This window comes from Rhinopithecus roxellana, chromosome 12 (assembly GCF_007565055.1).
Source record: "Rhinopithecus roxellana isolate Shanxi Qingling chromosome 12, ASM756505v1, whole genome shotgun sequence".
Lineage (NCBI taxonomy): Eukaryota > Metazoa > Chordata > Mammalia > Primates > Cercopithecidae > Rhinopithecus > Rhinopithecus roxellana.
In genome coordinates, this window is record NC_044560.1 from 133,336,315 (window position 1) to 133,460,108 (window position 123,794).

A 123,794-nucleotide genomic window follows, 5' to 3' on the forward strand; every position below is an offset into this window, starting at 1 on the left:
GCTGGGATTACAAGCATGAGTTACCAGGTCTGGCCTATTTCCTCATTATTAAATTTAGGTTCAAAGTTTAGGTAAGGCCAGGTGAGGTGGCTCACACCTGTAATCCCAGCACTTTGGGAGGCCAAGACAGGTGGATCACCCAAGGTCAGGAGTTTGAGACCAGCCAAACCAACATGGCTAAACCCCATCTCTATTAAAAATACAAAAAATTAGCCAGGCGTGGTGGTGGGCACCTGTAATCTCAGCTACTTAAGAGGCTGAAGCAGAAGAATCCTTTGAACCTGGGAGGCAGAGGTTGCAGTGAGCCAAGATCATGCCACTGCACTCCAGCCTAGGCTATAGAGTGGGACTCCATCTCAAAAAAAAAATTAGGCCTAACACTTTTTTTTTTTTTTTTTTTTTTTTGAGACGGAGTCTTGCTCTGCCGCCCAGGCTGGAGTGCAGTGGCCGGCTCTCAGCTCACTGCAAGCTCCGCCTCCCGGGTTCACGCCATTCTCCTGTCTCAGCCTCCCGAGTAGCTGGGACTACAGGCGCCCGCCTCGTCGCCCGGCTAGTTTTTTGTATTCTTAAGTAGAGACGGGGTTTCACCGTATTAGCCAGGATGGTCTCGATCTCCTGACCTCATGATCCGCCCGTCTTGGCCTCCCAAAGTGCTGGGATTACAGGCTTGAGCCACCGCGCCCGGCCAACACTTTTTAAAAATAAGAATTGCATGTAGAACCTGGGCAGCTTGGTGAAACCCCATCTCTCCAAAAAGTACAAAAACTTGCCAGATGGGGTGGTGCACACCTGTAGTTCCAGCTGGTAGGGAGGCTGAAGTGGGAGGATCACTTGAGCCTGGGAGGTCGAGGATGCAGTGAGCTGTGATTACAGTACTGCACTCTAGCCTGGGTGTCAGAGAGATACTCTGTCTCAAAAAAAAAAAAAAAAAAAAAAAAAAAAAATTATGTAGGCAATTTTGTGTCACATCACGAGACATTGACATCACAATGTCCCATTATTGGGATACTGTTTGATCACTCGGTTAAGAAGTTGCTTTCAGCCGGGCGGCGCTGGCATTGTGGCTCACACCTGTAATCCCAGCACTTTGGGAGGCCGAAGTGGGCGGATCACGAGGTCAGGAAATCGAGACCATCCTGGCTAACACGGTGAAACCCTGTCTCCACAAAAATACAAAAAAATTAGCCAGGCGTGGTGGCAGGTGCCTGTAGTCCCAGCTACTCCGGAAGCTGAGGCAGGAGAATCGCTTGAACCCGGGAGGCGGAGCTTGCAGTGAGCCAAGATTGTGCCACTGCACTCCAGCCTGGGCGACAGAGCAAGACTCCATCTCAAAAAAAAAAAAAAAAAAAAAAAAAAAGAAGTTGCTTTCCCCCACCCCACTGAATAGGTACATTTTTTCCCCTTTGTAATGAATGAGGCATCTGTTGGGTGATAGTTTTGGACTACTCCCCAACAATCTCTTACCAATCCTTTAGCATCCTTTGATTTTCCAAATTATTTAACTTGAGACCCCCTGTGTTTCTTCTAATTTATCTGTAATAAACAGATATTATCTGTAGAAGTAAATTGTTTCGTGCCTGTAAAAGTATGTAGGCTGCATCTGGCTCATAGCAGTCGCTTAATGACAGTATTGATTTTAAAAATCATCCCAGCGCCAGGGCTAAAATCTCTTATCTGCAAACCTACAGTTTCTTCATAAATTAGGCCCCCAACTCTTCAAATAGTGAGACCTGCCTGCACCCACATTAGGCTATTTATACCGTCTCTTCCACTAAGTGTGTATTTCTCTCCACACAGCTTTTATTTTTTATTTATTTATTTATTTTTGAGACAGAGTCTCGCTCTGTCACCCAGGCTGGAGTGCAGTGACACAAGATCTCAGCTCACCACAACCTCTGACTCCTGGGTTCAAGCAATTCTGCCTCAGCCTCCTGATTAGCCGGGACCACAGGCGTGCACCACATACTTGGCTAATTTTTGTATTTTTAGTAGAGACAGTGCTTCACCATGTTGGCCAGGCTGGTCTCAAACTCCTGACCTCGAGTGACTCACCAACCTCGGCCTCCCAAAGTGCTGGGATTACAGGTGTGAGCCACTGCTCCCGGCCTCCACAAAGACTTTGAAGCAGAAATATCATGCACTTTTGAGTACTGCCCCCAACCCGGGGGGATATTGCAGAACACTGTGTGGATATCTGAACTGTATTTTAAAATCCAGGCCTGGCTCATGCCTGTAATCCCAGCTACTCAGGAGTCTGAGGCAGGACGATCCCTTGAGCCTAGGAAATCAGAGTTGCAGTGAGTTAAGTTCGAGCCACTGCACTCCAGCCTGGGTGACTGAGCGAGACCCTGTCTCAAAAAAACTAGATAAATAAAAAATAAATAAAACAAGACCGGGCGTGGTGGTTCACGCCTGTAATCCCAGCAATTTGGGAGGTCGAGGTGAGTGGATCACCTGAGGTCAGGAGTTCGAGACCAGCCTGGCCAACATGGCAAAACCCCATCTCTTCTAAAAAATACAAAAATTAGCTGGGCGTGGTGGTGAGCACCTGTAATCACAGCTACTCGGGAGGCTGAGGCAGGAGAATTGCTTGAATCCGAGAGGCGAAGATTGCAGTGAGCCGAGATCGAGCCACTGCACTCCAGCGTGGGCAACAGAGCGAGACTCCGTCTCAAAAAAATAAAATAAAATAAATAAAACCCCCAACATCCGGAATGCAAAACAAACTAGGCCTACGCCTTTCACATAAGGAACTGCGTGTGGATCTGTGCTAAAAACTCTACCAATAATACAGTAATTTTACAACTCACGGCAGAAAATGCTTTCAAAGGCGGTTGGTACAAATAATATAATAGTAGTCAAATTAGCATTGGCTCTGAGCCCAGCACTGTGCTCCGCGCTGCACACGCAGAGTCTCACGCCGTCCTCACGATGGCGCTGTGGGGCCTGGCTGAGGTTTCTAGGGGAAGGGGCCTTGGGGAATCCAGGCTCTCTGGCTGTGTGACCCCTCCAAGCTAGGGACTTGGACTACGTGCAATAGACCAGGTATCTCTGGACTTCAGTTTCTCAGGAGAGGCGTCCATAAGGAGGTCATGCATGTAAACTATGTAGCACAGTGGCAGATACGAGCCAATGGGTCTGGAGAATGATTTACCAGCGTGGGCAAGGCATGGCTTCCAGAAAATTAGCTCTGGGGTGTCTGAGATCAGTCACCTTGAGGTCCCTGCTGCAATCTAGGGCCATCAGAAGGGACTGCAAAGACCCAAGGGCAGAGGTAAAGGGAGAAAATGGGTGGTGGCCCCAGCCGGATTAATTCAGTTGTCTATAGCTGGGGGGATGGGGAGGACGGAGGAGTCCTAAGGTGGGAGCGTACAGGTTTGTCATTGCCACAGAGAGTGTGTGTGGCGAAGGGATTTAATTTAAGATCAGGCCCGGGCTGTGAGAATCTAGCCCTGGGAAGCAACGTAAATACAAGAAAATCCCTGTGACCAGGGACTTTGATCCAAGTGTTTCGAATCAGGCCCTGGGTCGGGATCACAGCTAAGCGGTTTACCAACCGTGGACCTGGGCAGGATCCCATCCATGTGAGGGGTGGAGAGGGCCGCAAGCAGGAGGCCAGAACCAGAAGGAAACGGAATTTGAATGGGGGTGGGGAGCTAGGACCAGTCCCCCCGCGGTAACTGGGCCTCCCGCTCGCCGCACGCAGCCTTCCCAGCTCCCCGGCCCGCCCTCGCTCCCGCCGGAGGAGGGGCGGCCTCCCGCTCCCGCCCGCGGGATCTCAGAGTCACCGCCCCCGGCGCCGGGCTGCAGCCGCCACGCCTCGGGAGAGGACCGACTGCCTAGACCGCCGGTCCCGGGGCTCCCTAGGCCACGCCGATCACGGGGAGGCCCCCGACTGCCTCCCAGAGCAAAGTGGGGAAAGGAGCTTAGCCCGCCGCTGCCGCCTCCGAGCAGCCCGCCAGGTGAGCGCCGGGACAGGTAGGGGACCCAGGTCGGGACCCAAGCGTCAGTCCCGTTCTCTCCCACAGCTGGGGCGCCCCGGTAAGGATTCCCGCGCCAGGCCCTACCCGGAGGGGCGGGTCCCTGGGAGTCCCATAACCCGCAGCGTCCCTTCCCTGGGCCCTCCCTCGGCCCGAGGCTCCTTTAAACTTAAAGTTATACAAATGCACGTTAGAAAGTCTTAAATCTGGAAGGGCTTTGCTTTGAACGTGGGTGTTCGAACGCCCAGGCCTTTCCACCCCTGGCGCGCGTCCGCGGAGGCTACCATCTAAAACCCCTGCCAAACGCTGCAAACCAACACGTGGGCGCAACAGCCCGGGGAAGGCCTGGCCGCTTTTTACCGTTGCTTGATTTTCTGTCTTCTGGCCGTCAGTCCCTTAGCAGAATCTGTGAATCAGAAGCCTCGGAGGGCGGTTTCTTGATTTAGCTACTTGGGCACATTATGTGTTTCGCTAGGGCCCCAACTCTCAATTTAAATCTTGTTCTGCCAAGTTACTTTTGCAATGTTCAGCGGTATGTTCTAAAGCTCTGTATACTGTCTCTTCGACTTTAGACAGCGTCTATTTACTCCATATTTTGAAAGACAAATATTATGGGAGTCTAGTTGTAAAATAAATAATACTTCGTTAAAAATGTTCCAGTAATACACGACACTCAGACACGTAGGACAGGACAGAGCTTTGCATGGAAAACAACCCGCCTTTAAACAACAACCTCTCCCTCACCACCGCCCCCAACCCCTGTCGGCCAAATACATTTTTTTGTAACTACATTACTTTTCAAAAATGGCAAAAAGTAACTCGTGATCTCTGGTGCCTCGTTTTTAACTTTTTCCACCTTTTATTCCTTTGGTATCTATTTCCAAATCTTTAAAGCAGATTTTTGGATTGTTATTTCTTATTTCATCAACTTTTAGACGACGCGTCCATGGATCCCTTGCTAAAAATAGCAGACAACTTGAATCATCTCCATGGTTTTCCTCCTCCCTATATAATCACCTCCCTGTATAGTCAGGACATTACTTTTGGCTTCTCTATTGGCTACTTTTCTAACATAAAATAATTTTTTTAACTTGAATTTATTGTACCATTAAATATACCTAGTATCCGTTGACTCTTTTTTTGTAAGGTTTGGCTAAGGAACTTCTTTTTAAAAAATACATTTTTAGGCCCGGCGCCCGCGCAGTGGATCACTCCTGTAATCCCAGCACTTTGGGAGGCCGAGGCCGGCAGATCACCTGAAGTCAGGAGTTAAAGACTAGCCTGGCCAAGATGAAACCCCATACTAAAAGTTCAAAAATTAGCCTGGCATGGTGGTGGGCGCCTGTAATCCCAGCTACTCAGGAGGCTGACGAAGGAGAATCGCTTGAACCCTGGAGGTGGAGGTTGCAGTGAGCCAAGATTGCGCCATTGCACTCCAGCCTGGGTGACAAGAGCGAGACTCTGTCTCAAAAAATATACATATATATACATATATATATACACACACACGTATATATGTATTTGAGACCCCATCTCAGTCAAATCAAATCAAATTAAAACTGTGTTGCCCAGGCTGGAGTGCAGTGTCTTAATCATGGCTCACTGCAGCCTCGACCTCCTGGGCTCAAGAGATCCTCCCACCTCAGCCTCCTGAGTAACTGGGGCTACAGGTACATGCCCCCAAACCCCACTACTTTGTGTATTTTTTGTGGATACAGTTTTGCCATGTTACCCAGGCTGGTCTCGAACTCCTGGGCTCAAGCCATCCACTCATCTTGGCCATCAGAAGTCCTGGGATTACACGTGTGAGCCACCGGTGCCCAGACAAAAAGAAATTTTTAAAATAACGTTTTTGTATTTATGTAAATATTAATTTCTTCAATTCCGATCAAGTTCTACATATGGCCTCCAAATCAAATAGAAAAGCTTGCCTTAATTTTTTTCTATAATAAAAGTAATAGAATTTCTTTTAGAAAAATGGAAAACGAAGTGTGTTTTAGATTAAAAGAGATGAAACCTGCCACCCTAATGGTGTTTGAGCCCCCATGGGGATCTTGTTAGGAGGAAACAGCCACAGAAGACCTGCTAGAGACAGTAGGGGAAATTGTTCACGGAGTGGGTATTGACGGCAGAATGGATTTTTGAGACGGAATCTCATTCTGTTGCCCAGGCTAGAGTGCAGTGGCACAATCTCAGCTCACTACAACCTCCACCTCCTGGGTTCAAACGATTCTCCTGCCTCAGCCTCCTGAGTAGCTGGGATTACCGGCATGTGCCACCACGCCCGGCTAATTTTTTTTTTGTAATTTTAGTAGAGATGGGGTTAACTCCTGACCTCGTGATCCACCAGCCTTGGCCTCCTAAAGTGCTGGAATTACAAGCGTGAGCCACCACGCCCGGCCAGGTTGCCCTTAATCTTAAGAGATTCATTAGGAAGTATTGAAGAGTAGTAGTTCATCAGGGCCGCCAGGTGCGGTGACTTACGCCTGTAATCCCAGCACTTTGGGAGGCTGAGGAGTTCGAGACCAGCCTAGCCAACAGAGTGAAACCCTGCCTCTACAAAAATAAAAATTTAGCAGGGCATAATGGCGGGTACCTGTAATCCCAGCTACTCCAGAGGCTAAGGCAGGAGAATCGCTTGAACCCGGGAGGTAGAGGTTGCAGTGAGCCGAGATCACACCATTACACACCAGCCTGGGTGACGAGTGAAACTCTGTCCAAAAAAGAGAGGCAAAATGTGGAGCGTATAGCAATGTTCATTTGATTACTCTTTCAACTTGTCTATATAATGAAATTTCTTTTTTTTTTTTTTTTTTGAGACGGAGTCTCGCTCTGTCGCCCAGGCTGGAGTGCAGTGGCCGGATCTCAGCTCACTGCAAGCTCCGCCTCCCAGGTTTACGCCATTCTCCTGCCTCAGCCTCCCAAGTAGCTGGGACTACAGGCGCCCGCCACCGCGCCCAGCTAGTTTTTTTTGTATTTTTTTAGTAGAGACAGGGTTTCACCGTGTTAGCCAGGATGGTCTTGATCTCCTGACCTCATGATCCGCCCGTCTCGGCCTCCCAAAGTGCTGAGATTACAGGCTTGAGCCACCGCGCCTGGCTATAATGAAATTTCATAGTAAAAATTGGGAGAAAATAAAGTAAGATGATTTTGAAACAAAGAAAGAGACAGAAGACATGTATACAGTAGCACAGACTATGCAGTCCTGTATACGCCCAGCAGGTTTTTTTTTTTCTTTGAAATGGGGTCTCACTCTGTCGCCCAGGCTGCAGTGCAGTGGCACAATCACAGCTCACTGCAGCCTTGACCTCCTGGGTTCAAGCAATTCTCCTGCCTCAGCCTCCTGAGTAACTGGGATTACAGGTGTGCACCACCACACCCAGCAAATTTTTGTATTTTTAGTAGAGATGGGGGTTTCACTATGTTGGCCAGGCTGGTCTCGAACTCCTGCCCTCAGGTGATCCACCTGCCTTGGCCTCCCAAAGTGCTGGGCATAACAAGAGTGAGTGAGCCACTGTGCCTGGCTCAGTTTTTGTTGTTTTTTGTTTTTTTTCCTTTTTTTCTATTATTCTTTTCCCTTGGTCCCACCTTACAAAACCCACCGTTCTCTTACTACCCAGTGGGGGTCTCAGTTTGTTTTGTAGAATGGAGGCTGCCCCATTCCGGAATCTTGAATAAAAACCCATTAGATCTACAACTAAATTTGTTGTAATTTTGTCTTTTGACGTGGCTCTGTTGCTTCTTTGCTGGGCGACCTTGGGCATGTTGCTTTCATCCTCCAAGCCTCAGTTTCCCCATGTGCCTACTTCATGGGGTGGTTTGAGGCTTCTGTGAGATTTTGTAAAGCAATTCCCACATGCCTAGAGCAAAATAAGTGCTCAGTTAACAGTAGCTGTTAGTATTTTGTGAAGGTATTTCCTTAACTATTATAGCGTGTTCACCTATGACTGACACTGTTAACTGCTGCAGCTGGGCCCTTTCTTTCTCTTTTCTTCTTTTTGTTTTTTAATTGAGACAGGGTTTCATTCTCACCCAGACTGGAGTGCAGTGGCACAGTCTCGGCTCACTGCAACCTCAACTTCCTGGGCTCAAGTGATCCTCCCACCTCAGCCTCCCGAGTAGCTGGGACCACAAGCACACACCACCATGCCCGGCTAATTGTTAAATTTTGTTTGTAGAGACAGGAGTTTCACTATGTTACCCAGGCTGGTCTCAAACTCTTGGGCTCAAACCATCCTCCTGCCTTGGCCTCCCAAAGTGCTGGGATTACAGGCATGAGCCACCACACCCAGTCACCACTCATTTTTCTAGGGATAGATTTGGAACTTTGTATTTTGTTTTTCCTTTTGCAAATTTATCGAACAATCGTGCCAGAGGTTCAGTTTTTGTCCTGCTGTATTTCGCGTTGTTTTTTCCTAAGCACGTCTGTCCTTATCCCACATTCTTCTAGTCTCTGATGGGAGCATATGGAGGTGCCCACGTGAACTCCTCCAGTCCCATAGCTGGGCGTTTGCTGCTAATCATAGTAACTCTTCACAGTGGCAGCAAACATTTGTCCAGGGCCAGGCCCTGATCTCATGAAATTTCCCTACAACCGTGAGGGGCAGGGATTATTAGAGGTCCATCATCTCTGATCCAAAACTCTTGGGCCAGATGCATTTGGGAATCTAGACTTTGATTTTTTTTTAATTTTTTTTTTTTGGAGACAGACTCTCCTTTGTCACCCAGGCTGGAGTGAAGTAGCGCAATCTCGGCCGACTGCCACCTCCACCTCCTGGATTCAAGCCATTCTCCTGCCTCAGCCTCCCAAGTAGCTGTGATTATAGGCACGCACCACCACGCCCAGCTAATTTTCATATTTTAGTAGAGACAGGGTTTCACTATGTTGACCAGGCTGGTCTGGAACTCCTGACCAAGTGATCTGCCTGCCTCAACCTCCCAAAGTGCTGGGATTATAAGCGTGAGCCACCATGCCCAGCCTAGACTTTGAATAGTAAGCAAGTCGTACGGAGCCTATTTGGTATGTTACATAAGTCCCCTAGTAGGGCTGAGGAGTATTTGTGTAATCAAACACTAATAGGCCTTCAGTGAAATGCACGTTCATTCTCAGGGGAGTAACTAAAGACTATACAAAACCTCATGACAGCTTGAGTCAGCTCCTGCCACCAAATGGGTCTGGGAAAAACGTTTGGTTTTCTGAGCTTTTGAACATGTAGACTGTGGATGACAGATGTGGACCCGCATATTTCCCATCTTGCAGAGGGGACATTATCACACACAAAGAAAGGACCAGGCGTGGTGGCTCATGCCTATAATCCCAGCACTTTGGGAGGCTGAGGTGGGCAGATCATTTGAGGTCGGGAGTTCAAGACCAGCCTGGCCAACATGGTGAAACCCCATCTCTACTAAAAGTACAAAACTTAGCCAGGCGTGGTGGTATGTGCCTGTGGTCCCAGCTCCAGAGGAGGCTGAGGCAGGAGGATCGATGTAGTCCAGGAGTTGGAGGCTGCAGCGAGCTATGATTGCACCCATGTACTCCAGCCTGGGCAACACAGTGAGAGCCTATCTCAAAAAAAAATTTTTTTTTTTTTTTTGCTTTTGATAATTATTCATATTGTGGGTACTTGTGGCTTATTCCTTATTTTGCATTTGTATTATTTATAATACTCGGATTTGTAATATTTGTATTATTGTGCTATATAGTAGTCCATCTTATCTTATTAATGACTTATTTATATGTGCTACAGTGGACGGGCATCTGGGACTTTTCCAGTCTGAAGCTGTTAGGAACAAGACAGCCATGAATATTCTTGTATGTATTTTCTGGCTCTGGGGTGGAGTTGCTGGGTCGTGGGGCAGGCACATTTTCATTTTTACTTCAAATGTCCAATGGGCCAGGCACAGTGGCTTATGCCTGTAATCCCAGCACTTTGGGAGGCCAAGGCAGGCGGATCACTTGAGCTCAGGAGTTTGAGACCAGCCTGTCTCTACTAAAAATATAAAAATTAGCTGGGCATGGTGGCAGGCGCCTGTAATCCCAGCTACTTGGGAGTCTGAGGCACAAGAATCACTTGAACCCAGAAGGCAGAGGTTGCAGTGAGTTGAGATTGTGCCACTGCACTCCAGCCTGGGCGATAGAGTGAGACTCAGTCTCAAAAAAAAAAAAAGTCCAGCGGTTTCCAAAGTGATTCCAAATGGATTCCACCGGGAATGTATGGGAGTTCTCTTTGATAGTATTTTTAGTGAATTGCAATAACATTGCACTGTTTCATTTACTCATTTTCTTTTCTTTTCTTTCTTTTTTTTTTTTTTTTTGGCGATGGTGTCTCACTGTGTCACCCAGGCTGGAGTGCAGTGGCAGGATCTCGGCTCACTGTAGCCTCGACTTCTGGGCTCAAGCAGTCCTCCCACCTCAGCCTCTCAAATAACTGGGACTACACAAACGTGCGCCATGCCCTGCTAATTTTTTTGTAGGGGGGGGGTCTCGCTATGTTGCCCAGGCTGGTCTTGAACTCCCGGACTCAAGGGATCATCCCGCCTCAGCACTAAATCCCAAAGTGCTGGGATTACAGGCGTGAGCCATCGCACCCAGCTGTACATTTGCTTTTACATTGTTAAGGGGGAAACATCTACATTCTGTTCTGTTTCCATATTTAAGCCCTACATACTTTAGCTGCAAAGTTTGCCGTGTTTTTTTAAATGAGCTTTTTTGAGGTGTAATTTACACACCAAAAAATTCAGCCCTGTTAAAGTGGACAACTTCGTGGTTTTTAGTGACTTTACCAAGTTGTGCAACCATCACCACCGTGACAAAGCATTTTCATCACCCCCAAAATATCCCTTGTGCCTATTTGTAGTCACTCTGTTCCCAGCCTAGCCCAGGGCAACTACTAATCTACTTTATGATCAAATAGATTTGTCTTTTCTGGTCATTTCATAGAAGCACATTATATAATATGTGGCCTTTTGCATCTGGCCTCTTTCATGTAGCATGTTGCTTTGGGGTTTATTCATACTATAGCGTGTTTATTCCTTTTTATTGCTGAACAATATTCTATTTTGTGGATATGGCACATTTATCCATTCATCAGCTGATAGACATTTGAAGTGTTTCCAAATGTATAATGCTGCTATGAACATTAGCATACGAGAGTTTGCATGGAGGTAGGAGGTGTGTTTTCATTTCTCTTGGATAATCTAGTTGTAGAATTGCTGGGTCTGGTCTCATGTAAGTTTATGTTTAACTTTTTTTTTTTATTTTATTTTTATTTATTTATTTATTTTTTAGAGACAGGGTCTTATTCTGTCTCCCAAGCCGGAGTATGGTGGCACATTCGTAGCTCACTGCAGCCTGGAACTCCTGGACTCAGGCGATCCTCCTACCTTGACCTCCCAAAGTGCTGAGATTGCAGACATGAGCCACTGCACCCAGGCATGTTCAACTTTTTCTTTTTTTTTTTGGAGAGAGAGTCTTGCTCTGTTGCCCAGGTTAGAGTGCAGTGGTACAGTCTTGGCTCACTGCAACCTCCACCTCCCGGGTTCAAGTGATTCTCCTGCCTCAGCCTCCCGAGTATCTGGGATTACAGGCGCCCACCACCATGCCCGGCTAATTTTTGTGTTTTTAGTAGAGACAGGATTTTACCATATTGGCCAGGCTGGTCTTGAACTCCTGACCTCAGGTGATCCACTTGCCTCAGCCTCTCAAAGTGCTAGGATTACAGGCGTAAGCCACTGTGCCCAGCCTTTTGTCCATTTTTTAACTGGTTTATCTCATTGAATTTTATGAGTGCTTTATATATTCTGTACACAAGCGCTTTATCAGATCTATAATGTGCAAGTACAAAAGTTTTAACTTATGATAATGTCTAATTTATCCATTTTTTCTTTTATGAATCATAGTTTTTGGTGTTGGATCTAAAAAATCTCTGCTTAACGCAAGATCATGAGATTTTCTCCTGTTTTCTTCTCAAAGTTTTATAGTTTTAACTCTTAAATTTAGATGTATGATTAATTTTGAGTTGATTCTGGTATGAGGTAATGGTCTAAATTCATCTTTTTGCGTATAGATTTCCAGTTGTCCCAGCACCATTTTATTGAAAAGAGTCCTTTTCCTAAGAAAACCCATAAGTAAATCCAATGTAAAGAGAATGCCCCTAGCCTCCAGCTCAAAAGGATTCCTTTTCTGTGAACTTTATCAAATAGCTGTAACACAGATACAGTTTTATGTTTTTCCTAGAGTTTCTCATAGCTTTAATTTTTCCCTTTTGAAAGAAGTGTTTTTCTGTTAGTAACTCATCCAATCCTTTTCTTTGAATTTCTTTTTCTTCTTGTAGACATTCTTCCTTTTATAGTATCCTGTTCTTACTCTGTTTAGAACATCTTTGCAAATCTAAGTGTTCCCAGGACTAGCTACATAATTTGCATGGCCGATTGCAAAATGAAAATGCAAGGCCACTTGTTCAGAAATAATTAAGAATGTTGAGGCCAGGCTCAGTGGCTGAGGCCTGTAATCCTAGCACTTTGGGAGGCTGAGACGGGAGAATCATTTCAGGCCAGGAGTTGGAGACCAACCTGGGCAACATAGTGAGACCCCGTCTCCACACACACATACACACAAAATTTTAATTTAAAAAAATGTTGGCCAGGTGTGGTGGCTCACACCTGTAATCCCAGCACTTTGGGAAGCTGAGGGGTGGGTGGATCACCTGAGGTCAGGAGTTCGAGACCAGCCTGACCAACATGGTGAAACCCCGTCTCAACTAAAAATACAAAAATTAGCCAGGCGTGGTAGCGCGCTCCTGTAGTCCCAGCTACTCGGAAGGCTGAGACAGGAGAATCGCTTGAACCCAGAAGTGGAGGTTACAGTGAGCCAAGATCATGCCACTGCACTCCTGCCTGGGTGACAGAGTAAGACTCCATCTCAAAAAATAAATAAATAAAAATAAATAAATAAAAAGAATGTTGAGGCTGGGAGCCACAGTTCATGCCTGTAATTCCAGCACTTTGAGAGGCTGAGGCGGGCAGATTGCCTGAGGTCAGGAGTTCAAGACCAGCCCGGCCAACATGGTGAAATCCCGTCTCTACTAAAAATATAAAAATTGGCCAGGAACGGTGGCTGACGCCTGTAATCCAAGCACTTTGGGAGGCCAAGGCAGGTGGATCACCTGAGGTCAGGAATTTGAGACCAGCCTGGTCAACATGGCAAAACCTCATCTCTACTAAAAACACAAAAATTAGCCTGGCTTGGTGGTTCATACCTATAATCCCAGCTACTCAGGAGGCTGAGGCTGGAGAATCGCTTGAACACAGGAGGTGGAGGTTGCAGTGAGCCGAGATCACGCCATTGCACTCTAGCCTGGGCAACAAGAGCGAAACTCCATCTCAAAAAAATAAATAAATAAATACAAATACAAAAATTAGCCAGGTGTGGTGGTGGGCGCCTGTAGTCCCAGCTACTCAGGAGGCTGAGGCAGGAGAATCACTTGAACGTGGGAGGCGGAGGTTGCAGTGAGCTGAGATTGTGCCACTGCACTCCAGCCTGGGAGACAGAGCAAGACTCCATCTCAAAAAACAAAAAAACAAAAAAAGAAAAGAAAAGGAATGTCGAGATGGCCACAGTGGAGTACTGAACAGAGGGTGGGCCACATGTGAATGCACAGGTTGCATGCCCATGAAGCCAGCCCTGGCTGGTTTCCTCCATGTTTTTTTGGTCCTGTGAATTGTCTCTGTTTCCTCTGGGGTCATTTCACTTTCCTTCTGCTTGTTTACTTTAATGTTTCTCTTTCAGGCTGCTAGTTCTCTTAAACATCTGATGGTCCTTGCTATCCCATCACTTTTTCAAACAAGAGGCTGGATGACTGACTGTGGTTTTTTGTTTGCTTGTTTTTAAGTCAGTGGTATGAGATTTGGGGCTGTTATAAATACACTCCTTTCCCACTGGCCTCTTGGTCAGGTTGAATGGATGACTGTGAATTCTGTGTTCTGTAGGCAGCACTTGTTCATGTTAGCAGGGAGGAAAACAGTCTTTGTGCTCGGAGCTCACTCCTGGATGCCAGATGGGAAGGGCTTTACTCAATAACACCAGCAGCTTCCCGGGGGCTGCATGCGATTTTTTTTTTCTTTTCCTTTTTTCTTTGAAATGGGTTCTCACTCTGTCACCCAGGCTGGAGCACAGTGGTGTGATCACAGTTCACTATAGCCTCTACCTCCTGAATTCAAGTGATCCTCCCACCTCAGCTTCCCGAGTAGCTGGGACTACAGGTGCTTGCAACCATGTCTGGTTAATTTCATATTTTGTAGAGATGGAGGTCTTGCTGTATTGCCCAGGCTGGTGTGGAACTCCTGGCCTCAAGCAATCCCCCTGCCTCATTCTCCCAAAATGTTGGGATTACAGGCATGAGCCACCGTCCCCGGCCAAAAGAGTTAAACATTAATAAGGGACAGGAGGCTGAGGCAGAAGAATCGCTTGAACCCGGGAGGCGGAGGTTGCAGTGACCCGAGATCATGCTGCTGCACTTCAGCCTGGGTGAAAGAGAGAGACTCCGTCTCAAACAAACAAACAAAAAAATTAATAAGGGAGAACTGAGTAGAGGAAAGTATCCTGAAGGAATGAAAAGGAAACCATTCTGTGTAAACTTTTGAAAAGATTGATAGTACCAATACCAGGTGCTGGCGAATGCAATGCATACAGAATTTTTGGGAATGCAGATAGCACAGTCATGCTGGAACTGCGGGCATTTTCTTGTAACATTAAATATACACCTGTCATGTGATCCAAAAATTCTACTCCTAAGTATCTACTCAAGAGCAATGAAAACGGCTGGGCGCGATGACTCACGCCTGTAATCCCAGCACTTTGGGAGGCCAAGGCAGGCAGATCACTTAAGGTCAGGTGTTCAAGACCAGCCTGGCCAACATGGTGAAACCCCGTCTCCTACTAAAAATACAAAAACTAGCCAAGCGTGGTGGCGCACACCTGTAATCCCAGCTACTTGGGAGGCTGAGGCAGGAGAATCGCTTGAACCCGGGAGGCAGAGGTTGCAGTGAGCCAAGATCGCGAGACTGCACTCCAGCCTGGCCTGGGCAACAGAGTGAGAGTCTGTCTCGAAAAAAAAAAAATAAAGCGAGGCGTGGTGCCTCACCCTTGTAATCCTAGAACTTTGGGAGGCTGAGGTGGGCGGATTACCTGAGCTCAGGAGTTTGAGACCAGCCTGGGCAACACAGTGAAACCCCATCTCTACTAAAATACAAAAAATTGGCCATGCATGGCGGCATGTGCCTGTAATCCCAGCTACTTGGGAGGCTGAGGGAGAACTGGCTTGAACTCAGGAGGCGGATGTTGCAGTGAGCCGAGATTGCACCACTGCACTCCAGCCTGGGTGACAGAGCACGACTCTGTCTCCAAAAAAAAAAACAAAAAAAAAAGCAATGAAAACATATGTCCACACAAACACTTCAAACACTTGTACATGAATATTCATAGCAGCTTTATTCATAATACCCCTAAGCTGGAAACAACCCAAATGTCCATCATACTGAGTGGATAAACAGGTTGTGGATTATGCATTCAGTGGACCATTACTCAGCAACAAAAAGGAATAGACTACTGGTTGCTACACAACAAGTGGATGGGCCAGGCGCGGTGGCTCATGCCTGTAATCCCAGCAATTTGGGAAACCAAGCTGGGAAGATTGCTGAGCCCAGGAGTTCAAGGTTAGCCTGGGCAACATAGCAAGACCCTGTCTCAAAAAAAAAATTAAAAATTAGCCAGGCATGGTGGGGTGCATCTGTGGTCCCAGCTACTCTGGAGGCTGAGATGGGAGGATTGCTTGAGCTTGGGAGGTCATGGCGGCAGTGAGCTATGATGGCGCCACTGCCCTCTAGCCTGGGCAACAGAGTGAGACCCTGCCTCAAAAAAATACATATATATAGTAATGAATCACATATGTTATGTTACATTATGTTAAAGGAGAGGACAAATAACCCTAAGCCATGCCTACAACTAAAGGAATATTACAGGCGTGAGCCACTGCGCCTGGCCCAGATGCCTTCTTCACAAGGAGACACATACTGTGTATATCAGGATCCAACCAGGAGACAAACCACACAGTAATTTGAACAGCGATTGTTTAATATACAGAATTGTTAACTATAATAGGGGATTAGAGTAAGAAGAACTGGTTACTAAGAAATAAAGAGAATACTAACAAATGTAGAAATAGACCGGGCACAGTGGCTCACACCTGTAATCCCAGCACTTTGGGAGGCTGAGGCGGGTGGATCACAAGGTCAAGAGCTCGAGACCATCCCGGCCAACATGGTGAAACCCCATCTCTACTGAAAATACAAAAAAAATTGGCTGGGCGTGGTGGTGGGCGCCTGTAGTTCCAGCTACTCGGGAGGCTGAGGCAGGAGAATCGCTTGAACCCAGGAGGCAGCGGTTGCGGTGAGCCTAGATCATGCCCCTGCAGTCTAGCCTGGGTGACAAAGGGAGACTCTATCTCAAAAAAAAAAAAAGAAAAAAGAAAGAAATAGCAGATACAAGGAGCAGCCACTCCTCCTAAGTCTAAGAGAGCCCGAGAAAGATGAGAGCCCCAGGCTATGACCCCGACCTTGCTGGAGTAGTTTTGCCATGGCTCACCGAAGGACAAAGGCATCTCTGTGGTGCGGCACCAGTAGAATGCGGCAGAAGTCCATCCAGTAAGATGATGGGGAAAGCAGCTGACAGGGAAGTGTCTTAGCTGAGGTGGGTGCTGCTGACTGCCATATTTCAGGAGCCATGTGCCAGAGAAACTTCCTGACACTAAAGAAACCGCACGCATGTAGGAGTCAGAGGCTGGAGAAGCGTGCTCGCTGAGGGAGTAACTGTCCTGCAGGAGCCAAGTCTGGAAACTGGAAGCCAAACCCTTTCCTCCTACAACGTCTCTCCAGCGCCCTCTACTGAAAAAAATGCAGCATCATGTCAGTCAGCAAAGGAAGATTTAAAGAGACAAACTCCAATTGTATTTATTTATTTTTTATTTTATTGTATTTTTTTTTTCTTTTTTTTCTGAGATGGAGTTTCGCTCTTGTCCAGGCTGGAGTGCAGGCGTGAGCCACCGTTCCCGGCGCTTTTTTTTTTCTTTTTAACAGCGTCCCTGGGTGGGTTAGAACCAAACTCCAGTTTTGCAGCTTAGAACAATGAGGTCATAGATAGCCGACACACTATATGATTCCATTTACGTGAAATTATAGAAAAGAAAATTTGAATTTATAGTAACAGAAAGCAGCCGGGCGAGGTGCCTCACACCTGTAATCCCAGCAGGTTTGGGAGGCCGAGGCAGGCGGATCAATTGAGCTCAGGAGTTCAAGACCAGCCTGGCCAACATGGTGAAACCCTGTCTCTACTAAAAATACAGAAATTAGGCCGGGCGCGGTGGCTCAAGCCTGTAATCCCAGCACTTTGGGAGGCCAAGACGGGCGGATCACGAGGTCAGGAGATCGAGACCATCCTGGCTAACACGGTGAAACCCCGTCTCTACTAAAAAATACAAAAAAAACTAGCCGGTCGAGGTGGCGGGCGCCTGTAGTCCCAGCTACTCGGGAGGCTGAGGCAGGAGAATGGCGTAAACCCAGGAGGCGGAGCTTGTAGTGAGCTGAGATCCGGCCACTGCAGTCCAGCCTGGGAGACAAAGCGAGACTCCGTCTCAAAAAAAAAAAAAAAAAAAAAAAATACAGAAATTAGCCGGGCGTGGTAGTGCGTGCCTGTAATCCCAGCTACTCCGGAGGGTGAAGCAGAAAAATCTCTTGAACCTGGGAGGCGGAGGTTGCAGTGAGCCAAAATCGCACCACTGCACTCCAGCCTGGACGACAGAGCAATACTCTGTCTCAAAAAACAAAAACAAAAAAACGAAAAAAAAAAAAAAAAAAAAAAACAGAATAGTAGTTGCCGTTGGGTGGGAGTGGGGAGGTTGGATGGGAAGGGATAAACCTTTTGGGGCAATAGAAATGTTCCATATCGGCTGGGGGCGGTGGCTCACACCTGTAATCCCAGCATTTTGGGAAGCCGAGTTGGGTGGATCACCTGAGGTCAGGAGTTCGAGACCAGCCTGGCCAACATGGTGAAACCCTGTCTCTACTAAAGATACAAAGCTTAGCCAGGCGTGGTGATGCACACCTGTAATCCTAGCTACTCGGGAGGCTGAGGCAGGAGAATCCCTTGAACCCAGGAGGCTGAGGTTACAGTGAGCTGAGATCATGCCACTGCACTGCAGCCTGGGTGACAGAGCAAGACTCTGTCTCAAAAAAGAAAAGAAAAGAAAAGAAAGATATTATTTGGTTTCTTTCTGGAAGTAGCTGGGCAGGCCAGGTGAAAATAGAAAGAAATGTCTAAGGAGCACCAGCTATTCGGGTCTCCTCACTTCAGCTGCCAGACTAGGATGGAAGAAGCCTCAGATGACCCAGCCCCATCCATCTGATGGCAAAGGCACAAGTTCCCTAAATGAGGACCACATAGCTGATCCCAGTCCCCAGAGCCATAAAAAGAAGAAGAATGGATTATTATAAATATACTCTGGCATTCTGGACAAAAGTATACTCTGGACAAACCAAAAACAAACTGGTATCATGATTCACAGAGGTATTTTTTGTGTAGAATTTTCCAGTCAGTATAAAAAGGTCTCGGCCTCAAAAAAACTATACAATTTGAGAATCTGCTGAGGAAATACTTATAAGCTAACTCTTAATCATTTTCACAGATTCTTCTATTTTAAACTAGTCACATCTTTTGTTTGATGACTTTGAGCAAAGTTTTTGGACATCTTTTTGTTCCTTTCCATGGACTACCATATCTGTTTTTCTTGTTTTCATCATTTTTAGCAGACGTTGAGGGTTTTGGGTGTGTGTTCTGTTTTGGTGGTGGTGGTGTTTTGTTTTTGTTTTTGGAGACAGTCTCACTCTGTCACCCAGGCTGGAATGCAGTAGTGCAATCATAGCTCATTGTACCCTCAAACTCCTGGCCACAAGTAATCCTCTCACCTCAGCCTCCCGAGTATCTGGGACTATAAGTGCACACCACCAGGTCCAGCTAATTTTTTAATGTTTATTTTTTGTAGAGATGGGGTTTCACTGTGTTGCCCAGGCTGGTCTCAAACCCCTGGGTTCAAGCGATCCTCCCACCTCAGCCTCCCAAAGTGCTGGGATGACACACATGAGCCATGGTACCCAGCCCATTTTTAGCAAACCTTTTATAGAAAGTGCACAAATTGCACAGCCTAATGAATCCCAGCACTTTGGGAGGCCAAGGGGGGGGGATCACAAGATCAGGAGCTCGAGACCAGCCTGGCCAACATGGTGAAATCCCATCTCTACTGAAAAAATAATAATAATAATACAAAAATTAGCCGGGCGTGGTGGCGGGCGCCTGTAATCCCAGCTACTCGGGAGGCTGAGGCAGGACAATTGCTTGAACCCAGGAGGCACAGATTGCAGTGGGCCGAGATTGGGCCACTGCACTCCAGCCTGGGCAACAGAGACTCCATCTCAAAAAAAAAAAAAAAAAAGAAAAGAAAAAGAAAGACAGTCAAGCAGAGGCTGCATACTCTTTTATGATCCAGCCTCAGAAACCCCTTAGCAGGCCTGACACAGTGGCTCATACTTGTAATCCCAGCACTTTGGGAGGCCAAGGCGACAGGATCACTTGAGCCCAGGAGGAGACCAGCCTGGGCAACATAGGGAGACCCCTCATTTCTAGAAAAAAAAAATATATATATAACAAACTTAGCTGGGCATGGTGGCATGTGTCTGCAGTCCCATCAGGAGGCTGAGTTGGGAGGATCGCTTGAGCCCAGGAGTTCGAGCCTTCAGTGAGCCATAATCACACCACTACACTCCAACCAGGCGACAGAGTGAGACTTTGTCTCTTAAAGAGAGAGACAGAGAGAGAATGAAATCCACTTCTGCAGTGCTCTGAAAGTTGAGGCAGTTGCAAAGGCCTGCACGTGCCCAGGGGAGCAATGTGGACCCCACAGCTTCAGGAGCAGTGGTGAACTTAAAGAGCATGTCAGATAGGAAATGTTATCATAGCCACTTTTGAAAAATACAGTCTGCCATAGCATCCTGGGTCTCTTTGGGTAGCTGAGTACCAGTAGCATTCCCCGGTCACTCTGATAGCCAGTAACCTTCCTCCAAATACACACTCTCCCAAAAACCCTGGAAGCAGGCAGTACCAGGCCCTACTTGTCCTATTGTGACTCAGCCAGTAGTTGGCATTCAACTTTGCAGTGGGTACTTTTCAAACTTTTCCAAAAAAAAAAAATCCTCCAGAAGCCCCTCTCAGGCTTATTCTCCAAAATAAACCTGTCTTTGACTGTTGAGCCACTTTTCATGTTTCTTTCCTCTTTCCTTTTTTTTTTTTTTTTTTTTTTTGAGACAGTTTCACTCTTGTTGCCCAACCTAGAGTGCAGTGGCTTACCACAACCTCTGCCTGCTGGGTTCAGGCGATTCTCTCACCAGCCTCCCAAGTAGCTGGGACTATAGGAGCACACCACCACACCTGACTAATTTTGTATTTTTAGTAGAGATGGGGCTTCACCATTATGGCCAGGCCGGTCTCGAACTCCTGACCTCAGGTGATCCGAGTGCCTTGGTCTCCCAAAGTTCTGAGATTACAGGCATGAGCCATCCTGCCCAGCCACAAACTTTTTTTTCTTTTTTTTTTTTTTGAAGACAGGGTCTCACTCTATCACCTGGGCTGGAATATAGTGGCCCCTTCACGACTCACCACAGCCTCAACCTCCCAGACTCAGTGATCCTTCCCCCTCAGCTCCCAAGTAGCTGGGACTACAGGTGCGTGACACTATGCCTGACTAACTTTTTTGTATTTTTTTTGTAGAGATGGGGTTTCACCAGGTTGCCCAGGCTGGTCTTGGACTCCTGGGCTCAAGCGATCCTCCCACCTCAGCCTCCCAAAGTGCTGGGATTACAGGCATGAGCCACCACACTAGGGCCCCATACAAGCATTTAATATGGTTTGTGTGGTATAGCTGAGGGCTCATTCAGTACGTTTCTTGAACATCTCTGCTCCTTGGTGAAGTCTGGCTGTCTTCGTTGGGCGAGGGGCCCACCCCCAGCCCCAGAGATCCTCCTTTTGCCAGTGGGAACACACTCCTAAGAAGAATGGGAACCAAGAACTCCTCCTAAGAAGAACTGCAGGGAACTAAACTCTGATGAGCATCACATCCATGCCAGCTGTCACCCAGGCTGAAGTGCAGTGAGTGGTGTGGTCTCAGCTCGCTGCAACCTCCGCCTCCTGGGTTCAAGCACCGGGCCTCAGTGAACTATTAGTGCAACTCAGAACCACCTGGAGAAAAGCACAGCTTGGACTTTATAAAGTCTGTCTCCACAACTTCATTCTTTCTTTTTTTTTTTTTTTTTTTTTTTTTTTTTTTTTTTTTTTTTTTTTTTTGAGGCGGAGTCTCGCTCTGTCGCCCGGACTGGAGTGCAGTGGCCGGATCTCAGCTCACTGCAAGCTCCGCCTCCCGGGTTTACGCCATTCTCCTGCCTCAGCCTCCCTAGTAGCTGGGACTACAGGTGCCCGCCACCTCGCCCGGCTAGTTTTTGTATTTTTAGTAGAGAGGGGGTTTCACTGTGTTAGCCAGGATGGTCTCGATCTCCTGACCTTGTGATCCGCCCGTCTCGGCCTCCCAAAGTGCTGGGATTACAGGCTTGAGCCACCGCGCCCGGCCCACAACTTCATTCTTTCTGCAGTAGGAATAAAGATGACGTCGGGGCTGGGCATGGTGGCTCACACCTGTGAAAATTAATATTAATATTTTAAAAATTAATGTGAAATACTAAATTATGCTAGTTGCCATGATTATGACACATCATTTTTTTAAAAAGACAGCAACTATTTTATTTGTTTATGTATTTATTTATTTATTCATTTTGAGGCAGAGTCTCGCTCTGTCGCCCAGGCTGGAGTACAGTGGCGCAATCTTGGCTCACTGCAACCTCTGCCTCCCGGGTTCAAGTGATTCTGCTGCCTCAGCCTCCTGAGTAGCTGGGATTACAGGCTCCCGCCACCACACCCGGCTAATTTTTGTATTTTTAGTAGAGACAGGTTTCGCCATTTTGGCCAGGCTGGTCTTGAACTCCTGACCTCAAGTGATCCACCTACCTCTGCCTACCAAAATGTTGGGATTACAGGCATGAGCCACCGCACCCGGCTGACACAACTATTTTAGCTGTGACATTTTCATTTAGTGGCATTTATTGGCCCTTATTAAGCCACTGTGCTGAGCATTTAAGCTGGATCAGCTCGTGAATTCCATCATCTTGTTTAATGGGCAAAACTCTCCTTTGAGGGTGCCCTTTTCAAGAGGCTTTAATGATCTAATGCTTGTTATCTCCATGTGCCCAATAAGTGCTCAATTCATGTCAACTATTGTCATTTTTAAACAAATTAAGGTTTTATTTAAAAAAAAGAAATAAGCCTGTGTCACGAAAGGAAAGTAGTCCATGAATGTAGCAAAAATTCCTGACATCATTTTTTTGAGATGGAGTCCAGGCTGGGGTGCAGAGGTACGATCTCGGCTCACTGCAATCTCCACCTCCCGGGTTTAAGTGATTCTTCTGCATCAGCCTCCCGAGTAGCTGGGATTACAAGCACCCACCACCATGCCCTGCTAATTTTTGTCTTTTTTGTAGAGATGGGGTTTCGCCATGTTGCCCGGGCCCCTGACCTCAATTGATCCGTTCACCTAAGCCTCCCAAAGTGCTAGGATTACAGGTGTGAGCCACCACGCCCGGACTAATATTAAATTAATATCACTCTTATTTAGGAGCCTGCAGGGGCTTTTCCTAAGTGCTTTAAAATACTCATTTCATCCTCACAACAGCCCTATGATGGAGGCACTGTTAGCCCCATTTTCAGAAAGGGAAACTGAGGTATAAAGAGATTAAGTGACTTGCCATTGCTTATATAATTTATAGCAAGAAGTGGAGCTGGAGCCGGGCACAGTGGCTCACACCTATAATCCCAGCACTTTGGGAGGCCAAGGCAGCAGGATCCTTTGAGCCCAAGAGTTCAAAACCAGCCTGGGCAACATGGTGAAACCCTGTCTCTACTAACAACACAAAAATTACCAAGGCGTGGTGGCATGCACCTGTAGTCCCAGCTAATCGGGAGGCTGAGGCACAAGAATCACTTGAACCTCAGAGCCGGAGGTTGTAGTGAGCTGAGACTGTGCCACTGCACTCCAGTCTGGGTGACAAGAGGGAGACTCTGTCTCAAAAAAAAAAAGAAAAAAAAAAAGAAAAGGTTTTAGGAAGAATGGAAGCAGAAAATACCGGGTAGATTGCTTTTTTGAGAAGTGTAAAGAGAAACAAAGACGCTGGATGCGGTGACTCATGCCTCTAATCCCAGCAGTTTGGGAGGCTGAGGTGGGAGGATCACTTGAGCCTGGGAGGTCAAGGCTGCAGTGAGCCGTGATCACACCACTGCACTCCCACCTGAGTGAAGAAGCAAGATGCTGTCTCAAAAAATAAAAAATAACACATTCTCAGGCCAGGCACGGTGGCTCACGCCTGTAATTCCAGCACCTTGGGAGGCTGAGTTGGGCGGATCACCTGAGGTCAGGAGTTTGAGAACCGCCTGTCCAACATGGTGACGTCTCTACTAAAAATATAAAAATTAGCCAGATGTGGTGGTGGGTGCCTGTAATCCCAGCTACTCGCGAGGCTGAGGCAGGAGAATTGCTTAAACCCGGAAGGTAGAGGTTGCAGTGAGCCGAGATCACGCCATTGCATTCCAGCCTGGGCAACAAGAGTGAAACTCTGTCTCAAAACAAAACAAAACAAAACAAAAAATCACATTCTCGGCCCGGCGTAGTGGCTCACACCTATAATCCTAGCACTTTGGGAGGCTGAGGTGGGTGGATTACCTGAGGTCAGGAATTCGAGACCAGCCTGGCCAACATGGTGAAACCTCGTCTCTACTAAAAATAAAAAAATTAGCCAGGCATGGTGGCAGGCGCCTGTAATCCCAGCTACTTGGGAGGCTAAGGCAGGAGAATCACTTGAACCCAGGAGGTAGAGGTTGCAGTGACCTGAGATCGCGCCACTGCACTCCATCCTGGGTGACAGAGCGAGACTCCGTCTCAAAAAAGTAAATAAATAAAAAAGAACACATTCTCTGCACACACCCTTGCCCCCTTTGGCTTCTTCTTGCATGAGACCCCGGTTAAATCCAGCCTTCCTCTCCACCGTGCCTGCGCCCACACAGCTCAAGTGGGCTAAAAAACAACACAGCCCCCTGGCCAGGCTAACTTCAAGTCTGTGTACTTGACCCTCAGGCAGACTCCAATGCTGCCTGGCAGCCATATGACATTTCTCTGATCCCCTCCTTCCTCCTCTCTTCTAGACAACTAATTCACACCTTTTCCCTTCTCCCCTAATCCTTTCCAACACCTCCTCCCCCCGCTTCACTCTCCCTTGGCTTCTTATTTTGCAGAGAAAATGCAAGAGATGAAAAGTGAACTTCCACAGCCGCCCCTGCCTCTACCACCTACCTGCACCCATGCCCACACCCGTTTTCCTGCTGTGACTGTCCCATCACCTGCTCCCACCTTCCCACCCACTTACAGCCACGGTCCCTGGTTCTCACCTCTCTCTGCTGCTCATTCAGTTTCCCCCAATGCACTGGATCTCCTGTCAGCCCACACAGCATCCTGTCTCCCATCTCAAAACAAACCCTCTCATTTTTTTTTTTTTTTTGCTTGTTTTTGTTTTTGTTTTTGTTTTGTTTTGTTTTGAGACAGGATCTCACTGTGCTACCCAGGCTGGAGTGCAATGGCGCGATCTCAGCTCACTGCAACCTCTACCTCCCGGGTTCAAGCAGTTCTCCTGTCTCAGCCTCCCGAGTAGCTGGGATCACAGGTGCCTGCCACCACACCCAGCTAATGTTTGTATTTTTAGTAGAGATGGGGTTTCACCATGTTAGCCAGGCTAGTCTCAAACTCCTGACCTCAAGTGATCTGCCCACCTCGGCCTCCCAAAGTACTGGGATTACAGGTGTGAGCCACCTCGCCCAGCCCAAACCCTCTCTTGACCTCACCTCCCCTTCTAGCAACAGCCCCACTTTTTTTTGCTATTCTTTTTATTTTATTTTATTTAGAGACAGGGTCTCACTTTGTTGCCCAGGCTGGAGTATAGCAGCACAATCATAGTTCACTGCAGCCTCCAACTCCTGGGCTCAAGTGATTGTCCCACCTTAACCTCTGGAGTAGCTGGGACTACAAGTGTGCACCACCACACCTGGCTAATTTTTTTTATTTTTTGTGCAGATGGAGTCTCGCTGTGTTGCCCAGGCTGATCTCAAACTCCTGGCCTCAAGCAGTCCTCCCACCTTGCCCTCCCAAAGTGCTGGGATTACAGGCATGAGCCAGCATGCCAGATCAAGAATGTTTTTAATGATTAACCATGGAATTTAAGCTGGCTAAGGAAGGAATGAGGGCATGGGAGGTGAGGGGGACTGAAAAATGAAAGGGACAAAGGATGGGAGATCATAGTGGGTTGGAAGGATCGTGCGAGTTGGGCACTGGAGGGAATGAGGTGAAAAGAGAAAGTGATGGGTGGAGAGTGAGTGTGTGAAATGGAGGTTCTGAAGAGGCTGCTCTTATTGAACAAGGTCTGGGTGTGACTATGAGAGGGAGAGGTTGGGGAAGGATAAAGCCACTGGAAGGAGGTCAGGGAACAGAGAGGTTGGGGCTGGGGAAGAACTATCTATCTGGTTATGGAAATCACTGAGAATGATGCTAAGAGCCGCGGGAGCGGCCGTGAGCCCAGAACTAAAATTAGGGAGAAGACAGGAGTCATGATCTGGGTCAGCAGATGACGCACGAGGCAGGGTAGTGATGAGATTCATGGCTGGGGGTTTTGGGGAGGGTGGAGGGAGAATGGTCAGGAAGCAGCTCCCAGGAGCACAGAGACCTCCCCACTTGGCAGGCCCACAAGAGAGCTGGGTTCCAGTTAGAGCAAGAAGGTAGTAGGAATGTTCAGAGAAGTAACTGAGGCAAGAAGAGATTTTGCTGAAGATGGGTCATGGGTTCCAAAGGTTACAGTAGTTGGAACACATTGGGGTATGGGGTAGCAATGGTTTCTTCCACAGTGGGTTTCCTTGTGGGTCTGTAACCCAACCCAGGTTTGGCAGCTTGACACTCGAAAGCCAAACTCAGGCCAGGCATGGTGGCTCATGCCTGAAATCCCAGCATTTTGGGAGGCTGAGACAGGTGGATCACTTGAGGTCAGGGGTTCGAGACCAGCCGGCCAACATGGTGAAACCCCATCTCTATACAGAAATTACTGGCTCCGTGTGGTGGCACACACCTGCAATTCCAGCTACTTGGGAGGCTGAGGCAGGAGAATCGCTTGAACCCGGGAGGCGGAGGTCACAGTGAGCCGAGATTGTGCCACTGCACTCCAGCCTGGGCAATAGAGTAAGACTCTGTTTTAGAAAAGAAAGCCGGCCGGGCGCGGTGCCTCACGCCTGTAATCCCAACACTTTGGGAGGCCAAGGCGGGCGGATCACAAGGTCAGGAGATCGAGACCACGGTGAAACCCTGTCTCCACTAAAAATACAAAAAATTAGCCGGGCGCGGTGGCGGGCACCTGTAGTCCCAGCTACTCAGGAGGCTGAGGCAGGAGAATGGTGTGAACCCGGAAGGTGGAGCTTGCAGTGAGCTGAGATCGTGCCACTGCACTCCAGCCTAGGGGACAGAGCGAGACTCCGTCTCAAAAAAAAAAAGAAAAGAAAGCCAAGCTCAGGCCAGGTGCGGTGGCTCACACCTACAATCCCAGCACTTACAATCTCGGCCGAGGTGGGTGGATCACCTGAGGTCCAGAGTTCGAGACCAGCCTAGCCAACATGATGAAACTCCGTCTCTCCTAAAGATACAAAAATTAGCCAGGTGTGGTGGCGCATTCCTGTAGTCTCGGCTACTGGGGAGGCTGAGGCAGGAGAACCACTTGAACCTGGGAGACAGAGGTTGCAGTGAGCCGAGACAGGCCACTGCACTCCAGCCTATGTGACAGAGTGAGATGAGACTCTGCCTCAAAAAAAAAAAAACCCCAAACTCAAGAGAGACGACAGTTGGTGGGAGGAAAAGCAAGTTTATTTGGAGAGCCAGCAAACTGAGAACACAGTGGTCTATCATCCTAAAGTACCATCTTAAATCAGTACAATTTTCTTTCTTTTTTTTTTTTTTTAAGGGCAGAGGGAAGAGAAGGGCATTGTGATCAAGAGGTGACGAACAGACCAGGCGCAGTGGCTCATACCAATCTCAGTACTTTGGGAGGCTGAGGCAGGAGGATCACTTGAGCCCAGGAGTTCAAGACCAGCCAGGGCAATGCAGTGAGACCCCATCTCTACAAAAAAATATATAAAATAAAAAACTAGCTGGGCATAGTGGCATGCACCTATAGGCCCAGCTACTTGAGGGCCTTGAGCCCTCAAGGCAGGAGGCAGGAGGATCACTCAAGCCCAGGAGGTACAGGCTGTAGTCCTGGTTTCTAGCTCCATAAAAAAAGTAATAACAATAAAATAATGAGGTGACCACTGCAGACATCTGGGTGCCAGCTAGGGTCGGAGGAGGTTGGTGACTTCTTTGTCCTTGGTTGGGTCACAGTGCTTCTATAAATCTTTGACAAAACGTAGTTATTTACATACTTCTTTAATCCCAGAGTTAGTTTTAAAAACTGCATGATTGCTGTTTTTGCATATTATCTCAGCGCTCTAAAATTATCCTAGCCTATGTGCAGAAATGGGTAAAATCCCCTTAACCAAAAATGGGGTTAGTTATGTTAGTTATTTTGCCGTTTCACTGGTCATATACGTGAAGCGCTTAGCCTGACACAAGTGAACGACAGACGGAAGCTGTGATCAGTGGTCCTGACAGGGGTCAGAGTCTTGCCCAAGGGGGAAAGATGGGGAGAGGCCCAGAATCAGAGAGGGGAATGGGTCCCTGGTTGCCCATGGACCTAATGGGGTTTCTCGAGCTGCAGGGGCCTTGCGCCCTGGGAGGCAAAGTAGGGAGGGGGTGGCCTGACTGCGCTGACCCGCCTACCGACCCCTCTCTACCTGCAGGACTCCGGCTGCTAGAGATGGGCGCCCGGCTCTCGCGGCGACGGCTGCCGGCGGACCCGTCCCTGGCCCTGGACGCGCTGCCTCCGGAGCTGCTGGTGCAGGTGCTGAGCCACGTGCCTCCACGCGCCTTGGTCACGCGATGCCGCCCAGTGTGCCGCGCCTGGCGCGACATAGTGGACGGGCCCACCGTGTGGCTGCTGCAGCTGGCCCGCGACCGCAGCGCCGAGGGCCGCGCACTCTATGCAGTGGCCCAACGCTGCCTGCCCAGCAACGAAGACAAGGAAGAGTTCCCGCTGTGTGCCCTGGCGCGCTACTGTCTGCGCGCGCCCTTCCGCCGCAACCTCATCTTCAACTCCTGCGGAGAGCGTGGGTGCAGGGAGCGGTGCCCAGGAGGCTGGGGGTGGGGGCCGGGGTGAGCGAGACAGGGGCGGGGCCGGGGCAGAGTCTGAGACAGATGTAGCCAATGGGCGAGACCGCTGAAGGAGCCAGGGGGCGGGGCTGAGGGGCGCAGTGCCTGGGCTGTAGGTCCGGTGGGCGGGGCTGAAGACCGTGGAGCCAGGAATCGGGACAAGTGGATGGGGCAAGGCAGGAAGACCCTGGTTGGGCCAGGGGAGAAAGCAGGCAGTTTGATATGCAGAGGGGATGCAGAACAGGGCAGAGGCCAGGCGCGGTGGGAATGGCAACGCTTTGGGAGGCCAAGGCAGGAGGATCGCTTAAGCCTAGGAGTTCGAGGCTGCAGTGAGCTATGATTGTGCCATTGCACAACAGCCTGGGTGACAGAAACCTTGTCTTCAAAAAAACAAAACAAAACAAAAAAAAGGGTGGGGCGCAGTAGCTCATGCCTGTAATCCCAGAATTTTGGGAGGCGCTAGTGGGAGGATCGCTTGAGGCCAGGAGCTCGAGACCAGCCTGAACAACAAAGTGAGATTCTGTCTCTAAAAATTTTGAAAATTAGGCCGGGCGCGGTGGCTCATGCCTTTAATCCCAGCACTTTGGGAGGCTGAGGCGGGCTGATCACCTGAGGTTGGGAGTTCGAGACCAGCCTGGCCAACATGGTGAAACCCCGCCTGTACTAAAAATACAAAAATTAGCCAGGCGCGGTGACAGGCATCTGTAATCCCAGCTACTGAGGAGGCTGAGACAGGAAAATCGCTTGAACCCGGGAGGCGGAGGTTACAGTGAGCTGAGATCATGCCATTGCACTTCAATCTGGGCAGCAAGATCAAAAGTCCGTCTCAAAAAAAAAATATTAAAAATATTAAATTAGCCAGGTGTGGTGGCATGCACCTGTGGTCCTAGCTACTCTGGAGGCTGATATGGGAGGATCGCTTGAGCTCAGGAGTTAGAGGCTGCAGTGAGCCATGATGGAGCCACTGCACTCCAGCCTGGGCGATAGAGACCCTGTCTCTCTCTCTCTCTCTCTCTCTCTCTCTCTCTCTCTCTCTCTCTCTCTCACTCTCACTCTCACTCTCACTCTCACACACACACATACACACACACAGTGAAGAGCACGACTGAAGGAGAAAGAGCAAGTAAGGGTGACTGAAGAGAAGCTGAGTGGATGGGCAAGGCTGAGAGTCGCAGTTCTGGGGGAGGACCAGGAATACAGGATAATGGGAGGAGGAGTCAGTAGGAGAAACCAGGGAGGATTGGAGCACAAGAGGGACAGGCTGGTGGACAGCACAAGCTGGGTGGTTGCTGAGTCTCTGCTGGGCAGGCTGGCAGGTAAATCATACGTTCAACTCTTGTTTTCCCACAGAGGGCTTCAGAGGCTGGGAGGTGGAGCATGGCGGGAACGGCTGGGCCATAGAAAAGAACCTAACACCGGTACCTGGAGCTCCTTCGCAGACCTGCTTCGTGACCTCTTTCGAGTGAGTGGCCCAAGTGAGAGGCCCCGATCCCTGGGGCAAGGGCCCCAGAGAGAGAAAGGGACCCTACCCCCCACACTGTCCTCATCGCCACCTTCACCCTCTCCTTCCCCCACTTATTTATTCATTGATTCATTCCATCAATCAACAAATTCTTGTTGAGGGTACTGTTTTATATGCCAGAGATACAAGGAAAAATCAGGAAGGTTAGCAACCACAGGCAGTAATGCTCTGTGCATCATCGCCTGCAGTTTGTGAGACAACAGCAAGACCAGTTTGATCTAAAGACAGGGTTTTGGACCAGGCATGGTGGCTCTCGCCTGTAATCCCAGCACTATGGGAGGCCGAGACGGGCAGATCACATGAGGTCAGGAGTGCGAGACCAGCCTGGCCAACAGGAGGAAACCCCGTCTCTACTAAAAAGACAAAATTAGCTGGACGTGGTGGCACGCACCTGTAGTCCCAGCTACTGGGGAGGCTGAGGCAGGAGAATCGCTTGAACCCAGGAGGCAAATGTTGCAGTGAGCCGAGATCACACCACTGCACTCCAGCCTGGGTGACAGAGTGAGACTCTGTCTCAAAAAAAAAAAAAAAAAAAAGTGAACATGGCAGATTAGCATCCAAGATAGAGTCACTTTTGTCTCCACAAGGGGTTACTCTGTACTAGACACTTTACATATAATTCTGGCAACAACCCTGTGATATAGATACTATTATTGCCCCCAATTTATAGTAGGAAACTGAAGGCCGGGCATGGTGGCTCATGCCTGTAATCCCAGCATTTTGGGAGGCCGAGGTGGGAGGATCTCTTGAGCCCAGGAGTTCGAGGTTGCAGTGAGCTAGGATCATGGCACTGCACTCCAGCCTGGCGACAGAATAAGACCTTGACTCAAAAGAAAAAAAAGAGAGAAATAATCTGTTCCCCATGGAATGATGATGCCATCTCTATGGTTTATGAAGTTTCTGTGCATACCTAGGTCTATCCCTGGCACTCTGATTTTTTTTGTTTTCATTTTTTGAGACAGAGTCTCATTTTGTTGCCCAGGCTAGAGTGCACTAGCACAATCTCCATTCACTGCAGCCTCTGCCTCCTGGGTTTCAGTGATTCTCCTTAGCCTCCTAAGTAGCTGGGACTACAGGGGTGCGCCACCATGCCTGGCTAATTTTTGTTTTGTTTTTTGTTTTTTTTTTTTTTTTTTTGAGATGGAGTCTCACTCAGTCACCCAGGCTGGAGTGCAGTGGCGCGATCTCGGCTCACTGCAAGCTCCGCCTCCTGGGTTCATGCCATTCTCCTGCCTCAGCCTCCCAAGTAGCTGGGACTACAGGCGCCCGCCACCATGCCTGGCTAATTTTTGTTTTGTTTTTTGTTTTTGTTTTTTTTTTGAGATGGAGTCTCACTCAGTCGCCCAGGCTGGAGTGCAGTGGCGCGATCTCGGCTCACTGCAAGCTCCGCCTCCCGGGTTCATGCCATTCTCCTGCCTCAGCCTCCCAAGTAGCTGGGACTACAGGCGCCCGCCACCATGCCTGGCTAATTTTTTGCATTTTTAGTAGAGACGGGGTTTCACTGTATTAGCCAGGATGGTCTCGATCTCCTGACCTTGTGATCCACCCGCCTCGGCCTCCCAAAGTGCTGGGATTACAGGCGTGAGCCACCGCGCCCGGCCTAATTTTTGTATTTTTTGTAGAGAAGAGGTTTCACCATATTGGCCAGGCTGGTCTCGAACTCCTGACCTCCGGTGATCCACCTGCCTTGGACTCTCAAAAGTGCTGGGATTACAGGCCTAAGCCACCGCGCTCGACCAGTTCCTGGCCCTCTGTTCTATTCCGTTGGTCAACTTACCTGTCCTTCCACCAATACTGCACAATGTATATGATTATGGCACATTCTAATTTGAAGTGAAGGACTGTTTACTAAGTTGTTGGCAGGAGTCCCTGAGCTAGTAACAGTTAGGGAAGGAACATTACCACCCCTAGATTACTAGAGGTGAGGGGAGGAAACAGTTACTGAAAAATGAGAAGAGAGTGCTGTGGAGCTGTGCTTTTTCCTTGGGGGACAAGGCAGTCCCTTGAGAAGGACCCAAGAGGATATATACCCTGATTTTAGTCACCTCCTTCACTTCCATCCCCTGCTGAAGCATCCCATTGGCTGATCCAACAGGAAGCAATAGGTGACAGAGACCAGGCTATCCAGCTTTAGACCCAGGGCCCTCGCACTTTAGGAGGCCCACCACAGAGCTCCCCGCTCACGTGTCTAGTATGTGGCCTTCATTTGTACTCATGTCTTATCCCACATAGATGAGGGTCAGGCTTTCATACAGGTCAGCTGCCTGGAGCCCGCAGCAGGGTGGAGAATGGCAAAGGGAATCCAAGAGGCCCAGGAGAGATGTACAGCCCATCATACATCTTCAGGTCTGCTAGAGCAAACCCTGAGGGCTGCTTTAGAGAGGATTATCAAGGGAGGCTTCTTGGAGGAGGTGGTTTCTGACTGCGCCTTGAATGCCAGGACTGTTTGCCCTGCCCACTGCCATCTCTCCTTCCCAGATGGTGCTCCAAGAGGCAGCTTGTGGACCTGGTGATGGAAGGTGTGTGGCAGGAGCTACTGGACAGCGCCCAGATTGAGATCTGTGTGGCTGACTGGTGAGTGAGGAGCGGCACCCTGCCCTGGAGCAGCAGTAGGCTTGGCAGCGGTTCTGCAGCAGGGGCTCATTTCCCGCCCCGTCCACCCCATGGGTAGTGGCTGTCACTGTGCACCCTTTGTGATGACACTGAGAGGCGAAGTGATGCAGAGCCAGGGAGGAGAGAGCTTTGGAGAAGCCGGAGCCCCCACTCTGTACTCCTGCCCACCCTCATCTCAGCAGGCTGGGGTGGTCGACAGGGGGCCACTGACTGGCTTGATACCCCTCTGAAACGAGACATCTCCCCTGACCCCTTTGTAGATGCCTCTGAAGGGGTGGGAGCATGGTGCCCTGTGAGCTGAGGCTCAGGGAGCATAGTTGGGACAGGACTGGCTTCAGAGCCTGCAGGCTTAGGATGAATGCCTTCTTCCCAAAACACCCAGGTTCTGCCCAAAGCATTCCAGCTCCTCCTTCAGGCTGTGGCTCCTCCATAGAAAATCTGGTCTCTTCCCTGGGGCTCTGGCTCCTCCCTGAAGTCATCAGGCACCTGCCCTGCATTGTGGTTCCTCCCCAGAGCATCCTTTCCCGTCCCCCAACTACCCACCCAAAAGCCTCCAGAATCAACCCCAGGACCACCCAGACTCCTCCCCCAGGACCACCCCAGCTCCTCCCCTGCTCTGGCTCCATCTAGGACCACTCAGGCCCCTCCCCCAGGCTCAGGCTCCTCCTCTAGGTTCTGGCTTCACCCCAGGACCACCCAGACCCCTCCCCCAGGCTCTGGCTCCACCCTCGGATCACCCAGGCTCTTCCCCCAGCTTCTGGCTCTACCCCAGACCACCAAGGCTCCTCCCCTAGAGGTTCCCAGGCCAGGACGTCTCCAAATATGGTCCAGATGTGCAGAACCCTCATCAAGATGCAGGAAGGCCCAGCCCTCAGCCTCCCACCCTGAAACCCAGAATGCTGGCTGGGTGACGGGGGCATAGAGGCTGACTGCTGCCTGGCAGGTGGGGTGCTCGAGAGAACTGCGGCTGCGTCTACCAGCTCCGGGTCCGCCTTCTGGACGTGTATGAAAAGGAAGTGGTCAAGTTCTCAGCCTCACCTGACCCGGTCCTTCAGTGGACTGAGAGGGGCTGCCGACAGGTGGGTCCAGACTACCTTCCAGCTCCCCCCGACCCCCTAGAGGCACACACACCCAGCCTCTTGTCTGCGTGGTTTCTCTTCTGTCACCGCTGGATATCTGTAATAACAGCTAAGAAGTATTGAACCCTTCTTACATCCCAAGCTCTGTGTCAAGAGGCTTACATATGGATTCATTTCATTAGCACAACAGCTTAATGTTCAACAAACACTGATTGAGCACCTACTGTGTGCTGGGCACCACTCTAGGTGCCGGAAATGCAGCGGTGAAGCAAAATCCTATCTCCATTCTAGAGTTGAGGAAACAGAGGCACAGGGAGGTTATGTGACTGGCCCAGTGCAGAGCCGGACTCAAGCCCAGTCTGGCCCCAAGACTATGCTGTCTTGATCCTCACACCTCAGTTACCAAAGTAAATGTTTCGGCTGGGCACGGTGGCTCATACCTGTAATCCCACCACTTTGGGAGGCCAACATGGGAGGACAGCTTGAGGGCAGGAGTTTGAGGCCAGCCTGGGCCATATAGCAAGACCCCCATCTCTACAAAGAAATTAAAAATTAGACCGGCATGGTGACTTGAGCTTGTCGTCTCAGCTACTCAGGAAGCTGAGGTGGGAGGATGGTCGAGGCTGCAGTGAGCTATGATCTTGCCACTGCACTCCAGCTAGGGCAACAGACAGAGACCCTAACTAAAAATAATAATAATAATAATAATAATAATGAGTTAGATCACAAGTCTCCCTGCTTGTAATGCTCCTGTGGCTACATCTCACAGTAAAAGCCAAAGTTATGCAGCCACGGAAAAGAAATGAAGCACCAATTCACGCTGCAACGTGGATAAACTTTGAAAACACGATGCTGAAAGAGGCCAGACATGAAACGACAAATACTGTATGATTCCACATATATGAAATGTACACTAAGAAGACTGGTGACTGCCAGGGGTTGGGGGAGGGAGGACTTGGAAGTGACAGCTCACGGATGCAGTGTTTCTTCTTGGGGTGATGGGAATGCTCTAGAATTAGGTAGTGGTGATGGCCACATAACATCACAAATCAACTAAAAACCACTGAATTGTACACTTTAAAAAGTGAATTTTGGGCCAGGTGTGGTGGCTCATGCCTGTAATCCCAGCACTTTGGGAGGCCAAGGCGGGTGGGTCACTTGAGGCCAGGAGTTCAAGACCAGCCTGGCCCACGTGGTGAAACCCTGTCTGTACTAGAAATACACAAATTAGCCAGGCATGGTGGTGAGCGCCTGTAATCCCAGCTTCTGGGGAGACTGAGGCAGGAGAATCTCTTGAACTGGGGGAGGTGGAGGTTGCAGTGAGCTGAGATCATGCCACTGCACTCCAGCCTGGGCAATGGAGCAAGTCGTGGCATCAAAATAAATAATTAAAATAAAATGGTAAATTTTGGCCAGACACAGTGACTTACACCTGTAATCCCAGCACTTTGGGAGACCAAGGCGGGTGGATCACCTGAGGTCAGGAGTTCAAGACCAGCCTGACCAACATGGAGAAACCCCCGTCTCTACTAAAAATACAAATTAGCTGGGTGTGGTGGTACGTGCCTGTCATCCCAGCTACTCGGGAGGCTGAGGCAGGAGAATCAGAGGTTGCATTGAGGCAAGATCGTGCCACTGTACTCCAGCCTGGGTGACAGAGTGAGACTCCATCTCAAAAATAAATAAATAAAAGTTTGTTTTATGAAAATTTTATCTCGACTTTTTTAAATTGAAAAAAAAAAAAAAAGCTAAAGTCCTCCTGTGGCCCACAAGGCCATGATCTGCCCATGACCTCCCTGACCCCTCTTCTCCCCTCACTCAGCTCCAGGCATGTTCCCACCTCAGGACCTTTGCACGGGCCGTTCCCGCTGCCTGGGACACCCTCCCTCCCGAGCCCCTCCTGGCTCCCTCCCCTCCTTCAGGTGTCACCTCTGTGGGGCCTTTGCTAACTCAGTCTACTCACATTCCTGCCACCTTCCTGGCAGAATGCCCTGGCCCCTCACCCCCACCTATCTCCAGTGGGCAGGCCCCTGCTAGAATGGCAGTTCCACCAGGGCGGGGTCCTTTTCCTGCTTGCTTCACTGCTCCATCCCCAGCACCTAGTGCAGGACTGGCACCTCCTCAGTCCTTGGGGCCTATCTGTTCAGGTGGAGGAAGAGAAGGGGCCCGCAGGCCCTCACCCTCTCACTCCCCTTCCCCCTGCAGGTCTCCCATGTCTTCACCAACTTTGGCAAGGGCATCCGCTACGTATCTTTTGAGCAGTACGGGAGAGACGTGAGTTCCTGGGTGGGGCACTACGGTGCCCTTGTGACCCACTCCAGCGTGAGGGTCAGGATCCGTCTGTCCTAGCGACTGGACTACCGCCTGACGTCGTCAGTCAAGACCAGCCTTGCAGCCAGGTGCGGTGGCTCACACCTGTGGAATCCCAGCACTTCAAGAGGCCAAGGTGGGAGGATCACTGGAGCTCAGGAGTTCAAGACCAGCCTGGGCAACATACTGAGACCCTGTCTCCACAAATAATTTTTACAAAATTCGCCAGGCACGGTGGTGCCGCCTGTAGTCCCAGCTACTCGGGAGGCTTGGGTGGGAGGATTGCCTGAGTCCAGGAGGTTGAGGCTACAGTGAGCCATGATTTCACCACTGCACTCCAGCCTGGGCAAGAAAGCAAGACCCTATATCAAAGAAAAAAAAAAAAAAAAAGACAAGCCTTGCAGCCAGAAGCCAGAAGCCAGAGGATACCCAGGGACAGTAGGGGGCCCCATGTGGCTGGTTCTCAGTACACCTTCCATGAACCTGCTTGCTGCTGCTTCAGCGTGGTGGCCAACATGCTGTGTGACAAACCAGGCTGTTCACAGCTTTCTCAGCCCCCTAGAAGGGGGGTGTCAGGAAAGAGACATTTAGTTCATTTGCCTGCAAACCGTCTTCTCCTGCAAGGATCTCAGTAGACTCAGTCACAAAACAAAGGCTAACCCAAGATTTGTACGAGGGGGAAGGCCGGCGACGCAGGAGGCAGACTTGCCGGCATGTTTTGGGGGTAATGGTCACTGGCAGGGAGCAGAGGTCCGCTGAGGCAGTCTGTCCTTGAGACCAACAGGATCATCTGCTGTTTGGGGAATCTCTGGCGTTGGGAACAGGCTCCCAGATCTGGCCATAAACTGGCCCCAAAACTGGCCATAAACAAAATCTCTGCAGCACTGTGACAGGTTCATGATGGCCATGACCCCAACGCTGAAGGTTGTGGGTTTACCGGAATGAGGGCAAGGAACACCCGGCCCACCCAGGGTGGAAAACCGCTTAAAGGGGTTCCTGAACCACAAACAATAGCATGAGCGATCTGTGCCTTAAGGACATGCTCCTGCTGCAGATAACTAACCACAGCCCATCCCTTTGTTTCAGCCCATCCCTTTATTTCCTGTAAGAAATGCTTTTAGTTACTCTATAATCTATAGAAACAATGCTTATCACTGGCTTGCTGTTAATAAATATGTGGGTAAATCTGTTCGAGGCTGTCAGCTCTGAAAGCTGTGCGACCCGATTTCCCACTCCACACCCTATATTTCTGTGTGTGTGTCTTTAATTCCTCTAGCGCCACTGGGTTAGGGTCTCCACGACCCAGCTGGTCTCGGCACTCGGGATCCCACCATGGGGCTGTGTAACAAGCCATCTCTGTGCAACATGCCCAGCACTGCCCGTCAGCATCTCCTGTTCGGGTCAGGCTGGTACCTCTCGTCAGAATTCCAGAATTCCAGAATTCCATCAGAGGCCAAGTTCCCCACCCCCACCTCCTGCCCTTGCTTTGGGGGCAACTTCCTTTTCTCTACACTCCTGTATACAGACTCCTGGAGCAAGGTATGCCATGAGGAAAAGCTCTCCTGTCCCCCCATCTCCCTCCACTTCTCTATCTCTCAGCTAGGCATGGCCAACAAACTAGCTCAATAAAACTGGTGCTAAATATGAGGGGATGGGCAATTTTTATCTGTAATCAGTGCACTTGTCTGCCACCAGTTCTGATCCTAAAAGACCATGAGGCCTCACGTTTACAATCAGGAGACCCTCAGGAGGCTGTGTGTTGAGCGCCATGAGGAACTCGGAGACAGCTATGATGCGCCTAACAGCTCTCAGACATGCACCCTTATCAGCGCCATTTGGTGCGGCTCAAAGTGTAAACGACCTGCCCAAAGTCACCCAGCCAGTAAGTAGGGGAGGCAGGGCTTGGAGCAGTGCTGGGCTCCAGAGCCCAATGGTATAAACACAGTTCCCACATCTTTTTTTCTTTTGTTGAGACAGTCTCACTCTGTCACCCAGGCTGCAGTGCAATGGTGCTGATCTTGGGTCACTGCAACCTCCACCTCCCAGGTTCAAGTGAGTCTCCTGCCTCAGCCTCCTGAGTAGCTGGGATTACAGGCACATGCCACCATGCCCAGGTAATTTTTATATTTTTAGTAGAGACAGGGTTTCGCCATGTTCGCCAGGCAACAAAGCCAGATTCCCACTCTAAAAAAACGGAAAAATTAGCCAGCTCTGGTGGCACACACCTGTGGTCCTGGCTACTCAGGAGGCTGAGGCGGGAGGATCATTGAGCCCAGGAGGTCAAGGCTGAAGTAAGCTTTGATCATACCACTGTACTCCAGCCTGGACAAGAGTGAGACTCTGTCTCTCTCTCTCTCTCTACACACACACACACACACACACACACACACACACACACACACACACATAAAAGAACAGCTCCCAGGTGTGGAGCAGCACACCCCATTGAATCCTTTCCACACCCCTTCCACATCAACATTACAATTACTGCCATTTTCCAGATGTCCATGCTTGAGGGCAGAGTTTATGTGCCTAGAACCCATGACCTGCAGGAAGGAGACCCGGGCCCCCCGTGCCACCTACCTGACTCCTAAGCTTAAAATAGAGTAGCCCTCTGCCAGGCGTGGCGGCTCACGCCTGTAATCCCAGCACTTTGGGAGGCCAAGGTGGGCAGATCACCTGAGCTCAGGAGTTTGAGACCAGCCTGGCCAACATGGTTGAAACCCTGTCTCTACTAAAAATACAAAAATTAGCCAGGCGTGGTGATGGTCACCTGTAATCCCAGCTACTCGGGAGGCTGAGGCAGGAGAATCACTTGAACCCGGAGGGCAGAGGTTGCAGTGAGCTGAGACCGTGCCACTGCACTCCAGTCTGGGCAACAGAGCAAGACTTTGTCTAAAAAAAATAAAAATAAAATAAACAGTAGCCCTCCGTGCGTGTTATGCACATAGAGCATCGAATTTAATCTTCAACAAGCCAAATAAAGGAGATACCACCAATGGAGCTATTATTTTCTGGAGGAGGAAACTGAAGCTCAGAGATGTCCGTTGCCACAGCCACAAGGAGGGCAAACACTCCACAAGGGTTCACATCGCAAGGGCCAGGATGTGTATTAAAACCCCTTCCCAGCAGAGGGCAGTACAGCGTCTCATCCCAGCAGAAAAGGTCCTTCATCCCACCCCTCTAAACACAGGAGCCAAGGGTGTTGACAGAAGGGCACCCTTTGTACCCCCACAACTCCTATAGCTTAACATGGTCCTGATGGAAGAGGCGGAGCCAGAACTTGAATCCACGAGTGGTTGCCTCTAGAGGCGCAAAGGCCAGCATCAGAGGACCCTGTGGTAGCCGGGAGCGGAAGGTTCATGTTCTGCAGGGGTGCCCAGCCCACCGTGGCCCCAGCTGTCACTTCTTCTTCTGCACGTGGCCACAGTCGTACTTGCCACGCACAACGGTGAGCTTGACGCCCGGCAGGTCCTGGGTGCGGCCGCCCTGCACAAGGACAATGTGGTGCTCCTGCAGAGTGTGACCCTCCCCGGGGATGAAGCAGACGACCTCGCGGCCCGTGCTGAGCCGCACTCGACAACACTTGCGATTGGCCGAGTTGGGCTTCTTGGGCTTGCGGGTGAACGTGGACAGGACCACACCCTTCAGCTGCGGCCGGCCTTCCGTGGGGCCCAGCTTCCGAGGCGGCCGCTTGGGAGGCCCCAGGCGGTGCATCTGGTTCAAGGTAGCCATGGAGCAGGTGGCCCAGAGCCGGGGAACCAGAGCTGGGCCTGGAGAGAGCCGAAAGCGGTTATTACGGCAGAGAGCAGATCTCAGTGTAGTATCAACTCAATTTTGGTGTCTTAGGCATTGTTTCAAGCACTTTACAAGGATGCATTTGTTCATGTCTAGTGTTATTTACAGACAAAAGTAACTCTTCTTTATTATTCAAGGAAGCATTTTTTTTTTTTTTTTTTTTTTTTTTGAGACGAAGTCTCGCTCTGTTGCCCAGGCTGGAGAGCAGTGACTCAATCTCAGCTCACTGCAACCTCTGCCTCCTGGGTTCAAGCAATTCTTCTGTCTCTGTCTCCCGAGTAGCTGGGACTATAGGCACCCGCCACGCTCGGCTAATTTTTGTATTTTTAGTAGAAACGGGGTTTCACTGTGTTGGTCAGGCTGGCCTCGAACTCCTGACCTCGGCCTCCCAAAGTGCTGGGATTACAGGGGGTGAGCCACCACGCCCGACCAGGAAGCATTACTTTTAATGCTGTTTAAAATAATAGGCTCAGTGGCTCATGCATGTAATCCTAGCACTTTGGGAGGCTGTGGAGGGATCACTTGGGCTCAGGAGTTAAGGCCAGACTGGGCGATACAGGGAGACCTCCGTCTCTACAAAAAATACCAAAAAGTTAGCTGGTTGTGGTTCTGTAGGCCTGTGGTCCCAGCTACTTGGGAGACTGAGGCAAGAGGATCACTTGAGCCCAGGAGGTCGAGACTGCAGTAAGCTGTGATCACACCGCTGCACTCTAGCCTGAGCAACAGAGGGAGATCTTAAATAAATAAATAATAAAACTGACCGAAACTCCGCTTGATACGCAGTAGCCCTCCATGCAGCTGCTTCCCACCTCTAGCAGCCCGAGCTCCGCCAAAACCCCACCGTGTTTTTCCACCCCCGTTTCCCTCGGGGCTCCGACGGAGGCACAAAAGTCCCAGAGCGAATAACCCTCCTCCTCTAGCCTCGTTCCTGAAGCCCGAGTCCCCCACTTACCACAAGTTAGGGACGTGTTGAGGCCACGGAGAAGGCCAGACCAGGTCATCCTGCCTCCTGGGCCGCCCCTGTGGTAGGGATAAAAGACTCAGAAAGGAGGGAAAAGTGGCCGATCTGCAAATGCTGGCCGATCCGCTCTCAGGACCTTCTGGGTTAAACCAAAGGAAATACCTCTATAGGTCTAACCAAAGGCCCTCATGGTGCTAATAGAAAGTGCCTCCGTAAATTTAGCCTCGCTCTGAGTGGGCTCCCGAGGACCCAGCCACTCTCGCCTGCACACAGGAAGAAGTGGGAAACTGGGGAGAGGGCCTGGTAGATTTGGAGGACCCCAGGATTCCACCAACCTCACGGGCCCCAGCGGTAAGGTCGCGGACACGATGAATCCTGCCTCTAGCCTCTTCCGGGCGCTATCCGTGCAGGGATTGGCTGGTTCTGCCTTCACGTCACTGAAGAGGCGGGATACAGACGACGATTGGGCGACTACCGACTCTATCTCGGGCGACCTTCCCTCAGGATCTGATTGGCTCGTCACGATCAGGATCGCTGCTTTGCAATTGGCCTAAACGCAGAGTGGGCGGGACGAAGTGCCGCCTTGTCCCCGGTCCAAGATGGCTGCGTCCATGGCGCGGCGCCTGTGGCCTTTGCTGACTCGTCGGGGTCTCCGGCCCTATGGAGGCTGGATCGCCAACGACAGTCCAAGGAGAAGTTTTGCTACAGAGAAACGAAACCGGAACCTCCTGTATGAGCATGCGCGCGAGGGCTACAGTGCACTCCCTCAGCTGGCCATAGAGTGGTTCTGCGCATGCCCAGAAGAAGCCGCACGCGCCCTGGAGCTCCGCAAGGGGGAGCTGCGGTCGGCGGACCTGCCCGCTATCGTGAGTGTGCCTGCGCCGGCCGGCCTGAACAGGCTGTTTGTTTTGCTGAAGAATTGGGTCTGCAAGATGCCCTCCGGCAGGGGGCGAACCTATTGTAGGAATTTTAGTTCCTTCCCAAGTTAGCCAACGTCTTGTGCATGGCACCCACTTATGTGCCAGTTGTCCAGTGAGTGCTGAGGCCTTACTATGTGCCAAGAATGCCTACTGTGTCCTAGACACGCATTATGCGCTTGTTTCATACTGCTCACTGGGTACCTACTGTCGTCTAGGAACTTGCGATGTGACATTGCCCTCCGTGCTCCAACTTCATGGCAGCCTTTCCCTAAGACCACAAAGGAAAATGGGGAGCCAAGTGTGAATCGGACGGGGTCAGGGCTGGGGTGTGATGGAGCTCTTGCCTTTGGAGAGTGAGGTAGGGAAAGTTCTGCACCTCCGCCACACGTAGCAGGCAGTTAAATAGTTACTTAATGAATGAATGAATCCATTAGTGGATGGTTCTATTAACCTGATACTTAAGGTGCAACTGGTATGTTGAATTATGTGGTGAATAATAATAAAATTGCTAGCACTTATAAAAGGGAATTAGGACCGAGTTCACGATATCTCTGTGTTGAGGTGCTAAGGATAGTGGGGTCCTCACGTCTTTCCATTCCTCTCTTGGACTCCCCTACCAGCCTGTTTGAAGTGCTTTATTCACTTTAACCTCGTTTAATTTTCACAACAACTCTATGAAGTAGGTGCCATTATTTCTCCCATTTTATCAGAGGAACTAAGGCTCCGAGAAGCTAATTCACTTGCGCTAGGTCGTGCAACTGGGAAGTGGCAGAGTGGGAATTTTAACCTGTGCCTTCTGGCCCAGAATCCACTTTTTTTGGTTGTTTTTTTAAGAGATAGGGTCTTGTTCTGTCGCCCAGGATGGAGTACAGTGGTACAATTCTAGCTCACTGCAACCTTGAACTTCTGGGCTCAAATAATCCTCCCACTCAGCCTCCTGTGTAGCTGGGACTACAGACAGATACCACCACGCCCGGCTAACCTTTTGTATTTTTTGTTGAGACAGGGACATACTATGTTGCCCGGGCTGGTCTTGAACTCCTGTGCCCAAGTGATTTTCCCACTCTGGCCTCACAAAATGCTGAGATCACTGGCATGAGCCACCACACCCAGACCCCACAATCTTAACTACCCCACTGTGCCCTCTCATGATCTGAGTTCACAGTCTAGCAAAAGACTTTTTTTTTTTTTTTTCTGAGATGGAGTTTTGCTCTTGTCCCCCAGGCTGGAGGGCAGTGGTGTGATCTGGGCTCACTGAGACTTCTGCTTTCCAGGTTGAAGTGATTCTCCCGCCTCAGCCTCCTGAGTACCTGGGATTACAGGCACATGCCACCACACCTGCCTACTTTTTGTATTTTTAGTAGAGATGGGGTTTCACCATGTTGGCCAGGCTGGTCTCAGACTCTTGACCTCAAGTGATCCACCTGCCTTGGCCTCCCAAAATGCTAGGAGTACAGATGTGAGCCACCATGCCCTGCTAAAAGACATTTAACATACAACTGTACATATATACTAATTACAATCTCTGGTAAATTTGACTACCTAGAGTAATCGAATTCATAGAGACAGATATATACTCATTATAATCTGTGGCAAATGCTGTGAAGGCAAAGTAGAGGACAGCCTGGGAGGACTTCTCAGAGGAGGTGGCATTAAACAAAGATCTGTGGATTGAGAAATTGCCAGGGAAGAGGGGAGAAGAGTATCCCAAGTAGGGGACCAGAATATACAAAAGCCTGGAGGTAGGATGGGAAATTCCATTTGATGGCCATGTAGATAATTTAGAGCGTCACATCCTTTAGCAGGGTTTTTCAAACTTTGTGGCCAAGAGTAAGAAACACATTTCACATCCTGATGCAGACACACACCCAAAATTGAAACTAGTTTCATTAACAATGCTTGCTCTTACCATGTGTGATGCATTCTTGTTCTTTAATTATATTCTCTTTCATTTGTAAAGTGCTAGTTGTTTTTTTTGGCGGGGGGGGGGGGGGGGGGGGGGGGAACGGTTTTTTTTTGTTTGTTCTTTTGAGACCGTCTTCCTCTGTGTGCCCAGGCCTGAGTGCAGTTGCGCAATCTCGGGTCACTGCAACCTCCGCCTCCTGGGTTCAAGCGATTCTCGTGCCTCGGCCTTCCAAGTAGCTGGGGTTATAGTCGTGCACCAACACACTCGACTAAAATTTTTAGTAGACACAGGTTTCGCCATGTTGGCCAGGCTGGTCTCGAACTCCTAACTTCAAATGATCCACTTGCCACGGCCTCCCAAAATGCTGAGATTACAGGCGTGAGCCACCGTGCCTGGCTACTCTCTTCATTTTCAAAGTGGTAATTTAGACATGCATTTGAGTAGCTACGTGTTTTTTGTTTGTTTTTTTGAGATGGAGTCTTGCTCTGTTGCCCAGGCTAGAGTGCAGTGGCGCAATCTTGGCTCACTGCAACCTCTGCCTCCTGGGTTCAAGCAATTCTCCTGCCTCAGCCTCCCAAGTAGCTGGGATTACAGGTGCCCGCCTCTACCCCCAGCTAATTTTTGTATTTTTAGTAGAGACGGGGTTTCACCATCTTGGCCACGCTGGTCTCGAACTCCTGACTTTGTGATCCACCCGCCTCGGCCTCCCAAAGTGCTGGGATTACAGGTGTGAGCCACTGCAACCGGCCTCAAGTAGCTATTATTTTTTTTTTTTTTTTTTTTTTTTTTTTTTTTTTTTTTTTTTTTTGAGGCGGAGTCTCGCTCTGTCGCCCGGACTGGAGTGCAGTGGCCCGATCTCAGCTCACTGCAAGCTCCGCCTCCCGGGTTTGCGCCATTCTCCCGCCTCAGCCTCCCGAGTAGCTGGGACTACAGGCGCCCGCCACCTCGCCCGGCTAGTTTTTGTATTTTTAGTAGAGACGGGGTTTCACTGTGTTAGCCAGGATGGTCTCGATCTCCTGACCTCGTGATCCGCCCGTCTCGGCCTCCCAAAGTGCTGGGATTACAGGCTTGAGCCACCGCGCCCGGCCCCAAGTAGCTATTATTAAAAACAAAACAGAATATGACAAGTGTTGGCAAGAATTGTGCTGTGGAAATGTCGAAATCGTTGTGCATTGCTGTTGGGAATGTATATACAAAGTGGTACAGCTGCCATGGAAAAAAGTATGGCAGTTCCTCAAAAACAAAATTTTTCTTTTTTTTTTTTTTTTTTTTGAGACAAGGTCTCACTCTGTCACCCATGCTGGAGTGCAGTGGCATGACCTTGGCTCACAGCAGCCTCTCAGGCTCTGTGAGACTTCCCAGGCTCAGGCACAAGCAATCCTCCTACCTCAGCCTCCTGAGTAGCTGGGATTACAGGCATGCGCCACCACAGCTGCCTAATTTTTGTATTTTTAGTAGAGATGGGGTTTCACCATGTTGGCCAGGCTGGTATACCAAGTTCCATGGCAGCTGTACCACTTTATATACACTCCCAACAGCAGTGCACAAGTAGCTGGGATTAGAAGTGTGTGCTACCATGCCCAGCTAATTTTTGTAGAGACAGGGTTTCTCCATGTCGCCCAGGCTGGTCTCGAATTCCTGGGTTCAGATGATCCACCTGCCTCAGCCTCCCATATTATGTATATTTTAACCGTTTTTTTGTTTTTATGACAGGGTGTCAATCTGTCACCCAGCTAATTTTTTTTAAAGTTTTTATTTTGTAGAGAACGGGTGCTATGGCTCACACCTGTAATCCCAGCACTTTGGGAGGCCAAGGCAGGCAGATTGCTTGAGGCCGGGAGTTCCAGACCAGCCTGGCCAATATGGTGAAACCCTGCCTCTATTAAAAAATACAAAAATTAGCCAGGTGGCAGTGGCGCGTACCTGTAGTCCCAGCTACTCAGGAGGCTAAGGCAGGAGAATCGCCTGAACCTGGGAGGCAGAGGTTGTAGTGAGACAAGATCGTGCTACTCCACTCCAGCCTGGGTGACAGAGTGAGACTCTGTCTCAAAAAAAAAAAAATTTTTTGTAGAAGCAGATCTCCCTATGTCGCCCAGGCTGGTCTGGAACTCCTGCACTCGCTCAAGCAAGCCTCCCACCTAGGCCTCCCAAAGTGCTGCACCCAGCCATGATTTTTTAAAGTGCTAGTTTAGAGATTTTTTTTTTTTTTGAGACAGAGTTTCACTCTTGTTACCCAGGCTGGAGTGTGTAGTGGCACGATCTCGGCTCAGTGCAACCTCCGCTTCCTGGTTTCAAGTAGTTCTCCTGCCTCAGCCTCCTGAGTAGCTGGGATTACCGGTGCCTGCCATCACATCTGGGTAATTTTTGTATTTTTAGTAGAGATGGGATTTCACCATGTCGACCAGGCTGGTCTTGAACTCCTGATCTCAAGTGATCCACCCACCTCGGCCTCCCAAAGTTCTGGGATTATAGGCATGAGCCACTGTGCTCGGCCAATATGTCTGAATTCTGGGCACTGTGTGGCCAGCTGAACCTCAAGGCACTCCAGTACTGAAGGGAAGGAGGGGAGGATGGCCATGAGGGCTAGGCAGGAATCTCTGCCTCACTCCACCTCAGGTCCAGATGGCCAGTGGGCTCGAGAGAGAAGGGTAGGGGCGATGGCTGCTTCACCTCCTTTCCTCTTACATCCACCCCAGATCTCGACATGGCAGGAGTTGAGGCAGCTGCAGGAGCAGATCCGGAGCCTGGAGGAAGAGAAGGCAGCTGTGGCTGAAGCAGTGCGGGCCCTGCTGGTGAGCGTGGGGACCTGAGTAGGTGGGGAGTGGCCGCAAGGGTGTCTCTGGACACAGATAACAGGAAACTGAATTAAAAGAGGTTGAACAGGCTAGCGTGGTAGCTCACGCCTGTAATCCCAGCTACTCAAGAGGCCTAGGTTGGTGGATCAACTGAGGTCAGGAGTTTGAGACCAGCCTGGGCAACATGGTGAAACCCCATCTTTACTAAAAATACAAAAATTAGCCGGCATGCTGGCAGGCATCTGTAATCCCAAGTACTTGGGAGGCTGAGGCAGGAGAATCGCTTGAACCTGGGAGGCGGAGGTTGCAGTCAGCCGTGATGGTGCCCCTGCACTCCAGCCTGGGCCACAGAGCGAGACTCCATCAATGAATACATAAATAAACAAACAAACAAGCCTGAACAACATGGACATGCATTACCTCACACAGCGAGCCGTACAGGGCCCTGGCATCCCTAGGGTTGATTAATTAGCGGTTCTTCCAGCATCCCCGGCCCAGGTCCTTTCCTTCTCTCTGCACCGGCAACTTCACTGCACTGATCTTTCCTCAGTTTCCCCATCAGGGTTTCCAGATGGCTGCTGTAGTCCAGCATCTCCTCACATGACTATGCCAGGGGAAGGAGATGGAGACTTCTCTGGCTTGAGTTCCTTTTTCAGGAGCAAGTACACCTTTCCTGAAGCATCTAGCAGAGTACCCTCATGTCCCCTGGGCCCAGACCCCCACTCACTCCAGCTGTCAGCCAGAGGAATGGAGTTCCAGCAGCCAGCATAGACTGATCAGAGGCCAGCGTCCAGCTGGGCCCACTTCCCCTAAAGGGTGAACTGAGTCAGAGTTCTGTGGGGAAGGAGGAAGAAGGCATCTTTATTTGATTTTTATTTTTTTGAGACCGAGTCTCACTCTGTTACCCAGGCAGGAGTGCAGTGGCATGATCTCGGCTTACTGCACCCTCTGCCTCCTGGGTTCAAGTGATTCTCCTGCCTCAGCCTCCCATGTAGCTGGGATTACAGACATGTGCCACCACGCCTGGCTAATTTTGTGTTTTTAGTAGAGATGGGGTTTCACCGTGTTGGCCTCATGACTTCGAACTCATGACCTCAGGTGATCTGCCTGCCTTGGACTCCTAAAGTGCTGGGATTACAGGTGTGAGCCACGTGCCCAGCCTGGAAGGAGGGATTTTGGGTTGGACAACCAATAGTGTCTGCCACAGAGGGCTTAAAAACAATCATAAAAACAACAGCAGACCTTTGTGTAGACATCGCTATGCACCACACCAGGTGCTTTCCGTACTCTTAATCCTCACAACCATTTGTGACATAGGAACAATACAAACCCAGTTTTACAGCTGGGAAAAAGTGAGGCCCTAAGAGGGCCTAAGTGGCTGGGTATGGGGGTACGCGCCTGTGGTCCCAGCTACTCTGGGGCTGAGGCAGGAAAATCGCTTGAGTCCAAGAGTTTGAGGCTGCAGTTAGCTATGATCGCACCATCACACTCCAGCCTGGGTGACAGAGCAAGACCCTGTCTCAAAGAAAAAACAACCAGAGCGGGGCGCGGTGACTTACTCCTGTAATCCCAGCACGTTGGGAGGCCGAGGCAGGCGGATCACAAGGTCAGGAGATCGAGACCATCCTGGCTAACACGGTGAAACCCCGTCTCTACTAAAAATACAAAAACTTAGTTGGGCGTGGTGGGAGGCGCCTGTAGTCCCAGCTACTCGGGAGGCTGAGGCAGGAGAATGGCGTGAACCCGGGAGGCGGAGCTTGCAGTGAGCCGAGATCGCGCCACTGCACTCCAGCCTGGGAGACAGAGCGAGACTCCGTCTCAAAAAAAAAAAAAAACCAGAAAAAGTACCTAAGTCTCACAGGCAGGAAGTGGGAGGAGAGGCAAGGTTCGCACCCAGGCAGTTGGCTTTTACCACTCTGTCTGGAGGCCTCTCCCACCAAGAATCACATCTCCCAGTACCTACTGAGTGGCCAGCCTCGGGCTGTCTACGTCATGGATAGTCAGTGAAAGCAACACAATGGATCATTTCATGTTCTTTGAGTGCTAACTCATCTTCTCAGGAAAGCTGCACAACAGCCCTGACCAGGGAGGTCCTGTTATCATCCCACTTCACAGATGGGGATACTGAGGCTCAGAGGGGGCAGAGATTTGCCCAAGGGCTCACAGCATGTAGCTGCCCAACATTCAGACCCAGGCTGTTCGATTCCCTCAGCTGCTTAGGATCATGGAAGGTTCAGAATGTCAAGGGGCCTTGGGTGCAGGCCCTCAAATGCACACTGATAGACTTTACCTCTCCGAGCCTCCATTTTCAAATCTACAAACAGGGTATATTAGTCCATTTTCTTCTTCTTTTTTTTTCTTGAGACAGAGTCTCACTCTGTCACCCAGACTGGAGTACGGTGACATGATCTTGGCTCACTGCAACCTCCACCTCGCAGGTTCAAGGGATTCTTATGCCTCAGCCTCCCGAGTAACTGGGATTACAGGCATGTGCCACCATACCCGGCTAATTTTTGTATTTTTAGTATAAGGTTTTAGAGACGAGGTTTCTCCATGTTGGCCAGGCTGGTCTCCAACTATTGGCCTCAAGTGATCCGCCCACCTCAACCTCCCAAAGTGCTGGGATTACAGGCGTGAGCCACCACGCCCGGCCCTATTTTCACACTGCTATAAATAATACCTGAGACTGGGCTGGGCGCGGTGGCTCACGCCTGTAATCCCAGCACTTTGGGAGACCAAGGCGGGCGGATCACGAGGTCAGGAGATCGAGACCATCCTGGCTAACACGGTGAAACCCTGTCTCTACTAAAAATACAAAAAAAAATTAGCCGGGCATGGTGGCGGGCACCTGTAGTCCCAGCTACTCAGGAGGCTGAGGCAGGAGAATGGTGTGAACCCGGGAGGTGGAGCTTGCAGTGAGCCGAGATCGCGCCACTGCACTCCAGCCTGGGCGACAGAGCAAGACTCCGTCTCAAAAAAAAAAAAAGAGAATACCGGAGACTGGCTAATTTATAAAGAAAAGCGGTTTAATTGACTCACAGTTCCATGTGGCTTGGAGGCCTCAGGACACTTACAATCTTGGCAAAAGGGGAAGCAAGGCACTTTCTCTTCCATAGGGTGGCTGGAGACAGCCAGAGGGGGTAACTGCCAAACACTTTTAAACCATCAGATCTCGTGAGAACTCACTATCACGAGAACAGCATGGGGGAAACCGTCCCCAGGACCCGATCACCTCCCACCAGGTCCCTTCCTCAACAGGTGAAATTACAATTTGAGATATGATTTGGGTGGGGACACAGCCAAACTGTTATCACAAGGTTTCCATGAATGCCTACCTCCTAAAGTGGATTATGAAGAAATCATGGCATGGGAGAGCCCTGTACATAGAGCCTGGCATGGAGGCAGCACTTCCTACACGGAGCTGTAGCTGTGATTACTGTTAATTATCTTGCCTCCTTGTAGTGTTAGCAATAGAGAAACGGAAGCACAGAGTTGCAGAGGGACCCAGCTAGGCACTGACAGAGCAGGAGACTAAGATCCTCTGGCCTTGTTTGACCTTTCACTCTTTTTTCTCTTCCCCCCTCTCGACTTTATCAACCTAATCACCCACCCTGTCTCTTTTCTGCCAGGCAAACCAGGAGAGTGGTGAAGTGCAGCAGGTACTGTGGAGAGTTGATGTCCTATCCAGGGTTGGGGGTGGGCAGGGAGGATACCCTGCCAGTCACTATTCCACTTTTGTAACAGAAAACAGCTCAAACAGGTCTAAGGGAAAAAAAAAAATAGGCTCTATTGATGCATGGAACTAAAACTGGCTTCAGGTACGGCTGGATCCAGGCGCTGGCTCCATGTTTGGTCCTGTGTTCCTCCCATTCCCAGGCCAGCTTTCTGTCCTTCTGTAAGTGGGAGGCAAAGTCAAGCACTTTCCTGTTAGCTCCGGTTAAAGTCCTGGGGCTGATTCTCATGAGTTCAGCTGGCGTCAGGTGCCTGTCTCTGAGCCAGTCATTGTGGCCAAGGCAACAGAATGTTCTAGCTGGCCAGGCCTGATTCTTTTCCCCACGAACCTGCCATGTGATGGTGAGGGAAGTTCCTGCAGAGACATTCAGGATGCTGGGTCTGGAGAAGAAGTATGAATGTCCACCACAGGGGCTCTGCCAGTCAGGATCAAGGTCTCACACTGGTTGAGGGAGTCCTGACCCTCTCCCGGGCTGACCCCACCTGTGCTGCCCCCAGGACCCCAGGTACCAGGGTCTGCGGGCACGTGGCCGGGAGATCCGGAAGAAGCTTTTTCCCCTGTACCCCAGGGAGGCCCAGCTTGAGGAGCAGTTCTATTTGCAGGCGCTGAAGCTGCCCAACCAGACCCACCCAGACGTGGTGAGCACCGTGCTGGGTGGCAGGGAGGCCAGGGGCCCGCCTAGTGCCACCTTCCCGTGACTCCTGCTGTCTCCCTGCAGCCCGTCGGGGATGAGAGCCAGGCTCAAGTACTCCACGTGGTCGGAGACAAGCCAGGTGAGCCACAACCCCAGGCCTGGGAGCTGACAAGCCCTGTGGTGTGGGGGTTCTGGGGTCTCGGGGTGGGGGCCCCTGGGGTTTGGGAACATGTCTGGAGCCTGGAGAACTCCTGGCGGTACAGGAGGTGGCTCCAGCTTCCTGCCTTGGCCTGGCTCAAGCTGTCCCTGAGAGGCGGCCCTTGGGTTTTCATTGTTGTGTGATTGTATTGTATGTGTATGAGTGTATGTTGTGTATGGTATGTGTTGTGTGACGTGTGTCGTGTGTATCTGTGTGCCTCTGTATCTGTGTGTGTGTGTCTGTATCTGTGTGTGTGTATCTATGTGTGTCTGTATTTCTGTGTGTGTATATCTGTGTGTGTCTATGTCTGTGTGCCTCTGTGTGTGTGTGTATCTGTGTGTGTATCTATGTGTGTGTGTGTCTGTGTATCTGTGTGTTTCTGTGTGTGTATGTCTGTGTCTGTAGCTCTGTGGCTGTGTGTATGTGTATATCTATGTCTGTGTGTATCTGTGTGTGTGTCTTTGTGTGTATGTGTCTGTCTCTATGTGTCTGTATCTGTGTGTCTTTGTGTATATCTGTGTGCGTGTCTGTCTTTGTGTGTCTGTATCTGTGTGTGTCTGTGTCTGTCTCTGTGTGTGTCTGTATCTGTGTGTGTCTGTATCTGTGTGTGTGAGTGTGGGTGAGTGTATGTGTGTCTCTGTCTCTGTCTCTCTCTCTGACCCCCCTGCTTCGGTCCCTGTCTCCGGGGCTTTTTCTCTCCAACTCTGTGCCTCCTTCTCTCTGATTCTCCTCCTCCCCTCCTCGTGGTGTTTCCTTCTCCTCTGGCCTCTCTCCTGTGTCTAATTCTGCCTTCCCCACCCCCTCCTCTTATTCCCGTCTCTGCCTCCTCTCATTTCCTCTCCCTGTCTCTGCTTTTCTCTCCCTCTCTCCGTCTCTCTTTTCTTCCCTTTGCTCACTCCCTTTCCCTCTCTTTCCATGTCTTCTCCCTTCTCTCCTGCCCTTCCTTTACTCTCTCTCACCATCCCTCCTCCCTGCTGTCTCTGGAAGCTTCTATCTGGGCCGTGTCCCTCTCTCCCCACTGCCTTACACCGGTGCTTTTCACCCACATCCAGCTTTCTCCTTCCAACCCCGAGGCCACCTGGAAATTGGCGAGAAACTCGACATCATCCGTCAGAAGTGAGCCCCCTCCGGCTCCCAGCGCCCCTCTCCCAGCTGCCAGCACCCCGACAGCTGGCTCCTGCCTCATTGGCTTCAGCGTGAGATGTGGAAGTGCCATGAATCTTTGATGCCCCAGCCCCACCCAGTAGCTGGGCCTCTTCCCCCGGGTGTTTGCGTCCCCACGTTCCCTGCCAGCCTGGCCCATGTGCACCCACCTGTCTGCCTGTCTCCTAGGCGCCTGTCCCACGTGTCTGGCCACCGCTCCTATTACCTGCGCGGGGCTGGAGCCCTCCTGCAGCACGGACTGGTCAACTTCACATTCAACAAGCTTCTCCGCCGGGTATGGGCCAAGATAGGAGGGCTGCCTGGAGGGGGTGGCATCGAAGCTGAGCTCAGAGGGCCCAGCAGGGATGGGGATGACCTCTGCTCTGCTCTAGTCACTACTCTCAGAGCTTCATGTGCATCATTGACACATTCAGTCCTTACAACAACTTTATGAAGTGGGTGGTGTCATCATCCCCACTTTAGAGAGAGGGCTTGAGGCCCAGAGAGGGGAGGTACCTGGCCCAAGGTCCCACAGCCAGTCTGGAGCTGGGCCTAGAGCCTGTGCTTGGAATCATGGCACCTCACTACCTGCTTGTGGTATAAAGGGAGCATTTGGGAATCATAGCATCCATTGAAACATGGCAGGGACTGGTTACATGGAGCACTGGTCACAGTGAGGGACTCAAACATTTCCAGAGGGTACTAGGGAGCCATGGGAGGCTTTTAAGCAGGGGAGGGTGTGGCCAGATCTGTACTTTTTTTTTTTTTTTTTTTTTGAGACGGAGTCTCACTATGTCACCCAGGCTGGAGTACAGTGGCGCAATGTTGGCTCACCGCACTGCAACTTCCACCTCCTGGGTTCAAGCAGTTCTCCTGCCCCAGCCTCCCAAGTAGCTGGCATTACAGGCACATATCACTATGCTGGCTAACTTTTTTTTGTTTTGATGGAGTTTTGCTCTGTTGCCCAGATTGGAGTGCGGTAGCACGATCTCCATGCCGGCTCATTTTTGTCTTTTTAGTAGAGACGGGGTTTCGCCATGTTGGCCAGCCTGATCTCAAACTCCTGGCCTCAGGTGATCCGCCCACCCCAGCCTCCCAAAGTGCTGGGATTACAGGTGTGAGCCACTGCGCCAGCCCCTGCCTCAGTTTCGTCTGAGGAGGAAGGGGCTTTGGAAGCTGCTGGCTCCCTCTGCAGCACCCCTTCTTCGGGGCTGAGTTTGGGGTCTGGGTCTGGTAGGGGTCCCAGCTCTGCTCACTCATCCTCTCCCCTGAACAGGGCTTCACCCCCATGACAGTGCCAGACCTTCTCCGAGGAGCAGTGTTTGTGAGTGAGGCCTCTCTGCTCTGCTCCCGTCACCCACCTGGGTGTCAGGCCCTGTCGTGGGTGCCCGAGGCAGGGAGACCTGAGGAGACCGCCCTGGGGTTGGGCTGAGGGGGCCGGGCCATACCAGGGAGGCCAGGGTGGCTCCAGATGTGTCCAGGGGAGGAGCTGGGGTTGTGACTGTAAAACGAGAGAGGCCAGGGTTACCTGTCCCCTGACCCCTGTGGCCTGGCTGCCTCCCCCAGGAAGGCTGTGGGATGACACCAAATGCCAACCCATCCCACATTTACAACATCGACCCTGCTCGCTTCGAAGATCTCAACCTGGCTGGAACAGCGGAGGTGGGGCTTGCAGGTGAGGAGGTGGGTGGTGGGTGGGTGGTGGGGAGGAGCAGGAGGATGTGGAAGGACAACTGGGAGCATCCAGGCAGCGCAGGGGGTGACCACCTGCCCAGAGCAGCTCAGCAGCCCCAGGGCCAACATGTACGGTTGTGTAGATTGTTAACTGCACAGCAGTACAGTGACAGTCCAGCCCTGGGCCTTGACCTGGGGTTGCATCCACCAGAGGGAGTGCCTCTTACTCTCCCAAACGCTTCCTCTGGGCACTGGCAGCCCTGGCTCACCCTGTGGTCTCTCCTCCCAGGCTACTTCATGGACCACACCGTGGCCTTCAGGGATCTGCCAGTCAGGTGACACCTGGTTTCCTTAGACCTTGACCCTACCTGTGACAATCACTCTTCCCTCCTTGACCTGACTTTCCCTGCTCTCTGCCAGGATGGTCTGTTCCAGCACCTGCTACCGGGCGGAGACAAACACGGGACAGGAACCCTGGGGGCTGTACCGAGTGCACCACTTCACCAAGGCTGGTGTCGCTGGGACTAAATGGGGCTGGGGTGGGGGGTCACCCCGAGAGCTCAGAGCCTCCTGACTCCTGTGCCCTCTGTCCCAGGTGGAGATGTTTGGGGTGACAGGCCCCGGGTTGGAGCAGAGCTCACAGCTGCTGGAGGAGTTCCTGTCCCTTCAGATGGAGATCTTGACGGAGCTGGGCTTGCACTTCCGGTGCGGAGAGGGGCCGGGGTCCCAGGGATGGCGGGGGTCGGGTAGGGGAGGGATGGGGGGCTGGCTAGCTGCTCCTCGATCTGGAACCACCTCTCCAGCCCCCTTGTTGCCCCCATTTTCCTGTACAAGGATTACAGGAGCATATACAGGATCCCAGTCTGTCTGCCGTGGGCCAGTGGCCCCTCACAGGACTGTAATAGAAGCATGAACGGCACACAGTGTGCAGGGTGGAGACCCAGGCTTCTTTCCTCCTGCTGCTCCCCCTCTCTCTGGGCCACTGCCTCATCTGTGTAGCCCAAGATGCTTTTTCACCTTCCGGCGGGAAGTGGGGGTGGGAAAAGGGGGAGCCAGAGGTTGTGACCTCCACTTCCTCTCACCCTGTCAGTCACACGCAGCTTTCAAGAGAGGCTGACAAATGTGGACTTCTTTTCTGGATGACCCATTGTAAAAAACTGGGAGCATAGGCCGGCTGTGGGGTCTCACGCCTGTAATTCCAGCACTTTGGGAGGCCATGGCAGGAGGATTGCTTGAGGCCAGGAGTTAGAGACCAGCCTGGGCAACATAGCGAGAGCTAGTCTTTACAACGTTTTTTAAAATTAGCCAGGTATGGTGGCACACACCTGTGGTCCCAGGTACTTGGGAGACTGGGGCAGGAGAATTGCTTGAACCCAGGAGGTGGAGGCTACAGTGAGCTGTGGTCATGCCACTGCACTCTAGCCTGGGCAACAGAGTGAGACCCTGTCTCTAAAAAATAAATAAAGGACGGGCATGGTGGCTCACACCTATAACCCCAGCACTTTGGGAGGCCAAGGCAGGCGGATCACCTGAAGTCAGGAGTTCGAGACCAGCCTGGCCAACATGGTGAAACCCCATCTATACTAAAAATATAAAAATTAGTGGGCCGTGGTGGCACACACCTGTAATCCCATCTACTCAGGAGGCTGAGACAGGAGAATCACTTGAACCTGGGAGGTGGAGGTTGCAGTGAGCCGAGATCATACCACTACACTCCAGTCTGGGCAGCAGAACTAGACTCTGTCTCAAAAAAGAAAAAAACTGAGGGTGCCTAGAAGGTGCAAATGTGTGAATGGCCGCTGTGAACAGCCGGCGGACCCTGCCACGTGCCTTTCCTCCGCTCCCATCAACCTCTTTTGTGCCTCCTCCTCCATATGCGACCTTCACCATCACCACCCCTGGCCTCACAACTCTCTCCTTTGCCACTATCATCTCCTCCTTTTTATTTGTTTGTCTTTTGAGTAGATGAGGTCTCCCTATGTTTCCCAGGCTGGTCTCAAACTCCTGGGCTTTTTCCTGCTTTTTGGCTGCTTTCTCTTCCATTGTTTCCATTTCTTCCTCCTGCTCCTCCTCTCACCCGCTGACCTTCCCCACGCCTTTGTCCGTGGCTGCAGGGTCCTGGACATGCCCACCCAGGAACTGGGCCTCCCTGCCTACCGCAAGTTTGACATTGAGGCCTGGATGCCAGGCCGAGGCCGCTTTGGAGAGGTGAGCCCTGTGCCGCTGGGGACGGGGTGGGCAGGAGGACAGGCCTGCCCCCGATCCCTGATCCACTCAGCCTGCCGCTCCTCCACGCCAGGTCACCAGTGCTTCCAACTGCACAGATTTCCAGAGCCGCCGCCTCCACATCATGTTCCAGACCGAGGCTGGGGAGCTGCAGTTTGCCCACACGGTGAGGCCCACACAGCCTCCTGCCCGCGTGCCCTCACCCGCAGCCTCTGCCACCCTAAACCCACCCACCTTGGCTTCTCCCCGGGCCCAGCTTGGGGTGGGCACCTGGTTCCGAACATGGCTGTCTCGCAGGTGAACGCCACCGCCTGTGCTGTCCCCCGCCTTCTTATCGCACTCCTGGAGAGTAACCAGCAAAAGGTGAGGGGTGGCGGGTCCCACTAAGGCAGCTCAGTGCGGGGGAGGGCTGGGACATCTGCAGTGTCCTGAGGTCTGCTCTGTCCCCAGGATGGCTCAGTGCTCGTGCCCCCTGCCCTCCAGCCGTACCTTGGCACCGATCGGATCACAGCCCCCACCCACGTGCCTCTCCAGTACATCGGCCCCAACCAGCGCCGGAAGCCTGAGCTACCTGGCCAGCCTGCTGTAAGCTGAGAACCCACCCTCGGCAGCCCTAGAGGGCGTCACTGCTTCCTGGAGCTCAGGAGACCCCGGACACCTGGGACCTGTGCTCCTGAGCCTGTCCTGACATCTGCGTTCCTCCCGTCAGCTCCACGCCCAGGCCCCTAGACCCTGGGGTCCGCCTCTCCTCTGTCTTTGCTGCCTGAGTCAGTCACTGACCCTGTTATCATTGAGGGGTTCCAGTGGGAAACAGGACCTCTGGACTTTATGGTTCTGGGGACAGGAGAAGCAGAGGAAGAGGCCTCCATCCCTCTTTCCTTCCCTCCCACAGTGCTGAGCAAAAAGTCCCCAATAAATGGTCAGGACAAAGGCCTCTGTGGATCTGTGCACAAGGCAGATGCCCGGCTTTCCAGGAGCTGCTGGGCAACTGCTCGGAGGCGCTGTCCTCAAAGGGTCTGTGGCTGCAAAGACCGTGGCTGGAAGTGCCCAGCCACCCCCCAGTGCACATGGAGGCTGACCTGGGGGCCACCAGGGGAGCTGAGAGGATGCCGAATTCTCTCCCTCCAGGACAACCCAGAACAGAGTCACCCTCTGAGGGTTCCTTCGAGCTGACCCCGGCCCCAGCCTCACCCCTCAGTCCCCAGCTCCCCACACAGCTGTCCCTTCTGCAGCTCCAGGTAGAGGCCCAGTGGGCATCGCAAACTCAGGGAAGCCACCTGGTTCTCTGATCGCTTTGCCTGCACTCGCTCTTCAGGCAAGCCCATCCCAGGACATTTTCCTGGCTGCCCAGGCCATAACCCTTCAGGTTAGCCTCGACTTTTTTGTCATCCACATCCACTTCATTAGCAACCCTGGCAACACCACCTTCAGAATATTTCCAGAATCTGGCAAGGTGCAGGGGCTCATGCCTGTAATCTCAGCACTTTGGGAGGCCAAGGCAGGCGGATCACCTGAGGTCAGGAGTTCAAGACCAGCCTGGCCAACATGGTGAAACCCCGTCTCTACTAAAAATACAGAAATTAGTTGGGCGTTGTGGCGCATGCCTGTAATCCCAGCTACTCGGGAGGCTGAGGCAGGAGAATCACTTGAACCTGGGAGGCAGAGGTTGCGCTGAGCGGAGATCACGCCACTGCACTCCAGCCTGGGTGACACAGCGAGACTCCGTCTCAAAAAAGGTTTTCAGACTCTGCCCACTGCTCTCTCCTCCCTGACCCCACCTTGGCCCTGCTCCCCGATCCCTCCCCTTTGGTTAACCCTGGAAGCCTCCTCACTGGCTCCCTGCTCTCCATCCTCGCCACACAGCCAGAGGGACCTGTGAGCGCCTCAGTTTGGTGACCCACCCCTCCTCAGAGGTCTGTGGCTTCATCTTAAGAGTAAAAGCGGAAAGTGGTCATCAAGGCCCCTAAGACCCCGCCTGAGCCACTCCGCCTTCCTCTTTGGCCCATCTCTTTGTCTTGTTTGATCCACCTGACCCGCCTTGCTATTGAAACTCTCCAAACTCCTTCCTGCATTTGCATCGGTGAGTCTCCCTCCCTGGCTATCTCTTCCCTAGATGGTGTGTGCTGGCCTCCATCTTATCACTCAGGCCTTAGCTCAAATGTCACCTCTTCCAAGAAGTCTTCCATGACCACAGTGAAACCCCCGCAGCACTCTATCTACATCTGAGGTACTTTTTTTTTCTTTTTTTTTTTTGAGATGGAGTCTCACTGCCTCAGGCTGAAGTGCAGTGGTGTGATCTTGGCTCACTACAACCTCTGAGAGATTCTTGTGCCTCAGCCTCCCGTGTAGCTGGGATTACAGGCAAGTGCCACCACGTCTGGCTAATTTTTTGTATTTTTAGTAGGACAGAGTTTCACTATGTTGGCCAGGCTGGTCTTGAACTCCTGACCTCAGGTAATCCGCCCTCGTTGGCCTCCCAAAGTGCTAGGATTATAGGCATGAGCTACCACACCCAGCCTGAGATACTGTATTTTTTATTCATTTCTGCCTTCCTTAATATGTATTGATGTGTGTCAGATACCAGCTCCAGGAGGGCACAGGTATCCACCAGCTGGCTCACTGCTGTAGCCTCAGGTCTAAAAGAGGACCTGGCATGTAGTAGAGGCTCAATAAAAATTACTGGACTGAAGGTGCTTGGATGTGCGCAGTTCCCAGTACCAGGTACTTCCCTAAATGCCATACACACAGTTATTTAATCCTCACTGTCCACCTGTGGCGTAGGTTGTCACCAACCCTATTTACAGTGAGGAAACAGGTCTTAGATAAGTTAAGCAGATGTCCTGGGCTGCACGGCCGGCACGTGGTGGAGCTGGGGCTTAGGCCAGAAGCCAACTGCAACCTCTGAGGAGGCAGGTTTATGAGACCCACTCAGCCAAGCATAGTGGCTCACTCACGCCTGTAATCCCAGCACTTCGGAGGCCCGGGTGTGGGGATCATTTGAGGTCAGGAGTTTGAGACCAGCCTGGGCAACATAGCAAGAACCCCTCTCTACAAAAATGAAAAAAAAAATTACCCTGGCCTGATAGTGCAAGCCTGCAGTCCCAACTGCTCTGGAGGCTGAGGCAGGAGGACCCCTTGAGTCTGAGAGTTTGAGGTTGCAGTGAGTTTTGATTGTGCCACTGCACTCCAGCCTGGGGAACTAACAAGACCCTGCCCTGTCTCTCTCTTTTTTTTTTTTTTTTTTTGAGACGGAGTCTCACTCTGTAGCCCAGGCTGGAGTGCAGTGGCCGGATCTCAGCTTACTGCAAGCTCCGCCTCCCGGGTTTAGGCCATTCTCCTGCCTCAGCCTCCCGAGTAGCTGGGACTACAGGCACCGCCACCTCGCCCGGCTAGTTTTTTGTAGTTTTTAGTAGAGACGGGGTTTCACCGTCTTAGCCAGGATGGTCTCGATCTCCTGACCTCGTGATCCGCCCGTCTCGGCCTCCCAAAGTACTAGGATTACAGGCTTGAGCCACCGCGCCCAGCCAAGACCCTGTCTCTTAAAGAAAAAGACCTACTCTCTGGATGAGAAAACAGGCCCAGGAAGGGAAGGAGTTGCCTGAGGTCTGTCTGTGAGTGGCTGCCTCTGGGTCCCCACCCAGGTCCACCTGCCAGCGTGGAGGGCGAGTGTACCAGACCATGCTGCTCTGGGAAGAGACCCCCCAGGCCAGGTATGGCAACTCAGGCCTGTAATCCCAGCACTTTGGGAGGCCCAGACGAGAGGATCACTTGAGCCCAGGAGTCTGAGACCAGCCTAGCCAACAAAATGAAACCCTGCCTCTACAAAAAATAAACATTATTAGCCAGATATGGTGTGCACGCCTGTGGTCCCAGCTACTCGGGAGGCTGAGATGGGAGCATCAGTTGTGTTCAGGAGCCTGCAGTGAGCTGTAAAGGCGCCACTGCCCTCCAGCCTGGGCGACAGAGCCAGACCTTGTCTCAAAAAAACAAAAAAGGGTGGCCCCCGCCCTCCGCGCTGCGCTCCTGGCCAGAAGCCTCGAGGGGACTGCGTGCAGGACAGAGGCCTCATGAATAATTGAGGGTCTCAGGCAGGCGGCCGCCCCGCAGATGTCGCCCCACCGCGGGTGGGGAGGGGGCGGCGGTGACATCACTTCCTCCCCTGCGGGGTCCCCGCGTGGGTTATAAGGCGCTGCAACCCTGGCCTGCACAGTGCCTTGGACCCGTGGGACGCCCACCATGCCGCCCCAAGGGCCAGCCTCTGTGCCGCCGCCGCTGCTGCTGCTGCTGCTGCTGCTGCTGCTGCTGCTGGGGGCGGGTGAGTGTGGGACCCGCCAGGGGCCAGGGAGCAGGGACTTGGGTGGGAGGGAGTGGGCAGTGCACCCGGCAGAGGCTTCAGGGGCCGAGCCTCCAGCTGGGGACGCTGCACCTGCCAGATGGGATGAGGAGGGGATGTGTGGGGACTGGCACGCCCATGGAGCTGGGGTCGGTACTGGGGACAGCAGCCAGGGCGGCCAAGCCCAGTGCCAGTCTCCTTTCTCCACAGCCACCGCTGCTCCCCTGGCACCGAGACCCTCCAAGGAGGAGGTGAGGAGTGTGGAGCCCTTGCCCTGCCTCACCTAGCTGGGGCCCTGCCCTCCCTGCACAGCCTGCCCCATGATCCCCATTGCCTTCAAACCAGCCGCTCTCCTCCCCATTTCCCCTGCCCTCAACCTCCCCTCTGACCCGGCACCCCTGCCCCCCAGCTGACCCGCTGTCTGGCAGAAGTGGTCACAGAGGTGCTGACCGTGGGCCAGGTCCAGAGAGGACCCTGCACTGCTCTTCTCCACAAGGGTAAGGAGGCCCCGGGCCACACTTGCCGTCCGGAGCCCCATCGGACCCGACCCCACCCCACCCAGGGTCCTGCCCAGGTGCCCACATGCTCTCCCACCTGGGCTACCTGGAGGAAGGGGTCCTCATTCCCAGAGCCCTGCTGCCTGGGCCAGCAGGGCACTGCCCAGCATTCACACCTGACAGAGTCTGGCCACCAGCTCCACCCTTGTGGCTCCCTGCAGAGGGACCAGATGGGGCAGGGAACGTCCCCTCCCAGGTAGGATGAAATAGGACCCTCCCCTTCCAGTCTGGGCAGCGCCCCTGTGAGACTTCGGGCAGGGCCCAGAACTCTTTAAGGCCTCAGTTTCCCAATTCGAACTCCTGACCTGAGGTGATCAGCCGTCTCGGCCTCCCAGAGTGCTGAGATGACAGGCATGAGCCTCCATGCCCGGCCTCAGTTTCCCAATTGGAGGCTTAGAGAGTGCCCTTTCACTTTCTGCCAGAGATGTGTGGGACGGAGCCCCATGGCTGTGCATCCACCGAGGAGAAAGGCCTGCTGCTTGGGGATTTCAAGAAGCAGGAGGCTGGGAAGATGAGGTCCAGTCAGGAGGTGAGGGATGAGGAAAAGGAGGAGGTAGCAGAGAGGACCCACAAGTCTGAGGTCCAGGAACAAGCCATCCATGAGGAAGGGCACCGCCAGCTCCACCGGGAGGAGGACGAGGAGGACGAGAAGGAGCAGAGGAAGAGGGGGCCCATGGAGACCTTCGAGGACCTGTGGCAGTGGCATCTAGAGAATGGAGGGGACCTCCAGAAGCGGGTGGCAGAGAAGGCCAGCGATGAAGAGACGGCCCAGTTCCAGGCAGAGGAGAAGGGGGTGCGGGTGCTGGCCGGGGACCGCAGCCTGTGGCAGGGGGCCGAGAGAGACGGAGGAGAGAGGCACGAGGACTCACCCCACCACCACCACCACCAGCAGCAGCCAGGGGCTAAGCCCAGGCAGGAGGAGAAGGAGGCTTTGGAGAGAGAGGTGAGTAGGGGGATGGAGGAGGAACACCAAAACAGTGTGGAGGCAGGGTTGACAATGGTCAGCGGAGTTACAACTCAGCAACCACCCGTGCTGGCCCTACACCACCAGATCCATCACTAGTGGATCTCAGTGGCCAAGACTGACACCAGGACTGGGTAACAACTTCCGTGCAAGGCCTCTGCCTCCTACTTCCATACTACCGTATGGACTACAGCAACCAAGATGGTGCCATTATTGCACAGAAGCAAACCACCGTCACTAGCAAGTTGGCCACCATGAAAAGTGGCTACTGTGCCTGCTTCACTAGATGAGTTAGATACCATTGCTGGGTCATGGTAAACAAGGTGTCACCATGATTGGTGGTACCAATAACAGGCTGGGCATGGTGGCTCACACCTGTAATCCTAGGGAGGGGTAATACTTTCAGAGGCCAAGGTGGGAGAATCCCTTGAGGCCAGGAGTTCGAGACCAGCCTTGGCAACATAGTGAAACCCTGACTCTACAAATAATTTAAGAAATTAGCCAGGCATGGTGGCGCACGCCTGGTCCCAGCTCTCAGGAGGCTGAGGTGGTACGATCGCTTGAACCCAGGAGGTTGAGGCTGCATTGAGCCATGATTGTGCCACAGCACTCCCGCCTGGGCAACACAACAAAACCGTCTTTAAAAATAAATAAATAAGGCTGGGCCCGGTGGCTCACGCCTGCAATCCCAGTACTTTGGGAGGCTGAGGCGGATGGATCACCTAAGATCAGCAGTTCGAGACCAGCCTGGCCAACATGGTGAAACCTCATCTCTACTAAAAATACAAAAAATCAGCCGGGCGTTGGTGGTGCGCACCTGTAATCCCAGCTACTCGGGAGGCTGAGGCAGAAGAATCACTTGAACCCGGGAGGTGGAGGTTACAGTGAGCCGAGATCATGCCACTGCACTCCAGCCTGGGTGACAGAGGGAGACTCCGTCTTAAAAATAAAGTGCTGTCACATCACAAGGTGCCCATCCCAGGCACCTTTGCCAGTCCCAAGCCACTGCTGTTGGCTGTGGTCACGTTAGCCAGCACCTCTTCCAGGGTTACGGCAGTCAGGATGGTCACCATCACAGTCCATGATGATCAGAACAACTGCTGCTGGATGCCACTATGAGAACCAACATGGCCCACAATCACAGTGACCGAGGTGGCCTGCCTTTGAAGGTGGGTGCTGACCACCCCATTTCTGACCCCACCAGGAACAGGAGGTGGAGCGGCTGGAGCACTTGAGAGACGAACTGAAGAAGGTGACAGAGACGCTGGGGGAGCAGCTCAGGAGGGAGGGCTGACCCCTGCCTCAGGCCCTCCTTCCTCCCGACACACCCTGTGGCTTAGGACTGTTGACCCCAAAGCCTCCACCTCACCTAGCACCCCACGCCACCCCTACCCAAGCAGGGGAGGAGATGGGCGTGCCTTGGAAACACACCCAAGGAGGCGAGTCTGAGCTGGGCAGGGGGCTGGGCTCAGCCCCGACTGAGGAAGCACCCCCACACCTATGCACTCCCACCCCAACCCTTCTGAGTGAATAAAGCACAAAGAAACGCAGCCTACCTCCGTGAACAGCACTTGATGTGACAGGGACGGGCCCCAGAAGGACCCAGAGGATGGGAAGACAAGATCAGTCTGGTCTCTGGTTGTCAGAACTGGGGTTTTATTTATTAAATTGAAAATTATATTAACAATGAAATGAATCAGACGGGGCCGGGGTCGTCAGGAAGAGGTTTTGAGGCTGGGGTGGGAGGCAGCCGGGTTTGGCTGCGGCCGCTGTGAACCACAATGTCGTCGTATTCATCCTGGGGGCAAAGGGGACCAGGCAGAGGGGCTCAGGTGGCTGTCACTTTGCCCGCCACCCATGTCCTCATAGAGCACCCTAAGAATTGGGTCTTGCCTCAAAACCCAAGTTTCCCCGCTCCTGGCTAAACCTCCCAGTTTCCTAGCTCTCAGAACTCCCTTTTCTTTCCTTCTCTTTTTTTGAAATGGAGTCTCGCTCTATAGCCCAGGCTGCAGTGCAATGTGCAATCTAGGTTCACTGCAACTTCCGCCTCCCAGGTTCAAGCGATTCTCCTACCTCAGCCTCCCAAGTAGCTGGGATTACAGGCATGCACCACCACACCCAGCTCATTTTTGTATTTTTAGTAGAGACGGGGTCCTGCCACGTTGGCCACACTGGTCTCGAACTCCTGACCTTGTCATCCGCCCACCTCGGCCTCCCAAAGTGCTGGGATTACAGGCGTAAGCCACCACACCCAGCCAGAACTCCATTTTCAAGGTCATTTTTACAGACCAATTTCTAACTCAGCCGTCACTCCAGTATTTGAGCAACTGAGGTGGCCCTCCTCCACCCCTTCTCTCTGCCTTTACCCAAATTCCTCCACACCCATCATTTAGCACCGCACCTTGCCCAAGGTTGGATCCGTATAGCTGGGTTCTCTGACTATCTCTCTCCCCACCGCTGGCGTGGGTCCTGCCCCACCACTGGTGGTGTTCAAATCACTGCCACCCAACGTTGTCTTTTCACAGCCTGAGATCTCCAACTCCTGCTCCCTAAAATCACCCCTGGTGCTGCCACCCACCCCCGCCTGTGTTCACCAGTCACTGCGACCAAGGTCTTTTCTCCACCCCTGCCTGAGTTCTACCTTTGCCACTGTCTTAGTTTTTCAGTCACTTCTGCCCAAGCTCTTCCCACCACCCCTGTCCAGGTCTCTCCTGACTAGTGCCCCGTGTCACTGGCCGCTGCTGCCTGAGTTCTCTAACAGCAGCCCAAGGTCGGTGCCTAATTATCTTCTCCGGCTTCTTGCCTGCCAGTCTATCCTGAACCCCCAGCTGGGCTGCTCTGTCTCTCCTCCTGACTCACGCCCTCGTCTCCGCTGTCACTGTCGCTACTGCTGCTGCAGGGGCCGGGTTTGTCGTCCTCGCCCTCAGGCTCAGGGGCTCCGTGTGCACGGAGGAGGCGGGCGAGGATGGGGCTGGGTCGGAGCATGGCACTGCCCAGTGGGGTTCGGCCACCGTACATGCGGGCAGCAGGGTTTGCACCTGCCCTCAGGAGAAGCTCCAACACATCGGCTGCCTGGGCCTCCACTGCCAAGTGCAGAGGGCTCCGGCCGCACGTGGGCTCCTGTGGGGGAGCAGCAGAAAGGTCAGAGGGCCCGAAGAGGGGATAAGCCCCCTCCCGCCGACGGCACCTTCCCCCAGGTTGGGGCTCACCGGTTTGTCGAGGTCAGCTCCAGCATCTCGGAGCAGCCGAACCATCTCCACATCTTTGTGTATAACGGCCACATGGAGTGGGGTGTGGCCTGGGGACAGAGTGATTGGTATCAGATGAGGTGAGGGCCCCCCCGCCCCGTGCTTTGATCCAGAGGGAGGGTCATGTGGCCTGAGGGTGATCAGGTTTGGGGACTGGTTCCTGAATTCTTGGGTATGGCAAAGAGGTACCTGGGTCCTGTCTCGGATGGCCTGAGCTTGCTGGCAAGTGCTAGTGCCTGGGTTGTTTGAAGCCTGGAGCCCGTGGGTAAAAAGCCTGGGGTCTGTGGACAGGGGACCTGGATTTTGGGGCCAGGTGTAGACCCAAGTCTCTGCTCTTATTTCACAAAGGACCTGAGCTGGCATGCTGGCTCACACCTGTAATCCCAGCACTTTGAGAGGCCAAAGCAAGAGGATCACTTGAGCCCAGGAGTTCAAGAAGCAGCCCAGGCAACATGGCAAGACCTCGTCTCTACTAAAAATAAAAAATAAAGGCTGGGCACGGTGGCTCACGCCTGTAATCCCAGCACTGTGGGAGGCCGAGGCAGGCAGATCATTTGAGGTCAGGAGTTCCAGACCAGCCTGGCCAACATGGTGAAACCCTGCCTCCACTAAAAACACAAAAATTATCTGGGCCTGGTGGCACATGCCTGTAGTCCCAGCTACTCGGGAGGCTGAGGCAGGAGAATGGTGTGAACCCGGGAGGCAGAGCTTGCGGTGAACCGAGATAGCATCACTGCACTCCAGCCTTGGTGACGAGCAAAACTCCGTCTCAAAAAAAATAGAATATGCCGGGCATGGTGGCTCACACCTATAATCCCAGCACTTTGGGAGGCCGAGGCGGGAGGATCACGAGGTCAGGAGACTGAGGCCATCCTAACACGGTGAAACCCCGTCTCTACTAAAAATACAAAAAAATAGGCCGGGCGCGGTGGCTCAAGCCTGTAATCCCAGCACTTTGGGAGGCCGAGACGGGCAGATCACGAGGTCAGGAGATCGAGACCATCCTGGCTAACACAGTGAAACCCCGTCTCTACTAAAAAATACAAAAAACTAGCCGGGCGAAGTGGCGGGCGCCTGTAGTCCCAGCTACTCGGGAGGCTGAGGCAGGAGAATGGCATAAACCTAGGAGACGGAGCTTGCAGTGAGCTGAGATCCGGCCACTGCACTCTAGCCTGGGCGACAGAGCGAGACTCCGTCTCAAAAAAAAAAAAAAAAACACAAAAAAATAGCCAGGCGTGGTGGCACTGGGCGTGGTGGCACGTGCCTGTAGTCCTAGCTACTCAGGAGGCTGAGGCAGAAGAATCGCTTGAAACCGGGAAGCGGAGGTTGCAGTGAGCTGAGATCACACCACTGCACTCCAGCCTGGGCAATAGAGCAAAACTCCGTCTCAAAAAAACAAACAAAAAAGAATAAACAATAAATAAAAAATTAGCCAAGTGTGGTGGTGCACGCCTGTAGTCCCAGCTACTTTGGAGTCTGAGACCAGAGGATCATTTAAGCACAGATCAAGGGTGCAGCGCACTGTGATAGTGTCACTGCACTCCAGCCTGGGTGACAGTGAGATCATCTTTAAAACAAACTTAAATTGGCTGGGCGCAGTGGCTCACGCCTGTAATCCCAGCACTTTGGGAGGCTGAAGCAGGCAGATCATGAGGTCAGGAGATCCAGACCATTCTGGCTAACATGGTGAAACCCCATCTCTACTAAAAATACAAAAAATTAGCTGGGTATGGTAGTGGGCACCTGTAGTCCCAGCTACTCAGGAGGCTGAGGCAGGAGAATGGCGTGAACCCAGGAGGCGGAGCTTGCAGTGAGCCAAGATAGTGCCACTGCCCTCCAGCCTGGGCGACAGAGCGAGACTCCATGTCAAAAAAAAAAAAAAAAAAAAACTTAAATTAAGGTTCCTGCCCAGGCACAGTGGCTCACGCTTATAATCTCAGCACTTTGGGAGGCCGTGGCGGGCAGATCACCTGAGGCCAGGAGTTCAAGACCAGCCTGGTCAACATGGTAAAACCCCATCTCTACTAAAAGTACAAAAATAAATTGGGCATGGTAGCATGTGCCTGTAATCCCTGTAATCCCAGCTACTCAGGAGGCTGAGGCAGGAGAATCACCTGAACCTGGGAGGTGGAGGTTGCAGTGAGCCAAGATGGCACCACTGTACTCCAACCTGGGCAACAGAGTGAGACTGTCTCAAAAAAAAAAAAAAAAAAAAAAAAAAAAAAAAAGGGTACCAAGTAGCTGAAAAGCCTGTGACCTGGGGGTGAGAGGTAGGCCCTGAACACTGGGTCCTGAATGACCTCAGTCCATCTGAGGAGGGGTCTGGTCTCAGGTGGCTGGGCTTATAGGCAGGGGAACAGAAACTTGGATGTTAGGACTGTGGGCAGATGAGCCCTTCTTCCCATGAGGCTGAGGAGGGCTGTCTCTGAACCCTGCTGCCCATCCCTGGGAACCTGGGGTGCCAGAGTTTCACAGAGGGCCTGAGCTCTGCATTCCCTGGTCCTGGGTGGGGTAGGGATCCCAGCTGCAATACATTCTGCAGGTGGGGAGCCTGGGGGCCCAATAACTGGATCCTGGCAGCTCTGAGTCTGTGGGTGACAGGTCTGCATCCCAAGTGACCTAGGGCCTCCAGGTGGGGGTCCTGGGTCCTACATATCCAATTCTCAATCATCTGGACCCTGAGTGGAGGTCCCTGGTCCCAATGTCTGGGCTCCTGAAGCCTAGGCATGATTTCCCAAGGAGCTGGGTCTCAAATCAGGGAAGCTGAGCCCAGGGCCAGGTGCTCTCGCCTAGCCCGGGAGCTGAGTCCTTCCCTGATGACGCGCGACCCTCACCCTCGTAGTTTTCGGCCTCCAGCTGCAGCTTCCAGTCCTCCTCACTCTCTTCTTCTTCCTTCTCCAAGTTGGAATCGGGGTACAAGGCGACAGGCGTGTGGTTGGCGTCGGGAGTATGGTCAGGGCCCTGAGCGAGGGAGGTGTCGGGGGCTTCCCTGGGGCGCCGGGGGCGGGGCTGAAGCAGGGCACGGGCACAGGCGTGTGCTCCCACACGGCAGGCCAGGTGCAGCGCCGTGTGGCCCCTACGCTCCGCCACGCACAGCCCGGCACCTGCTGCATACAGCTTCTCCACCGTGGATGCCTCCCCCAGGATGGCTGCCAGGTGCAGGGCCGTCTGCAGAAGCAGAGGACAGGCAGAAGGGAGTCACACTGGGAACCCTGGACCCCAAGCCCTACACCATCCCCTCGTGGCTCACCTGGCCTAGGTCATTCTGCAGGTCCATGTACTCAGTGCCAGCTGAGAAGCCTAGAAGAAAATCCAGGAAGGGTTCATGCTGATGAATCACAGCCAAGTGCAGAGCCCTGGGGACAAAGACCGGGGTCAGAGGGCAAAGTTCAAGTCCTCTTGCATTCCTTCATTCGACAAACATGGGGCGCCTACTGTATGCCAGGCCTTGTGACCACAGTTCCCAGAATCCCCTGTCAGCTATCTGGGAGGTCAGAGGTCAGAGTTTCATCAGCAAATTCATGGAATCAATGTTTATTCAGTGGGATTTCCACTTCTGCCCAAGATGAAGTAACATGGACCAGAATCCCCTCCCAAGTGAAACAAACAAGCAAACAAGAATCAGACGAAATACGGTATATGAAGTAACAGTGTTGAAGACACTGGACATCGTGCAGTGAATCACAGTGACCCCCGAAAGACAGGAAACACGAGGTGGGCCCCACACTTGACTGCCACAGTTTATTGTCCTGAGAGAGAGTCAAAGCCATGGTGCAGAGAATCCAAGCAGAGCCCATCAGGCTGTCTGAGGTCAGGAGATGGACATGGAGGAAGAGTCTGTGGAGACCAGGGTGGCTAGTCATAGGACAGAGTACAAAACAAAGAGAGTTGCCAAAGGAGAGATGCCTGGGGGAGGTTCTCTTGTGTATTTGGGAGAATACGGATCAGCTATGCCCGTGAGTCTGTGGGGATGGGAAAACCATCCAAAAGGATTTCAGAAACGTGCTTGTTACTCACACAGGGCCAGGAATAGTGAGTGTTCCCACCAGCCAGGCTGGAAAAACATAATCACAGGCTATTGGGTGGGATACTCAGGAAGGTCTTGCCTCAATAGTGGGGAATTAATTAGCTGTAGAAGGGGTACTGCTCAACACCCACCTAACAAACCATAAAAGCAAAACTTGCAAGACTCAAACTACTACTTCTGAGGAATTTAATTCCACCGCAGAATAATATTCAAGAATATTTATAGGAATACAGAACTATCCAGACTAACAAGGTAAAATTCACAATGTTGGCTGGGTGCGGTGGCTCATGCCTGTAATCCCAGCACTTTGGGAGGCCAAGGTGGGTGGATCACGAGGTCAGGAGATCGAGACCATCCTGGCTAACACGGTGAAACCCCGTCTCTACTAAAAATACAAAAACTTAGTCGGGCATGGTGGGAGGCACCTGTAGTCCCAGCTACTCGGGAGGCTGACACAGAAGAATGGTGTGAACCCAGGAGGCGGAGCTTGCAGTGAGCAGAGATCACACCACTGCACTCTAGCCTGGGCAACAGAGCGAGACACTGTCTCAAAAAAAAAAAAAAAAAAAAATTCACCATGTCTGACACCTAACCAAAGATTATCAGGCATGTAAAGAAGCAGGAAAACATGATCCATAATAGGAACCATCAACCAATTGAAACTGACCCAGAAATGACACAGATGTTAGAATTTGCAAACAAGAATATTAAAACAGTTCATTATGCTGGGCACGGTGGCTCACACCTGTAATCCCAGCACTTTGGGAGGCCGAGACAGGTGGATCACTTGAGGTCAGGAGTTTGAGACCAACCTGGCCAACACGATGAGACCCTGTCTCTACAAAAAACACACAAAAAATTAGCCAGGCATGGTGGCATGTGCCTGTAATCCCAGCTACTCAGGAGGCTGAGGCAGGACAACCACTTGAACCGGAGAGGTGGAGCTTGCAGTGAGCCAAGATCGTGCTACTGCACTCCCGCCTGGGCGACAAAGTGAGACTCGTCTCAAATAATAATAATAAAATAAAATAAAGTTATTTTACTCTGTGTGAAATGACATAATTTCACTTTAAGGTAGCCATGATAACTTAAAGTTGTAAACTATCAACCCTACAGCAGGAGTCAGCAAACTTTTTCTGTAAGGAGCCTGATAACTATTTTAGTCTTTGTAGGTCAATGATTTCTCTTTTTGTTTTTGTTTGTTTCTGTTTTTGCTTTGTTTTTCTGAGATGGAGTCTCGCTCTGCTGCCCAGGCTAGAGTGCAGTGGCGTGATCTTGGCTCACTGTAACCTCCGCCTCCCGGGTTCAAGCGATTCTCCTGCCTCCCAATTAGCTGGGACTACAGGCGCCTGCCACTACGCCCAGCTAATTTTTTGCATTTTTTTTTTTTTTTTGAGGCGGAGTCTCGCTGTGTCGCCCAGGCTGGAGTGCAGTGGCGCCATCTCGGCTCACTGCAAGCTCTGCCTCCCAGGTTCACGCCATTCTCCTGCCTCAGCCTCCTGAATAGCTGGGACTACAGGCGCCTGCCATCACGCCCGGCTAGTTTATTGTGTTTTTAGTAGAGATAGGGTTTCACTGTGTTAGCCAGGATGGTCTCGATCTCCTGACCTCGTGATCCACCTACCTCGGCCTCCCAAAGTGCTGGGATTACAGGCTTGAGCCACCGCGCCCGGCCCAATTTTTTGCATTTTTAGTAGAGACGGGGTTTCACTGTGTTAGCCAGGATGGTCTCGATCTCCTGACCTTGTGATCTGCCCGCCTCGGCGTCCCAACGTGCTGGGATTATAGGCATCAGCCACTGAGCCCAGCAGTCATACGGTTTATTTTGACTACTCGACTCTGCTGTGTCAGTATGTAAATGAATGAGCTTGCTTGCATTCCAAAAGAACTTTATTTATGGAGCTTGAAATATGAATTTTATATATTTTCACTTGCCATATATTATCCTTCTTCTGATTTTTAGAAACTGTTTAAAAATGTAAAGACCATTCTTAGCTCACAACCATACAAAAGCAGATGGCTGGCTAGATTTTGCCTGGAGGCCATAGTTTGCCAACCCCCACCTTAAAGCAACCACTAACATAACAAAAAGAGGAATATCCAATAAGCAAACAAATAAACAAAAAAGAAAAACACTATTCAGAAGGAGCAGGATTGAAAAAAAGTAACAAAAACTATACCCAATAAAAGGCAAAAAGGAGGAAAAAGAAAACATAGATAAATAGAATATATATAATAGAAATGGGATAAATTTACACAATCATATCAATATCAAATTAAATGTAAATGGTCTAAACACTAATTAAAAGGCAGAGACTGGCTGGGCACAGTGGTTCATCCTTGTAATCCAGCACTTTGGGAGGCCAAGGTGGGAAGATTGCTTGAGCTCAAGAGTTTAAGACCACGGCTACACACAGGGGCTCACACCTGTAATCCCAGCACTCTGAGAGGCCACAGCGGGTGGATCACCTGAGGTCAGGAGTTCGAGAGCAGCCTGGCCAAGACGGTGAAACTACTGTGGCTACTAAAAATATAAAAATTAGCCAGGTGTGGTGGCACACACCTGTAATCCCAAATTTAGGAGGCTGAGGCAGTAGAACTGCTTGCACCCAGGAGGCAGAGGTTTCAGTGAGCAGAGACAATGCCACTACACTCCAGCCTGGGTGACAGAATGAGACTGTGTCTCAAAAAAAAAAAAAAAAAAAGAGTTTGAGAACATAGGGAGACCCTGTCTCTACAAAAAAATTTAAAAGTTTGCCAGGCATGGTGGCATGTGCCTGTGGTCCTAGCTACTCAGAAGGCTGAGGTGCAAGGATCACTTGAGCCACGAGGTCATGGCTACAGTAAGCCATAATCATGCCACTGCACTGCAGCCTGGGTGACAGAGCAAGACCTTGCCTCAGAAAAAAAAAAAAAGGGTAGAGATTGTTAGATTGAATAAAAAAGCAAAGGCCAGGGGTGGTGGCTCATGCCTATAATCCTAGCACTTTAGGAGGCTGAGGCAGGTGGATTGCTTGAGCCCAGGCATTCAAGATAAGCCTGGGCAACATAGCAAGATCCTCTCTCTATTAAAAAGAAAGCAAAACCCAATTATACATGGTCTACAAGAAACACCCTTTAGATATAAATAAATTACCCAGACATGGTGGAGCAAACCTGTAGTCCTAGCTACTTGGGAGGTTGGGGTAGGGAGATGGCTTGGTAGGAGTTCAAGACTGCAGTGAGCCATGATTGAGACACTGTATCCAGCCTGGGTAAGACCCTGTTGATAGGCAGGCAGGCAGGTAGGTAGGTAGATAGATAGATAGAGACAGACAGAGAGAGAGAGAGAGAGAGAGAGAGAGAGAGAGAGAGAGAGATACAGATGATAGATAGACAGACAGACAGACAGAAATACAAATATTTTTAGGCCGGGTGTGGTGGCTCACACCTGTAATCCCAGCACGTTGGGAGGCCGAGGTGGGTGGATCACTTTAAGTCAGGAGTTCGAGACCAGCCTGGCCAACATGATGAAATCCCATCTCTGCTAAAAACACAAAAATTAGCCGGTTGTGGTGGTGCATGCCTGTAATCCCTGCTACTCGGAAGACTGAAACATGAGAATTGCTTGGACCTCGGAAGCAGAGGTTGCAGCAAGCCGAGATCATTCCACTGTACTATAGCTTTGGTGACAGAGCAAGACTCCAGTCTCAAAAAAAAAGAAAAAGAAAAAAAATACTGAATTAGGCCGGGTGTGGTGGCTCATGCCTGTAATCCCAGCACTTTGGGAGGCCAAAGTGGGCAGATCATTTGAGGTCAGGAGTTTGAGACCAGCCTGGCCAACATGGTGAAACTCTGTCTCTACCAAAAACTTACAAAACTTATCCGGTCGTGGTGGCACCCCCCTGTAATCCCAGCTACTCCGGAGGCTAAAGCAGGAGAATCACTTGAACCCAGGAGGACAAGGTTGCAGTGAGCGGAAACTGTGCCACTGCACTCCAGCCTGGGAGACAGAGTGAGACTCCAACTCAAAAAAATAAGAAAGCATACTGAATTAAATGAAAATAAAAACACAATATACCAGAATTTGAGAGATATTGCTAAAACAGTATTGCTAAACAATAGTCAGGAGCAAATTTATAGCACTCAATACCTATACTGGAAAAGAGGAAAAAAGAAAGGTCTCAAATCAATTATCTCAACTTTCACCTTAAGAAACTACAAAAACAAGCCGGGCGCGGTGGCTCAAGCCTGTAATCCCAGCACTTTGGGAGGCCGAGCCGGGCGGATCACGAGGTCAGGAGATCGAGACCATCCTAGCTAACACGGTGAAACCCCGTCGCTACTAAAAAAGACAAAAAACTAGCCGGGTGAGGTGGCGGGCGCCTGTAGTCCCAGCTACTCGGGAGGCTGAGGCAGGAGAATGGCGTAAACCTGGCAGGCGGAGCTTGCAGTGAGCTGAGATCCGGCCACTGCACTCCAGCCTGGGCGACAGAGTGAGACTCCATCTCAAAAAAAAAGCCAGAACAGAGACCAATTAAATAGAAAGTAAAAAAAAAAAATGAAACCAAAATTAAGTAATGAAATGTAATGAAAATTAACAAGACTATAAAGCTGGTTCTTTGAAAAGATAAATATTTATTCAGTCCCTCCTGGGTCAGGCACTGTTTGCATCACTGGGCATACAGCAGTAAACACAACAGACAAAAAACCCAGTAGAGTCCCTCATCTGGGCTTTGCAACTGCAGTTCCTTCTCCCTGAAATGCTCTTATCCTGTTTATCTATTGCCTCATTTTCCTGCTTTATTTTTCTCCAAAGTACTTACTACCTCTGACTTTATTTCCTTCTCTTACCTTCTATGTTTCTTTCTTTCTGCGTGTCTTTCTTTGTTTCTTCCTGTCTTTCTGTTTCTTTCCTTCCCTGCGGTCTTATCTGTTCATTTAGCCCCACTAAAATGTATGCTCCACAAGCGCTTAAGGTTTTGTCTATTTTCTCCACTGCCTTTATCACTGGCACCTAAAACGGAGCCTGGAACGTGGTACTGTGTAAAGAATATTCGTTTAACAGATGAATCCTTGGTCTCGTGGAGCTTACAATCTTTTTTTCTATTTTCCTATTATTTTTACTTTAATTAGAATTCAACATAGAAGAGCTTACATTCTCTCTCTTTAAGATTTGAAGAACACTGCTCAGAAGACAGGATCTTAGAGTCAGGGACCAAGCATTAATTTTGGAAATCAAACTCTAAGGCTCAAATCAGGAACTAAGAATCAAAGATCATATTTGGAGGTTAGAAGTCAGGAGAAGCCACAGTTCTAATAAAAGTCTCAGGACTGGAGTCAGGTTTGGGTATCAGTGGATACAATGTGGATTCCAGGAGCTGAGAATCATAGTTCAAGAAAAGAAGGTCAGAAATGATTGGGTGAGGTTCATAGCTGGATAGAAGATTGGTTTTGTTAAAAGTTAGGACCCGGGGGTTAGAGGTCAGGAAGTTCAGCATCGGAAGTCAGATTTAGGAGTGTGAGGTTAGGAAGCCTCAGGGATCAGACACTAATGGGGAATCAGATGCCGGGTCCTAGGGCTCCGTTTGGCAGCCTAAAGTTCACTCACGTGTCCCCATCCTCAGTGACGTAGCCGAAGACGAGGGGAGCCCACGACAGCCCCGGGCCCAGCTCCGCGCCCAACCCCGGTCCTCCGGGGGCCGCTGCGTCCGGACCCAGGGAGCCGAGGCCGCTGTCGCACCATTCATCTGCGTCGGCAGCTTTTCCCAAGCACGCGACCCCAGCCATGGCCCCCGCCACCTCAGGGGCCCCTCGCAGTCGCCCGCCTGTAGCTGGCTTTGCCGGGAGTTCTGGCGCTTCCGCCCTGCGGGAAATTCCCCACCACGCCCCCTGATTCATCCAATGACAATATGCTGAATCGCTCACACCCCGCCCCCGTGCCGCATGCTGACCAATCAGAGTATTCGAGAGGACTACGACTCTCTAGCCTTTCCCACATTTTCCGGGCGCCCTTTACCAACATGGCTGCTGACGCCATGACTTCTGGGACTCGTAGTCCGGTCCTCGCGCGCTTTCTTACCTAACTGGGGCGCTCCGAGTGTCGTACGAAAGCGCGTCTGCGGCCGCAATGTCTGCTGGGAGTTGTAGTTCAGTGCCCTATCCCGGCCACTCCCATTTCTGGTGCCGTCACGGGACAGAGCAGTCGGTGACAGGACAGAGCCGTCGGTGACGGGACACAGTGGTCGGTGACGGGACAGAGCGGTCGGTGACAGCCTCGAGGGCTTCAGCACCGCGCCCATGGCAGAGCCGGACCGTGAGTCGGGAATCCGGGTGGGAGGGTCGGGCCGCGCCGGGGCCTGATTGAAGGCTGCAGGCCCCGGGGCCCAAGGGCGGCCGCAGTGGGGCGGGAAGTAGGGAGCGCTTCGGGGAATGGGGTTCTGAGGGTTGTTGCTAAGCGATCTATATCGCTAGGCTGGTGGGTTTCTGGGTCTCAGGGTGTTCAGGGTTCGTTTACCACATCCACTTGCCAAGTTGCCAATGATCGCGTGTTTCTCACACCTTGGTTGCTAACGACCCTCGCTGCAAAGAACATAAGTTGCCCCGGTCCCGGTTGCTAAGGGTACCTGATTGTTAGAGGCAACCAGAGGATGCTGAGGGACCCCTGCTGTCCCCTTCTATGGCTTCCCCTTGTTCTGCACCTCTCCTAAACCTACCGCCTCCACTGCACCACTGCACCTCCCTCCTAAACCTGCCTCGCAGCCAAAGCGTCCCTTCCCTTCTCTCTTCCTTTCTAAACTTCCCTCTGCCTTGTAAATCTAACCCTTCCTGCACACACACTAACACACTGTCGTGTCCTTCCTAACTCCTCCTGAGTGTTCCTTCATGCCCTGAATCCCTTAGGTAGGAGGAGGATCGCTTGAGCCCAGGAGTTTGAGGCTGCAGTGAGCTATGATCGCACCATTGCACTCCAGCCTGGGTGACATGAGCGAGACCCTTTCTCTAAAAAGTAAAAAAGAAAGAAAGTAAGTCAGGGCCAGACACAATGGCTCATGCTTGTAATCCCAGTACTTTGAGAGGCCAAGGTGGTTGGATCGCTTGATCCCAGGAGTTCAAGATCAGCCTGGGCAAAAGCCCCTACTTTCTCCCTCTCCTTCTAAATCTTCCTCTCCAGCCTCCCTGCCCCTCACTAATCACCTCTCCCGGCATCACTTTGCATGCCGATAAGATCTTTTCTCCGTCCCCTCCCTCCCTGTGCTCTGTTTTTACCACCGTCCCATCCCAGTGTAACTCGGTTGGTGGGTGTTCTGGCCCCTCACTGACCGTTTGAATCCCTTTATTCCCCACTTAATCATTCCCCCCACTGTAACCACCTCTGCTCCCCTCCCTCAGCCTCTCACCCTCTGGAGACCCAGGCAGGGAAGGTGCAGGAGGCTCAGGTGAGATGGGCGAAAGGGTGGAGGGGAGGAGAGAGATGGACTTGTTCCACATCCCGCACTGGGGGGAGGTGGCAAAGGGGAGACAGTCACCCCAGGGCCCTCGGCTCATTGCCCCAATCCCTCACACCACCCAGTGCAGCTTTCTGGGGAAAGGCGGGTTCTGAGGATTGTCAGAGAAGAGTTTCCAGCCTCAAGTCCAGGCCTGCCCTCCCAAACTTTCCTCCTTCCTTGCCGCTGCCTGCCATCCCTTCTGAACCAAATTTGTCCTGGGCCTGGAAGAGACAGGTATCCCATTTGGTCTTGGAACGCACAGATCTCGTGGACAAGTGATGGGAAAAAATTATCTCACAGTGTGATGATAAAAGTAACTCAGGGGGCCAGGTGCAGTGGCTTATGCCTGTAATTCCAATAACTCAGGAGGCTGAGGCGTGAGGATCGCTTGAGCCCAGGAGTTTGAGGCTGCAGTGAGCTATGATTGCATCGTTGCACTCCAGGGTGAAAGAGCAAGACCCTTTCTCTAAAAAGTAAAAAAGAAAGAAAGTAACTCAGGCCAGACACAGTGGCTCATGCTTGTAATACCAGTACTTTGGGAGGTTGAGGTAGGAGGACCGCTTGAGCCTAGGAATTCCAGACCAGTCTGGGCAACATAGGGAGGCCCAAAAAATCTAAAAATTAGCCATGTGCAGTGGTGCATGCCTGTAGTGCCAGCTACTCGTGAGGCTGAGTTGGGGAAGGATTGCTTAAGCCCAGGAGGTTAAGGCCGTAGCATGCCATGATTGTGCCACTGCTCTCCAGCCTGGGCGACAGAGCAAGACACAGTCTCAAAAAAAAAAAAAAAAGATAAAAAGGAAGAAAAGTAAAGAAACTCAGGGCACTGTGGGAGCACAGAGAAAAACTTTCTGGGTCAAAGAAGATTCCAGCCAGGCCATTCCCTGGAGGAATCCACAGGCTGGTCTAGCTGTCAGACCAAGATACAGACACAGTATAAGTGAAGAGTGACTTAGAATTTTCTTAGACAAGGTGAGAAATGGTGATCCACACAACAGGTATCGCTTGTGCAAAGACCTGGGGACATGAAGGAGTGTGATGTGTTCTGTAACTGGGTGGCTGGTAGTGGTCAGCTCATTATAGTCATGGTTAGCATTTACTGATGGCTTACTCCAGCTGTGCACACTGTTTAGTGCCAAACTTGCCTTATCTCACTTCATCTTCCTGGCATCCCTGTGAAGAGAAATGCCTATCATGACCATTTTACAGATGCAGAATTTGAAGCAGAGTTGTTAAGTCACTTGTCCCCTGTCCCTCGGCTAGAGGAGCAGGGAAAGGTTTGAGTCCCCCAGCACTGGGCACACCGCCTGCCAGAGGCTGCCAGGAGAGGTGGACAGGCAGTCTCATAGGAGTTTGAAGGCCCTGCATCAGCACCTCCAGCTCTCCCTTAGGCCAAGCTGCACATACATGCTGGGCACAGGCCTTCCACACAGCCTCACTGTGTACAGCCTGCAAGAGTGCCAGCCCACCCACACCCCCAAGATTGCCTTTCAGACGTGGGGTGGTGCAGAAGCGGGCATCAGAATACCTCACAAATGCACAGTGGAGCCTTGCTAAGGATATAAGAGCCTCCTGTTAGGCTGTGGCAACCCACTCGCCTGGCTCCCAAAGCACAACCAATGTCAGATAAAAAGGTTGAATGTTAAAAAGGATCCTCAGTCCCAAAGAGAGAGATGTGAGGATGTAAAATGCAGCATTGTCCATCACAGGGCAAAACTGGAGACAGTCCAAATGGCTGTTAGTGGATGGGTTAAATGAACTATGGTTCATCCATACAATCCAATACTATGTAGCTGCTCTGAAAAATGAGGTGAGGCTGGGCACGGTGGCTCACACCTGTAATCCCAGTACTTTGGGAGGCAGGAGGATCACTTGAGCCCAGAAGTTCGAGACCAGCCTGGGCAACATAGCAAAATGCCGTCTTTTTTAAAAAAATTATCTTTAAAATTAGGTATGTCTGTAGTATATCGTTCCGCAGAAAACTCAGGATGTTGTACTATGACCTATTTCTGTAAAAATAATTAGTTTTATGCAGAGGAAACTGGAGTAATTACCATTAAGCTTAGCTAACAGTGGTTATCTTTATGAGGGTGGGCTTGGGTAATTACAAGGCATGTGTCCCAAGTCATATGTTGTTGAAGTACACGCGAGTGTGGTCAAGGTTTTTGCAGAGGTTGGCCAATCTCTCTTTCTCTCTCTCTCTCTCATATTCACTCTTTCTTCTCTCTCTCTCTCTTTTTTTGAGATGGAGTCTCACTCTGTCACCCAGGCTGGAGTGCAGTGGTGCGATCTTGGCTCACTTCAACCTCCGCCTCCCGGGTTCAAGCAATTCTCCTGCCTCAGCCTCCTGAGTAGCTGGGACTACAGGCGCCTGCCACCACGCCTGGCTAATTTTTTGTATTTTTAGTAGAGATGGGGTTTCACCATGTTGGCCAGGATGGTCTCAATCTCCTGACCTCGTGATCCACCCGCCTCAGCCTCCCAAAGTGCTGGGATTACAGGCGTGAGCCACCACGCTCGGCCTCTCTCTCTCTATTTTTAGATAGAGACAGAGTCTCACTGTGTTGCCCAGGCTGGTCTTGAACTCCTGGCCTCAAGCAATCTTCCTGGCTCAGCCTCCCAAAGTGTTGGGATTACAGGCATGAGCCACCACGCCCATCTGGAGTTGCAGTATTAAAAAACAATTTTTTAAATTGTCATATGTTTGGAAGGGAGGGTCTTATTCAAAAAGGCTTGGACACAGAGCAGTGAGTGGCGGGGGAAGGGGTTGTCTGAGGTGGTGGCTTGGTCAGAACGGCATTTTGGTGAAATCTCTTGCAGGGCCCAGCCGTGGTCCAGCCTGAAGCAGGCATTCATTCCGAGGTGGAGGAGCTCCTGGAGCTCCTGCCAGGAGCCAGACCCTGTTCTCAGTGCTGGGCACCCAGGCAAAGTCCCTGCCCTTGTGGACATCCTGGCAATTCCATAGATGTCTGGGAAAACTGGAGAAGCCAGAGAGAAGGGCCTTTGAAGTGGAGCGGGGCGAGCTGACCCAGACAGCCTCACATGCAGGGCAGCAGGGTGGATGGGAGGTGGAGACTGAGGCTGGGAGGCTGGGGGAGGAGGCTGGGGCAGGACCCCCAGAGGAGAGGACAGGCTGGACCAGGTGGAGCCCCAGGGAGGGAAAAGGAGTTGGCAGACAGCCCCTTAGGAGACTAAGCGTACATGCTCTGGACCTGAAGCACTGCAGCAGGAGGGTGAGGAGGGAAGCAGAGACAGGAAACATCTGGCTGACTGGGAGACAGTACGATCGCGTTGAGATGAGGCCTGGGAGGAAGACGGGTTTGGGGGAGATGCCAGGGTCTGTTTGGGACATGGTAGGAGTGAGAGGCTGGGGGGCACCTAGGGCAAGGTGTCCAAGAAGCCAGGGAACCCCAGATCTGGGGGCAGAGAGATGGTATCATGAGTGATGGGGCAGAGGCCATTGGCATGGATGAGGCAGGTAGCCCCAGGAAGCTGGAAAAAGAAAGCAGAGAGGCCCTGGACAGAGTCCCAGAAACCTGCCAGTCCACAGCTGGGCTGAGGGGAGGCTTTGAAGAAGGACTCAAAGGTTGCTGGAGAGGTTGGCAGAGAGTGTCTGGGGCCTCGAGCAGGAGGGGCACATAGGTCCTTGCAGTGAGCACTGAAGCTTTGCATTGGAGTCATTCCCAGAGTGACTTGGGACATTATTCAGGGGTCCCCAGAGCTGCTGGGAAGGGACAGCAGGCCCATGCTGCAGGGGACCCAGGGACAAAGGGAAGACCCCAGGCTGTGATAATATTAACAGCAACAGCCAGCGCTTACCGAGCACCTCCCCCGTCCCTGGTGCCGCACCCAGCACCCACACTCCGTTTCCAAGGTGAGGGACACCCAGACTTAGAAAATCAGAGTCGGCCGGGCGCGGTGGCTCAAGCCTGTAATCCCAGCACTTTGGGAGGCCGAGGCGGGCGGATCACAAGGTCAGGAGATCGAGACCATCCTGGCTAACACGGTGAAACCCCGTCTCTACTAAAAAATACAAAAAACTAGCCGGGCGTGGTGGCGGGTGCCTGTAGTCCCAGCTACTCGGGAGGCTGAGGCAGGAGAATGGCGGGAACCCGGGAGGCGGAGCTTGCAGTGAGCTGAGATCCGGCCACTGCACCCCAGCCTGGGTGACAGAGTGAGACTCCGTCTCAAAAAAAAAAAAAAAAAAAAAAATCAGAGTCACAGCCAGGCACAGTGGCTCATGCCTGTAATCCCAGCACTTTAGGAGGCCGAGGCAGGAGACTTGCTTGAGCCCAGGAGTTCAAGGCCACCCTGGGCAACACAGGGAGACCTCGTCTCTACAAAAAAACAAACAAAACAAGATTAGCCTGGTGTAGTGCATGCGCCTGTGGTCCCAGCTACTTGGGAGGCTGAGGTAGGAGGATCCCTTGAGCTTGGGAGGTTGAGGCTGCAGTGAGCTGTGACTGCGCCAGTGCACCCCAGCTGGGTGACAGAGCAAGACACTGTCTCAAAAAAAAAAAAAAGAAAGAAAGAAAGAAAAGAAAAGCGAAGCCACTCTCATGAGGTTGTGCTCCTGGGGACTGGCATGGCCAGGACTCCAACCCAGGCAGCCTGTCCCAGAGCCCTCAAGCTAGCCCCAGTGCAGTCTCTCCACCACCCCACACTTCCTCAGGCCACCTTCCTGCCAGAGCCTTTTCCCCAAACCTGGTATCACCCCCTCTCCTCCCTCCCTAATCCCACCTCTCCGGCCTGGCCACCCCACCCCACCCCTTCCAGGACTCAGATTCAGACTCTGAGGGAGGAGCCGCTGGTGGAGAAGCAGACAGTGAGTATCTTCCTTGAAGGACAGGGAGCAGGGTTCTGGGGGGCGGGGGGATTTCAGGGCAGGGGTGTGGGTGATACCTCCCCAACTCCATCAGGAGTGACGTTCAAAGTATGTAACAGTGGGTTGGGTACCAGTGCCAGAGCAGGCTCCTGGAGGCTCCTGGCTGGGCCAGGCCTCGTGCCTTTAGATGTGGGGAGGCCGGGGACCCCAGGGCTGGGGCCAGGGTGCTGGAGACATCCATGCCCCCTGGCTGAATGCCCATCCTGCCGCTGTCTCTCTTCTCTCCGGCCAGTGGACTTCCTGCGGAACTTATTCTCCCAGACGCTCAGCCTGGGCAGCCAGAAGGAGCGTCTGCTGGACGAACTGACCTTGGAAGGGGTGGCCCGGTACATGCAGAGCGAACGCTGTGAGTCCCCTGTCAGGATTGGGCCACTGTGCCTGGCTCCTGGCCCCAAGTGACCTCCCATCCCCAGCCACTTGAACCATTTATTGAAATCTTTTCTTTACAAGTAGCAAGAAACACAACTGGAACTGGCTTAAGCCAAAGAAGAGTGTGTTGACTCTAATCCAGTTTGAAGCACGGCTGGGCCTAGGTGCTTCCACTTTGTTAAAAATCATAACTCTGGCCGGGCGCACTTTGGGAAGCCGAGATGGGCGGATCATGAGGTCAGGAGATCGAGACCATCCTGGCTAACACGGTGAAACCCCGTCTCTACTGAAAAAAATACAAAAAACTAGCCGGGCGAGGTGGCGGGCGCCTGTAGTCCCAGCTACTCAGGAGGCTAAGGCAGGAGAATGGCATAAACCTGGGAGGCGGAGCTTGCAGTGAGCTGAGATCCGGCCACTGCACTCCAGCCTGGGCGACAGAGCGAGACTCCGTCTCAAAAAAAAAAAAAAAAAAAAAAAAAAATTAAAACTCTCTGATGCTGCTTTTCTTGTGTTGGGGTAAAGGTAACTCCTGGCAGTTCCAAATGCAGGTTCCACCATCCTAGGAGCTGCAACCAAGAGAGCACCTTTTCCCAGTAGTTCAAACCAAACAGCAGAGATTCACTCCCACTGGTCCAGGTTGAGTCACATGCCTGCCCCCAAGTCTCCGATTGGCCAGACCTGGGTCGCTTCTCCATTGCTGAGTGAATTACTGTACTCTGATTGACCAGGCCTGTTTCATAAAATGGGGATAATGATTATAGTATCTAACTCATAAGGTTATTGGGGGACTAAATAAATTAATATAGGACCAGGTGCAGTCGCTCATGTATGTAATCTCAGCACTTTGGGAGGCCATTGTGGGAGGATCACTCAACACTAGACATTCAAGACCAGCTTGGGCAACATAGTGAGAACCCCCCCATCTCTACAAGAAAAAAAAAAATAGCCAGATGTGGGAGCGTTGCCTGTAGTCTCAGCTACTCAGGAGGCTGAGAAGGGAGGATTGTTTGAGCCCAGGAGTTGGAGGCTGCACTGCAGTCTGGGCAACGCAGTGAGACCCTGACTCTAATAAATAAATAAATAAATAAAATTTTAAAAATAAATTAATAAAAATGCAAATGCTTAGAGCAGGGCCTGGAACATAGCGAGAGCTGTGGCAGCGTGTGCCGTGGTTATTACTACAGGAGGCTTGTTTCAGATATAGTGGATAGGTGTCCACTTACTGAGTCACCACGAAATTTATATTTCTTTTCTTTTTTTTTTTTTTTTGAGATGGAGTCTTGCTTTGTTGCCCAGGCTAGAGTGCAGTGGAGTGGCACAATCTCAGCTCACTGCAACCTCCGCCTCCCGGGTTCCAGCAATTCTCCTGCCTCAGCCTCCCAAGTAGCTGGGATTACAGAAGCACACCACCACGCCTGGCTAATTTTTTTATTTCAGTAGAGACGGGGTTTCACCATGTTGCCCAGGCTGGTCTCGAACTCCTGAGCTCAGGCAATCCACCCTCCTCGGCCTCCCAAAGTGCTAGGATTACACGCGTGAACCACCCCGCCTGGCCTGAAATGTATATTTTTTGCCACGAGTTGAGGTCACTGAAGTCTGAGAAACCAGGCCCTCAGCAGTCCTCAACTAGAACAATCGACCCTTTGTGGCTCCTGAGCAGCCTTTTGTTGAGGACGTCTTCTCCAGTGTCCCTGTCCTCCAGCTGCCACCATCTCTCTCCTCGGGCAGCCAAGCCTGCTGCCCTGAGCCTCCCTCTCCTGTGGCAGGCGAGCAGCTGTCTGCAGCCATCTTTTAGCATGGGCAGGCCCCAAAGACAACACAGGCAGTGGCTACAAAGCATTTGTTCCTTGTGTCCTCCTGCTCCTGGATTCTGGGGTAATTGGCTCACAAGGGTGCCCATGAGGAGATAGTAATGAATAATAACAATGAATTGAGGCTGGGCATGGTGGTTCAGACCTATAATCCCAGCACTTAGGGAGGTCGAAAGCAGGAGGATCGCTTGAGGCCAGGAGGTCAAGACCAGCTTGGGCAACAAGCAAGACCCCTTCTCTGCAAAAATGTAAAGGTGAAGCTCCAACCCTCACCTAACCGCCTAAAGCTTTATTTATTTATGTATTTATTTTTTTGAGACGGAGTCTCACTCTGTTGCCCAGGCTGGAATGCAGTGGCGCTATCTTGACCCACTGCAACCTTCACCTCCCAGGTTCAAGCAATTCTCCTGCCTTAGCCTCCCAAGTAGCTGGGACTACAGGCGCCTGCCACCACGCCCGGCTAATTTTTGTACTTTTAATAGAGGCGGGGTTTCAGCATATTGGCCAGGCTGGTCTTGAACTTCTGACCTCAGGTGATCTGCCCCACTTTGGCCTCCCAAAGTGCTGGAATTACAGCTGTGAGCCACCAGGCCCAGCCCTAAAAATTTCTTTTTAACCACTTAATTGAGCCTTCACTATTTGCCAGGCACTGGGCTCAGCACTTTACAAGTGTCCTATTATTTGATCTTCACATTATACCCATAAGACCATTATAGAAGTGATCTGGACAGAGGAGGAAATGAGGCACAAAAAGGTAGTGACTCAGTGCAGGGTCAAACAGCTGCCAAGTGGCAGAGTCAGGATTTGACCCCAGGTCCCCAGACCATATATAGCCACCACTGGATTCAACCAGGCCTGGCCCGATGGCGTCTCAGAGTTAAAGCTCAGGGCTGAAGCTGTGGCAGGCTTTGTGCTCTGTTCACCTTTGCTGTCCTCCCTTGGACAGGGTATCCCAGAGGCATCTGACCCACAGCCTGTCACACTTGTGCCTGTCTATCAGCTGATGGGCAGATGCCAGAGTACTATGGCCTGGTGGCTAATCACCAGCCACCAGCTGTTTCTGTTTAGCTCTGGGCTCTTATCCTCAAGTGGCCTTTTCTCAAGTCCAAGTTGGTGTAATTTCCAACAGTGGATTCTTCCCCCGCCCCGCCCCGCCTTTTTTTGAGATGGAGTCTTGCTCTGTCACCCAGGCTGGAGTGCAATGGCATGATCTTGGCTCACTGCAACCTCCACCTCCTGGGTTCAAGTGATTCTCCTGCCTCAGCCTCCCAAGTAGCTGAGATTACAGGCACGTGCCACCACGCCCGGCTAATTTTGTATTTTCAGTAGAGACAGGGTTTTGCCATGTTGGCCAGGCTAGTCTCAAACTCCTGACCTCAGGTGACCCGCCTACCTCAGCCTCCCAAAGTTCTGGGATTACAGGCATGAGCCACCGCACCCAGCCCAACACTGGATTCTTTATCCTCTGGCTGGCTCTTCCGCAGTCCATTGTGTGACTTCTTCCCCTATCTGAGCCCCAGTCTGTTCGTTTATAAAATGGGGATGTTAACACCATCCCTCTCTAGATGATTGGAAGGCCCATCATGCATCTGAGATGCTTGCCCCAGGGCCTGGCATGGAGTAAACGGTGTCAGGAGCTGTGATGGGTGGTGCTATTATAGGGACTGAGCAAACAGCGCCATATGGTGCATAAGTTCCTCTCCTCCAGGTCGCAGAGTCATCTGTTTGGTGGGTGCTGGAATCTCCACATGTAAGTAACCCTACTCCCCCAGCAGCCACCCCCAGGAATTGGGGAGGAGCCCCAAGGGCTGGGGAGGAGCCCTGTCTGAGCCCTGTCCTGGAAGAGTTAGTATGGTATAGACCAACTGCTCCCTGACCCCCCTCTCCCAGCCGCGGGCATTCCCGACTTTCGCTCTCCATCCACTGGCCTCTATGACAACCTAGAGAAGTACCATCTTCCCTACCCAGAGGCCATCTTCGAGATCAGCTATTTCAAGGTTTGTGTTCCCCCAGGAAGGGGCGTCTGTGAGGGGTGGGGATGGGGGTCACCTGGCTCCAACCCTCATCCTACCTGAGGCATCTGGCCCTCTGGCTGTCTCTCCTACAGAAACATCCGGAGCCCTTCTTCGCCCTCGCCAAGGAGCTCTATCCTGGGCAGTTCAAGGTGAGATCTTTTTTTTGCAGGGGGCAAAACAGGAAAGGTTGGGGGAGGGCACGCATGGGAAGCCCCCCAAGGGCCCTGCAGACAAATATTATGTAGCCATTAAGTATATGGGTGCTGGGCCCAGACTGCCTGGGTTCAAGTCCTGGTTCCTCATGTCTTCATCTTACGACCTTGAGCCTCCGATTTGCCTCCTGTGAAGTGAAGCTGATGGTACTGTCTGAAGAGGGCTGCTTCGAGGCTTAGCTGCACTCATGATGTGGTTGAGAGCCCAGGACCCTGCAGCCAGGCTGCCTGGGTGCAAATCGCAGCTTTGCAGCTCACCCACCATGTGACTTTGGCGACACAGTCCCCTTCCCTGTCCTTCAGTTTCCTCATCTGTGATCTGGGGATAGTGGTGGTCTCTCCCCAACACGGCCGCTTTGCTGATTCCCTGGGGGTAAGACAGTCGCAGTGCCTAGAACAGTTCCTGGCACACGGTAGTGGCCTGTGGCTGTGCCCTGCAATCATGGGCAGTACTGTCGTTCTTCCCTGCAGCCGACCATCTGTCACTACTTCATGCGCCTGCTGAAGGACAAGGGGCTACTCCTGCGCTGCTACACGCAGGTAGGCGGATGCGAGCATCCTGGGAAGAGGATGGGCGGGTAGAACGGGCACGGTGTCCTCAGCGGAGGAGCAGAGCTGCGTGCCCAAGAGCTCAGGCAGGGACTCCAGCAATGCGGGGCCAGGGCTTGGCCTACTGCCTCCTTGCTGCATGACCTGCAGTGAGTCATGTCTTCTCTGCCTCAGTTTCCCCTTCTGTCAAACAGGGTTTGCCCTCCAAGGTCTGCAGTGCGGTGGCAGTGACCTCCTCTCAGGGCCATCCCATGTGTGATGTGAAAGGAGCCCATGGCTGAAGGGACTCTGTGTGCACTATAGGCACCCCAGATTTCACACTGGTTATGAGGGTGTTTCCAAAGTGACTTCATCTAAGAAAATCCATACACTATGACAGGCGTCCAACAAGTAGATGTTCTGCCTTAAGGAAGGGGCACCTTTTTATACTTTTTTTGTGCTTTGCCTAATTATAAACATGGCTCGGACACGTCAGGTGCTTAGCCGAGGGTCTCTCCCTGGGGCATTCAAGCAAGGATGGCTCACATTGTTGGCTTCTGATTTGGTGAGTCTCACATCCATAACAGTAAAAAAATCTTGATGGGCTGGGCACAGTGGCTCACACCTGTAATCCCAGCACTTTGGAGGCCAAAGCAAGAGATCGCTTGAGCCCAGGAGTTCAGGACCAGCCTGGGCAACATAGGGAGACCCTGTTTCTACAAGAAATACAAAAATAGCTGGGCAGGGTAGTGTGTGTCTGTAGTGCCATCTACTCAGGAGGCTGAGGTGGAGGGACTGAGTTCAGGAAGTCAAGACTGCAGTGAGCTGTGATGGTGCCACTGTACTGTAGCCTGGGAGACCTGGTTTGAAAGAAACAAAAAACAAATCAAAACAACAACAAAATGTTGCTGCCTCTACCTGTTTTATGAACATGTATAGAAATTTCATGATGCACTACAACAGCATTCATTCAAGCTCTAGATCACACCTCAGAACCCCGAATTACAAAACAGGTAGCTGGACACAGTGGCTCACACCTGTAATCCCAGCACTTTGGGACGCTGAGGTGGGCAGATCACGAGGTCAGGAGTTCAAGACCAGCCTGTCCAACATCATGAACTCTCATCTGTATTAAAAATACAAAAATTAGGCCAGGCGCGGTAGCTCAAGCCTGTAATCCCAGCACTTTGGGAGGCCGAGACGGGCGGATCACGAGGTCAGGAGATCGAGACCATCCTGGCTAACATGGTGAAACCCCGTCTCTACTAAAAAAATAATACAAAAAACTAGCCGGGCGAGGTGGCGGGCGCCTGTAGTCCCAGCTACTCGGGAGGCTGAGGCAGGAGAATGGCGCAAACCCGGGAGGCGGAGCTTGCAGTGAGCTAAGATCCGGCCACTGCACTCCAGCCCGGGAGACAGAGCGAGACTTCGTCTCAAAAAAAAAAAACAAAAATTAGCCGGGTGTGGTGGCGCCTGTAACCCCAGCTACTTGGGAAGCTGAAGCAGGAGAATCGCTTGAACCCGGGAGGCGGAGGTTGTAGTGAGTCGAGATTGTGCCACTGCACTCCAGCCTGGGTGACAGAGCGAGACTCCATCTCAAAAAAAAACAGAGGGGTAACATTGAACGTAAATAAGTGTTCTGGTGTTTTCTCCCTGCACCTGGCAGTTTGGCACCTGCAGCCCCGAAAGCTACCACCAGAGGGAGGAACAACTCGCTTTAGATTCAGATTTCTCAGGTGGGCCAGGTGTTGCCACCTGGGGCTGCTGGGAGGCAGAGGGCAGGGGAGGCCTCCTTCTTCCAAGAGGAGGAGTCCTGTGATCCCAGCGCTTTGGGAGGCCAAGGTGGGAGATCGCTTGAGCCCATGAGTTCAGGACCAGCCTGGGCAACATAGGGAGACTCCGGGCTCAGAATAAACCTTCTGCCCAGAGAGTCACCATTATTCCAGGACGTGGCTCAGATACGATAAACAGCTCACTTGAAGCCAAGTGCTTTCTGTGGTTGATGTCATGACACCCACCCCAAGACCCTGCTGGCCCTTGTTTGTCAGCTTGTGTCAAAGTAAATGTTCACTGAGTTGATTCCCTGCTGCAGGGAGGGAGATGATGGACGAGATGGAGACGCCACATACTAAGTATATAAGATTGTTGTGGGTCTCTGGAACACAGTTAAGCCGGAAGGGGAGTCAGAAACAGTGTATGTGTTTGGGAAAGGGGATGCTGATGTAAACCCCATCTCTACTAAAAATACAAAAATTAGCCAGGCGTGGTGGCGTGTGCCTGTACTCCTAGTTACTTGGGAGGCTGAGGCATGAGAGCTGCTTGAACCTGGGAAGTGGAGGTTGCAGTGAGCCAAGATTGCACCACTGCACTCCAGCCTGGGTGACAGAGAGACTCCATCTCAAAAAAAGAAAAACAAATGACATATTGCATACAAACTATTATATAAAGGCCAGGCGTGGCGGCTCACGTCTGTAATCCCAGCACTTTGGGAGGCTGAAGTCAACGTCAGGAGTTCAAGATCAGCCTGGACAACATGACGAAACCCATCTCTACTAAAAATACAAAAATTAGCTGGGTGTGGTGGCGTGTGCCTGTAATCACAGCTACTCGGGAGGCTGAGGCACAACGTTCACTTGAACCTGGGAGGCAGAGGCTGCAGTGAGGCGAGGTCGCACCACTGCACTCCAGTACTCCATCTGGGGTGGCAGAGCGAGACTCCATCTCAAACAAAACAAAACAAAACAAAACAAAACAAAAACCAATATGTTATATAAAGGTGGAAAAAAATGTTCCACTCTCATATTTCATGAAACCTTTTTTTTTTTTTTTTTGAGACAGAGTTTCGCTCTTGTTGACCAGACTGGAGTGCAATGGTGCGATCTTGGCTCACTGCAACCTCTGCCTCCTGGGTTCAAGCAATTCTTCTGCCTCAGCCTCCCAAGTAGCTGGGATTACAGGTGCCTGCCACCATGCCCGGCTAATTTTTTATATTTTTAGTAGAGACGGACTTTCACCATGTTGGCCAGGATGGTCTCAATTTCTTGACCTCATGATCCGCCCACCTTGGCCTCCCAAAGTGCTGGGATTACAGGCGTGAGCCACCGCACCCGGCCTCATGAAACCATTTTATTCAAACGTGTCACACTGTTCTTCAACCTCAGCCACTTTTGTCACTGATCCAGTTTTCAGGAACACAATATCTTTGCTCCTTTTTGAATTGTGAGAATGCAGCACTATTGAAGCTATGTATGCTGCTATTTTTCTCTCAAAACACAAGTATCCATTCAAACATTTAAACAGGTGTCTTGGTCAGGGGAGGCCTTTCTGAGAAGGTGACATTTAAGCAAAGACCTGTAGGAAGAGAGGGAGAGCACCTCGGGGTTATTTGGGGGAAGAGTGTGTTCCGGGAAAGGGATGGTCAGTGCACAGGTGCTGAGGCGAGCCTGTATTCCGCTAGTTACGAGCTTGTTTTCCACTAATTTTGAGCCTGTATTTGGCTAGTTCAGAGAATCCCAGGAAGCAGGATGTGAGTGAATGATGAGGAGATTGCAGGAGAGAGTGGAGGAGCCAAGGTCAGGGAGGTGACAAAGATGGACCCTACAGGGCCTTGCAGGCCGCAGGGAGGGACTTGGCCTTTACGCTGAGTGAGATGGGGCCACGGGTGGGTTCTGAGCACGGGAGGGATGTGACCTGACTCAGGCATTCCCAGGCTCCTCTGGCCGTGTTGGGGACAGACTGTGGGGGCAGTGAGGAGGGAGCTACAGAGACCAGACAGGAGGCAGCCGCGATGGTCCAAGCAGGAGAGGGTGGAGGCTGGACCAGGGCAGGGGTCATCACCGTGGGGAGAAGTGGGCAGGTTATGAATCTGTTTTGAAGATGGAGCAATAGGACTTCCAGATAGAGGGGCCGTGGCCGTGAGAGTAAGAGCCCAGGACCACCTGAGACCTCGCAGCCTGGTGCCGGCTGCTTTGTTCTGAGATGGGGGGAATGGGCCAGGGAATGGTGCTGGGGGTGCATGAGGAATTGTCTTGTGGAGGCTGAGAGGCCTGATTGACCAAGGAGAGAGCTGGACTCAGGAGTCTGGACAGAGGATGAAACTGGGGCACAAAAAGGTTGTGCGTTCATGCAGGGTCACCATCCACTTGGTGAGCAGAAAGATCCCAGCTCTGTTCCTGTGTGAGTTTGTTGCTAATTTGTTAGATGATGATTAAACTCACCAGACAGGATGAGAAACTTAGGTCTGGGATGAAGTATTCTGTCAGGATGCTCACTGTGGTCACTGTCCAAGTCTGTCAGAAGCAAAAACCCATACCCTTAACCGTGATGGTGCCTCAACAGTGAGCCATTGTCACACCAAAACCAACATAGCAACGTTCTGGGGTCAGCGTGAAGTACCCAGCCATCTCTCCGCTACTTGTGGTATTTAATGTATGGATTTAACTACACTTACATATTGAAAATGGCATATTGCTGGCTGGGCAAGGTGGCTCACGTCTGTAATCCCAGCACTTTGGGAAGCCGAGGCACACAGATCTTTTGAGCTCAGGAGTTTGAGACCATCCTGGTCAACATGGTGATATCCTGTCTCTACCAAAAATATAAGTTAGTTGGGCATGGTGGTATACGCCTGTAGTTCCAGCTACTTGGGAGGCTGAGGTAGGATGATTGCTGAAGTCTGGGAGTTTGAGGCTGCGGTCACACCACTGCATTCCAGCCTGCGTGACACACAGTGATCCTGTTTAAAAAAAAAAAAAAAAAGGGGGCCGGGTGTGATGGCACACATGTGTAATCCCAGTACTTTGGGACGCCAAGGCAGATGGATCACTTGAGGTCAGGAGTTCGAGACCAGCTTGGCCAACTTGGCAAAACCCCATCTCTACTAAAAATACAAAAACTAGCTGGGCATGGTGGCAGGCGCCTGCAATCCTAGCTACTGAGGAGGCTGAGGCAGGAGAATTGCTTGAACCCGGGAGGTGGAGGTTGCAGTGAGCCGAGATCGCATCATTGCCCTCTAGCCTGGGCAACAGAGTGAGACCCTGTCTCAAAAGAAAAAAAAAGGAATATTGTATGCAATATAAAGGTGGAAAAAAATGTTGTACTCTCATGTCTCATGAAAGTACTTTATTCAAACATGTCACCCTGTTCTTCAACCGCAGCCACTTTTTGTTGCTGTCCCAGTTTTGGGGAAGACGTGTTCTTTGCTCCTTTTGGAATTGTGAGGATGCGGCACTTCTGAAGCTGTGTGTGATGCTGTTTTCTCTTAAGATACAAGTATCCGTTCAAACATTCGGATAGTTGTCTTGTTCACTCAAGTTGCTGTAGTGTCCACAGCAAAGAGGCTTATAGTTCTTTTCAATTATATACATATGTAGGCCTGGCACAGTGGCTCACACCTGTGGTCCCAGCACTTTGGGAGGCCAAGGTGGGCAGATCACTTAAGGTCAGGAATTCGAGACCTACCTGGCCAACATGGTGAAACCCCATCTCTACAAGAAAATACAAATATTAGCTGGGCATGGTGGTGCGCACCTGTGGTCCCAGCTATGTGGGAGGCTGAGACATGAGAATCGCTGGAACCCAGGATGCAGAGGTTGCTGTGAACCGAGTTTGTGCCACTGCACTCCAGCCTGGGTGACAGAGTGAGACCTTGTCTCAAAAAATAAATAAATAAATAAATAAATTATATTCATGATATTTATACTATACAAGAGGTTCTGTATTTGGCTTTTTTTTTTTTAAACTTAACCTTATCTGGAAGACCATTCCATGTCCACATCCATATCACAGCTTCAGGCTTCTTTGTTTGTTTGGTTTTGGTTTTTTTCTGAGATAGACCCTGACAATGGCGCAGTCTCTGCTCGCTGCAGCCTCTGCCTCCCAGACTCAGGCGATTCTCCTGCCTCAGCCTCTCAAGTAGTCACAGGGGCCCACCACCACACCTGGCCAATTTTAGTGCATGCTTTCACCATGTTGGCCAGGCTGGTCTCGAACTCCTGACCTCAGGGGATCCATGCGCCTCAGCCTCCCAAAGTACTGGGATTACAGGCGTGAGCCACAGCGCCTGGCCCTCTTCATACTTTTTAAAAGCTTAGTCTGATTCTATTGTAGGGACTTCACTTTCGTTTTCAGGTTTAAATATAAATGTCACAGCTGGATAGAGTACCCCAGCCCACCTCACCACCACTTTACTCTTCTCAGCTTAAAGGTAGTTCAGTGAGGCTAGGTGCAGTGGCTCAGGCCTATAATCCCAGCACTTTGGAAGGCTGAGGTGGGCAAATCACAAAGTCAGGAGTTCAAGACCAGCCTGACCAACATGGTGAAACCCTGTCTCTACTAAAAATACAAAAATTAGCCGGGTGTGGTGGTGCATGCCTGTAATCCCAGCTACTGAGGAGGCTGAGGCAGGAGAATCACTGGAATCGGGGAGGCGCAGGTTGCAGTGAGCCGAGATGGCACCATTGCACTCCAGCCTGGGTGTCAGACCGAGACTCCGTCTCAAAAAAAAAAAAAAAAAAAAAAAGATAATTCAGTTAGAAGAAAAGAAAAGAAAAGAAAGCACTGTTTGAGAGGAACATACTTATTTTTATAACCATACAGAGAATGTACTCAGGAAGTTGTGAATGGCAGCTCATGGGTTAGGTGTCCTGTAGAAGGCTGGACCCACCATGGCATCAGCCAGCCACACACATGAGCCGAGCTGTGTGCCTTGATGTGGGGCGGCCACATTCACCCAGAGGAAGTGCCACCTTCCATCTGCACCCATGCACCATTAGGCCTGGAGCCACCCTGCCAGTGATGATTTTTCTGTTGGCGGCACAATGTTTCAAGACAAAAAATAAGCTAAGGTTTAAAAATCAAGCCTGGACTGGGTGCGGTGGCTCACGCCTGTAATCCTAACACTTTGGGAGGCCGAGGCGGGCAGATCACCTGAGGTCAGGAGTTCAAGACCAGCCTGGCCAACATGGTGAAACTCCATCTCTACGAAAAATACAAAAATAGCTGGGCGTGGTGGCGGGCACCTATAATCTCAGCTACTTGGGAGGCTGAGGCAGGAGAATCGCTTGAGCCTGTTAGGTGGAGGTTGCAGTGAGCCAAGATCGCACCACTGCATGCCAGCCTAGGCGACAGAGGGAGACCCTGTCTCAAAAAATAATAATAATAATTAAAAATAAAAGTAAATAAAAATCAAGCCTGGGGCCAGGCACGGTGGCTCAAGCCTGTAATCCCAGCACTTTGGGAGGCCGAGACGGGCGGATCACGAGGTCAGGAGATCGAGACCATCCTGGCTAACACAGTGAAACCCCGTCTCTACTAAAAAATACAAGGCCGGGCGCGGTGGCTCAAGCCTGTAATCCCAGCACTTTGGGAGGCCGAGACGGGCGGATCACGAGGTCAGGAGATCGAGACCATCCTGGCTAACACGGTGAAACCCCGTCTCTACTAAAAATACAAAAACTAGCCGGGCGAAGTGGCGGGCGCCTGTAGTCCCAGCTACTCGGGAGGCTGAGGCAGGAGAATGGCGTAAACTCGGGAGGCGGAGCTTGCAGTGAGCTGAGATCTGGCCACTGCACTCCAGTCCGGGCGACAGAGCGAGACTCCGCCTCAAAAAAAAAAAAAAAAAGAAAAAAAAAAAAAAATACAAAAAACGAGCCGGGCGAGGTGGTGGGCGCCTGTAGTCCCAGCTACTCGGGAGACTGAGGGAGGAGAATGGCGTAAACCCAGGAGGCGGGGCTTGCAGTGAGCTGAGATCCGGCCACTGCACTCCAGCCTGGGCGACAGAGCGAGACTCTGTCTCAAAAAAGAAAGGAAACAAACCCTTCCCGTTGTTCTTCCTGGAGTCTCTGGGAAACGCAGTCAGTTTGAGCCATCTCTGCATAACCTCTGCCGGTGTCCTCTGTCAGCACCAGCTTTAGCAGCGTTCCTCGCAGGCAAACAAAAGCTGCTCCAAAGGGGCTGTTTTAAGAAAAATGAGGGCGCACAAATGTCTGTGCAGAAAAGAACATTCCCACCTGTTTAATATGGAAAGTATCACTGTTGTAAAACCGTGGCCAGGCATGGTGGCTCACACCTGTAATCCTAGAACTTTGGGAGGCTGAGGCGGGCGGATCACGAGGTCAGGAGTTCGAGACCATCCTGGCCAACATGGTGAAACCCCGTCTCTACTAAAAATACAAAAATTAGCTGGGCATAGTGGCACGCGCCTGTGTTCCCAGCTACTGAGGAGGCTGAGGCAGGAGAATCACTTGAACCCGAGAGGCGGAGGTTGCAGTGAGCCGAGATCATGCCACTGCACTACAGCCTGGGCAACAGAGCAAGACTCTGTCTCAAAAAAAAAAAAAAAATTAGCCAGGCATGGTGGCGGCTGCCTGTAATCTCAGCTACTTGAGAGGCCGAGACAGGGAGAATTGCTTGAACCCAGGAGGCAGAGGTTGCAGTGAGCCGAGATCGCGCCATTGTACTCCAGCCTGGGCAACAAGAGTGAAACTCCATCCGAAAAAAATAAAAAGGAAAAAGAAAAGAAAACAGTGGCCGGGCACAGTGTCTCGCGCCTATAATCCTGACGCTTGGGAGGCTGAGGTGGGAGGATCACTTGAGCCCAGCAGTTCAAGACCAGCCCAGGCAACATAGACCACCCCACCCCCGATCTCTACAAAAAAAATTAAAAAGATAAAAAATTAGCCTGGCATGGTGGCATTTGCCTGTAGTCCCAACTACTCAGTGGGCTGAGGTGGGAGGATGGCTTGAGCCCAGGAGGTTACAGAAGGCTACAGTGAGCCATGATCAGACCACTGCACTCCAGCCTGAGGGACAGAGCAAGACCCTGCCTCCAAAAAAAGAAAAGAATACAGGTGAATATGCCATCTATGAAACAGGCCATAGTAAGAAAGGACCCTGGCTGCTAAAGGGGAAGACAGTGATTAAAGTCAAGGAAGGGCCAGGCATGGTGACTCACACTGTAATCCCAGCACTTTGGGAAGCTGAGGCAGGAGGCTCGCTTGAGCCCAGGAGCTCTAGACCAGCCTGGGCAACATTGTGAGACCCCATCTCTACAGAAAATTTTAAAAATAATCCAGATGTGGAGGCTGTGGTGGGAGGATCACTTGAGCCCAGGAGTTGGAGGCTGCAGTGAGCTATGATTGAATCACTGCACTACAGCCTGGGTGACACAGTGAGACCTTGTCTCAAATACATTAAAAAAATGGCCAGGTGCAGTGGCTAATGCCTATAATCCCAGCACTTTGGGAGGCCGAGGCAGGCAGATCACAAGGTCAGGAGTTCGAGACCAGTCTAGCCAACATGGTGAAACCCCCATCTCTAATAAAAAAAAACAAAAATTAGCTGATCGTGTTGGCACGTGCCTGTAATCCCAGCTACTTGGGAGGCTGAGACAGGAAAATCTCTTGAACCTGGGAGTCAGAGGTTGCAGTGAGCCGAGATTGTGCCACTGCACTCCAGCCTAGGTGACAGAGCGAGACTCCATCTCCAAAAAAAAAAAAAAAAAAACAAGTGAGCCCTCCTGATTCATTTATGTTAATGCTTGCCCATAGCTGCCACATGCAGCTGTGCAGGGTGCGCACTGCACAAGGATGCCACATCTGAGGGGGGGGGGCTCCATTTACAACACAGACATTGTAAATTTATGTTAATTTCAATAATTAATGACAGATGGCAATAAAGCATCTGGCTCTAATAAAACAACTTTTTTTTCTGAAAAATTGAAGCAAATGGCCTGAATTTGCAGAATAAAAGCTACACGGGCTGGGAGTGGCTGTGGGCCTGGCCTCATAGATATTTAGGTTTGGGCCTTTTTTTTGTTTTGTTTTGTTTTTTTGCATTTGTGTGTGTGTGTGTGTGTGTGTAGAGACAGGGTCTTGCTATGTTGCCCAGGCTGGTCTTGAACTCCTGGCCTCAAGTGATCCTCCCACCTCAGCCTCCCAAAGTGCTGGGATTACAGCCGTGAGCTGCCATGCCCAGCCTGGCCCCTGCCTTTAAGCAGCCTTGACTGTCACCCTTTGAGTGGCACCATTGGGATGAACAGAAGTCTTCAGATACAACCTGCCACTTGTTTCTCCTCCCTCCCTTCTCCACCTGTCCCCACCACCTCACTGCTTCTCATGGCCTCAATTCCCTACTGTGCCTTCTGGCCTACAAGGGGTGGCTCACTCCTCACCCCTCTCCCCTTCATCTCTCCCTCTAGAACATAGATACCCTGGAGCGAATAGCGGGGCTGGAACATGAGGACTTGGTGGAGGCCCATGGCACCTTCTACACGTCGCACTGCGTCAGTGCCAGCTGCCGGCACGAATACCCGCTGAGCTGGATGAAAGGTGAGGCTGAAGGCCATCCCAAGGGCAGGCCTCCCCTCAGCACCAGGAGCAGTGTCTCCATGCAGTGGGCACCAATTCTGTCCCGCTCAAGTCTTAGTTTTTGTTTGTTTGTTTGTTTTTGAGACAGAGTCTCACTCTGTCGCCCACGCAGGGAGTTCAGTGGGGTGATCATGGCTCACCGCAGCCCCAACTGCCTGACTGATCTCCTGTCTTTGGCTGTTTTTAATAGAGGATAGTAGGCCAGGAGCAGTGGCTCACGCCTGTAATCCCAGCACTTTGGGAGGCCAAGGCGGGCGGATCACCTGAGGTTAGGAGTTCAAGACCAGCCTGGCTAACATGATGAAACCTCGTTTCTACTAAAAATACAAAAAAAAAAGAAAAAAAATTAGCCTGGTGTGGTGGTAGGCGCCTGTAATTCCAGCTACTCAGGAGGCTGAGGCAGGAGAATCGCTTGAACTTGGGAGGTGGAGGTTGCAGTGAGCTGAGATCGCACCATTGCACTCCAGCTTGGGTAACAAGAGCAAAACTCTGTCTCAAACAAACAAAAGACAAAAACAAGAAGTCACTTATTCCACTCATGGAAAGCCATTTCTGACATTCTTTATGCTGATTTAACAAAGCCTCTGGTGTCCCTCTGAGATAAGGACAGCTGCAGCATTTGCAGAAGGACCTCTGGAGTGTGGCGGTTCTGATAAAATGCCAGCTGAGCGCCCCTAGGCTGAGGATTCCTGAATAGCCCAACTGCAAGCAGCTGGGGGCAGTGTACAATTCACATTACCCCCATTATGTGTCATTGACAGCAGCGTCACAGACAGCACCCACGGTATCATGCTGTCCATGCAGAAATATTTTTTTAAAAATTACCAACTACTGACATTGAAACAATGCTCTATAAATGTGTGCGGAATGAATGAATGGACAGTTGAACAAATGACTTAGAATTCAGTGGGTTGCAAGTGACAGGCATGCTTTCTTTTTTTGTTTTGTTTTGTTTTTTTTGTTTTGTTTTTTGAGACGGAGTCTTGCTCTGTCACCCAGGCTGGAGCGCAGGGGCGCAACCTTGGCTCACTGCAATCTCCGCCTCCCGGGTTCAAGCAATTCTCCTTGCCTCAGCCTCCTTAATAGCAGGGATTACAGGCACGTGCCACAACCCCTGCATAATTTTTGTATTTTTAGTAGAGACAGTGTTTCACCACGTTGACCAGGCTGGCCTCAAACTCCTGACCTCAGATGATCCACCTGCCTCAGCCTCCCAAAGTGCTGGGACCACCACGCCCGGCCAGAAATGCTTTCAGGCTTCCTAAATCATTAAGCAATAAGGCCAGGCATAGTGGCTCATGCCTGTAATCCCAACACTTTGGGAGGTCGAGGTGGGTGGATCACTTGAGCCCAGGAGTTTGAGAACAGCCTGGGCAACATAGGGAGATTCCATCTCTACAAAAAATAGAATGTAGCCAGGTGTGATGGTGCATGCCTGTGAGCCCAGCTACTCGGGAGGCTAAGGCGGAAGGATCACGTGGCCTGGGAGGTCGGTGGTGCAGTAAGCCATGATCACACCACTGCACTCAGCCATGATTGCACCACCACACTCCAGCCTAGGCAACAGAACGAGACCCTGTCTCAAAAAAACAAACAAACCAATAAGGCCGGGCGCAGTGGCTCACACCTGTAATCGCAGCACTTTGAGAGGCCAAGGTAGGCAGATTTGCTTGGGCCCAGGAGTTTGAGACCAGCCTGGGCAACATGGCAAAACCCTCTCTCTACAAAAACTACAAAATTTAGCCGGGCGTGCTGGCATGCACCTGTAATCCCAGCTACTCAGGAGGCTGAGGCAGGAGGATCACTTGAAGCTGGGAGGTCGTGGCTACAGTAAGCCATGATCGTGCCACTGCACTCCAGCCTGGGCAACACAGTGAGACCTTGTCTCAAAAACAAACAAAAAAAGAGAGGTCTTTTCTGAGCAGAGTGGACACCCCAGGAGACACCTGTCACACTCCGAGTGACAGTGACAGAGGTGTGTTCATGTTAACAGTGGAAGAGGGATGGGGGTGCTGCACCTGCAGACTCCAGCCCAGATGCTCTTACCACCTTCTCTCTCTTCCCCTTCCCCACACCCAGAGAAGATCTTCTCTGAGGTGACGCCCAAGTGTGAGGACTGTCAGAGCCTGGTGAAGCCTGGTGAGCCTCGGGCCAGGGACCTGCCCAGGTGGATTTGGGTGGGGGTCCCCTCCTCCCCCTGGCCCCTTCCCAAAGGCCACAACCCCACACATCTGGCCACCTCTGTCTCTGAACGGTGCCCCAGATCCATCCTGGGGAGAATTGGGTTTGTGCCCTTGGCCAGTCCCCACTGTCCCCAACTCCCACGGCAGCCTCCAGGTCTGCCCTGGCTCCCACCTGTCCTCTCTGCCTCCCCATGTCACTGTCTCTGTCCGTCCATCTGTCTCCGCCTCAGATATCGTCTTTTTTGGTGAGAGCCTCCCAGCGCGTTTCTTCTCCTGTATGCAGTCAGTAAGTGGCCCCCTGCCCTCCCCGCATCCCCAACCACCGCCTCCACCTGTGCTGGGCCCCATGGGGCAGCCTGGGCCCTGCCTCAGGAAACCTCCCCAGCTGTGTGGGGCATCCCCAGCTGTGTGGGGCGGAAGGGAGATTTGCTGCTGGGGGATGGGGAAGGGAGCGGTGGCGCAGCCTGGGCAGAGGCTCCCAAGCTCATGCCCCTCCCCACAGGACTTCCTGAAGGTGGACCTCCTCCTCATCATGGGCACCTCCTTACAAGTGCAGCCCTTTGCCTCCCTTATCAGCAAGTAGGTTGGGGGCTGTGGCTAGGAGGGCGGCTGGGCCCCCAGGGCCAGAACAGACCCTGACCCCTCAGCTCCCCCTCCCCCAGGGCACCCCTCTCCACCCCTCGCCTGCTCATCAACAAGGAGAAAGCTGGCCAGGTAAGAGCCCTTCCTCACGCCCCCACTCCTCACAGGCTCCCACTTCCCTCCCACCAGCTTCCTCAGAGGGAACCCCCACTGTGGAACCCCAGCACTTTGGATTCCTCAGCTCAGACCCTGGAGCTCTCTGGAATCCAGAGGGGTGGAGTTCCAGGCCTCTGAGACATTCACCGCCCTTTTGAGCAAGTGATAGAATTCCAACTCAAACCAGCTGAAGCCAGATAGGAAGGCCAGGCTTCCAGGGACTGAGGAGGTGGGAGGAGGTGCGGGAGGTCGGGGGAGGCAGTGCAGGGGGCGATGAGTGGGTCCACACTCCGGGTCTCTTGGATCTCTTTTTCCCAGGCAGCCTCACTCTAGGGTAGGTGCTCCCTCCTGGGTGTTCCCCTCAGGGGAAGTAGGCAGGGTCACCAGGCAAGCAGCGCACACCGTAGGCAGACACTGTCCCAAGCCTTAGCCTGCGTGAACTCACTGATGCCACAACCCCATCGCGGTTTCGTGATCACCCCTATTCTACAGATAAGGAAACTAAGACACAGAGAGGACAAGTCACTTGACCAAAGTCACAAAGCTGGCCGGGCGCGATCGCTCACGCCTGTAATCCCACACTTTGGGCGGCCAAAGAGGGTGGATCACCTGAGGTCAGGAGTTCGAGACCAGCCTGGCCAACATGGTGAAACCCCGTCTCTACTAATAATACAAAAATTAGCCAGGCATGGTGGCTGGCACCTGTAATCCAAGCTACTTAGGTGGCTGAGGCAGGAGAATCACTTGAACCCAGGAGGTGGAAGTTGCAGTGAGCCGAGATCGCGTCATTGCACTCCAGCCCGGGCAACAAGAGCGAAACTTTGTCTCAAAAGAAAACAAAAAAAACAAAAAAAACCCCCAAAGTCACAGCGCTAGGATTCAAACCCAGGCCACCTGGCTCCAGGGTCTGTGCTCTTAGCTCTCCCTTCCCTGCCCCACCCCCTCCCTGGCAGTCGGACCCTTTCCTGGGGATGATCCTGGGCCTCGGAGGAGGCATGGACTTTGACTCCAAGAAGGCCTACAGGTGAGACTCCTCCGCCTGGGGTTGGGGCAGCCTGGAAGGCACAGGGTGAGGTGGGAGGGAGGGCACGAAGGCAGATGAGAGGAGCAGGCAGGGGCGAGCCTGCCTGGGGACTCTGATCTCCTGCCGCACCGCAGGGATGTGGCCTGGCTGGGTGACTGCAACCAGGGCTGCCTGGCCCTTGCTGAGCTCCTCGGGTGGAAGGTAAGGAGCCGGGCGACCCCAGCCTGTCCTGAGCCCCGTCCCTGGACCCTCTCCCCACCCCACGGGTCCTCTGACCCCATGATGCACAGTGACCTTTGACTTCTGTGACCTTTCTCCTGCAGAAGGAGCTGGAGGACCTTGTCCGGAGGGAGCACGCCAGCATAGATGCCCAGTCGGGGGCGGAGGCCCCTAACCCCAGCACTTGAGCTTCCCCCAGGAAGTCCCCACCACCTGCCAAGGATGAGGCCAGGACAACAGAGAGGGAGAAACCCCAGTGACAGCTGCATCTCCCAGACGGGACGCCAAGCTCCTCAGGGACAGCTGAGTCCCAACCAGGCCTGGGCCCCTCTTAACCGGCAGTTCTTATCTGGGGAGCTTAGAACATCCCCAATATCTTACCACTCCCTCCCCAAAACTGGGGTTCCAGCAACCCTGCCCCCCCAACCCCAGCAAATCTCTAACACCTCCTAGAGACCAAGGCTTGAACAGGCATCTCTACCAGCCCCACTCTCTCTAACCGCACCAGGGCTAAGGAGTAACCTCCCTCATCTCTAACTGCCCCACGGGGCCAGGGCTACCCCAGAATTTCTAACTTCCAGGACCGGGAGTTTCGGGCCCCCACTCTGTCTCCTGCCCCCAGGGGCCTGTGGCTAAGTAAACCAAACCTAACCTACCCCAGTGTGGGTGTGGGCCTCTGAATATAACCCACACCCAGCATAGGGGGAGTCTGAGCCGGAAGGGCTTCCGAGTCTCTGCCTTCAGCTCCCAAAGTGGGTGGCGGGCCCCCTTCACATAGGACCCACTTCCCATACTGGGTAGAAGACCTTGCTTATTGGAGACAAATTAAAAACAAAAACAACTAACAATCCGGTCTGGCCTCCTGTTTCTTTCTGTGGGCACCCAGGGAAATCTCTGAAGGGAGGGGGTTAGATCTTGGGCCACTAAGGAACCAGAAAGTCTCCAGGATCCAGAGTGAGGGGTGACAGGAGGGTCCTCACAGGGGCCCCTCATGGCTCTGACCCCTGGACTTCCAGCCTGCCAGTGTCTCTTCCTCTAAGCCCTAGGAAGGCCTGAGGCCCCAAAAAGAGGGAGGAAAGTTGACTTCAGATACCCCAGCCCCGCCTCTTCCCCCTGCCTGCTCAGCTTCCTCTCTCCACTTCCTGCTACTGCAGGCCTCTCCTCCGAGAACAGGTAGGGCCCCCCGGGACCGAGCATCTGGCCTCTTCAGCCCCTGCTGCCTTCCTTTGGTATGAGGCAGCTGCCCTGACCCACCCCTGCCATGCACTGTCCACAGCCTCCTCCCCTGCCACGGTACCCAAGCAGGCATCTGCCTCCCTCTCCCCTCCCCTCCCCTCCTTCCTGCTCTTGCCTGGGCAGGGCACCTGCGCCTCCCTCCCCCACCTCCCTCCCTCCTAATAGCACCCTGGGCTTCTGGTCAATGGGCTAATGTGTTTGTTTAGCTGCTTATTATTCATACGCTATACCTGTCCCAAACAAGAATGGCAGGCCCTGAGGGGAGGAGCCTGTCCTGTTCATCACCCTCTCTCTAGGGCACAGGCACCTAATTCCAGCCTCTATTCAATAAATATTGGATGAATGGAAGGAAGGAAGGAAAGAAGGAAAGAAAGGAAAGGGAAGGAAGGAAGGAAGGAAGGAAGGAAGGAAGGAAGGAAGGAAGGAAGGAAGGAAGGAAGGAAGGAAGGAAGGATCCTCCCCAGACCCAGGTCTCCTGCTCCTGGGACTGCTGCCGGGACAAGTGCCACCCCAAGTGATAACCTACATAGGACTCTATACCTGGTTAGGAGCTGGGGCCTGATGGGTGGATGGAGAGACAGAGGAACAGATGTGTGATAAAGCAAGATGAGTAAAATATTCATGGTAGAATCTCAGTGGTGGGCATATGGATGTTTCCTGTATGCTTCTTTCAGCTTTTCTCTGTCTGAAATTTTTCACAAGAAAACACTGGGGAAGAGATTCAGTGGCCCCTCCATGGTGTGGGAAGGGAGGAAGAGGGGATGTTATTACCTTTCCAGATAGATGGACTGCCTACTGTGGACCAAGAACTTTTCCAGGCGCTGACTGGGTTTTGTCAAGGGCTGGTCCACATTCACACAACTGCCATGGCTGTTAAAATCTTAAAAATATTTCCTACCACTTAGTAAAGAGCTATTGTTTTGAGTCGTCTCCCCACACCGCAAGACACGCTGGTCTCTCTCCTGGGATCCCCAGATTCCCCACCATCCGGTACTAAAGAATTAACCCCTGCCAGCCAGGCGTGGTGGCTCACGCCTGTAATCTCAGCACTTTGGGTGGCTGAGGTGAGGCGATCACTTGAGGTCAGGAGTTTGAGACCAGCTTGGGTAACATGGCGAAACCTTGTCTCTACTAAAAAATACAAAAATTACCCAGGCGTGGTAGTGCGCGCCTGTAATCCCAACTACTTGGGAGGCTGAGGCACAAGAATCGCTTGAACCCAGGAGGCAGAGGTTACAGTGAGCTGAGATCGTGCCACTGCACTCCAGCCTGGGCAATACAGTGAGACTCCGTCTCAAAAATAAATAAAGAATTAACCCCTGCCACAGCAAGCGGCCTCTGGGGTCCATTCTGACTGGTCAGGGTCTCTGCCATATTGATCGTAAATACTTCGAACATGACCCGGGGGCTGGAGCAGCCTTGAGTCTTACCTTTCTCCCTGCCAGAGCCCAGGTCATGACTCACTGGTTTCCTTCATCCTGAGGATGGCCCAGCCAGAGGACAAGGCACCTGAAGTCCCCACAAAGGGGGAGAGGTGAGGGCTGCTGGGGCTGAGGCTATGCCGTCCTTCCGCTACATCCAGAAACCCTTTCCATCCAACACCTCCCTCACTACAGAACCCTGAATCGCATCTCTTAGCCTCTGCCCTGGGCCTGCCCCTTCCTATAACTTTGACCTCACCTCAATGTCCCACTGCCCACCTCTGACCCCTGACCCCCTGGACACTGTCCATCCCAGGCTGGTCCCACCACAGGTGAAAAAAGCAGACAGGACCCCTCTAGGGGTCCTCAGCACCCTAGAGCCACTTCTTCGCCTGCAGAGAACATCGGGGGTATGGCATGTGCCAGAGCTGGATACCCAGGATGCGGAGGCCCTCGTGGGGCTGTGGCCAATGGGGGTGAGTACTCACAGCTGGGGGCCCGTCCTGACCCCCATGACACCCTAGATTAGGACTCTGCTGGTTACTAGCAACAAACACAACACAAACTGGGCAAACCAGAAAGGCTATTTATTGCTGGGTGGAATGGCTCATGCCTGCAGTCCTAGCTACTCAGGAGGCTGAGGTGGGAGGATCATTTGAGCTCAGGAGGTCAAGGCTGCAGTGAGCTGAGATCACGCCACTGCACTCCAGCCTGGGTGATGGAGCAAGACCCTGTTTAAAAAAAAAAAAAAAAAAAAAATGTAGTTTCAAGAAGGTCTGGATGCTGAACTTCAGAACACTTAGAAATTTCTCTTCATCCCATTTCTTGGCTTTGCTTTCAACTGTGGGGAATTTTGGATATTTGGGACAGAAAATAACAAACACCTGTCCTACAGTGGCTTAAACAAATAGGCATTTATCTTCCTAACATAACCAAAAAGGCGGCTGCTGGCTTTAGATCAGCAGCTCAGTGACATCGAGGCCAGCATAGCTATAATTCTCTTGGACTTCCCTCACAGCTGCCCCGGGGCCGCCCCAGGCCCAAGCACCTGTGTGCATTCCAGGCCGGAAGCACGGAGGCACCACTTGCATCTGTTTATTTTACAGGAAAAATAAAGGTTTTATTTATTTATTTATTTTTAATTTTGAGAGTTTCACTCTCGTTGCCCAGACCAGAGTGCAATGGCATGATCTCGGCTCACTGTAACCTCCGCCTCCAGGGTTCAAGCGATTCTCCTGCCTTAGCCTCCTGAGTAGCTGGGATTACAGGCACCTGCCACAACGCCCGGCTAATTTTTTGTATTTTTAGTACAGATGGGTTTTCACCATATTGGCGAGGCTGGTCTCAAACTCCTGATGTCAGGTGATCTATCCACCTCGGCCTCCCAAAGTGCTGGGATTACAGGTGTGAGCCACTGCACCCGGCCAAAATAAAGGTTTTCACAACTGATTCAGAAAATACAGATGGCTGGCCGGGTGTGGTGACTCATGCCTGTAATCCCATCACTTTGGGAGGCTGAGGTGGGAGGATCGCTTAAGCCTAGGAGTTCAAGACCAGCCTGGACAACAGAGCAAGGCCCTGTCTCTATTAAAAAAAAAAAAAAAAAAAAAAAAAAGGATGGGGCCCAGGTAGCAATATTTTTTTAAATTTTTATTTATGTTTTATTTATTTATTTATTTTTTGAGATGGAGTCTCCCTCTGTCACCCAGGCCAGAGTGCAGCAGCATGATATTAGCTCACTGCAACCTCTGCCTCCCGGGTTCAAGTGATTCTCCTGCCTCAGCCTCCCAAGTAGCTGGGATTACAGGCGCCCGCCATTAACACCGGCTAATTTTTGTATTTTTAGTAGAGACCGGGATTCACCACGTTGGCCAGGGTGGTCTCGAACTCCCGACCTCAGATGATCCACCTGCCTCGGCCTCCCAAAGTGTGCTGGGATTACAGGCGTGAGCCACCGTGCCTGGCTGTAGCAATATTTTTTAACAGCTCTCTTGGGACGTATACAACTAGAGCTAAAAACCACCACCTATATCAATCATAATCCATATATCAGTCATACTCATGGCTGGGTATATTAATGCCGTGAACAAGGAATTCTGCAGTGAATGTGGAATAGATTTGAGGGGACAGCAAACGGGGGCTACCACAGCTTCCTCCTCAGGAGGGTATTGTCCTTCCCAGCTCAGAGCTGTCTCCCACCAGTTTAGCAACACCAGTGTAATAGACGAAGTCTTTCCAAAAGAGCTCCAGCATGCAGTGGCTCACACCTATTATCCCAGCACTATAAGAGGCCGAGGAGGGCGGATCACTTGAGGTCAGGAGTTCAAGACTAGCCTGGCCAACATGGTGAAACCCTCTCTGCTAAAAATACAAAAATTAGCCGGGCATGGTGGCAGGTGCTGTAATCCCAGCTAGTTGGGAGGCTGAGGCAGAAGAATCGCTTGAACCCAGGAGGCGGAGTTTGCAGTGGGCAGAGACTGCCACTGCACTCCAGCCTGGGCAACAGAGCAAGACTCCATCTCAAAAACAGAAAGAAAAAAGAAAAAAAAACTCCTGTGGAAGATGTCCACTGGCTAAGCTTGAGTCACATGCCCGTCCCTGAACGAAACAGTGGGCCGAGAGCACCGTCATCCTATTGGCTAGATCAGGTCATGGGCCCACCCTAGGGGCTTGGGGGAAGTCAGCCCCATCCACATGGACTGACAGTAGGGAAAGTGTTCCCTTAAAGGAAATTTGGGGTGTGGAACCCAAAATAAGGGAAATGGATGCTAGTCAGGCAAAAGTAACAGACATCTGTGCACACCTTTGTCATGCCGGCCTTTATCTCTATCCCCAGAGTTTCTTGGTCATAGGACGTGACCCCAGCCAGGTCCTGGTGTTGAGGACAGGACTATTACCGGGAGAAGTCAAGAGCTACCAGATCCAGAAGACTGCCAGAGGTAAGGCACCTCCCCTGAGTATCCAGCCCACAGTCAATTGATCACTAAGAACTGTCAGCTGGATCGGCGTGGTGGCTCATGCTTGTAATCCCAACACTTTGGGAGGTCGAAGCGGGTGGATCGCTTGAGGCCAGGATTTTGAGACCAGCCTGGCCAACACAGCAAAACCCCCGTCTCTACAAAAAAATACAAAAATTAGCCGGGCTTGGTGACGCACGACTGTAATCCCAGTTACTTGGGAGGCTGAGGCACGAGAATAGCTTGAACCCAAGAGGCGGAGGTTGCCGCGAGCCAAGATCACACCACTGCCCTCCAGCCTTGGCAACAGAGGGAAACCCTGCCAAAACACAAAACAAAACAAAAACACCTGTCAGCTTTGCTTCCAAAAAAGCTGATGAATATTTCTAATCCTATCTCCCTTTCCTTCCCGCAATCCATTCTGAGCCCAAGGTATTTTTCAATATTAATTAGATGTTATACACCCCGCCCCAAATCCTGCAAAGAACATGCGACACCCTTAGACACAAATGCAAACTCCTTGTCATGATCTATAAGGTGCTGTGTGATATAGTTCCTGCCTGTCTCCCCATCTGTTACCCCTTAATCACTCTACCCGAGGCACACTGTTCCCCTCTGTGTGTCTTTTTTTTTTTTTTTGAGACGGAGTCTCACTCTGTCACCCAGGCTGGAGTGCAGTGGCGCAATCTCGGCTCACTGCAAGCCCCACCTCCCAGGTTCACACCATTCTCCTGCCTCAGCCTCCTGAGTAGCTTTGACTACAGGCGCCTGCCACCGTGCCCGGCTAATTTTTTTTTTTTTTTTCTGTATTTTTAGTAGAGACAGGGTTTCACCATGGTCTCGATCTCCCGACCTTGTGATCCGCCCGCCTCGGCCTCCCAAAGTGCTGGGATTACAGGCGTGAGCCACTGCGCCCGGCCCTCTGTGTGTCTTTAGCATGCTAAGTGTGTCCCAGCTTCAGGACCTCTGCTTGGGTTCTTCCTGTATGAATGCTTTCCCTGTAGGCGCTGGTTTAGTCTCCATCCTCCAGGCCTCTGCAGAAATGTAATCTTTCTTGACCATCATAGTTAAAAGATGGTCCCTTGGTCACTTTTTCTTTTCCTTTTTTTAGACAGAGTCTCACTCTGTCGCTCAGGCTGGAGTGCAGTGGCCCAGTCTCCACTCATTGCCACCTCTACCTCCCAGCTTCAAGCAATTCTCATGCCTCAGCCTCCCAAGTAGCTGGGATTACAGGTGCACACCACCACACACGACTAATTTTTTGGTTTATTTTTATTTTTATTTATTTATTTTTTATCATACTTTAACTTCTAGGATACATGTCCAGAACGTGCAGGTTTGTTACATAGGTATACAGGTGCCATGGGGGTTTGCTGCACCCATCAACCCATCATCTACATTAGGTATTTCTCCTAATGCTATCCCTCCCCTAGGCTGCCACCCCCTGATTTTTTGTTTTTGTTTTTGTTTTTTTTTGAGGCAGAGTCTCGCTCTGTCGCCAGGACTGGAGTGCAGTGGCTGGATCTCAGCTCACTGCAAACTCCGCCTCCCGGGTTTGCGCCATTCTCCCGCCTCAGCCTCCCGAGTAGCTGGGACTACAGGCGCCCGCCACCTCGCCCGGCTAGTTTTTGTATTTTTAGTAGAGACGGGGTTTCACTGTGTTAGCCAGGATGGTCTCGATCTCCTGACCTCGTGATCCGCCCATCTCAGCCTCCCAAAGTGCTGGGATTACAGGCTTGAGCCACCGCGCCCGGCCTGTTTTTTTTTTTTTTGAGACGGAGTCTCGCTCTGTCACCCAGGCTGGAGTGCAGTGGCCAGATCTCAGCTCACTGCAAGCTCCGCCTCCCGGGTTCACGCCATTCTCCTGCCTCAGCCTCCCGAGTAGCTGCGACTACAGGCGCCGCCACCTCGCCCGGCTAGTTTTTTTTGTATTTTTAGTAGAGACGGGGTTTCACCGTGTTAGCCAGGGTGGTCTCGATCTCCTGACCTCGTGACCCGCCCATCTCAGCCTCCCAAAGTGCTGGGATTACAGGCTTGAGCCACCGCGCCCGGCCTGTTTTTTTTTTTTTTTTTGAGACGGAGTCTCGCTCTGTCACCCAGGCTGGAGTGCAGTGGCCAGATCTCAGCTCACTGCAAGCTCCGCCTCCCGGGTTCACGCCATTCTCCTGCCTCAGCCTCCCGAGTAGCTGCGACTACAGGCGCCGCCACCTCGCCCGGCTAGTTTTTTTTGTATTTTTAGTAGAGACGGGGTTTCACCGTGTTAGCCAGGGTGGTCTCGATCTCCTGACCTCGTGATCCGCCCGTCTCGGCCTCCCAAAGTGCTGGGATTACAGGCTTGAGCCACCATGTATTTTTAATAGAGATGGGTTTTGCCATGTTGGCCAGGCTGGTCTTGAACTCCTGACCTCAAGTGATCCACCCACCTCAGCCTCCCAAAGTGATGGGATTACAGGCATGAGTCACCACACCTGGCCTCCCGGTCACTTTTAATCACTCCATTTCCTTCATAGCACTCAATACAATATCCACTTTGTTTATTCATTTTTTAACGTTTTGTTTATTTGTTTATTTATTGAGACAGAGTCTCACTTTTGTCGCCTAGACTGGAGTGTAATGGCTCAATCTCAGCTCACTTCAATCTCCACTTCCCGGGTTCAAGCGATTCTCCTGCCTCAGGCTCCCAAGTATCTGGGATTACAGGCGCCCACCACCATGCCCGGCTAATTTTTGTATTTTTAGTAGAGACGAGGTTTCGCCATGTTGGCCAGGCTGCTCTCGAACTCCTGACCTCAGGTGATCCGCCCACCTCGGCTTCTCCAAGTGTTGGAATTACAGGCGTGAGCCACCATGCCCCGACTGTTTACTCAATTTATATTCTGCCTTTTCCCCCTCCGCCCCCCACTAGAAGGTAAGCTACAGGAAGGCAGTGAACTTGTCTGTCTTTTGATAACTGTATCTCCAGTGCCTGGAAATGACTAAGGGCTCAGTAAGTGTTTGTTTAATGAATGAATCCTTGTTGGTGGCATAAGTGGTGTGCAAGAGTAAAGATGGGGACTCCAAGGAGTGGGAACTTCCCTGTTGTGAAGGTCCCTGGGGGGTTTCTGAAGGAATGGGGGAGCAAGAGCGTCCCAGGGGACAGAAGACTGCCACCACTCAAGTTTACTTTCTTCTTCTTCCTCCCCCACCCCAGGTGTGTCCCTGGAATCCTCCAACCTCTGCATGCCAGACCTACCCCATCTCCTGGCCTTTCTATCAGCTAGCAGGTACAGGTCACCCATCTGAAGCACTAAGGGGGACCCTTCCCTAAGACACCCCACTGACACTGGGGCTCCCACCTCTCTATTCTCAGGGATGTTCTGCCCAGAACCCTGCTCTTGCCCCCTCCCACTCTAGGGCCCAGAGATGAACACACAGGTGAGGCATGGTTCTCTAAAGAGGGCACAGCCAACCTGCCAATTTCCTTGCTCCAAGAGAATGAATGGGGCTTTGGGGCCCAGACTACTGGGTTTGAGGGGAATATAGAACTGGGGGCTAGAGAGAGCTGGGGGCCTGGACTTTGTAGTCCCAGAGGGAAGAGGGGATGGGAGCCTGTATTCCTAGATCATAACAGAGGACAGGATTGGAGGAGGAAGGAACTGGGAGGCCCGGATTCCTGGGTCTAAGTGAGAAGGAGACTGGGGACCTGGACTCCTGGGTCTGACTGAGGAGGGGCCAGGAGCTAAGCCTCAGCACCTCCAGCAATGAAGCTGGGAAGTAAGTCTCCTGGTGCCTTGAAGGGACCAGAGTTGGTCCCCTGAATACCTAGGACACCTTCTCACTTCTGCTGGCCTCAGATCCTCTGCAGATTGGCAGGGTCCAACAGGACACCCTAGGGAAGGTGCTTTGCATTGTGAACCAGCTCTACGTGGAGACCCACAGAGGCTGGGGGAGGGAGCAGACCCCTCGAGAAACAGAGTCAGAGGCCGCGCAGAGACATGATCCAGGTTAGCTGGGCAGGGCCCTGGACCTCTGAGGGAGGAGGGAGCTGCTGCCCTGTTCTAGGGACCGAACCCCCTCCTCACTTCCAGCCCCCAGGAACCCTGCACCTCACGGGGTCTCCTGGGTGAAAGGCCCGCTCAGCCCGGAAGTGGACCATCCTGGGCCGGCTCTCCCCAGCCTCCTGGAGGAGGAGGAAGAAGACCCTGAAGGAAGGGAGGAAGGAAGGGAGGAAGGAAGGGAGGACGACCCTGAAGAGGAAGGCCCCGAGGAGGTGCTCACCATTCACATCCAGTCTCTGGTTAGGGCCCGTAGCAGCTACGTGGCCAGGCAGTACCGAAGCCTTCGGGTGCGCATCGCCTCAGATTCTGGGGGTCCCCACGGGTCTGGGGACCCGGCCACGGAGCTGCTTCAGGATGTGCGCCACCTCCTTACTGACCTCCAGGATCACCTGGCAAAGGACTCCTACATCAGGGCTGTCTTTGGGAGCAGGGGTCCTGGGGTCCCCAAGAAGGACGAGGATCCAGGTAATGGGAGGACGGGAAGGGAGCCCCCACGGGTTCTAGTGTGCAACTTCGTCCACTCCATCCGCGCACGGACGTTTCCTTCTGCACCCACACGCCCGTCCTACACATCCCACGCCTTCTATCGCCCACATGTGCGCTCAAGTTCACACCCAGGCTCACTCTTCCACACGTGTTCACACCCATGTCTGCACTCACGGGGGACCATAGCTAGGCAGGGGTGGCGGTGTGCCAGAGTGAGTGGATTGCGTGGGTGGGCGTGGGGCAACTTGGCAGCCCTGTACTCACCCGTCCCCTACCCCCCGCAGGCCCAGCGCTGGAGATGGCCGTGTGCCAGGCGGTATTGGCGCCCTTGAAGCCGGCCCTGTGGACGCGACTCCGCACACTCCGAGCACCGGAGCTGCGACTGCTGCGGCGGCGACAAACAGCCCTGCGGGCGGGGGCGGGGCCGGAGGGGCAGAGCCCCGCCCCCGCCTTGCGGAGTCGCATCCACGAGCGCCTTGCACATCTCCACGCTGCCTGCGCCCCGCGCCGCAAGGTGGCGCTTCTGTTAGAGGTGTGCAGAGATGTCTACACGGGCCTGGCTCGGGGCGAGAACCAAGGTAAGGGAGGTGTCAACATCTAGCGTGGTGGGGAGCGCCTTGATGGGGGAACGAGGCAGGAAGCGAGTATGCAGGCGCACTTCGAGGGAGAGGGTAGCACTGGTGGGAGTCGTCTATGCGGTCCTGGGGATTCTGGTAGGAGGCGCTGTCATGCCCGACCAGGCGGAGGAGCAGCCAGCCCTCACGGTCCTGGGGATCAGATGGAAGGTGTCTGCGCGCCCCCATCCATCTCAGGACCTTTCCTCGGGCTTTCCCAGATCCTTTGGGGGCCGACGCCTTCCTGCCGGCGCTGACTGAGGAACTCATCTGGAGCCCAGATATTGGGGAGACGCAGCTAGACGTGGAGTTTCTTATGGAGCTCTTAGATCCAGACGAGCTGCGGGGAGAGGGTGAGTCCCCAACTCCAGAATGCTGGAACCCAACGATCCAGTACCTCCGGGATCCCAGACAGCCTCCCCCCGCAGCAGGAGGGACGGCAGGCAAACTTCAGGGGTATCTGGGGCGACCAGGGAAGCCTAGAGGTCCGAGCTGACCTCCCTTTCTGTCCCCAGCTGGGTACTACCTGACCACGTGGTTTGGGGCGCTGCACCACATTGCCCACTACCAGCCCGAAACAGACCGCGCTCCCCGGGGGCTCAGCTCCGAGGCCCGCGCCTCCCTGCACCAGTGGCACCGCAGGCGGACTCTGCACAGAAAGGATCATCCCAGAGCCCAGGTGACTGCCCATCTGGCTGCGAGTAGAAGGGAGGGTGAGACCTGATGCCCTTTTGACCCAGCTCCCGCCTCTCCCCACAGGCCAGCCTACCCTTTAAGGAGCCATGGGCAGAAGAGACTGTGCCAGGGACCAATGACGATTAGGGGTTTCACACCGCTCCGCACACCCCTCCGTTCATGCCTGTAATCCCAACATTTTGGGAGGCCAAGGTGGGAGGATCGCTTGAGCCCAGGAGTTTGAGACCAGCCTGGGCAAAATAGTGGGACCCCCCCAACTCTACCAAAAAAATAAACAAAAATTAGGCGGGCATGGTGGCGTGCCCCTGTGGTACCAGCTACTCAGGAGGCTTTGTAGTTTTAGACAGGGGTATCAGAGAAAGCTTCACTGAGGTGACATCTGCAGAAAGACCTGAAGGAGGGGAGGGGAGGAGCAGAATGGATATTAGGAAGAGCATTCCGGAAGCAGGATGAGCCAGTGCAAAGGTCCAGAGGTAGGCTGTTCCCTTTTCCCGGGACCCCTCCCTCCTCCTTGCTGCTCCTAAACCACATGGGTCAGGAGTCTGGACTGACCCAGGTACATCTGGCATCTTGCTTGAGGAACAGAGGGTTTTGTTTTGTTTTGAAAGAAGGTCGCTCTCTGTCATCCAGGCTGGAGTGCAGTGGCATGATCTCGGCTCACTGCAGCCTTAACCTCCTGGCTCCAGCAATCCCCCTGCCTCTGCCTACCAAGTAGCTGAGACTACAGGCACCTACCACCATACCTGTCTAATTTTAAAAATTGTTTATAAAAATGGGGTCTCTCATTGTTGCCAGGCTGGTCTCAAACTCCTAATCTCAAGCAATCCTCCCACCTCGGCCTCCCAAAGTGCTGAGTTTATAGGCGCGAGCCACTGTGCCCAGTCCTGATCGTTTTTCCCAAAGAATGTATCACTCGCTAACATACCATATATTTATTTATTTCATTGTTCATAGTAACTACAATTTAAAAAAGTAAAAAAAAAAAAAGTGGCCGGGTGCGGTGGCTCACGCCTGTAATCCCAGCACTTTGGGAGGCCGAGGCGGGCGGATCACAAGGTCAGGAAATCTAGACCATCCTGGCTAACACGGTGAAACCCCGTCTCTACGAAAAATACAAAAAATTAGCCGGGCGAGGTGGCAGGCGCCTGTAGTCCCAGCTACTCGGGAGGCTGAGGCAGGAGAATGGCTTAAACCCAGGAGGCGGAGCTTGCAGTGAGCCGAGATTGCGCCACTGCACTCCAGCCTGGGCAACAGAGCGAGGCTCCATCTCAAAAAAAAAAAAAAAAAAAAACAAGTGAAGCCGGGCACAGTGGCTCACACCTGTAAACCCAGCACTTTGGGAGGCCGAGGCGGGCAGATCACCTGAGGTCGGGAGTTTGAGACCAGCCTGACAAACATGGAAAAACCCCGTCTCTACTAAAAATACAAACTTAACTGGGCGTGGTGGCTCATACCTTAATCCCAGATACTCGGGAGGCTAAGGCAGGAGAATAGCTTGAACCCAGGAGGCGGAGGTTGTGGTAAGCCGAGATCCCGCCATTGCACTCCAGCCTGGGCAACAAGAGTGAAACTCCATCTCAAAAAAAAGACAAAAAAAAAAAAAAAAAACAAGTGAAGTTAACATTAATAATAATATATTTGCCGGGCGCGGTGGCTCAAGCCTGTAATCCCAGCACTTTGGGAGGCCAAGACGGGCGGATCACGAGGTCAGGAGTTCGAGAGCATCCTGGCGAACACGGTGAAACCCCGTCTCTACTAAAAAATACAAAAACTAGCCGGGCGAGGTGGTGGCGCCTGTAGTCCCAGCTACTCGGGAGGCTGAGGCAGGAGAATGGCGGGAACCCGGGAGGCGGAGCTTGCAGTGAGCTGAGATCCGGCCACTGCACTCCAGCCTGGGCGACAGAGCGAGACTCCGTCTCAAAAAAAAAAAAAAAAAAAAAAAAAAAAAAAAAAAAAAAAATAATAATATATTTGACTTAACACAATGTATCCCAAATATTATCACTTCAACATGTATCCATATTAAAAAGTTACTGAGATATTTAAACCTTTGTATGTTTGTGTGTGTGCATGCTAAAGCTTTGAAATTTACTGTGCATTTTGCACTTAATCACATGACAGTTTGGACTAGTCACATTTCAAGTGCGCACTAGCTACATGAGGTTTCTAGCTACCATTTTGGACAGCATAGCCTTAGAATGTTAGCTCGAGGAGGTTGGACATCTCTGTTTTGTTTACAGCTGCATCTTCCTGAGTGCCTAGACCAGTGCCTGGTACACAGTTCAATAAATACTTGCTGGATGGGCTCATGCCTATAATCCCAGCACTTTGGGAGGCCGAGGCAGGCAGATCACGAGGTCAGGAGATCAAGACCATCCTGGCTAACACGGTGAAACCCCGTCTTTACTAAAAATACAAAAATTAGCCGGGTGTGGTGGCGGGCGCCTGTAGTCCCAGCTACTCGGGAGGCTGAGGCAGGAGAATGGGGTGAACCCGGGAGGCGGAGCTTGCAGTGAGCCGAGATGGTGCCACTGTACTCCAGCCTGGGTGACAGAGTGAGAGTCCGTCACATACACACACACAAAAATTGGCCAGGCATGGTGGTGAGCACCTGTAGTCCCAACTACTCAAGAGTTAGAGACAGAAGGAACACTTGAGCCTAAGAGGTCGAAGTTGAGGCTGCAATGAGCTGTGTTCATGCCACTGCACTCCAGCCTGGGTGACAGAGCAAGACCCTGTTTCCAAAAAATAGAATAAAATGCAATAAAATGATATAAAATTCAAGTTGAGCACAGTGGCACATGCCTGACCTGACATTCGAGATAGCTATATCCATATGTATGTAGATAGATAGATAATGTACAAAAATAATAATTTATATATAAATTAAAACATTAATTTATAATCATTATATAATAATTATATTAATTTATAAAATAATATAAATATAAAATGACAATATCGTTTAATAATTTTATATATAACTTTTTTTGATTTGTAAATAAATTAGACAAGCTCCAAATCACAATAGGTTCAGAGAGGCTCCTGATGTTGGCTTTTTTTTTTTCTTACCTCGCATCTGTAGCAGCTGGACTGACCCTGTCTGTTTGAAGAGCCCTGGCCAGTTGTCCTGTGGACAGTCCCAGTTTCTGGCCTTGTCTGCTGCTTCCTCATGATTAAAATCTGGTCTTGCAGCTGTGGGGAAGAGTACTCTGCAGGGACGCTGTGTCCTTCTTGGTACCTGAATCCCATCAAGGGCTGAGATTGGTAATGCTAACTTTGTTTTTTTTTTTTTGTTTTTTGTTTTTTTTTGAGACGGAGTCTTGCTCTGTCGCCCTGGCTGGAGTGCAGTGTCTGGATCTCAGCTCACTGCAAGCTCCACCTCCCGGGTTTACGCCATTCTCCTGCCTCAGCCTCCGGAGGAGCGGGGACTACAGGCGCCCGCCACCGCGCCCGGCTAGTTTTTTTGTATTTTTAGTAGAGACGGGGTTTCACCGTGTTAGCCAGGATGGTCTCGATCTCCTGACCTTGTGATCCGCCCGCCTCGGCCTCCCAAAGTGCTGGGATTACAGGCTTGAGCCACCGCGCCTGGCCGGTAATGCTAACTTTGACCATTGAGCTAAGGAGATAAGCTAGTCAGCTAGGGCTGCCATCAAAAAGACCACAGATGGCCAGGCGCGGTGGCTCATGCTTGTAACTCCAACACTTTGGGAGGCCGAGGCGGGTGGATCACGAGGTCAGGAGTTTGAGACCAGCCTGGCCAACATGGTGAAACCCTGTCTCTACTAAAAATACAAAAAAAAAAAAAAAAAATTAGTCGGGCGTGGTGATGTGTGCCCATAATCCCAGCTACCCACCTACTCAGGAGGCTGGGGCAGGAGAATTGTGACAAAGCGAGACTCCGTCTCAAAAAAAATAAATAAATAAAAAGATCACAGACTGTGTGGCTTAAACAACAGAAATTGATTTCCTCACAGTGAAACCGCGCTTGCAAAATTATGCTGAGACAGTGAGAGATCTAACGTAGTTGGTTCCATCTTGCTTCTAATCCCCAAGCTGTCCTTGTTCATTCCTAGATGTAGGCTGAACTAACTTTGAGAGAAATACAGTTTATAGTTTAAACAAAGATGGTAACAGCCCTTTCCCAAAGCAGACCTCCCTCTTTTTTTTTTTTTTGTGAGACAGAGTCTGACTATGTTGCCAGGCTGGAGTGCAGTGGCGCCATCTCGGCTCACTGCAACCTCCAGCTCCCGGGTTCAAATGATTCTCCTGCCTCGACCTCCCAAGTAGCTGGGACTACAGGTGCATGCCACCACGCCCAGCTAATTTTTGTATTTTTACTAGAGACGAGGTTTCACCATATTGGCCAGGATGGTCTCAATCTCTTGACCTTGTGATCAGCCCACCTCGGCCTCCCAAAGTGCTGGGATTACAAGCACGAGCCAATGTGCCCAACAGCAGACCTCCTTCTTGTCTGGAAACTAGATTGCGTTTGTAGGATTAACATTAGCCACAAGATTAGAAATTATGGTTTAGGAGTCATGCAGCTGGAGGCTACAAGATTCTGACCCTCCCTAAACTGCTCCTAAGATCAGTGCTTGGAATATTTTGCAGACCCTGCACTTGGTGGATCAGTGGGCACCACCAGATCAATAAACTGGCTCATCTGATCTTGTGGCCCCCTATACAGGAACTGACTCAGCTCGAGAAGACAGCTTGGACTCCCCATGATTTCATTCCTGAGCAATCAGCACTCCTGGCTCACCAGCTTCCCCCCACCCACCGAGTTGTCCTTAAAAGCTCTGATCCTAGAATGTTCAGGGAGACTAATTTGAGTAATAATACAATTCCGGTCTCCCGCACAGCGGGCTCTGGCTCTAGGTGAATGACACTTTCTTTTTCTTTTTTTTCTTTTTTTTCTTTTTGAGACGGAGTCTTGCTCTGTTGCCCAGGCTGGAGTGCAGTGACAAGCTCCGCCTCCCGGGTTCACGCCATTCTCCTGCCTCAGCCTCCCCCGCCATCATGCCCGGCTAATTTCTTATGTTTTTAGTAGAGATGGGGTTTCACCATGTTAGCCAGGATGGTCTCGATCTCCTGACCTCATGATCCACCCGCCTCGGCCTCCCAAAGTGCTGGGATTACAGACTTGAGCCACCGCGCCCAGCCGGATATCAGCTTTTGATTAAGCTGACTTCTAACTATAGAGCTCTTTATTTTATTTATTTATTTATTTATTTGAGATGGAGTCTCGCTCTGCCGCCCAGGCTAGAATGCAGTGGCCAGATCTCAGCTCACTGCAAGCTCCGCCTCCCGGGTTCACGCCATTCTCCTGCCTCAGCCTCCCGAGTAGCTAGAACTACAGGCACCCGCCACCTTGCCCGGCTAGTTTTTTGTTTTTTTTAGTAGAGACGGGGTTTCACCGTGTTAGCCAGGATGGTCTCGATCTCCTGACCTCGTGATCCACCCGTCTCGGCCTCCCAAAGTGCTGGGATTACAGGCTTAAGCCACCGCGCCCGGCCTAGAACTCTTTAAAATAAATACTCTTAAATTTATTATTACCAGATTTTATTTATGTATTTTATTTTTGAGATGGAGTCTCAGTCTGTTGCCCAGGCTGGAGTGCAGTGGTGCAATCTCAGCTCACTGCAACCTCTGCCTCCTAGGTTCAAACAATTCTTTTGTCTCAGCCTCCCAAGTAGCTGGGACTACAGGCAGGCATCAGCATGCCCGGCTAATTTTTGTATTTTTAGTAGAGACGGGGTTTCACCATGTTGGTCAGGCTGGTCTTGAACTCCAGACCTCAGGTGACCCATCTGCCTCGGCCTCCCAAAGTGCTGGGATTACAGGCGTGAGCCACAGTGCCCAGCCATATTACCAGTTTTTAGCTGAGACAAACAGCTGGTATTCCTGGCTTTTGAACTTCTTTACCACAGGTACTCTCTCAAGTGAAATCTATAAGCCTTAACCAAGGTTATGACTTAACCAAGGATGCAGGAGATCTACAGCCGTCCTCCCAAAATCTAGAACCGCTCCAAAGACAGCGCAAAGAAAGGAAAGTTTTGCTAGCTGCGAATGGAGTACAGTTCATATTTCTCTCTGGCCATATTCTCTAGGATCTCAGCTCCACAGAGTTGACTGTCTACACACAAAGGCCCAAAAGCCCTGAATGCCCTCAGATGGAAGATAGGAAATCAAAAGTTGTCTGTGGAAGCAAAAAGAATCAATAACGAGACCGGGCACGGTGGCTCACGCCTGTAATCCTAGCACTTTGGGAGGCCGAGGCGGATGGCTCACTTGAGGTCAGGTGTTTGAGACCAGCGTGGCCAACATGGTGAAACCCCATTTCTACTAAAAATAATCCCAGCTACTCGGGAGGTTGAAGCAGGAGGATCGCTTGAATCTGGGAGAAGGAGGTTGCAGTGAGCTGAGATCGCACCACTGCACTCCAGCCTGGGCACAATGGCCCAAGACTCTGTCTCAAACAAAAGAAAAAGAAAAGAATTTCAGGAACTGGCCTTAGGAAGTAACCAAGGGTGTGAGTGTCCCAACTCCGGAAGGAAAGCTGAACGATTGATTTACAGCCCTGTTGCACCTGCCAGAACACCACGTGGCCCATTACTCAAGATAACCATCGCAGCCAGACAAGTGCCCACCTGAGTGCCCTGCTAATCACATGTTTTGCCCAGCCTGTATATCCTCCCGCTAATGTCAATTCCAGAGCTTCGCCTAATAAAAAAATCCTACTGGCTCATTTCCAAGAGTCAGCCAGCGAATTCGCTCCCTTTCTCTTGTGCTGTCTCCCTCAATACCCAGGCATAAACTCCAATGAAGTCTTGTCTGGGAAAACTCTTTTGGCCTCAAGTCAATTTCAGTTGCATTCAGGTCCCAAGAACTTGTGGTTTGTAACACTGTGTGGGGAACAGTGAAAAATAGAGGATTTACAAGGAGGCTTAAGAAAACTTCTGCAGGCGTGGTGGTTCGCACCCATCCCAGCACTTTGGGAGGCCGAGGCAGGTGGATCACTTGAGGTCAGGAATTCAAGACCAGTCTGGGCAACATGTTGAAACCCTGTCTCTACTAAAAATATAAAAATTAGTGGCCAGGCATGGTGGCTCATACCTGTAATCCCAGCACTTTGGGAGGCTGAGGTGTGCGGATCACCTGAGGTCAGGAGTTCAAGACCAGCCTAATCAACATGGAGAAACCCCGTCTCTACTGAAAATACAAAAAAATTAGCCAAGCATGGTGGCACATGCCTGTAATCCCAGCTACTCAGGAGGCTGAGACAGGAGAATTGCTTGAACCTGGGAGATGGAGTTTGCGGTGAGCCGAGATCGCACCATTGCCTTCCAGCCTGGGCAACAAAAGCGAAACTCCGTCTCAAAAAAAAAAAAAAATAGCTGAGCATGGTGGTGCATGTCTGTAATCCCCATTACTAGGGAGGCTGAGGCAGGAGAATTGCTTGAACTCAGGAGGTGGAGGCTGCAGTGAACTGAGATCATGCCACTGCACTCCAACCTGGGCGACAGAGCAAAATTCCGTCTCAAAAATGAAAAGAAAACTTCTGTGGGTGTGGTAGCTCACTTCTATAATCCCAGCACTTTGGGAGGCTGAGGCAGGAGGATTGCCTGAGGCCCGGAGTTTGAGATCAGCCTAGGCAACATAGCAAGACCCCCGTCTCTACCAAAAACAAAAAAACAAAAAAACAAACTCTCTTTCTCTCTCTCTCTCTATATATATAATGGCCATGGGGTGGCAGGAACCTGTAGTCCCAGCTACTTGGGACTAAGCCACAGTGAGCTATAATCCCACCACTGGACTCCAACCTGGATAGCAGAGCAAGACTATCTCAAAACAAAACCAAAAAAAACTTCCTGGGGATGATAAATACTGTTTTTACCTTGTGGTCACTATTTTGATTGGTGGTGATGGTTTCCTAGGTGTATATATAAGTTAAAACTCATCAATTGTACACTTTGAAGGTCTGGTTTCTCGCGTATCAGTTAGACCTGATTTAAGCTGGGGGCAGGGAAAGGTAGGGAAAGCATCAGAACTGCGTAATGCAAATGAGAAACTTTCCTCTAATGGGTGGCTTTCTCCACTGGTCCCTGAGGGTGTCTAAGTTTTCAATCTGAAGTGCAGTAGACCGTGAAGTTTTTTCTGCTTGGAGTGGGAGGAGGGTTAACAGCAAAAAAGAAAAAAGCAGGCCGGGCACGGTGTCTCATGCCTGTAATCCCAGCACTTTGGGAGGCTGAGGTGGGCGGATCACGAGGTCAGGAGATGGAGACCACGGTGAAACCCCGTCTCTACTAAAAAAAAAAAAAATACAAAAAAAATTAGCGGGGCTAGGTGGCAGGCGCCTGTAGTCTCAGCTATTCGGGAGGCTGAGGCAGGAGAATGGCGTGAACCTGGGAGGCGGAGCTTGCAGTGAGCTGAGATCGTGCCATTGCACTCCAGCCTGGGCAACAGAGCAAGACTCTGTCTCAAAAAAAAAAAATTAATAAAAATAAATTTAAAACATTAATTTAATTTAAAAAACATGGGTGAAGCTTGAAAACATGCTAAAAGAATCAGACAGAAAAAGCCACATACTATATTTTTTCCATTTATGTGATGTGGGCGAAAGATTACCTAGGTGCCGAGGCAAGAGACTGAAGGCACAAACTGTTTCAGTATAATAAAGAAAATAGTTAAAATAAGAATAGTCATAATACAAATTAGATATAGAGATGATCATGGACAATTATCAATCATTATTATAATCATTAATCATTAGCTTTTAATATTACTCGTTGTTGAATTACTAATATAACCTAGGAATAACCGGCGGGTATAGGGTCAGGTGCTGAAGGGACATTGTGAGAAGTGACCTAGAAGGCAAGAGGTGAGCCCTCTGTCATGCCCGCATGAGGGCTGCTTGAGGGCTCCTTGGTCAAGCAGTAACGCCGGTGTCTGGAAGGCACCCATTACTTAGCAGACCGCGAAAGGGAGTCTCCTTTCCTTGCAGGAGTCAGGGAACACTCTGCTCCAGCAGCTTCTTGTGGGAGGCTGGATATTATCCAGTCCTGCCCGCAGTCATCTGGAGGCCTAAACCCCTCCCTGTGGTGCTGTGCTTCAGTGGTCATACTGCTTGTCCACTTTCATGTTCCTCCCATGCTCCTGGTTCCTTTGACGTTCGTAGTAGACAGTGGTAGAAGAAATAGTAAGTCTTAAAGTCTTTGATCTTCCTTATAAGTGCATAGAAGAAAACGCTGACATATGCTGCCTTCTCTCTCTGCTTCGGCTACCTAAAAGGGAAGGGCCCCCTGTCCTATGATCACGTGAGTTGCTTCACCTTATCAATCACTTAGAAGATTCACCCTCCTTACCCTGCCCCCCTTGTCTTGTATGCAATAAATAACAGTGCGCCCAGCCGTTTGGGGCCACTACCAGTCTCCACATCTTGATGGTAGTGGTTCCCCGGGTCCAGCTGTTTACTCTTTATCTCTTTGTCTCGTGTCATCTTTTATTACAATCCCTCATCTCCGCACATGAGGAGAACACCCGCTAAGTCCCGTAGGACTGGACCCTGTAATATGAAATGTCCAGAAGAGAGAAATCCATAAAGACAGAAAGTAAATTGGTGGCTGCCAGGGGCTGAGGGGAGTGACTGCTAAAGGGTATGGAGGCCGGGTGTGGTGGCTCACACCTGTAATTCTAGCACTTTGGGAAGCTGAGGTGGGCAGATTGCCTTAGCTCGGGAATTTGAGATCAGCCTGGGCAACGTGGGAAAACCCCGTCTCTACTAAAAATTCAAAACATTACAGGCGGGCGCCTGTAATCCCAGATACTACAGAGGCTGAGGCAGGAGAATCACTTGAACCGGGAGGCGGAGGTTGCAGTGAGGCGAGATCATGCCATTACACTCCAGCCTGGGCGACAGAGCAAGACTCTGTCTCGAAAAACAAACAAAAAAAAGGGTATGGAGTTCCTTTTGAGGATAATATTCCAGAATCAGACAGTGATGATGGTTGCATGACTATGTGAGCATACTAAAAACCACTCAACACTCAATCATACATACACATACAAAAACAAACAAACAAAAAAAACCCCTCCTCCTCCCAGATTCAAGTGACTCTGGTGCCTCAGCCTTCAGAGTGGCTGGGACTATAGGCATGGGCCACCACGCCTGGCTAATTTTTGTATTTTTAGTAGAGATGTGGTTTTGCCATGTTCACCAGGCTGATCTCAAACTCCTGACCTCAAGTGATTTGCCCACCTCGGCCTCCCACATAGCTGGGATTACAGGTGTGAGCCACCAGCCCAGTCAATCATACACTTTAAAAGAGTTAACATTTGACTGGGCATGATGGCTCACGCCTGTAATCCTGCACTTTGGGAGACTGAGGCGGGCAGATCACCTGAGGTCAGGAGTTTGAGGCCAGCCTGGCCAACATAGAGAAACCCAATCTCTACCAAAAATACAAAAATTAGCCGGGCATTGTGGTGGGTGCCTGTAATCCCAGCTACTCCGGAGGCTGAGGCAGGAGAATTGTTTGAACCTGGGAGGCGGAGGTTGCAGTGAGCTGAGATTGCATCACTGCACTCCAGCTTGGGCGACAGAGCGAGAATGAATCTCAAAAATAAATAAATAAATAAATAAATACTTAATATGATGGTAAATGAAATTTAGCTTAATAAATATATATATATATATATTTTTTTTTGGAGACGGAGTCTCGCTCTGTCGCCCAGGCTGGAGTGCAGTGGCTGGATCTCAGCTCACTGCAAGGTCCGCCTCCCGGGTTTACGCCATTCTCCTGCCTCAGCCTCCCAAGTAGCTGGGACTACAGGCGCCCGCCACCTCGCCCGGCTAGTTTTTTTTTTTTTTTTTTTTTTTTTTAATAGAGACGGGGTTTCACCGTGTTAGCCAGGATGGTCTCCATCTCCTGACCTCGTGATCTGCCCGTCTCGGCCTCCCAAAGTGCTGGGATTACAGGCTTGAGCCACCGCACCCGGCCGATTTTTTTTTTTTTTTTTGAGATGGAGTCTCGCTCTGTCACCCAGGCTGGAGTGCAGTGGCGCGATCTCAGCTCACTACAAGTTCCACCTCCCGGGTTCACGCCATTCTCCTGCCTCAGCCTCCCAAGTAGCTGGGACTACAGGCACCCGCCACCATGCCCGGCTACTTTTTTGTATTTTTAGTACAGACGGGGTTTCACTGTGTTAGCCAGGATGGTCTCCATCTCCTGATACCGTGATCCCCCCACCTCTGCCTCCCAAAGTGCTGAGATTATAGGCGTGAGCCACTGCGCCTGGTCAAAATGATATATATATATATTTTTTTTTTTTTCTTTTTTTTTTTTGAGACGGAGTCTCACTCTATCACCCAGGCT

The 123,794-nt window shown here is 51.5% G+C and overlaps 7 protein-coding genes across 25 annotated transcripts; 5 read left to right on the forward strand and 2 right to left on the reverse strand.

Moving 5' to 3' along the window:
* Window positions 1-3,725: 3,725 nt before the first annotated feature.
* FBXO17 (F-box protein 17) lies at window positions 3,726-37,278 on the forward strand. Of its 2 annotated transcripts, none has more exons than XM_010380930.2 (6): window positions 3,726-3,962; window positions 28,102-28,467; window positions 29,861-29,972; window positions 32,511-32,606; window positions 33,589-33,724; window positions 35,930-37,278. In XM_010380930.2, exons 2-6 carry the CDS (start codon window positions 28,119-28,121, stop codon window positions 36,071-36,073), a joined length of 837 nt encoding a protein of 278 aa, XP_010379232.1. In that variant the 5' UTR covers window positions 3,726-3,962; window positions 28,102-28,118; the 3' UTR covers window positions 36,074-37,278. The 2 variants fall into 2 exon arrangements, with proteins under 2 accessions (XP_010379232.1, XP_030768474.1); XM_030912614.1 differs by lacking the exon at window positions 35,930-37,278 and adding an exon at window positions 34,494-34,892 and having other exon boundaries at window positions 3,745-3,962.
* A 1,694-nt stretch (window positions 37,279-38,972) lies between these two features.
* MRPS12 (mitochondrial ribosomal protein S12) lies at window positions 38,973-41,581 on the reverse strand. 2 transcript variants are annotated; one of them, XM_010380933.2, is made up of 3 exons: window positions 41,129-41,581; window positions 40,785-40,852; window positions 38,973-39,807 (listed from the first exon to the last, which is right to left on the reverse strand). In XM_010380933.2, the coding sequence occupies exons 2-3, from the start codon at window positions 40,831-40,833 to the stop codon at window positions 39,437-39,439; spliced, it is 420 nt and encodes a 139-aa protein (XP_010379235.1). In that variant the 5' UTR covers window positions 40,834-40,852; window positions 41,129-41,581; the 3' UTR covers window positions 38,973-39,436. The 2 variants fall into 2 exon arrangements, with proteins under 2 accessions (XP_010379235.1, XP_010379236.1); XM_010380934.2 differs by having other exon boundaries at window positions 40,956-41,167.
* SARS2 (seryl-tRNA synthetase 2, mitochondrial) lies at window positions 41,232-56,954 on the forward strand. 3 transcript variants are annotated; one of them, XM_030912613.1, is made up of 17 exons: window positions 41,368-41,659; window positions 46,316-46,411; window positions 50,044-50,073; window positions 50,233-50,309; window positions 50,716-50,785; window positions 50,866-50,920; window positions 52,033-52,096; window positions 52,313-52,418; window positions 53,400-53,447; window positions 53,690-53,798; window positions 54,087-54,132; window positions 54,218-54,305; window positions 54,393-54,502; window positions 55,912-56,005; window positions 56,097-56,189; window positions 56,321-56,386; window positions 56,474-56,954. In XM_030912613.1, exons 1-17 carry the CDS (start codon window positions 41,393-41,395, stop codon window positions 56,615-56,617), a joined length of 1,563 nt encoding a protein of 520 aa, XP_030768473.1. In that variant the 5' UTR covers window positions 41,368-41,392; the 3' UTR covers window positions 56,618-56,954. The 3 variants fall into 3 exon arrangements, with proteins under 3 accessions (XP_010379234.1, XP_030768473.1, XP_030768472.1); XM_010380932.2 differs by lacking the exon at window positions 50,233-50,309 and having other exon boundaries at window positions 41,232-41,659; window positions 50,645-50,785; XM_030912612.1 differs by lacking the exons at window positions 41,368-41,659; window positions 50,233-50,309 and adding an exon at window positions 41,763-42,071 and having other exon boundaries at window positions 50,645-50,785.
* Window positions 56,955-57,657: 703 nt separating this feature from the next.
* CCER2 (coiled-coil glutamate rich protein 2) lies at window positions 57,658-63,427 on the forward strand. The gene is made up of 6 exons (XM_010380935.2): window positions 57,658-58,250; window positions 60,234-60,338; window positions 60,567-60,607; window positions 60,766-60,853; window positions 61,336-61,856; window positions 63,082-63,427. Exons 2-6 carry the CDS (start codon window positions 60,260-60,262, stop codon window positions 63,169-63,171), a joined length of 819 nt encoding a protein of 272 aa, XP_010379237.2. The 5' UTR covers window positions 57,658-58,250; window positions 60,234-60,259; the 3' UTR covers window positions 63,172-63,427.
* An 84-nt stretch (window positions 63,428-63,511) lies between these two features.
* NFKBIB (NFKB inhibitor beta) lies at window positions 63,512-75,039 on the reverse strand. Of its 3 annotated transcripts, none has more exons than XM_010380937.2 (6): window positions 74,743-75,039; window positions 68,376-68,481; window positions 67,960-68,293; window positions 65,087-65,175; window positions 64,737-64,997; window positions 63,512-63,675 (listed from the first exon to the last, which is right to left on the reverse strand). In XM_010380937.2, the coding sequence occupies exons 1-6, from the start codon at window positions 75,030-75,032 to the stop codon at window positions 63,574-63,576; spliced, it is 1,182 nt and encodes a 393-aa protein (XP_010379239.2). In that variant the 5' UTR covers window positions 75,033-75,039; the 3' UTR covers window positions 63,512-63,573. The 3 variants fall into 3 exon arrangements, with proteins under 3 accessions (XP_010379239.2, XP_010379240.2, XP_030769622.1); XM_010380938.2 differs by having other exon boundaries at window positions 68,376-68,425; window positions 74,743-75,009; XM_030913762.1 differs by having other exon boundaries at window positions 63,521-63,675; window positions 64,681-64,997.
* A 392-nt stretch (window positions 75,040-75,431) lies between these two features.
* Window positions 75,432-101,817, forward strand: SIRT2 (sirtuin 2). The gene is made up of 16 exons (XM_010380936.2): window positions 75,432-75,447; window positions 76,524-76,570; window positions 81,395-81,443; window positions 81,736-81,849; window positions 85,392-85,433; window positions 85,574-85,680; window positions 85,791-85,847; window positions 86,382-86,450; window positions 96,637-96,766; window positions 98,885-98,944; window positions 99,219-99,274; window positions 99,491-99,567; window positions 99,651-99,702; window positions 100,680-100,750; window positions 100,885-100,951; window positions 101,074-101,817. The coding sequence occupies exons 1-16, from the start codon at window positions 75,432-75,434 to the stop codon at window positions 101,155-101,157; spliced, it is 1,098 nt and encodes a 365-aa protein (XP_010379238.2). The 3' UTR covers window positions 101,158-101,817.
* A 268-nt stretch (window positions 101,818-102,085) lies between these two features.
* Window positions 102,086-118,759, forward strand: RINL (Ras and Rab interactor like). 13 transcript variants are annotated; one of them, XM_030913764.1, is made up of 12 exons: window positions 102,086-102,142; window positions 103,651-103,739; window positions 103,943-104,102; window positions 106,463-106,565; window positions 109,774-109,846; window positions 109,933-109,997; window positions 110,417-110,566; window positions 110,651-111,085; window positions 111,391-111,684; window positions 111,942-112,073; window positions 112,236-112,399; window positions 117,107-117,390. In XM_030913764.1, the coding sequence occupies exons 2-12, from the start codon at window positions 103,690-103,692 to the stop codon at window positions 117,299-117,301; spliced, it is 1,821 nt and encodes a 606-aa protein (XP_030769624.1). In that variant the 5' UTR covers window positions 102,086-102,142; window positions 103,651-103,689; the 3' UTR covers window positions 117,302-117,390. The 13 variants fall into 13 exon arrangements, 10 of the variants coding, with proteins under 10 accessions (XP_030769624.1, XP_010379241.1, XP_030769630.1 ...); XM_010380939.2 differs by lacking the exon at window positions 117,107-117,390 and adding an exon at window positions 112,480-112,687 and having other exon boundaries at window positions 102,088-102,142; XM_030913770.1 differs by having other exon boundaries at window positions 102,095-102,142; window positions 104,025-104,102.
* The last annotated feature ends 5,035 nt before the right edge of the window (window positions 118,760-123,794 follow it).

Bases quoted from the DNA above. Each gene is read 5' to 3' on its own strand.
- SIRT2 (XM_010380936.2), top strand. The intron at 85,848-86,381 runs GTGAGATCTTTT...TCTTCCCTGCAG, and splicing joins TCTATCCTGGGCAGTTCAAG to CCGACCATCTGTCACTACTT. The intron at 98,945-99,218 runs GTGAGCCTCGGG...TCTCCGCCTCAG, and splicing joins TCAGAGCCTGGTGAAGCCTG to ATATCGTCTTTTTTGGTGAG.
- FBXO17 (XM_010380930.2), top strand. From the start codon at position 28,119: ATGGGCGCCCGGCTCTCGCGGCGACGGCTGCCGGCGGACCCGTCCCTG. The intron at 29,973-32,510 runs GTGAGTGGCCCA...TCTCCTTCCCAG, and splicing joins TGCTTCGTGACCTCTTTCGA to ATGGTGCTCCAAGAGGCAGC. The intron at 32,607-33,588 runs GTGAGTGAGGAG...GCTGCCTGGCAG, and splicing joins GAGATCTGTGTGGCTGACTG to GTGGGGTGCTCGAGAGAACT.
- RINL (XM_030913763.1), top strand. From the start codon at position 103,890: ATGTCCCACTGCCCACCTCTGACCCCTGACCCCCTGGACACTGTCCAT. The intron at 111,086-111,390 runs GTAATGGGAGGA...TACCCCCCGCAG, and splicing joins CAAGAAGGACGAGGATCCAG to GCCCAGCGCTGGAGATGGCC. The intron at 111,685-111,941 runs GTAAGGGAGGTG...GGGCTTTCCCAG, and splicing joins GGCTCGGGGCGAGAACCAAG to ATCCTTTGGGGGCCGACGCC.
- CCER2 (XM_010380935.2), top strand. From the start codon at position 60,260: ATGCCGCCCCAAGGGCCAGCCTCTGTGCCGCCGCCGCTGCTGCTGCTG. The intron at 60,608-60,765 runs GTGAGGAGTGTG...CCTGCCCCCCAG, and splicing joins CGAGACCCTCCAAGGAGGAG to CTGACCCGCTGTCTGGCAGA. The intron at 61,857-63,081 runs GTGAGTAGGGGG...TGACCCCACCAG, and splicing joins AGGAGGCTTTGGAGAGAGAG to GAACAGGAGGTGGAGCGGCT.
- SARS2 (XM_030912613.1), top strand. From the start codon at position 41,393: ATGGCTGCGTCCATGGCGCGGCGCCTGTGGCCTTTGCTGACTCGTCGG. The intron at 53,448-53,689 runs GTGAGTGAGGCC...TGCCTCCCCCAG, and splicing joins TTCTCCGAGGAGCAGTGTTT to GAAGGCTGTGGGATGACACC. The intron at 54,306-54,392 runs GCTGGTGTCGCT...CCTCTGTCCCAG, and splicing joins GAGTGCACCACTTCACCAAG to GTGGAGATGTTTGGGGTGAC.
- NFKBIB (XM_010380937.2), bottom strand. From the start codon at position 75,032: ATGAATCAGGGGGCGTGGTGGGGAATTTCCCGCAGGGCGGAAGCGCCA. The intron at 68,482-74,742 runs GTGAGTGAACTT...CTTTGTCCCCAG, and splicing joins GTCACTGAGGATGGGGACAC to GGCTCTGCACTTGGCTGTGA. The intron at 65,176-67,959 runs GTGAGGGTCGCG...CTCTGTCCCCAG, and splicing joins GGAGGCCGAAAACTACGAGG to GCCACACCCCACTCCATGTG.
- MRPS12 (XM_010380933.2), bottom strand. From the start codon at position 40,833: ATGACCTGGTCTGGCCTTCTCCGTGGCCTCAACACGTCCCTAACTTGT. The intron at 39,808-40,784 runs GTAAGTGGGGGA...GGCTCTCTCCAG, and splicing joins CAACACGTCCCTAACTTGTG to GCCCAGCTCTGGTTCCCCGG.